The 105,074-nt window shown below is 41.8% G+C and overlaps 7 protein-coding genes and 1 non-coding gene across 14 annotated transcripts; 6 read left to right on the top strand and 2 right to left on the bottom strand.

Annotated features, from left to right (window-relative positions):
- Nucleotides 1–8,503: 8,503 nt before the first annotated feature.
- Nucleotides 8,504–8,576, bottom strand: trnaa-agc. Its single transcript has one exon. It is a non-coding gene; the product is annotated as a tRNA-Ala (tRNA).
- A 1,223-nt stretch (nucleotides 8,577–9,799) lies between these two features.
- On the top strand, nucleotides 9,800–13,059 carry LOC120062350 (ras-related protein Rap-2c). The gene is made up of 3 exons (XM_039012252.1): nucleotides 9,800–10,948; nucleotides 11,315–11,634; nucleotides 12,370–13,059. Exons 1-2 carry the CDS (start codon nucleotides 10,676–10,678, stop codon nucleotides 11,591–11,593), a joined length of 552 nt encoding a protein of 183 aa, XP_038868180.1. The 5' UTR covers nucleotides 9,800–10,675; the 3' UTR covers nucleotides 11,594–11,634; nucleotides 12,370–13,059.
- A 2,140-nt stretch (nucleotides 13,060–15,199) lies between these two features.
- On the top strand, nucleotides 15,200–17,901 carry zgc:92907 (uncharacterized protein LOC436733 homolog). 2 transcript variants are annotated; one of them, XM_039012251.1, is made up of 4 exons: nucleotides 15,200–15,861; nucleotides 16,053–16,176; nucleotides 16,283–16,421; nucleotides 16,581–17,496. In XM_039012251.1, the coding sequence occupies exons 1-4, from the start codon at nucleotides 15,781–15,783 to the stop codon at nucleotides 16,690–16,692; spliced, it is 456 nt and encodes a 151-aa protein (XP_038868179.1). In that variant the 5' UTR covers nucleotides 15,200–15,780; the 3' UTR covers nucleotides 16,693–17,496. The 2 variants fall into 2 exon arrangements, with proteins under 2 accessions (XP_038868179.1, XP_038868178.1); XM_039012250.1 differs by having other exon boundaries at nucleotides 15,212–15,861; nucleotides 16,014–16,176; nucleotides 16,581–17,901.
- A 21,676-nt stretch (nucleotides 17,902–39,577) lies between these two features.
- Nucleotides 39,578–50,333, top strand: LOC120062348 (sestrin-3-like). Its single transcript, XM_039012249.1, has 9 exons — nucleotides 39,578–39,799; nucleotides 45,038–45,238; nucleotides 45,525–45,707; nucleotides 46,022–46,267; nucleotides 46,388–46,502; nucleotides 46,622–46,746; nucleotides 46,977–47,143; nucleotides 47,356–47,500; nucleotides 47,690–50,333. The coding sequence occupies exons 1-9, from the start codon at nucleotides 39,734–39,736 to the stop codon at nucleotides 47,777–47,779; spliced, it is 1,338 nt and encodes a 445-aa protein (XP_038868177.1). The 5' UTR covers nucleotides 39,578–39,733; the 3' UTR covers nucleotides 47,780–50,333.
- A 3,803-nt stretch (nucleotides 50,334–54,136) lies between these two features.
- On the bottom strand, nucleotides 54,137–63,086 carry LOC120062347 (forkhead box protein O4-like). The gene is made up of 3 exons (XM_039012248.1): nucleotides 60,671–63,086; nucleotides 58,469–59,941; nucleotides 54,137–58,380 (listed from the first exon to the last, which is right to left on the bottom strand). The coding sequence occupies exons 1-2, from the start codon at nucleotides 61,100–61,102 to the stop codon at nucleotides 58,499–58,501; spliced, it is 1,875 nt and encodes a 624-aa protein (XP_038868176.1). The 5' UTR covers nucleotides 61,103–63,086; the 3' UTR covers nucleotides 54,137–58,380; nucleotides 58,469–58,498.
- A 1,331-nt stretch (nucleotides 63,087–64,417) lies between these two features.
- Nucleotides 64,418–71,667, top strand: LOC120062346 (sorting nexin-12-like). 5 transcript variants are annotated; one of them, XM_039012245.1, is made up of 7 exons: nucleotides 64,418–64,794; nucleotides 66,439–66,534; nucleotides 66,660–66,784; nucleotides 66,943–67,033; nucleotides 69,329–69,339; nucleotides 69,991–70,027; nucleotides 70,391–71,667. In XM_039012245.1, exons 1-5 carry the CDS (start codon nucleotides 64,630–64,632, stop codon nucleotides 69,332–69,334), a joined length of 483 nt encoding a protein of 160 aa, XP_038868173.1. In that variant the 5' UTR covers nucleotides 64,418–64,629; the 3' UTR covers nucleotides 69,335–69,339; nucleotides 69,991–70,027; nucleotides 70,391–71,667. The 5 variants fall into 5 exon arrangements, with proteins under 5 accessions (XP_038868173.1, XP_038868172.1, XP_038868174.1 ...); XM_039012244.1 differs by having other exon boundaries at nucleotides 70,388–71,667; XM_039012246.1 differs by lacking the exon at nucleotides 69,991–70,027.
- A 454-nt stretch (nucleotides 71,668–72,121) lies between these two features.
- LOC120062344 (cationic amino acid transporter 3-like) lies at nucleotides 72,122–86,543 on the top strand. The gene is made up of 12 exons (XM_039012241.1): nucleotides 72,122–72,223; nucleotides 79,864–80,285; nucleotides 80,702–80,863; nucleotides 81,065–81,236; nucleotides 81,530–81,648; nucleotides 82,387–82,609; nucleotides 82,963–83,102; nucleotides 83,223–83,325; nucleotides 85,114–85,349; nucleotides 85,530–85,696; nucleotides 85,888–85,996; nucleotides 86,162–86,543. The coding sequence occupies exons 2-12, from the start codon at nucleotides 79,919–79,921 to the stop codon at nucleotides 86,302–86,304; spliced, it is 1,941 nt and encodes a 646-aa protein (XP_038868169.1). The 5' UTR covers nucleotides 72,122–72,223; nucleotides 79,864–79,918; the 3' UTR covers nucleotides 86,305–86,543.
- A 3,495-nt stretch (nucleotides 86,544–90,038) lies between these two features.
- Nucleotides 90,039–99,682, top strand: LOC120062343 (ubiquitin-like protein 3). Of its 2 annotated transcripts, XM_039012240.1 has the most exons (6): nucleotides 90,039–90,315; nucleotides 90,766–90,995; nucleotides 93,720–93,828; nucleotides 94,198–94,284; nucleotides 94,565–94,642; nucleotides 97,671–99,682. In XM_039012240.1, exons 2-6 carry the CDS (start codon nucleotides 90,969–90,971, stop codon nucleotides 97,721–97,723), a joined length of 354 nt encoding a protein of 117 aa, XP_038868168.1. In that variant the 5' UTR covers nucleotides 90,039–90,315; nucleotides 90,766–90,968; the 3' UTR covers nucleotides 97,724–99,682. The 2 variants fall into 2 exon arrangements, with proteins under 2 accessions (XP_038868168.1, XP_038868167.1); XM_039012239.1 differs by having other exon boundaries at nucleotides 90,039–90,995.
- Nucleotides 99,683–105,074: the final 5,392 nt, after the last annotated feature.

Below are 105,074 nucleotides of genomic sequence, written 5' to 3'. Positions count from 1 at the left end.
GCTACTAGTACTGTTAGCTAGTGTAATAAATACCATTTGAAAATAACACAAGCATATTGCTATTACATTGTTATAACTAACTTCTTTCTAAGCAGGGTTTCTCACACACCCAGAGACAGATGGCTGACACAGGCCTTTTCATAAAGACTGATAAGAAAAGTGGTGCCTGGTACTGCATATCACGAGAAACTGAGACACACACATACCCAAGGACAGAGGGCTGACGTAAACCTTTCATAAACACAGATAAGACAGGAACATCTTCGCACACACAAAAACTCCTCTTCAGTCTGAACATTTTACAGAGACACACAGAAATGTCAAAATAGGAACATCTACGCACACACCTAATCTCCTGTTTTAGCTGAACATTTCTGAAGACAAAGAACTCTACTCAGAGCCAATGGGACAGTGATACTGGCCTGAAGGAGACCTCGCCCAACTCATCAGAACCAACCAGAGGACCAGAACTTCCAGACTCAACCTACTTTCTGTACTGTATAAAATGTATATGCACTCTGTTATCTGGGCTTCTTTCGGATAGTTCCATTTGAGCTTGATGAAAAGGGTCCGTGCACGCTATTTCAGATATCTTTACCTCTGAATAAATTGCATTTAATTAAACCTCATCCACCCTGTCTAGAGTCTCTACTTCGTCTCAGTTCTCCAGTAAACTTGTATTATCAACAAATTGGTAGCAGAGGATGGTTTTCTTCTCTGAATTCGGTCCATAAAAAGTTGATAGAGAAAAGAGACAAGTGAGAGACGGATCAGAAAGGAAGGGTGACCTGTCGAAGGAGCAGCCGGGAATCTAGCTCACCTCAGGAAACTGATCTATAAGGCCTACAAAACAAAGGTAAGCAGAAACCTGTTAAATCAAAAATCTGCATATTGTATATTAGGAAAATCCAAATTAAAGATCAGAAGTACTGAGGTTGAGTATGGGTTACTGTCAAATTTATGATAAATGTCTATTGTAAATGTAAAAGTAAACATGTAAAGATATCTGAGATATAGAGAGTCACATAGTCGGGTAGAAGCCGTGAGACTCAGATTCATATAGTCGGGTAGAAGCCGTGAGAATCTAAGTAAATGGGTGTTGTGATAAATCCACATAGTCGGGTAGAAGATAATTGTAACTGACTTGATAAAAAGATTCAGACAGTCGGGTTGAGTGAGAATTCCGTGAGAATCCAAGTCTAGAAAAGGTTCCCCAGACTTAACAACATTTGATTGGTTAAAACACTTGGAAGTTACCTAGGGGGAATCAACAAAATAAAACAAAAATACAAGTTCAGATAGTCGGACAAATGGTTGACGTGGCACTTAACTAAATGCACTGTGAAGAACTTAACCTGCGATCAATGTGTTAAAACTAAATGTGGAAATGTTAATTTGAAATGTTGTGTAAGATTGGCCTTTTCACGAGACTCACTAGTTGATAACTTTTGGGAGGACAGCTGAGTTTTCTTTTGGCCCGTGGTGCAGCCGCCGAGCTGAAAACTGACTTGTATTTTTCCTCTATTGTGATGTTGGTATTTCCATAATTCCTACAGTTGAATTGATAATTATTTTAGCAGCGCTTGAGTTCGTGTATATATTGTTCCCGAAGGGCGATTCTGATACCTTCTGGGAAAATATATAACAACTCGAAAAACTGAAAAACGCTGATAACTTTTGCAGAGTGATTCCTACAGTTGAATTGATAAATTATTTTAGCAGCGCTTGAGTTCGTAGATATATTGTTCCCGAAGGGCGATTCTGATACCTTCTGGGAAAATATATAACAACTCGAAAAACTGAAATGCGCTGATAACTTTTGCAAAATAATTCCTACAATTGAATTGATAATCATTTTAGCAGCGCTTGAGTTCGTGTATATATTGTTCCCGAAGGGCGATTCTGATACCTTCTGGGAAAATATATAACAACTCGAAAAACTGAAATGCGCTGATAACTTTTGCAAAATAATTCCTACAATTGAATTGATAATCATTTTAGCAGCGCTTGAGTTCGTAGATATATTGTTCCCGAAGGGCGATTCTGATACCTTCTGGGAAAATATATAACAACTCGAAAAACTGAAATGCGCTGATAACTTTTGCAAAATAATTCCTACAATTGAATTGATAATCATTTTAGCAGCGCTTGAGTTCGTAGATATATTGTTCCCGAAGGGCGATTCTGATACCTTCTGGGAAAATATATAACAACTCGAAAAACTGAAAAACGCTGATAACTTTTGCAAAATAATTCATATAATTGAATTGATAATTATTTTAGCAGCGCTTGAGTTCGTAGATATATTGTTCCAGAAGGGCGATTCTGATACCTTCTGGGAAAATATATAACAACTCGATTAACAAAATCTGTTTAACAGTAATAACTGCTGTAAATAATTCTTTGTGTACGAGTGTGGGGCACCAGAGATAAGTCGGTGTCAGCACCGAGAATACATTGCTGGCCTCGGCCAGTGACGGGCTAAGTGCACTAAGATAGTCAAACCTGATCCTGAAATTTACCATGGCAGCCGCTAATGGCCCAAAACTAGAGTTCAATGAATACCTAGAACAAAAAATACAGGACAGGGCAGGGGGAAAGGAACAATATAAATGTACAGGCCCCAATCTCAAGACCTCGTGGGAGGGCCAATCAGACTTTGAAGGCTAAGATAGATGTGTGGTACACCAAGAGAGGGAGGTCATATGCCCGCTCTTGATGTACAACAAATCACAAGGTCCAATGGCAGGGTATAAAGTATTTACATGTGAAGGCACTTGTGTAAAGATATCTGCCATTTATTCTGATATATCTTAGAAACGGGGCTAGTTGCAACTAGGAGTATCCGTAAGATAAGTGAGAAGTAATGACACATCTTAGAAATGGGGCTAGTTGCTAGAACTAGGAGTATCCATAAGATTGAAGTGTCTGTTCAAGTTTGTATCAGTGTCCGGGACTAGAAGTTAGTGTAAGTTGAAGATGTAAGTTGTTGGCAACCTCGTACACGCCTCGGACACCCTTCTAGGTAGCATCGGAATTAAACTGAGCTTGATCATTCGGGAGCTCGTGCTGAATTGGCAAATCCGGGTCAGGTTAATAACTATTTTTTAACTGGTCGCCGCTCGGTACCTAAGTCCAAGCCTGAGCTTTAATGTGGTGAGGACTTAATCCTCTTGGCCATGTTTTAAATTCTTGTGACAGGTATAACTATGTAATTATGTTTTGTTTGTAGTAAACGTTTGGGTTAAGGGGATTTACATGTTCCCAGAGACAAGGTATCTTAAAGGGGCACACTCATATATGGAATATTCAGAGTTTTATTTTCTGAGTTTTAATTAGACAAGGAAATGTTTAATTTTTAAAGATAAGGGGTTCTTTAATAGGTCTAGACATGGTATGGAACACGAATGTAAGGGGGTGTTGTAACCTTTGACCTGCATCATGGCTGTCTCTTGAAGTCTGATCAGCTTCGGGGGATGGTCATGTAGATAAAGCATTTGTGGTCATTTGGTATACTGGTTTTGAGGTAAATTAATATGTAAGGACTCTAGAAATTGCCACCATAGACATGTTTTTCTAAAAATACATGAGTTTAGATGAAGCCAAACAGTGAGACATTTAGTTAAAATTTGGAAACAAAACAGTTGTTACAGACAGATAAGGGAAAGGGCAGACAGACAGGCCCTCCCTACACTGCTGAGACCTTGAAGGTTTGAGAGCAGAGAGGGGAGTTTCGGAAGGGGCGCCAGGACATGGATAACAGAATGGGTAGATAACAGTTACTGAATGGAGACATGAAAGGGGCGCTCCTACATGATAATGTAGAACATAAGAATATTTTACTATTCTTACCTAAGTCATTATTTAGAATAGGTAAGGTTGTTACCTGGCTAGAGCCAGGTATCAAGAGGGGGATGGGTACATTGTGGTCTAGGATAGGATGGGGCCTATTGGATAATAAACTAATTATAAAAATAAAATAAAAATAAAAATAATAATAATTATAGCTAACAAATAGGTATAGAAGTTAAATATATAATCAGATAAAACAAATGAGAAACTGGTGGTTAACCAAACCTGTATGTCCAGGATTTTATGCGTTACAGATGAATTAAAGGAGAAGGTGATTCACTCGACCTGGGGGCATATCGCACTTGGAGGGTGAGACACACTGACACTGCCGAATGATCACAGAGTTAAGGAGAAGAACTGATGCTAATAAAGCTCAGGGGTCAACTCCTTAATGAAGAATTCCCTGACCCCGACCTTTCCTCACTGTGTACGTTCATAGAAGTGAAAGTGTTGCTTGGTCTCTAGCTGATGATGTGTTCTCTGGGAAAGGATGGGGTTTTACAGGACTGCTTGTGGTCCTGAGCTGTCTGTTTAGGATACGATGGGGATGTTACCATCACAGTGCTGCCAGAACCACCACCAGTTCCAACGGACCAGGGATTCAGCCGGCCTCCTCCACCACTTCAAGACCAAGTCCCACACCACCACCTAAGCTCTCCAATCTGGGACAGGTAATAAATGTAAAAGACATCTCAGATAGTGAACAATTGGGGACTGAAACTGGTTATGAGGAAAGGGAGAATATGTGGTTGGCCTGCAAAACAATAAATAGAAAGGACTGTGTCGTATGTGGACATGCCAGACCTATTCTGGCTGCTCACCCATTTGCCCTAAGTAATGGGGAAGGTTGGATGTGCATATTGGAAAGTTTAAGCCAAATTCAACCCTGTGTAAAACTCTGAGTCTTGTGTTCCCAGAAGTCCCTCCCCAGAAGACACCATGGGGGGTTAAGGCATATGGGGGATATTACAGCTGTAACACTGGTACAGGTAGGGGTATAGACTATGGGAGGCTCCCTACTGCTACCTGCATCACCAATGCCACTATTAACTGGAGGTGTTGCTGATGTATGGTGGATGTGTGGACCTGCCAGGCGATTGACCCCATTTTGAAAGTAGATTGTCAGGGCACATGTGCTTTGGCCAGTCTGATAACACCATTGCCTATTATTGAGGTTACAGCTGACCAACTTCTGAGAGCTGCACATGACACAGAGGCTCGGAACCAACCCAGGAGATGGCAGAGCCGTGACGCTCCTTGGTCCGAGGGTACAGATAACATCCACACCAACCTGTTGGGGGTCCCAATAGGGGTCCCCCCACGAATTCCAGGCATTAAACAGAAATGATGGTCTGTGGCATCTGATGCCCACCATTGGCCCAGCTATTGGTGATACTAAACAAAATGCCTGGATCAATTATCTTTAATATAATCAACAATGATTTGTCAACTACACCCACACTGCACTTAGGGGGATGGCTGAACAATTGGATGCCACCTCTCGAACTGCTAGACAGAATAGGCTAGCACTAGACATGATACTGGCCAACCAGGGAGGTGTATGTAAAATGATTGGAGAACAGTGTTGCACGTTTGTCCCTAACAATACTAGTCCGGATGGGAGCATTTCAAAAAGCTCTGAGTGGGTTGGCAAGGTTATCGGTGGGGATGGAGGGTCTTGCAGGTGTGGAGGAGAGTGGACTGTTCCCCTGGCTGGGTGGTTGGTTTGGTAAGTGCACTACAATGATGGATACTGGCACTACAATGATGGTTACTGGATTTCTGACTCTAGTTGTTGTTTTTCTTATGCTCATGTGCTGTGCTACCTGTATCATACCTTGTTTGAAGAAGTCTGTTACAGATGGGGCAAGGACCTCTGGTATGATGCCGTTGCTTGATGCTCCAGTTGGAGAGGCTGATACGGAATCAAGCTTTCGCAGGAGAGTGGGCCTGACAGAGGAGGACCCTTGGTTTGCTGTAGTAGAGGTTGTCGAATGAATAAAAAGTGATGTTTGTCCTCCCTGTTGTGAAGGTTTGAAGTTCCCGGGTGGCGACGAGCCCACCTGGTACAGGTTGTATAGAGGGATGGACCTGAGGGTTTAACATTTTCTCGTTTTTTGGTTAAAAAATTAGGTAATTGGACTCAACAAGGTTTCGAGGCGGTCCATGGACAATTGGCAGCTACATCCCTGATGGCATTCCAAAATAGAATCGCGGTGGATATGTTGTTGGCTGAACGCGGAGGTGTTTGTGCCATGTTCGGGGAGCAATGTTGTACTTTCATTCCCAATAACACAGCAACTGATGGTAGTCTTACTGTTGCCTTAGAGGGTCTTCGTACACTTAATGAGAAGATGAAGCACCACTCCGGGGTTGACACCTCTATGTGGGACTCTTGGATGGATGCGTTTGGGAAATATAAGATGCTTGTTTCCTCCATACTGGTATCTATATCTGTCTTCACTGCGATACTGGTGCTTTGTGGATGCTGCTGCATTCCATGTATTCGAACGCTGACCACTAGGATCATAACTACTGCTATTGATCCCAACCAGGCAGAGAAGGGACAGATGTTTCCTATGCTTGCCCTGGAGGATGCTGAGCCAGGCTATTGGACTGATGACTAATTAAACGCCATTCATAGCTTTTGTCACGTCTCTTGTGAGACGTGAAGAGGGGGAATAAAACTTTCTCTCTGAGAAAGTTTCCCTGGTTGTTTACTTTTGCTTTTCTTACTTTTACCTAGTTTATGTCACGTCTCTTTGGAGACGTGAAGAGAGGGAAATAAAACTTTCTCTCTGAGAAAGTTTCCCTGGTTGTTTACTTTTGCTTTTCTTACTTTTACCTAGTTTATGTCACGTCTCTTGTGAGACGTGAAGAGAGGGAATCAAAACTTTCTCTCTGAGAAAGTTTCCCTGGTTGTTTACTTTTGCTTTTCTTGCTTTTACCTAGTTTATGTCACGTCTCTTTGGAGACGTGAAGAGAGGGAATCAAAACTTTCTCTCTGAGAAAGTTTCCCTGGTTGTTTACTTTTGCTTTTCTTACTTTTACCTAGTTTATGTCACGTCTCTTGTGAGACGTGAAGAGAGGGAATCAAAACTTTCTCTCTGAGAAAGTTTCCCTGGTTGTTTACTTTTGCTTTTCTTACTTTTACCTAGTTTATGTCACGTCTCTTTGGAGACGTGAAGAGAGGGATTTGTAATAAATACCATTTGAAAATAACACAAGCATATTGCTATTACATTGTTATAACTAACTTCTTTCTAAGCAGGGTTTCTCACACACCCAGAGACAGATGGCTGACACAGGCCTTTTCATAAAGACTGATAAGAAAAGTGGTGCCTGGTACTGCATATCACGAGAAACTGAGACACACACATACCCAAGGACAGAGGGCTGACGTAAACCTTTCATAAACACAGATAAGACAGGAACATCTTCGCACACACAAAAACTCCTCTTCAGTCTGAACATTTTACAGAGACACACAGAAATGTCAAAATAGGAACATCTACGCACACACCTAATCTCCTGTTTTAGCTGAACATTTCTGAAGACAAAGAACTCTACTCAGAGCCAATGGGACAGTGATACTGGCCTGAAGGAGACCTCGCCCAACTCATCAGAACCAACCAGAGGACCAGAACTTCCAGACTCAACCTACTTTCTGTACTGTATAAAATGTATATGCACTCTGTTATCTGGGCTTCTTTCGGATAGTTCCATTTGAGCTTGATGAAAAGGGTCCGTGCACGCTATTTCAGATATCTTTACCTCTGAATAAATTGCATTTAATTAAACCTCATCCACCCTGTCTAGAGTCTCTACTTCGTCTCAGTTCTCCAGTAAACTTGTATTATCAACACTAGCCACAAAGCTAGCTACTGTAACCACGAAGAATTGACATCTATCTTGCATAATATTAGTTTTAGGTCATTTTTTCCTGTTTAACTATCTGGCTAGCTAAATTGTTACGATTCACATATGTAGCTGATAATTATGAAGTCCAATGTTCGCTTTGTGTATATCTTGTTTCGTCTATTGTTGCCATTGTCCTGGCTGGAAGGAGGTTCAGTGAATGGGGCGGTGAAGCGTGAGGTAATACAGTAGGGGTTGTGCGAGTGCTTCTTAAATGTATTGTTTTATGTATTCTCCCCACTCTCGTCCTCACAAGAACATACTCAAGAGAACGTACTGGAGAAAACATTCGGAGCATGAGTGTGGAGCATGGTAGGTAGTATGTTTGGAGAAACACCCCTAGAGTTTGAGAGTTACAAGCCTCCACTCACCCAGTAATTTTTGAACTGTCCCGAAATAATCCTATTAAAACACTGCATGAGAAATATGCCATGGACTCAAAACAATTGAAAGTACAGAGTATAAAACAGTACTTAGCCTAATATATTATTAACAGCCACGATAGCAGCGTCTACCGATAGGCCTATTTTTAATTAATATTTCAACTCGTCACCACGCTCTACCTTCCACTGGTGTTTCCCAACTGTAGTCCTCGGGTACCCCCAACAATACACATTTACATTTTAGAGCCAGACAAGCACACTTGTTTCAATTTGGTAACTAATCCTTCGATTAGTTAAATCAGTCCAGAGCTACAACAACAATGTGTGCTGATTGAACCAAACTAAATAATTGGAGGATGCGGGTATCGATCCCGCTACCTCTCGCATGCTAAGCGAGCGCTCTACCATTTGAGCTAATCCCCCTGTGCCTCCAATAAGAAGTATGAAATCTCAAGGACCGCACTGCCAAATCCCTCGTCAACTAGAAAGGATACTTTTTAAAAAGTATGCTTGCTTCAGCTTTCTAAAAGTATTTTTCATGGTAGTTCAGTAACGGTTGAAGCAGTGACTGCAGTAAGCCTAGTGGTGGAAATAGCTGTATGGTTAGTGAGTTTTGGGTGTATGATAGCAGAAAAACCTGTGAGTCTGGACTTCCCCCTGCTGGCTGTCTGTGGAATAACATCAGGATCAGATGATCGTGGGGATATGCATGTTAGTCGCCCGAACATGGTCACTGTTTTCCTGTCTTTTGTCGTTCTTATGCTCACTGCGTCTCAGTGGATCGGTCCAAGGCCTTTCTACTGTAAGCAGAGGAGAGGACAGCCTTCCAGTAGAATAGATAGAGTCACAGCTCCCAACATTTCCTAACAAATGAACAGCTACAGATATTTAGCTTGCACTTGTATGTGCTAGAGAACTGTGTTACATACCAGTTATTTTCAAGATGTATAAATATAGAGATAGAAATACATGTATGACTCCTGTTATTTTTGTTTTACCTTGTAATAAAGCACTTAAATGGTGATCTCTCTTAATGGTTCATGAGTAATTTGGTATTGTTCGTTTTTTTTTATTGTAAAATGAGAAAGGCAATGTAGCAGTGTGTCTGTGTCCCTATTCGAAGTTAGTTTCACTCGTGTGGTCATCTGGGTATCTGTTTTGTTTTGTCCCCTAGCCCATTGACTATGCTCTGTGGCATTGCTGATACGCTGATCAACAGAGGTCAACCTTACAGTCATAAAAAAAAGAATCCTGAGCAAAAGCATCCAGAAAAAGAGGTCCAAAAAAAGCAGATGAGAACACTAATTCACATCAATGTTTGGAGTCTCCCATTCCACCTACTGGGGAAAAGCTTGAGGACACTTATAAATACACACACAAAATATATGACATATCAGCCAAATTATTTATTGCCAATAACATATAACATCGTTTCTGTAAATAGCTCACTAAATTTTTTAACTGAATCCTGAAAGTTCCATTCTATTCAGCACATTTCTATGTGCAAATTCTAAACGTTCAAACGTTTCGATCTCCTGTCCCGCCTGAAGTTATAGTTTAACCAATGGGAATGCCAATAGCTCTTCAAGGACCAATTAAATTGCACATTCCCCGCCGTGGTCCTTCCTTTACATTATGGCCTGCATTTTGGATTGTCGTGTATCGTTTTAATGTCCCTGCTGAGGACTAGAACATATAGTATTCGCACCACAAATTTGGTGCTCCCTCATTTTATAGATTTGGAAAGAAAATACGAGCTGCTAACATACTCGGTTCCACAAGACATTACAGCTCAGTGGTGGTCGCGAGGGTGAGGCAGTATCAGTAGGGAGAGGCCGTGAGGACGAAATTAGGGAAGGGAGTGGGAGGTCTTCCACCTTCTCATCCTAAACCGCAAGCAGTGTACTGTGGACAGCATTGGACTAAAACTCCAACCCAAGGTTCCTAAACGCTATCTGGCTGTTAAGTGCAGCACGCTCGGAATAAGGACAGGGACCCTCCGTGGCAGACGTTGGCATTGCGCTTTTGCGGCACCGGTATGGTTTATGATGTGGAACAGTATGTGAGCAAGCCACATTCACATGCTCTCCAAAAATGGAGACAATAGGAAATCATTCTCGTATTGTGCATCTTAGCTAGTTAGCCACCAAGCCAGCTAATGCGCCGTTTTGGTGCAGATTAAAGCAACTACTGCCCATATTCGTGTCAAGGTATATTTACTGTCTGTGTAGGATTTGGCATAAGACTCCTTATCGTGAGCGAACATGGAGGGGCGTTGTGGATTTAGCCAACTTTGCTAGCTAGCTTACTCAGTCCAAGACTTCTGTATTTAACCAGATTTGTGTTTGTTTTAACTTCTTGTATGTTTTCCAATTGTTAAACATACGTGTTAACATTTTAACTGAGGTTCACTTGTTAGTTTGCAGAGGAGTGCTTTCAAGGTTTGCTTGATTTAATGTTGTCAAAGGATATAACAATCCAGCTAGCCAGCTAAGTAGCCCAGGTGAAGCTCGTGCACCCTAATGAAGGAGTACAAAGTGGTTGTGTTGGGAAGCGGAGGCGTTGGCAAGTCCGCGCTGACTGTCCAGTTTGTCACGGGCACGTTCATCGAAAAATATGACCCTACAATTGAGGACTTCTATCGGAAAGAGATTGAAGTGGACTCGTCGCCTTCGGTGTTGGAGATCCTTGACACGGCAGGGACAGAACAGTTCGCCTCCATGAGAGACCTGTACATCAAGAACGGCCAGGGTTTCATACTTGTCTACAGTCTCGTCAATCAACAGTCTTTTCAGGTAAAGGCCCTTACTACCTGTTACCAATACCTACCCACATGTCAAGGAGCTAGCTAGCATGTCAAGATGCATTGTACCCATGTTTTAAATGGGCCTACTGAGCAATCTCAGTTGTCTTCTATCATTTTGAGTCGTAACCCCATTGTTGACAAATCAGGAACCAATTGGAGAGATCCAGCCATTGCCTTAATCCCTACAACTATGGGCTAAATCCAAAATTGTATAAACTCAACAGGTTGGAAGAATGGCCAATGGGCTGCTACTTAACTCATTGATATACATCGAAGAGCTATGCAGCAATAGATGTTGCACAAACGTTTTCCCACAGTTCCTGAGAATATCCTTTCTATCCATCCCTAACTCCAGGACATCAGGCCGATGCGAGACCAGATAGTGCGGGTCAAGCGCTTTGAGAAGGTGCCACTGATCCTGGTGGGCAACAAGGTGGACCTGGAGTCTGAGAGGGAGGTTGCAGGTGCAGACGGCCGGGCCCTGGCTCAGGAGTGGGGCTGCCCCTTCATCGAGACCTCAGCCAAGAGCAAGACCATGGTGGACGAGCTGTTTGCTGAGATCGTCCGTCAGATGAACTATGCAACACTGCCAGAGAAACAGGAGCAGTGCTGCACGGCCTGTGTGGTGCAGTAAAGGAGTAGGTGGACACTGTCCTCTCCACAACTCTCTCCCAGGTAAGAGGCTGAAGCACTATACTTCACCCTCCACACACATAGTAACACTAAGAAGTGATAATGCACACTGATAGGCTTTTCACTGACAACGGGCAAGAATTCACAGGCTGTCAAAAGACGTATGGGCATGGATAGCAGCAGTGTAGAGTTTGTAATGCATGTACAAAAATCTGCAGGGAGATGAGAGGATCAGGGGTGGCACAAAGGGATCCATATGACAGCTGTTAGAAGAAGCAGACGGAAAGGGGGTTTGCTGCACGGACTGATAAAACCGTTGGTTTAGCCTGTTATCATTAGATCAGACAAAGAATGTGGCGTGAAGAAGCCAACTGTCTGAGCAGTGAGCACAGGGGCGGAAAAGAGGAGTGAGGGAAGTGAATGGTTATGTACAAGCAGAGAGACGAGAGACCTATAAGCAAGAGGGCAGATCCCAGACAAAGAAAAAGGAAAACGCAACATCCTGAATATAAATTGATGTTCCAAAACAGGAAGCAGATTTTCTTCACTGTGATAACTAACTTCCCCACCCATACAGCAGACGCACACATTGAGGTATTGGTCATTGTAATTGAGTTTCACAGTTTACATATTGGTGAAATGCTAATTTCCTTAATTGTAAAGGTCTTAGTTACTTAGTAATATCTTCATAACTACTAGTGTCTCAACACCTATTGTTTTCAGTCTTTCCTCTACTCTCAGTAACACAGTACTTTTTCTTTTTTCATTGTTGTAAAGTTCCTGCTTTGATGACCTATGACCCCAGGAACCACTTCAGCTCCATCACACCTTCTGACCTCTCCAGCTGGCAGTATTACTTACCAGAGGGCAGATTCTTGTCTGTTCATGAGCCAATTCAAGGGAGTCTTGAGCCTGCCCAACCTTTGATATCTTGACTGTGGAACACATTCACCTGCAGACTCACTGGCCTTCATGGTTTAGGTACAGGGAAGACCTACTTTTCAATGTGTATAGGACAGATTTATGAGGATGAAGGGTTGTCTATGGATTTCTATTTTCTCATTTGGGGTTGGGGAGTGCTGGGGCAATGAGCAGTGATCTGCTCGGGACCACAGTGTCCCTTTTTGAAGCTGCTCAGTCATTATATCCCCTAGTTTTACTTTGTACTGGAATTGGTTTGTTAAATCTGGTATTTCATTTTGAAGTGATAACAGCCATTATACAGGTTTGGGCCTCGGGACAGAATTCAATCAAACCGTGGTAAATATATGATTGCTGTGCTCTACAGCAGTGTTTACCAAAACACCTGATTTCAAGTCGTTAGCTAGGTTTCCGACCAATTGGCGACAGATTTTCAAAAACGGACTTGTTGCAGATAGAAGTCACTGCGTGATGACGTAGTGCACACATAATGTACTTTTTTGCAACCGTTTTCATGTACGGAATACAAATCTAAAGTTCAACGTGTTAGTTTTGTCAACTGTTGTGTTAAATAGCAAATCTGCCAACTCTGGTCTTGGCACGTGCACTCTAGCCAACAGACCGCAGAGACCGTGCTGGTAGGCTAGTCTACATTACATTATTATGGATAACAAAAATACATTATTTTTTTGCATCGATCATCATGTCACCAGAATCAGACCCTTGATTTTTATTGGTAAGGAACATCAAGATCAGCTTGCACTTTCACCACCCTGTGACATTCATCAATTATTTAATCTGGAGCCTAATAAACTGCATGGTTTCCCGAGTGGTAGTGGGAGGACCACATCGCGTGACTCCAAGTTGACTTCGATATGAAGGGGTTTCCACCGCTATTTCACACAATACATTTTACCGATCCCAAAAAAGCCCGCCATGTCGAACGAACGAAATGTCTGTCTGCATTTATAAAAATTGTACTGACGCTTCCTGTTTCCACTACAGCTGTCGATGTTTTTGTTTTAATACAGTATGACTTTACTTGTGAAAAAAGTGGTTGGAAAAATGTTTAATGAGGGCTTAATGATTAGTTGACTTGAGGGCTGGAGTGGGGAAACACCGCTTTATAGGGCCTAAAACCAACTGTATGGTGGTATAGAAGCAGCCCAATTTTCAATTTTGACGGGTGTGGTCAAGCCAGGTTGATGTGCCCCTAAGCATGAGACGTTCACGTTGAGTTGACTATAGATCCATGTTTGTTTTCTGATTACAGCTGTGTGGTTGCTTTAGATACAGGTTCCTCGGTCATTTGGATGATGACTGTCATGTTACATGGTTTGATCAAATTCTGGCCCTAAACTAACTTTTAGATTATGATATTTTTTGTTTTGTTTCTCATAACCTATTTATTAATATCTAATTACATTGTTATCCAATCATCAAAGTTTTCATTTATACTTGCTTTTGGGTTTGCTTTTTTGACTTTACAGTGAGTTTTTTGTTGTAAGTTTTGCATTAACAGAGCCTTAAATGATTTCAGTCTTATGTTGGTTTCTGTGTGGTCATTCGGTCTCATACTTTCAACTCTTCAACACAATTACTGCCATGTAGTACAAATCTGATACTAAGATTGAAGGACACTGACCTGATCATGTGGTCACAAGTTTGGTATGCTGATTCAAATTGTCTTACATTTCTGGTTTAGACTTCATTACAGACTGAAACACTATATATAGAATATTGTTTCCTACTTCACATCAAATGTAATTCACTTTATGCAAAGTGCTGTCTGTCTTTCGATTGCACATAATGAGAACAGGCACTTTTTGAGCTGGCTCAATATTCAAATGACCCGACTCGAGTGGCCTTGAGGTTGGGCAATTCTGAATATGTGGTAGAACATATGAGTTTGTCATGTAGAAAGAATAGTCTGTTCTATATAGTATATTTCTATCTGCAACGTTTTATGTGTTGGCCAAATACTGTTACACAATCAGCCACAAGAGGGCAGCATTCTCTACATTATTTGAAAGCAGTTATTCTAGCTCTGGTGGCTTTTTTAAAGTGTATTTTTACATGTCAAACAACGTTTCCATCCACAGTTTTTATACGACTAAAGTCATATTGTATTAAACAAAATCACAACAGCTGTGATGGAGACAGGAAGTTTCAGCGTAATTGTATAAATGCCGACAGATAATTTGTTCGTTCAACATGGTGGGATCTTTTTGTGTCGGTAAAATCAATTATGCGGGAAATGCCAGTGGGAACGCCTTAATGCGCAAATATTGAGTTAATCATCTCGAAGTACATTTGGAGTCGCGATGATATGGCTTGTGGTCCTCCCACTACGACTCGGGAAACCATGTACTTTATTAGGTTACAGATTAAATAAATTATGATGAACTTCACAGGGTGCTGAAAGTGCACGGTAATGAGTTTGATGCTGCCTTCAATATATCGAGGGTCTTATTCTGGTGACATGATGGTCGATGCTTGACTGCCGTTTGCCAGATACAATATGATCGTTTTTACCCATAATCTCATCATGTAATAGACAAAACAACCCGCACAGCCTACTCGCACTGTATATGCTAGCTGTTGGCTAGAAAACACGTGCAAAGACCAGAGTAGGCAACGTTTGCTATTTGACACAACAGGTTTTTTTGACAAAACTAACCGTCGAGTTGAAAATGCGATGGAAACACATTTAACTTTGTATTTTTATTCGGTACATAAAACTTAAGCGAAAAAGTAAATTTTGTGTCCACTATATCATCAACCAAACGTATTTGTTTCCGATAAAAAATCAGTGCATGTATGTTTTTTATTTATTTAACCTTTGCCTAGTTAAAAGGTTAAATAAAACATCATAAATGCACTGATGTTTATCGGCAACAAATCCGTTTGGTGGAAACATCACTAGTGGGAAATGCGCATAATTTCTTTATGCGGATGTTAGAATAGTCGCAAGAAAATCTGTCACCAATTAAATGGAAACCTACCTAATGGAGGCATTTTCAAAATGGTCATAGACAAACTACTGTTTCTTCATTAGATCAATAGCGCCACACTTATTTTTATGAAAAAAATGTCTAGACTGCAAGTTCATGTCCAAACCTGTAGGTGGCAGAGTGATGTATTCTTTAGCGGAAATGCCAAGGAAATGAAAGAAAAACTTGACGTCAGGCTACTGAAATTTGTAAACAAACACATGGGACATCTTTAGTACAAGTACTGCAAATTACATTTGATACATGAGCAACCATGAAGAGGGTATTTGTAACCGTAGGAACAACAAGCTTTGATGACCTAATCGAACGCGTTACTTCCCCTGAAGCTGTTCAAGTGAGTATGATATGTGATGGCTAAAGAAGCTAACGTTAGCTAGCTAGCCAACTGTCCTCAAAAATTAGACTGTAATAATTTGAGTAGACCTACCTAGTGTCCTACCCTCGCATTGTTATATTTCTAGAAAGTTATGCATCTCTCTCTTGAAGGAGTTGAAATCCCGCGGCTATCAACATTTGGTCCTGCAGGTTGGACAAGGCTCCATTCTCCCAGATCCAGACAGCTGTCACGAGCTCACGTTAGAGGCCTACCGATTCAAGGATTCCATTGCTGAAAATATCAATTGTGCCGACCTGGTTATCAGCCATGCTGGTGTGTATCTATTTTTTAAAGAAATGAAACAAACTAGGTAAACTACCATACCATTGTGCTGGTCTATGATGTTGATAAATTATAATGACTTGTCTTGTATTTTCAGGGGCAGGTAGTTGTCTGGAGACCCTTGGTGCAGACAAGCCACTGCTAGTTGTGGTCAATGACAAACTTATGGACAATCACCAGCTAGAGCTGGCCAGACAGCTACACCAAGACTCACACCTACTGTACTGCACCCCCAGGTCAGTGTAAATCCTCAGGTGCAACTTGATCATGAGGACTCACTTGGTCAATATGACATATTGTATATGTACATTTCTGCTAATAAAGTTGTAGAGTTGTCAAACTGTGATTGAAATTCAGTGGGTCAACATACCCTTTTCTCTCAAATTATTTCACAGCACTCTTACTGAGACCCTGAAGACAATGGACCTTGCTGTTCTTTCACCCTTCTTACCCGGACAACCAAAGCATTTTGCCAATTTCCTGGACAGGGCCCTTGGTGTTCAATGATTCCAATGGAGGGCAGTCTCTGAGGTCAACTCAGTGTTCTGTTATGGACTCTCGAGATGTTTTGCGCTCTTCTTCATGTGGCTTTCCAGCAGACTAGACGCTGTGTTGCGTACTGCCTTTCACAGGTCGGAGTGTGGAATGCAAATTGTGGTCACAAAAACAAAAAAGGTGAATGGCATAATCTTAAATTGCACCACCATTTAACCCAGCACCTATACACTATCACCAAAAACCAACCACCCCATCCCACTACGTTGGCCCTAAACAATCCTACACCATGCTGTCGGTCTGGGAGGATGGAACCCCTTCTCTCAAAACTTCCTGTAGTTCTTCTGCACTAAAATCTCTCACCCAAAAATATTTCTCTGCTGCTGCAACGACCACATATATCTTCTGTGATTTTTGCTCCATCAGCGCAGTACAGTTGATCACCATGGCTATGATGTTTGCTCCCTGAAACTCCTCATCTTTGCGATGAACTGGAAGTGGGGTTGGCCAGAGGGTAGCCTGGGCCTCGCGTGCCTGGCTTCTAGTTTTTCCTATCAGTATGCAGAGCTAATACCAACTCAGGCAATTGCCTGGGGCCTTACATCATCATCATTTTGTTTAATAATGCGCTATTAAGCAATTGTGACCATCTCTGTTTATGACAAACACTGCGGATTCTGTTTTCTCCCTGCGAATTTGGCTCTAGCTTTTGAGCAGCGGGCTCCCGAGTGGCGCAGCGGTCTAAGGCACTGCATCACAGTGCTAGAGGCGTCACAATAGACACTGGTTCGATCCCGGGCTGTATCACAACCGGCCGTGATCAGGAGTCCCATAGGGCGGTGCACAATTGGCCCAGTGTCGTCCTGGTTAGGGTTTGGCCGGTGTAGGCCAAATTGTAAATACATTGTAAAAATAATTTGTTCTTAACTGACTTGCCTAGTTAAATAAAGGTAAAAATATAATATTAAAAAAAAAACTTATGACCCCATTCCTGAAGCTAAGAAATACTTTGTTTCCCTCTACGACACTCACAAGCTCTTCAGGACACACATTTTTTTTCTACATACCTGATGATCTTCTCTTATGTTTTCCCGAACTTTCCAATTTCTGATACAATTCTCACTTTTTGATGCAAATGAAAATTGTTACATCTTTCCCATATTCAAGTAATTTAACATATTTTCTTATTCGCTTTATGAACATAAACTGCAACCAAGTTTCTATCTGTGCTGGAATGGCCATAAAGTTTTTATTATATAAATATAAATGCGACATGCAACAATTTCAAATGTTACACTGAGTTACAGTTCACAGAAGGAAATCAGACAATGTAAATTCATTAGACCCTAATTTATGGATTTCACATGACTGCGCAGGGGCACAGCCATTGGTGGGCCTGGGAGGGCATAGGCCCACCCACTGGGGAGCCAGGCCTAGCCTATCTGAATGAGTTATTCCCCACAAAGGGCTTTATTACAGACAGAAATACTCCTCAACACCCCTCCCCCTTCAGATGATCCCACAGGTAAAGAAGCCAGATGTGGATGTCCTGGGCTGGCATGGTTACATGTTGTCTACGGTTGTGAGGCCAGTTGGATCTACTGCTGATGGTGAAGAAATGAACATTAAATGATCTGGCAATAGCTCTTTTGGACATTCTTGCAGTCAGCATGCCAATTGCACGTTCCCTCAACTTGAGACATCTGTGGCATTGTGTTGTGTGACAAAACGGCACATTTTAAAGTGCCCTTTTATTGTCCCCAGCACAAGATGCACCTGTGTAATTAATGATCATGCTGTTTAATCAGCTTCTTGATTTGCCACACCTGTCAGGTGGATTAATTATCTTGGTAAAGGAGAAATGCTCACTAACAGGGATGTAAACACATTTGTACACACCATTTTTGAGAAATAAGCTTTTTGTGCATGTGGAACATTTCTGGGATCTTTTATTTCAGCTCATGAAACATAAGACCAACAAGTTATATGTTGCGTTTATATTTTTGTTCAATATAACTACAGTCTACAGAAGCTGAAGCTGAAACATGAAACGGTTCACCCTTGCCCAGAACTCTAATGGCTGGCATAATTCCAACCCCTAGGAAAAGCAAAACAGGCTGAGACAACAATAGACAGGGTAATCCATTTATTGATTGATATTAAATTAATAACATAAAATCCCACCCTTTCATAGCACTGCATTTTATATTTTTGTTCAGTATAGGTATTGTTTGATAAAGAAAATATCAAATATGTATTGACCCAGAATTTCCACATCGGTGGATCCCTAACTAAAACCTCAGACTGCCCTGTGCCTGGGGCCTCCAAATCACTGTCTGTTAAAAGGTCTGATCTGGCCATGTTCTATTTTAACCAGTTGGAGACAGGCTGATTAGGTATTGGATGCTGGTGAAAGGGGTATATTTTCAACTCAAAATGAGAGGAAAAACATGGATGTACACTGAGTATACAAAACATTAAGAACACCTGCTCTTTCCATGACATAGACTGACCAGGTGAAAGCTTATTGGTGTCACTTGTTAAATCCACTTCAATCAGTGTATATGAAGGGGATGAGACAGGTTAAAGAAGGATGTTTAAGCCTTGAGACAATTGAGACGTGGTTTGTCTATGTATGTGTGCCATTCAGAGCGCGAATGGGCATGACAAAATGTTCCTAATGTTTGAAATACTCAATGTACTGAGTGTAGATACAGTATATTATAAATCTTATGCTGATTATTTGTTATGAACAGAACAAATTGCAAATACACTGCTCAAAAAAATAAAGGGAACACTTAAACAACACAATGTAACTCCAAGTCAATCACACTTCTGTGAAATCAAACTGTCCACTTAGGAAGCAACACTGATTGACAATAAATTTCACATGCTGTTGTGCAAATGGAATAGACAAAAGGTGGAAATTATAGGCAATTAGCAAGACACCCCCAATAAAGGAGTGGTTCTGCAGGTGGTGAGCACAGACCACTTCTCAGTTCCTATGCTTCCTGGCTGATGTTTTGGTCACTTTTGAATGCTGGCGGTGCTTTCACTCTAGTGGTAGCATGAGACGGAGTCTACAACCCACACAAGTGGCTCAGGTAGTGCAGCTCATCCAGGATGGCACATCAATGCGAGCTGTGGCAAGAAGGTTTGTTGTGTCTGTCAGCGTAGTGTCCAGAGCATGGAGGTGCTACCAGGAGACAGGCCAGTACATCAGGAGACGTGGAGGAGGCCGTAGGAGGGCAACAACCCAGCAGCAGGACCGCTACCTCCGCCTTTGTGCAAGGAGGAGCACTGCCAGAGCCCTGCAAAATGACCTCCAGCAGGCCACAAATGTGCATGTGTCAGCATATGGTCTCACAAGGGGTCTGAGGATCTCATCTCGGTACCTAATGGCAGTCAGGCTACCTCTGGCGAGCACATGGAGGGCTGTGCGGCCCCACAAAGAAATGCCACCCCACACCATGACTGACCCACCGCCAAACCGGTCATGCTGGAGGATGTTGCAGGCAGCAGAACGTTCTCCACGGCGTCTCCAGACTCTGTCACGTCTGTCACATGTGCTCAGTGTGAACCTGCTTTCATCTGTGAAGAGCACAGGGCGCCAGTGGCGAATTTGCCAATCTTGGTGTTCTCTGGCAAATGCCAAACGTCCTGCACGGTGTTGGGCTGTAAGCACAACCCCCACCTGTGGATGTCGGGCCCTCATACCACCCTCATGGAGTCTGTTTCTGACCGTTTGAGCAGACACATGGACATTTGTGGCCTGCTGGAGGTCATTTTGCAGGGCTCTGGCAGTGCTCCTCCTTGCACAAAGGCGGAAGTAGCGGTCCTGCTGCTGGGTTGTTGCCCTCCTACGGCCTCCTCCACGTCTCCTGATGTACTGGCCTGTCTCCTGGTAGCGCCTCCATGCTCTGGACACTACGCTGACAGACACAGCAAACCTTCTTGCCACAGCTCGCATTGATGTGCCATCCTGGATGAGCTGCACTACCTGAGCCACTTTGTGTGGGTTGTAGACTCCGTCTCATGCTACCACTAGAGTGAAAGCACCGCCAGCATTCAAAAGTGACCAAAACATCAGCCAGGAAGCATAGGAACTGAGAAGTGGTCTGTGGTCACCACCTGCAGAACCACTCCTTTATTGGGGGTGTCTTGCTAATTGCCTATAATTTCCACCTTTTGTCTATTCCATTTGCACAACAGCATGTGAAATTTATTGTCAATCAGTGTTGCTTCCTAAGTGGACAGTTTGATTTCACAGAAGTGTGATTGACTTGGAGTTACATTGTGTTGTTTAAGTGTTCCCTTTATTTTTTTTGAGCAGTGTATATATCATTTGATGCACTATATATACAAAAGTATGTGGATACACCCTCAAATTAGTGGATTCGGTTATTTCAGCCACACCCGTTGCTGGTAGGTGTATAAAATCGAGTACACAGCCATGCAATCTCCATAGACAGACATTGGTAGTAGAATGGCATTACTGAAGAGCTCAGTGACTTTCAACGTGGCACCGTCATAGAATGCCACCTTTCCAACAAGTCAGTTCGTCAAATTCTGCCCTGCTAGAGCTGCCCCGGTCAACTGTGAAGTGGTCGGCCACACAAGCTCACAGAACGGGACCGCCTTTAGCACTCGGTTGCAACACTCACTACCGAGTTCCAAATTGCCTCTGGAACCAAAGTCAGCACAATAACTGTTCATTGGAAGCTTCATGAAATGGGTTTCCATGGCCGAGCAGCCGCACACAAGACTAAGATCACCATGCGCAATGCCAAGCGTCAACTAGAGTGGTATAAAGCTTGCCGCCATTGGACTCTGGAGCAGTGGAAACGTGTTCTCTGGAGTGATGAGTCACGCTTCACCATCTGGCAGTCTGATGGACAAATCTGGGTTTGGCGGATGCCAGAAGAACGCTACCTGCCCCAATGCATAGGGCCAACTGTAAAGTTCGGTGGAGGAGGAATAATGGTCTGGGGCTGTTTTTAATGGTTTGAGTTAGGCCCCTTAGTTCCAGTGAAGGGAAATCAACGCTACAGCATGCAATGACATTCTAGACGATTCTGTGCTTCCAACTTTGTGGCAACAGTTTGGGAAGGCCCTTTCCTTATTCAGCATGACAATGCCCCCATGCACAAAATGATGACCATAAAAAAATGGTTTGTTGAGAAGAACTTGACTGGCCTGCACAGAGCACTGACCTCAACTCCATCAAACACCTTTGGAATGAATTAGAACGCCGACTGCGCATCAGGCCTAATTGCCCAACATCAATGCCCGACCTCACTACTGCTCTTGTGGCTGAATGGAAGCAAGTCCCTGCAGCAATGTTCCAACGTCTAGTGGAAAGCCTTCCCAGAAGAGTGGAGGCTGTTATAGCAGCGAAGGGGGGACCAACTCCATATTAATGCCCATGATTTTGGAATGAGATGTTCAACAAGCAAGTGTCCACATACTTTTGGCCTTGTAGTGTATATTAAATCTGTTTTATAAGACTTGGTTTATTGTTCATATTTGCTATTGTCTTGATACCGTTGTTGTGTTGTCTGTAAGTGTGATTCAGCTTGTCCTTCACTCCTCATGACACTAGTCAGCACACTGTAATAAGGCTGGCTTAGGCAGGAGTACGATTGCTCTCTGGCATCAAAACTAACACCACATCCTGTTCAGACGGAGATTAAGACAGACAGTAAGCAGGCGCCAAAATGAAAGAAGCAAATTGTTGACAAGACCAACAAAAGAAAAAGAGAACAATCTCCTTTAACGTCGCAATTAATATTATGACTTCATAATCATGTATCCAATCCATGGAATGTTTATCAAAAATCTTTTGTGACTTAGGCTTCTCATTCTCGCGAGGGACTCCGGTTTCTCACAGCTTCTTGAATGATGTTCATCTGTATTAAACACAGGTAAGACCAAAGTCATATTATGAATTCAACTTGTTTCACATTTGATGTTTTCAGTGTTTCAGGGGTCATCAGGGAGGGTGGAATGGAGGCCTGGGGGGTGATGATGACAGTTTCCTGATTGAAATGCTACTGTGCCAATGGTCCAGGAGGCCATTGCTCTTACAGAAAAGGTGGGGCTTGAGTCTATCCCAAGTTTAGTGCCACAGTTGTAGCTAAAGCAGGGAATGTGGATGGAGAGTGTTGATGTGAGAATCATGGATCTGGTTGGGGGTGCCGAAACGTGTGTGTGTGTGGGGGGGGGGGGTTCACCAGAGGTTGGCGTTAAATATTTCACACTGGTCAACTCCAATGGTGTCTGCTTACACCTCCTGCTACACTCAACGCTGCGTTAGAGCAAGGCCAAGAGCAAGCCTCCTGCAGTAGTGATGCTAGCATTACTACTCTCATTAGCACTGACATTAATGGGGCTTGCTGATGAGTGGGTGTGACCATCGCAAGGCTATCAGCTGTAAATCACACAGAGCCATCTCTAATGGACACCAAGCATGTTATATTCAACCAGTCTTGGTTCTCTCTGCAGACAGATAGATTTGTCTTAAATGTGTCTATGTGCATGTGTGTTGCAGAGCTGGTGGATCTGTGTGATGACCACGAGGCTCTGAAGCTTCTCTTTCTGTCCCAGCAGCCTCAGGAGTGTGCCAGCCGACTACTTCCTCACATTTTGCACTGTTAATCATGAGTTCTATGAAAGTAGAACCACTAGAGTGGACAAGGCCTCTATGAAACTATTTCTAATTGTCAAAAAATGAGTTTCTATCTATACATGGCTCTTCTTTGTTTTTAAGTATTTGTTTATCTTATCAGGAAACCCAAAGGATGGTGCCTATGTTTCCATCACCCCCTTAGTGGCCAACCCAGACCCTGCACCTCTGAGTAACTATACACTCTGCTTGTTAATTATGTGTGTGCATTCGCATAAAGTAGTTTATGTGTATCTTCTGTAGGATGGATTTGTTTACCTTCTGTCTTAGTGTGTGTATATATGTTGAACCTGTTTGTTTGTGTTTTAGAGAGCCTGCAGACTCAGACTGACAGCCTGGAGAGGGCTCGTCTCAGACAGCTCCACTCTCAGGAGGACCGCAGAGCCAAGGAGGCGCCCTCTCAGGCCCAACCCACACAGACTGTGCTCCATCAATTACTTAGGCATATAGAAGTTGAAAAAGATATATATACAGTACCAGTCAAAAATTTGTACACACCTACTCATTCAAAGGTTTTTCTTTATTTTTTACCCGTTTTCTACATTGTAGAATAATAGTGAAGACATCATAACTATGAAATAACACATGGAATCATGTAGTAACCAAAAAAGTGTTAAACAAATCAAAATATATTTTAGATTCTTCAAAGTAGCCACCCTTTGCCTTGATGACAGCTTTGCACACCCTTGGCATTCTCTCAACCAGCTTCCCCTGGAATGCTTTTCCAACGGTCTTGAAAGAGTTCCCACATATGCTGAGCACTTGTTGGCTGCTTTTCCTTCACTCTGCGGTCCAACTCATCCCAATCCATCTCAATTGGGTTGAGGTTGGGTGATTGTGGAGGCCAGGTCATCTGATGCAGCACTCCATCACTCTCCTTGGTCAAATAGCCCTTACACAGCCTGGAGGTGTTGGGTCATTGTCCTGTTGAAAAACAACTGATAGTCCCACTAAGCGCAAAGCACATGGGATGGCTTATCACTGAAGAATGCTGTGGTAGCCATGCTGGTTAAATGTGCCTTGAATTCTAAATAAATCACAGACGGTTTCACTAGCAAAACACCCCCACACCATCACACCTCCTCCATGCTTCACAGTGGGAACCACACATGTAGAGATAATCCGTTCACATACTCTGCGTCTCACAAAGACACAGCGGTTGGAACCAAAAATCTCAAATTTGGACTCATCAGACCAAAGGAGAGATTTCCACTCGTCTAATGTCCATAGCTTGTGTTTCTTGGCCCAAGCACGTCTCTGGTGTCCTTTAGTAGTGGTTTCTTTGCAGCAATTCAACCATGAAGTCCTGATTCACGCAGTCTCCTCTGAACAGTTGATGTTGAAATGTGTCTGTTACTTGAACTCTGTGAAGCATTTATTTGGGCTACAATTTCTGAGGCTGGTAACTCGAATTAACTTATCCTCTGCAGCAGAGGTAACTCTGTGTCTTCCTTTGCTGTGGTGGTCCTCATGAGAGCCAGTTTCATCATAGAGCTTGGATGGTTTATGACTGCACTTGAAGAAAGTTTCAAAGTTCTTGACATTTTCCAGATTGACCGACCTTCATGTCTTAAAGTAATGATGGACTGTCGTTTCTCTTTGCTTTTTTGAGCTTTTCTTGCCATAATATGGACTTGGTCTTTTACCAAATAGGGCTATCTTCTGTATACCACCCCTACCTTGACACAACACAACTGATTGGCTCAAACACATTAAGAAGGAAAGAAATTCCACAAATTAACTTTTAACAAGGCACACCTGTTAATTGAAATGCATTCCAAAGGAATACCTCTGGAAGCTGGTTGAGAGAATGCCAAGAGTGTGCACAGCTGACATCAAGGCAAAGGGCGGCTACTTTGAAGAATCTCAAATCTAAAATATATTTTGATTAGTTTAACACTTTTTTGGTTACTGCATGATTGTGTATGTGTTATTTCATAGTTGTGAGGTATTCACTATTATTCTACAATGTAGAAATAGTAAAATTAAAGAAAAACCCTTGAATGAGTAGATGTGTCCAAACTTTTGACTGGTACTGTAAGTCTTAGAAGTGTTTTTTATTTATTTTTGTGCTCAAATTTTGTGCTGTGTCCCAAAGGCTAAGAGCCAGGGCCGTGCGGTACATATTGACGCCCCTGACGACGAACGCTCCATTCGCCGGACTTGAGGCAGGAAGAGCAGGAACTGAGAGAACCTGTCAATCTTACAATCATGTATGTACAAATGAAGGTGGAAATATGATCTAGTGGACCCTGAGTCATCAAAGTCTAAGATAGCCAATAGTCATCAGTGTTGGATAATACAGTCGTCGTGAACCCTTCGTGGAACTCTTAATCAAAACAACAATCCTGGGATTCTTGTGTGACCACAATCATACCAAGCCAGACCCTGTTATACACTGGATTGTGCAGGGTACATTTTTGGGTTTGATCCTCTTTGTATATCCCCATTCAGACCAAAGGTAAGTCCTGGGTCTGTATTGCATTGTGGAAAATGCAATGATCATTGTCAGTGATTCACAGTGAACAAAGTTGTTGTACCAAATATGACCAGAGGGGAGAGATAAGATTCAACAGGTCCAGTGAAGTATTTTTTGTTTGTTTACGCAAGTTTTGTGAGTGCCTATGATGGTGCTGCTAATGTGAATAATTATTCACATTTTCAGTGGAATAACTTGCTCGTCTTTACAGACTTGTCTGGATAAAACAATGTTTTTGATCTGTAATGGGTGCTATAAAAAGCCATATTATTCATATATACAGTGAGGGAAAAAAGTATTTGATCCCCTGCTGATTTTGTACGTTTGCCCACTGACAAAGAAATTATCAGTCTATAATTTTAATGGTAGGTTTATTTGAACAGTGAGAGACAGAATAACAACAAAAATATCCAGAAAAATGCATGTCAAAAATGTTATAAATTGATTTGCATTTTAATGAGGGAAATAAGTATTTGACCCCTTCTCAATCAAAAAGATTTCTGGCTCCCAGGTGTCTTTCATACAGGTAACGAACGGAGATTAGGAGCACACTCTTAAAGGGAGTGCTCCTAATCTCAGTTTCTTACCTGTATAAAAGACACCTGTCCACAGAAGCAATCAATCAATCAGATTCCAAACTCTCCACCATGGCCAAGACCAAAGAGCTCTCCAAGGATGTCAGGGACAAGATTGTAGACCTACACAAGGCTGGAATGGGCTACAAGACCATCGCCAAGCAGCTTGGTGAGAAGGTGACAACAGTTTCTGTGATTATTCGCAAATGGAAGAAACACAAAAGAACTGTCAATCTCCCTCAGCCTGGGGCTCCATGCAAGATCTCACCTCGTGGAGTTGCAATGATCATGAGAACGGTGAGGAATCAGCCCAGAACTACACAGGAGGATTTTGTCAATGATCTCAAGGCAGCTGGGACCATAGTCATCAAGAAAACAATTGGTAACACACTATGCCGTGAAGGACTGAAATCCTGCAGCGCCCGCAAGGTCCCCCTGCTCAAGAAAGCACATATACATGCCCGTCTGAAGTTTGCCAATGAACATCTGAATGATTCAGAGGACAACTGGGTGAACGTGTTGTGGTCAGATGAGACCAAAATGGAGTTCTTTGGCATCAACCCAACTTGCCGTGTTTGGAGGAGGAGGAATGCTGCCTATGACCCCAAGAAACCATCCCCACCGTCAAACATGGAGGTGGAAACATTATGCTTTGGGGGTGTTTTTCTGCTAAAGGGACAGGACAACTTCACCGCATCAAAGGGACGATGGACGGGGCCATGTACCGTCAAATCTTGGGTGAAAACCTCCTTCCCTCAGCCAGGGTATTGAAAATGGGTCGTGGATGGGTATTCCAGCATGACAATGACCCAAAACACACGGCCAAGGCAACAAAGGAGTGGCTCAAGAAGAAGCACATTAAGGTCCCGAAGTGGCCTAGCCAGTCTCCAGACCTTAATCCCATAGAAAATCTGTGGAGGGAGCTGAAGGTTCGAGTTGCCAAACGTCAGCCTCGAAACCTTAATGACTTGAAGAAGATCTGCAAAGAGGAGTGGGACAAAATCCCTCCTGAGATGTGTGCAAACCTGGTGGCCAACTACAAGAAACGTCTGACCTCTGTGATTGCCAACAAGGGTTTTGCCACCAAGTACTAAGTCATGTTTTGCAGAGGGGTCAAATACTTATTTCCCTCATTAAAATGCAAATCAATTCATAACATTTTTGACATGCGTTTTTCTGGATTTTTTTGTTGATATTCTGTCTCTCACTGTTCAAATAAACCTACCATTAAAATTGTAGACTGATCATTTCTTTGTCAGTGGGCAAACGTACAAAATCAGCAGGGGATCAAATACTTTTTTCCCTCACTGTACATATATTCTAGAAATCTTATGACTATAGATAGAAATAGAAGTCTCTTATCCAATTGTTAAGCTCCCACTCCCATGTCCAATACACTTTAAGTTCTGAAAAGAAGAGAGTTTTAAGATGGTCCCTTGAAATTAAGTGCCAGATGATGTCACTTTCTGCTTATGCGATTGGTGGGTATGAATACCTGTTTCTTACCAAGCTTTAATCAGTTGGCAAAATTGGATGAAAATAACTGAATTGGGATAAATATATTTAGAAAGGGTGTGAAATCATGACTGAAGCTCTGACATCACTGTTTATTTTCCAAGAGTGAGAGTTTTGTTTTGTGTCTCTTAATCTTTCTTTTCATCTAGGTGTTATTGTAATAATTATGTCTTGCAATATGATCATCATACGTATTTTGCTTTTTGAGGCTTTCCCCGAGATTTTTTTTCTTTAAATAAATTTATCTTGACCAGTGAGTGAACTTTTAATTAGGGGTGGTATGTTCAGGCTAACTGACTGAGGGACTGACTGAGTGACGTGACAGTGTGCCAGTCTCTCTGCTAAAGGTTTATTAAGCCACCTCTGGTGGGTGGCTTGGCACTGTGAAACAGGAAGTCGTGGGTGAAATGCCAGCAGGTGGTTCCTCCCAGTGTTTGTGGTTTACCATATCTTCTAAGTTATGTACAGGCCTGGATCAGATGGTTTCAATGGCTCCATAGTGTACGTGCCTGGTAACATTTGGCACATTGTTGTTGGTGGTGTGACTGCCTGGGGGGTTTTGAGGAAGAGTTGCCAGAGTGTGGAGGCTAGCATTGCAGCAGAATATTGTGAAGTTCTCTTGCCGCTGGTAGATGGCTATGAGCCAGAGTTTGATTAGTAAAAGATGACTAACTTCCCTCCTTAAAATCACTGGATTCATTTGTTCATGTATGTCTGTGAAAAGCCCATTAACAGCAATGAACAAAGTCCTTGATTTTGCTTCACCACAGCAACCATTGTGTTGAAGTGCCACTTGAAGTTTATTTTTCAACTATTTATTCCTAAACTCAAACAAACACCTCAAGAAAGGGAAGAAGGATGCATTTTAGAAGTGTTTGTATAGGGCCACTGTGTCAGGCCATACTGTGTAGGCCATTACAGCTGTGTCTTGCAGATGCCCTAACTAACCACTTGCTAAAATAAGGAAGTGAGTCAGCTGTTGTTCAAGGTTATAATGAGAGTCTAGACGTCATATTGAAAGATGGAGAGTTGTGACATAGGAAACTCAGAAAGTATGTTCTTTGAGCAACTAATCATCAGTGGTGGAAAAAGTACCCAATTGTCATACTTGAGTAAAAGTAAAGATACCTCAAGTAAAAGTGAAAGTCACCCAGTAAATACTACTTGAGTAAAAGTCCAGTATTTGGTTTTAAATATACTTAAGTATCAAAGTAAATGTAATTGCAAAAATGTACTTAAGTATCAAAAGTAAAAATATAAATAATTTCAAATTCCTTATAATAAGCAAACCAGATGGCACCATTTTCTTGTTTTTTAAATTTACGGATAGCCAGGGGCACACTCCAATACTCAGACATCATTCAGAAACACAGCATTTGTGTTTAGTGAGTCGCCAGATCAGAGTCAGTAGAGATGACCAGGGAGGTTCTCTTGATAAGTGTGTGAATTAGACCATTTCTGTCCTGCTAAGTATTCAAAATGTAACGAGTACTTTTGGGTGTCAGGGAAAATGTATAGAGTAAAAAGTACATAATTTTCTTTAGGAATGTAGTAAAGTAAAAGTAGCCAAAAAATGTTATAGTAATGTACAGATACCCCCAAAAAACTGTTTAAGTAGTACTTTAAAGTAGTTTACCGTAAGTACTTTACACCACTGCTAATCATTTGATATTTTCATTAGCCTACTTAGTAAATCAGAACATTTTGTATGAAAACATGATTTAGTGTGCCATTCTAACGTCATCATGAACTTTGGAGATGGATGAACTATTCCAAGAAGTGTTATCAGTCTTTGCCCTTTGCTGCAAAACTGCTTGCTCAGGTTGCTATCAGTCACTTTATGCAACCCTTGTTTCAAATTGTACCTTGAGAGACATCTCGTGGAATGTTCTAACATTCTAACATGAAAAACGACACTTATAAAATGGCCCCTCCAGTTCAATTGTGGAGAGGTTGCTCTCTATTCTGATCATTTAGATTAGAGTTAGCTGGTTCAGACTGGCTTTGTGTGTCTGCCTAAATGGGTAACGCATGATATTTTTGTGGATATAAACATGTGTTAATCTAATATCTATTCAGGAGTTAATCTAGTGGCTAAGCTTTTCTCCTCTCTAGTTTCTCCAGCAGTTACAACGATTACATCTAGCACATTCAAAGGTTATTCAAACATTTAAAAGTAAAGTCTAATGAAATATGTCAATGGTATTTCAAAAGTTATTATGACATGTGCAAGAGGAAATATTTCAGGCTGATGCAATTTCAGTGACCAGCAGTCTATAGCTCTAAGCGGTGTGCTAACAAGGCTGACTTGTCATTGCTCTGAGCTTGTTTTGTGTGCCTGGATTTGTTTTTACCAGCTGCAGCATGAGAATGCTGGTACAGCAGTCCCCTCTCCCAGTGGAACTGGGGCAACTATGACTGTGAGCTGTCATCATTAATCGAGGTGAATCTTGGGTAACTATCCCCCTCACCATTCACTGGTAGTTTATTCATTCCCTTCACAGATGACTCAGTCAATGGCAATAACTCCTGATATTATAGACCCATATAAGGCCCATGATCTGAATCAACTCCTTGTTCTAGAAAAACAGCTAATGCTGATGAGATTGATATCTCTTCCCGAAATAAACATTCAGCTACTTCACCCTCACATGGGAATGAGATAATTAATATAGGCCTTAGTTTAGCTAATGAACAAATTAATACAGTTAAACAAAGGTCCAGTGAAATGCGGTAGCCTCGTCTTTCCAGAACATAAACCAAACAAACTGACAGGGAGGACTCTCCACTTCTTTCAACAGAAAGTTGTTGACTTGTGTGAGTTTAAGAACTAAGTGCACTAAAACAATATCACACAGGATGTGACTGTCTAGGTGGCAGCCGCTGTTTCAATTTTAGCAACAAATGTACATTAATAATAAGTAGGATTGTGTTGAGATAAAATATGTGCAGTGCATTCGGAAAGTATTTAGACCCTTTGACTTTTTCCAAATGTTATGTTATAGCCTTATTCTAAAATTGATTAAATTATATTTTTTCCACAGCAATCTACACACTACCCCATAATGACAGGTTTTTAGACATTTTTGCAAATTTATAAAACTTTAAAACAGAAATAACGTATTTACATTAGTATTCAGACCCTTTGCTATGAGACTCGAAATTGAGCTCAGGTGCATCCTGTTTCCATTGATCATCCTTGAGATGTTTCTACAACTTGATTGGAGTCCACCTGTGGTAAATTCCATTGATTGGACATGATTTGGAAAGGCACACATCTGTCTATATAAGGTCCCACAGTTAATTTATTTTATGTCACCTTTATTTAACTAGGCAAGTCAGTTAAGAACACATTCTTATTTACAATGATGGCCTACCAAAAGGCAAAAGGCCTCCTGCGGGGACGGGGGCCTGCGATTAAAAATAAAAACAATATAAATATAGGACAAAACACACATCACAACAAGAGAGACAACACAACCCTACATAAAGAGAGACCTAAGACAACAACACAGCAAGGCAGCAACACATGACAACACAGCATGGTAACAACACAACATAACAACAACATGGTAGCAACACAACATAGTAGCAGCACAAAACATGGTACAAACATTATTGGGCACAGATAACAGCACAAAGGGCAAGAAGGTAGAGACAACAATACATCACACAAAGCACCCACAACTGTCAGTAAGAGTGTCCATGCTTGAGTCTTTGAATGAAGAGATTGCGATAAAACTGTCCAGTTTGAGTGTTTGTTGGAGCTCGTTCCAGTCGCTAGCTGCAGCGAACTGAAAAGAGGAGCGAACCAGGGAGGTGGGTGCTTTGGGGACATTTAACAGAATGTGACTGGCAGAACGGGTGTTGTATGTGGAGGATGAGGGCTGCAGTAGATATCTCAGATAGGGGGGAGTGAGGCCTAAGAGGGTTTTATAAATAAGCATCAACCAGTGGGTCTTGCGACGGGTATACAGAGATGACCAGTTTACAGAGGAGTAAAGAGTGCAGTGATGTGTCCTATAAGGAGCATTGGTGGCAAATCTGATGGCCGAATGTAACAGTATAACTTTAGACCGTCCCCTCGCCCCAACACGGGCGCGAACCAGGGACCCTCTGCACACATCAACAACAGTCACCCACGAAGCATCGTTACCCATCGCTCCACAAAGGCCGCGGCCCTTGCAGAGCAAGAGGAACCACTACTTCTAGGTTTCAGAGCAAGTGACGTAACTGATTGAAACGCTATTAGCGCGTACCCGCTAACTAGCTAGCCATTTCACATCCGTTACACGAATGGTAAAGAACATCTAGCCGCCCGAGAGCAGCCTTACCTGCCGATCTATAAATGATGTCTCCGTAATCTAGCATGGGTAGGATGGTCATCTGAATCAGGGTTAGTTTGGGGTGAAAGAGGAGCGATTACGATAGAGGAAACCAAGTCTAGATTTAACTTTAGCCTGCAGCTTTGATATGTGCTGAGAGAATGACAGTGCACCGTCTAGCCATACTCCCAAGTACTTGTATGAGGTGACTACCTCAAGCTCTAAACCCTCAGAGGTAGTAATAACACCTGTGGGAAGAGGGGCATTCTTCTTACCAAACCACATGACCTTTGTTTTGGAGGTGTTCAGAACAAGGTAAGGGGACCGAAAGCTGGTTGGACACTAAGAAAGCTTTGTTGCAGAGCATTTAACACAAAGTCCGATTGAGGATAGGATTGAGCCTTGGGGTACTCCCTTGGTGACAGGCAATGGCTGAGACAGCAGATTTTCTGACTTTATACACTGCACTCTTTGAGAGAGGTAGTTAGCTAACCATGCCAAAGACCCCTCAGAGACACCAATACTCTTTAGCCCGGCCCACAAGAATGGAATGGTCTACCGTATCAAAAGCTTTGGCCAAGTCAATAAAAATAGCAGCACAATATTGCTTAGAATCAAGGGCAATGGTGACATCATTGAGGACCTTTAAGGTTGCAGTGACACATCCATAACCTGAGTGGAAACCAGATTGCATACCCAAGAGAATACTATAGAGTACCTAACTTTGGCCTTCCGGATAGCCTGAGTTCACTTATTTCTAATTTGCCTGAACGATAGCCAGTCAGCTTGAGTATGCGTGTGCAGAGACTTTCGCCAAATGCAATTCTTGAGGTGGAGTAACTCCACAAGATCACGTTCGAACCAGGGGCTGAACCTGTTTTTAATTCTAATTTTCTTTATGGGGGCGTGTTTGTTAACAATACCACTGAAAATATCAAAAAAGAAGGTCCAAGTGTCTTCGACAGAGGGGATCAAACTGATTCTATACCATTTTACAGAGGCCAGTTCATGAAGGAAGGCTTGCTCATTAAAGTTTTTTAGCAAGCGTCTATGACAAATCAGGACAGGTCGTTTCACTGAGCAGCCATTACGAACACAGGCTGTAAAACAGTGATCACTAAGGTCATTACAGAAAACACCAGACTGATACCTATCAGGATTATTTGTGTTCTGCTTGTTGATTTATGATAAGGTTTATTGCTCTAATGCTTTGCGAAATAGTTATAGTCCTCTCCTGTGTTTTTTCTTGCTTTTTAAAGTGTTACCCAGTTTCCAATGTTTTAAAAGCTATATGTTAATGTATTGTACTGTCTTGGGGTTAATAGTACGGACTGGTTGAAGAGGAGATCTGAAGGGGGAGGGGGGGGGGGGGGTCAAGGCCTTTGAACTCAGGCTTGTTGCAGTGACAGACATGGAAAATATTTAGACCTCACATATTCCCTTGAAGTAAACAGACGCTTTTCACACTCACACTCCCTGTAGGTCTCTCACTTCACCTCTCTTCTCTACCTCAGCCTTGTTGCTCAGGATGCCAATAGTGTAATAAGCTACTTTTGGCAATAAAACAAACTACTTTTAAAATCTTTAGATAGAATTACATTTACATAAATCTAAGTTGATTCGTAATATGTGTAACGGATGTGAAATGGCTAGCTAGTTAGCGGGTACGCGCTAGTAGCATTTCAATCAGTTACGTCACTTGCTCTGAGACTTAAGTAGTGTTGCCCCTTGCTCTGCAAGTGCCGTGGCCTTTGTGGAGCGATGGGTAACGACGCTTCGTGGGTGACCGTTGTTGATGTGTGCAGAGGGTCCCTGGTTCGCGCCCGTGTCGGGGCGAGGGGACGTACTAAAGTTATACTGTTACATATGCACAGGATACAGTGGGGTTTAAACGGTACAAGGAGTAAATGCTTACTCCTCGCAACAGTCCTCAAACAATAGCATGGTATTCTTTCACTGTAATAGCTACTATAAATTGGACAGTGCCGTTAGATTAACAAGAATTTAAGCGTTCTGCCAATATCAGATATGTCTATGTCCTGGGAAATTTTCTTGTTACTTACAACCTCATGCTTATCACATTAGCTTACATTAGCTCAACCGTCCGATCGGGGGACCCATCAATCCCGTAGAAGTTAAAAGACCTTCGCTAGAACTGTTTGTCCATCTTGAGATGCCGTAGCCAGTATACACTTCCTCAAAATAGTCAGAATGTATTTATTTTTTATTTAACTAGGCAAGTCAGTTAAGAATAAATTCGTATTTACAATGATGGCCTTATCTAAGATAACTAAAGAAATCTGTCATAATTCTTTCTTTTTTTTTGCCGTGGAGATCTTAGTCGCGCAACTAAGATGTTTGGTGCAGTATTTCTCAAGTGAAAAATGTACATGAAAACAAGTCCTTTATCGTTGAATGACAACAAACATTAAATTGAAGAATCCCTACTGTTGACCAATCACAGCCTAAGGGGCATAGACTTCGGCTTCTGAAATCTGGCTTGCAATCAATAATATATGCACAAACTGTTCCCGAACTGTTTCGGATGGGAAGCATAGGGATGCATAAAAAGCTACAGAAGGTAGGGAATTAGGAGGGAATGTGCATGTCTCTGACAAATGTCTTGCGGATCCCAGCATCCAGAAAGAACAAAAACATTCTAATTTAGCAGGACATAATTGAATGATGCCCAGATTACTGTTTTAGAACAAAAGCACTATTCAGTCAAGACCCGTGTGGGGGCTGAGTTAGTCCAAGCAGAAAGCAACAACTGGGCAGAAGGTCAATAAAATTATAATTCTATCCGAAGGCAATAGCCATTGGTGGATGTGACATTTGGGGAGAGAGCAATGATAATTGTTTATCTCCAGGCAACAGTAGCAGGGAACCATGAATGGCTGTGATCTAACCTGGCATTTACAGACAGGGCCCACCCACTTTTTGGCCATGTTGAAGAGGCAGGGAAAAGGGGGTCTATTTTTCACAAATCTGTATTAGCTCTGTGGCTCTGATGACATATGCCAGAATCTTGGTCCACCCTCTCTCAAATGTGTTTACTTTAACAGGAAATATTTGAAATGGTTGACTTGGGTAATTTTTTTTTTTACACAACAACAATCATACTACGCCTCATATTCATTCATATGGATTGGGGACATTGCTGCAGTAGCAACTTAATCTAGTTTGACAAAGATTTGATTCTTTAAGGAATTGATATAATTTATTGTCCAACCAACATAGTATAATCCCAGTGGTGCACTGAGATATTGTTTTCTCCCGAGTGGTGCAGCGGTCAAAGGCACTGCATCTCAGTGCTAGAGGCGTCACTACAGACCTTGGTTTGATTCCAGGCTGTATCACAACCGGCCGTGATCAGGAGTCCCATAGGGCGGCGCACAATTGGCCCAGCAGCGTCCGGGTTAGGGTTTGGCCGGGGTAGGCCGTCATTGTAAGTAAGAATTTGTTCTTAACTGACTTGCCTAGTTAAATAAAGGGTAAATAAATAAACACATTTCTCCAGGTTGGAGAGCACATCAGACTCTGAGACAAACTTACTAAATACAGACAGGCAAGAGTACTCCTCAGCTAGAGTCTCCCCTGTGGCGACTCTCTGTACAAGTTGCTGACAGTGCTATGAAAGGGCAGGATTTAATGTAATCATTTAATATCAAGCAATAAATGGATTACCCTGTTTATTGTTGTCTCAGCCTGTTTTGCTTTTCCTAGGGGTTTGAATTATGCCAGCCATTATAGAGTTCTGGGCAAGGGTGAAACGTTTCATGTTTCAGCTTCTGTAGACTGTAGTTTTACTGAACCAAAATATAAACGCAACATGTAAAGTGTTGGTCCCATGTTTCATGAGCTGAAATAAAAGATCCCAGAAATGTTCCATACGCACAAAAAGCTTATTTCTCAAAAATGTTGTGCACAAATGTGTTTACATCCCTGTTAGTGAGCATTTCTCCTTTGCCAAGATAATTCATCCACCTGACAGGTGTGGCAAATCAAGAAGCTGATTAAACAGCACGGTCGTAACATAGGTGCACCTTGTGCTGGGGACAATAAAAGGCCACTCTAAAATGTGCAGTTTTGTCACATAACACAATGCCATAGCTGTCTCAGGATTTGAGGGAACGTGCAATTGGCACGTTCCCTCAAAACATTTCCAGAGCTGAAATTGTCCCAGTTCCATAGCCTGCATTCTCACCAGGCATGTCACCCATTGAGATGTGTCACACTGCATGAGGAAAAGGATGGCCACACCAGATACTGACTGGTTTTCTGATCCACGCGTCTACCTTTTTTGTAAGGTATCTGTGACCAACAGATGCATATCGGTATTCCCAGTCAGGGGAAATGCGTAGATTAGGGCCTAATGGATTTCAGTTGACTGATTTCCTTATATGAACTGTAAGTCAGTAAAATCTTAGAACATGTGAAATAAGGTAAGGAGGATAAATTATGATATTCTTGGCGAGCATTTGTATTGAGTCAGTGTGTATGAATCAACTTGTACAGAGAACATTATTACAGATTCCCAGCCAAGCAAAACCAGTTTGGTGTCAGATTCCACGCAAGATTAACATTGTTCCCTATTCCTTAGTCCAAATAAAACAAGCTAACATATTACCACCAATGAACCTATTAGCATTGAAGAAACATAATCTTGTGTCTTTCTAGTTATATCATGTTGTCTTGTTACTATGCTGTATATCAACTCCTTTTTTATTGTTATAGTCTACTTTTGTGATGTTAGGGGTCACATTTTGAACTGTATGGATTAATTAGTTAGGGACAGGTCGAAAATATACTGTGGGGAGGGGGGTCCCAACTCAAGGTGTCATAAAATAAATTGCACCCCCCTCACAAAATTAAAAATATTTCCACATGACCCTCCCCTTGTACTGTCAAATAAATTGCACACCCTCCCCCCTCATAAAACCAACACAAAAATAATGTTTACGAACAGAAATAACTGTTACGACCCTGTGTTTATAAACGTGGATATCGACTTTGCCACTTCAGTATCCTTTTGTGGCACATTCGATGCCATGCAGGGCTACGGTCCAGAAGGTTAACGGTTCGCTGACCACCACAAACAAGCTCACTCTCCCTGCCTGTTTCCTACACTGGTTGAAGTGGATTTTTGAAAGGAGCATCAAGGTCATCACCGTGCACTTTCGCCACTCTGTGAAGTTCATTATAATTTATTTCATATATCGCCTAATAAACTGCATGCTTTCCCATGATGTCGTGACATTTTTTGGTGCGGTTTTTGTACTTTACTCACATTAAAAGGTTGGATAGAAACTTGGTTAATGTGAAGCCATTTTGAGGATGCTGGAATTATATTTTGAACGAATGTCCGCATGACTACAGGATACCTTTGAAGTAGCCTAATCAAATTAAAACATTTTGACTGCCAAAACATTGTGATATGCCACATATAAAATGCAATAAATTTAAAAAGTTAAATAATCGATATTTAGGCTATACTGAAGCGTTGGGTTCTAGGTGCGCGAGGAATAGCCGCTTGGATTGGAGAGGAGGCAGAGCGCACATTAAGCTTTCCTGAATAACTAGGCCTGCCTGGAGCATATTTGACCACATTATTATAGGACGATCTGGGAGAAAGATGATCTACAAAAGACATCTCAGTATCGGAAGTAAAAAAAATACACAGACTGTTCTACTACTGTGCCTATCTAGACCGTATAAACTGTCGAGAGGAGACCCACAACTGATCCAAATGGAATGAAACATTCAAATCACAGGGCTTTTGCTCCGTTATTCAAAGGACAGTTTCACTGCAGCCTAGAGTAGAATTTTGTACTCGCTTGAAAATAATAATGGAATTATTTATTGCATTGTGGTGTTGTAGGCTAGTCTAGGTAATTGTATTTTCACTAAACAAGATCAATAGGGGAGCTTGTTGAGCTGCGTGTCTCATGTCTTCACTGTTCTTTCATGCACAATGATGCACCTGGCCTCTCCGCTGCCTATCAGCTATTCCTGTGTTCTTGTGGATTCATATTTAAAATTGATGCAGCTTTGAATTATTTTATGTGTGGTATGATTGTTAGTTAGCCTATTCAAGACCTGGACAAACGATCCACATACCACTATTGTCACTATGAATGGTGGATAGTGGGCAGGATAGACAGTTAGACTGGTAGACTATATTGACCTCTGATATAGTAAAAGTTAGCTCTCGGAAAAGCATAGTGCAACTGGCTGGTAAAACATGCCTGGACATGTTGTCTTACCAAAGTAAAATATATGAATAAGTATAGAGAGAAGAAAAGTATTTTAGCTCAAATTTCTTTGAGCCCATTCAATTTTAACATAGTAATAGTCTAAGAAGACAAGTTAACATGTAACAGAAAGTAGTGGAGAAATTGATAATGCCTGTCATTTTACTTTTCTTACTGAATTTCAGGTTAATTTAACTTTTGTATGATATCTGATGCATGCAAATGTTCCTTTTTTATGACAATCTTCTGTTCCCTCTATTTTGTGTCCTATATTCAAATGTGAGTGGAGGCTGCTGAGGGGAGGACGGCTCATATTAATTGCTGTAATAGAGCAAATGGAATGGCATGAAACACATATAAACCATGTGTTTGATACCATTCCATTAATTCCGGTCCAGCCATTACTACGAGCCCATCCTTCCCAATTAAGGTGCCACCAACCTCCTGTGATACTACTAGGAATCGTGTATCTGGAGTGACATATAGGGAATGTTATCTAGTGAAGGCTGCTGAGGCGAGGACGGCTGATAATAATGGCTGTAATAGAGCAAATGGAATGGCATGAAACACATATAAACCATGTGTTTGATACCATTCCATTAATTCCAGTCCAGCCATTACCACGAGCCCATCCTTTCCAAATAAGGTGCCACCAACCTCCTGCGATATTAGTGCATATAGGGAATGTGTATCTGGAGTGACATATAAGGAATGTTATCTAGTTCCTCAACACTATCACCTGCACACATACACAATCTATTGTTCTCTATTGCGTGCTCTTACTCTCTCATATACCAACCTATAAACACACCTGCTGATGTCTTTCTGGGTGTGCATATATGGATTGTGTAATAAAGAAAAATACACTGCAAATTGACCTAAAAGTTGAATAGATCAACAATAACAAAATCCACGATATCATAGCAGTGACTGACTTTCATATCAACCTTTCAGTCAAAGCATTGAAGCCTAAAATGCCATCTCTGTAAGTTGATTGGCCTTTAGAATTTGCACAGCCTACTCTTTACTCCGCCCCTATATGCTTTGATTGGGCACACTGTTACTGGAGCAGTAGGCAATGTACTGCAAGTCTTTCTTTTTTTTACCTCTAGCTAAATGCCCAGACATGTAGCTTGATTTTGTAGCGGATCCGCATTGTTAACTGGGTAGGTGAACATCAAGAGAGATAGAGCCGTATCCATGCACTAACTTGTTGGAAAATGATCATCTGTACGAAAAAAATGGATTACCCCCTCGGAACCCAATGTCAGCGTGTCCAGAACCAGGTATTTTTCTTGCTACTAAAAAGCCAGTCAACATTCAAATGTACGATTAGCTAGCTGGCTAGTAATGAAGTTAAGTCGACTGTGTCGTTCATTCATTTGCCCTGAAAAAACTTGAGGCAGATATTGTCTCCTTTCACGAAACTAATGTACAACTAACGTTAACTACAGTAGTACGTTAGATGGCTGCAGTCAGAACCACTTCATATGATGAGGTTGGTTTTAGACTCGAGCTAAACTTTTACTTTCTCTAACGTTAGCTAGCTAGCATTAATTATTTATATTTCCTAGATAACTGTCTTGCTAACCCAGAAAACTGAATTGATAACTAACGTTAGATGACAGTTGACCAGGGGCAGGTGAGCAGCTAACTATCTAGTGGCTAGTAGTTTAGCTAGTCTGACAATTAACATGAGCGAGATATTAAGTTTGCTCTAGTTTACTACTAACGTTACCTAGTGACTGTTATTGTTTCTCATCTCTGAAATAACATAGCTACGGTAGTTAACTAGCTTAACTAACGTTAGCCAATGTGCCAACGGCAACAATGGCCATACATTGTCAGTCTGGCTAGGTAACTAGCTACTTGAGGGAAATATACGCTTTTAAGAATGTTCTCAGTCAATGAATGGGAAGTTGCTGTTGCAAAATGGTTTAGTCAAAAAGCTTGCTAATCGGTTAAGCGAAATGTCAAATTGATGTGGACAGGACATACCCATTCAACTAAATTTAATGGGATTGAGTGGTTACCTAGAATGTAGCTAGCCAAAATGGATTGACAACTAACATCTGTTAATATGCTAACTATAATACTCTTCTTCCTGATGTCTTTGCATTATAATCGTATTTTTCCAGGCCAGGTTTGATATGCAGTGTTATCAGCCGCCTACTCTTTTTTCTTTTTTTGGAAGAATGTGATAATGACATAATCTCTAGAAATTTGCTCGTGCAGAAAAAAGTGTTTGCTAATACAATGTAATTCTATAATTATGGCGTTAGTCAGTCTCTTATGACGGTTTACAAAGAATCTTGCTAGCTAACGAACAAAGGTTGTCGTTGAGGAGCAGATTTTTCTGTTGTTTCAATCGGCCTAATGTATTGTCCTCTGCCGTAATGTAAAACGTTTGGTAAATATATTTGTTTTGTGTGTCTTTTTTTTCACTAAGATGTTGACTTCTTTGTGCTCTGTGATGCTGGGTGCACTGCCAATCAAATTTGTTTTTCTCTTTTCTATGCTGTTTTTCCCATGTACAGCCGAAAGGGGGCAGTGCGGATAGGGTAACTTGTTTACTGCAATTCAACATTCAGAAGTTGCTAGAACAATAGAGGAATGTGATCAGTGACATGAATTCCTTAATATTTGATATGAAGATAGACTTGACCAATACCTATGCTTTGTCTACAAGTGCACTTGCAAGTAGGGGTTTAGAGACCTATGTTCAATGCAATTCATGTATATGTCAGGTGCATCACTTTTATGTCCTGCAGCAAACCTGATAAATACCTTAAGAGATTTGCACAAGGCATTTGCAGATTTGACTAGACAGGAGCAATATGTTGATCATGTTTATGTGAGGTGTATATATCTCATTTGAATAAATAAGATGTTTACAGTTTGGACATTTGTTGCCGCACTGGTGAGAAAACAACAGGCATATTGTTGCACCATGTATTTGGGTGTTCTCTCTTTGCGCAGAATCAAAAACATCACATCATAAATAAGCTTGCTGCAAAGTGCGCACACTGGTCCAATGTAGACTATTGCTCCCCTTATCTCCTCTCAATTAAAGTGCCACAGATAAATGGCAGGTGGGAAAACTGTCTTATCTGCTGCCATGCATATGCATTGGCCATTCTTAGGCATGGTATTAGTTTGAAAAAGAAGCAAGTTGGAGACAGTGTTGAAAGGGGGAGATTATGAATGTGTACCTAACCAGGTTACAACAGATAACTAGATCAAGCAAGTAAAGTAACCTGATATTCTGAAATACCTTGTGTGCATTCGGACTTGTGTTTCTAGTCTTTATGTTCAGCTCTATGTAGGCTGGCAAGAGTACAGGTTTGTTTGTGTTTTATCCTGTATTTTTATGTAGGCACCATATAATCTGGCTTTACCTGTCTGTCGCCTTTTTCTGAAGTTTTGTTTTGTTATACAAGTTTGCCTGTGTCTCTATGAATTCTGGCATGTTTGTGTTGGTGGTCTATGGCTGCTGTCCTGCCCAGCTTCCCCCTCCTCTCCCCCTACGGGCTGCAGCTGGCTGTTTTGCACTCCTCCCTGGGTTCAGGTTGCAGAGCCAAAAACAGGTCTCGCTGTTTGTGTTTCTGGTGAAGAGGGACGAGTCTGTTAAAGGCAGGCAGCTGGGACACTAGCAGAGCAGCACATGACAAGGACGGACCCCTTCAGCCTCACTCAGAATGCAGATTGAATATCCCCCTCTCTCCTCCTCCATCTGCAGCTGACCCCCTCCCCTGCAGCCCCCTGCACTACCTCATCCGCTGCCTCACTCCCTCCCTCTGTCACATTTACCCTTGGAACGACTACTGGCATAATTTTTCTACTCGTCTTTGTTCCCATCTCTGCATACCTCTCATTTCCTCTTTCGTACTCAACAATTTATAGGCCATTGTTGTCTGTTTCCCAAACCCCTTTTCCCATCTTTGTTTGTTTCTTCTACATCTTTCCCTCCAACCCCCTCACCACTGACACTTTCTTTTACATCTCGTTTATACCTTGTGATGTTCTCTGATCAGTAAACAAATGTATGGTTGTATGTAGAACTGACGTAAATTGTAATTTCCTGTCTGGGACTGATGCCGTTTCAATTTGACTATGCAACTTTTTATATTGGAACATATCCAAACATGTTGGAGATTAATTTCCCTATTCGAGCATACCAAGATGTACAATGAATCTACCCAGCCCTTATAGAAAATGTAGGCCAAATGTATGCCGGTGTGATAGTTTGAAGTGTCTGTGATTTTTCTGGTCTGATTTGATTCATTAGTGACCTATTTTTAAATAATGCCAACAACAATGAACAGAAAGACTAGTTCCATGTCTTCAGAATCAGACCACTCATCGTGCCTTTTAAATGGTGACTGACCTGTTGAGCGTGCCTAACGTATTTGTCTTTACTGCGGCTCTGGGAGCCTGTTTTTCTGGGTCAGCCGCGAGGTGGGGTGTCATCAGGCTTGGTTATCAGGCCCTGCTGAAATGGGATATATTTACAGGGGGAGTGGGGCATGGAGTCTAAAGCTGAGAGCTTCTTGGTTGGGAATGGGGTTCTATCTGGGACACTGACTGGTCTGGAGCGTTGTCATTCCAGCTTTAACGCAACGATTGGACATACAGTATTAATACAACACATTAATATGGTGTCATGGCCACAGCACCATGGCAGGCTTTATAAAGCCTGGGGAGAGCCCTGCCACGATTCCCCATCCACTGAAATTAAACTCAAAGTGTTTCATTCGCTTGTATGGAACTTGATTCTCAGAAAGTTCCTCAATCTCCTTGGAGGCTTGGTTGGACTGAGTTCTTAGAGTGGGAGTTTCTTGAGGCTTGTTTATTGATGCCTGTTGAAGCCAGAGAGAACCCCATCAAGGAGTGTTGGGCCACAAATCAGTTGTGTGTGCGTGCGCAGACGCATGTCTGTAGGGTTGTGAGTAACAAACACCTGTGCCAGAGACATTGGTATTAGACAGGCGAGGCCCCAGTCAGGGTTGAGTTCCCATTTTCCTTGAAAGTGGGTCGGGGTCCAAGTCAACATGTCGGAGCTTTCACTCCTGTTTGCTATGCTCTCCGTCACTGAACCTCCTCATCTTCTCTCTCTCCAAAGGCCTCCACACATCCATACCGTGCATGCTCTATATAGGCCTACCATCAGATTGACAGGCAATAGCTGTTGCGTGGTGAACGAGGGCTCATACTTGAAGGACATAGACATGGAATGCCACATTTAATCATTGAGGCAATGAATCCCATGGACTGTCAGCGGAGTGATTACACCCCCTATGCCTATCCTGTTCCCCCTCTTGACATCCACCAGCATGTTGTATTCAGTTTATATTGGAAGGCTTTGTACCTAATGCTGGAGGAAGAGCAGCGCCACCTGCTGGTTAAGACGCAAAGTGTTTTTTTAATGAAACTGCGAAGCCAGTGAGATATGTTAACATGATGGTCAAATGCCAAGGAGCTATTCCATAAGGTGGTGGAACTAAATAACGACTACTGATATAGAAAAAGCTTTGGTATGACGGGGATCATAACTCTCCACAGTGGTGGGTTACTGAAAACATCAGGCTCTGCCAGCAGAGGTTGCTGAGCCACTTGGCCCCTAGGTAAGCTGGCCTGGCCTCTCACATTTCACACACTGGGGAACAGACTCAAGACCTGTTCTCAGCCTCGCTCTCTCTCTCTCTCCGTCCCGGTGCCAACACCTTTTCCTAGAAGCCGTTGTATGAGAGTGAGAGAGGTAATAAATGTCTTTAGTTTTTACAAACCAGGCCCTATCAGTCCATATTTCTCTTGGCCGATGTCTCTCCTTCTCCCCAGCCAGTCTCTCGCTCTTTATTCCTCCTTCATTGCTGTGGTTCTCCTATCATTGAGGCCTCATCCAGTTCCAGTCTGGTAATTTCTCCATATACCCGAGTTCCTCTGCTCTTCTCTACTCAGGTTATCAGCTCGTCTCATTGTAAAAAGGAGGGTTTTGAGCACTTTTGGCATTATTCAGGGTACCACTTTTAATTCACTGTCGTCTCTTTGCATCCTCCAATGACTATTGATCTGTTTGTCTTTTGGTAGATCCTCCCTGGTACTGCGAATGTGTGTGATGCCGGGCTCTTTTCTCTGCCTGAAAAGTGTGCAGAGCGGCCTTGTTTGTGTTTTGCAGGGGAATATTGTGAGGAATGTCTAGTGGTACAAAATCTCTGCTGCTGTTACAAGAAGGCTCCTGTCGATGGATTGATTCAAAGTTCATAACCCACAGCTCAGTCCTGACGTGCATGCGATGCACAGACTGAGTGTAGGCTGACACCACAGGGACCTTCAAAACAGAGGCTGTTAGCCTGCTTGTGAAAAATCCTGCAATTTTTTTATTTTCCATCTTGTTATCAACATTGATTTTCACCTGGCAAGGAGGAAGATGCATAGACCTAGTTGGCACTTGCTGTGTGCGTTCAGTCGGTGACATATTGACTCTGCCACCTGTCTCACCGTCCTCTTCCTCTGGTCCTGTCCAGGTGATGAAGGTGAACGCCGAGAAGGAGCGGGCATCGCTGCGGTGCATGAAGGCTCTGGCCAGCAGGGGGTGTGTGGACGCCGTGTCCCAGCAGATGGCCTCTCACCCCCAGTACCTGGAGAGCTTCCTCCGTACCCAGCACTACATCCTCCACATGGACGGCCCCCTGCCCCTGCAGTACCGTCACTACATTGCCATCATGGTGAGGCCACTGGAATCACACACACCGCATGATGCACAGAAATGCATCTTGTATCTGCACCAATCATGCACACCCACACATAGTTGCATACACTTGCACAGACATGTAAACACCTCAATCCGCCCACACTCAAGGACACCAAAGCACTTTCATATACATAAACAGTCACTCGTACTCGGCTCGGCCCACCCACGCACAATGACAGAAACACGGTCAACATGCTGGAGACAAGCCTGTTACTGTTCTAGATGTACTTGTATTTAAGTCCTCTCCCCATCTCTCCCAGGCTGCAGCACGGTATCACTGTGGCTACCTGGTGTCTCTGCACTCTGCCCATTTCCTCAGGGTGGGGGGCGACCCGCTGTGGCTACAGGGGCTGGAGTCCGTTCCTCCTCGCCTACAACACCTTGACCAACTCAACAAGGTTCTTGCCCACCAGCCCTGGCTCACCGCCCGCTCACACATACAGGTACCACAGGAACCAGCTCTTATAAAGAATATGCAACATTCCTACAGATCAGATATTTGGATGTGAGCTTTGTGCTTTTAGTGTTATATCCCTGATCAGTACATTTACATTCTAGTCATTTAGCAGACACTCTTATCCAGAGCAACTTAAAGCAGTAATTTAGGGTTCAGTGCCTTGCTCAAGGGCACATCAGCAGATTTTCACCTAGTCTGCTTTGGAATTCGAGCCCAATACTCTTAACCGCTAGGCTACCTGCCACCCCTGTCTAATCTCCACCATGAGGCCCACTCTCTGCTGTGTCCTTCCCCCACCAGGCGTTGCTGAAGACGGGAGAGCAGTGCTGGTCTCTGGCTGAGCTGGTTCAGGCTGTAGTGCTCCTGGCCCACTGCCACTCCCTCTGTAGCTTTGTTTTTGGCTCGGGCACTGACACCGACCCCGTCCCCCTTCCCAGAGCCCCCAACGGCACTCCCCCGGGCTACTGCCTCTGTGACGCTGCCAACGGCAACGTTAGCGTGCCGCAGCCTCTTACCTCGCCTTCAGAACACACAACACGACGACGGGTAAGTGTTGTGTGCCGTATCAGACTGAATATGACGTTCGAGCTATTCCACAACAGATCGTTGCCTGAAACCACAGTCGCATGTCTCTTCACTCTATTGTCTCTCTTCTTGTCTTGGCAGTCTCTGGACTCCAGTTGTGAGATGGTGTGTTTGAAAGAGAGGATCCAGAAATCCCAGGAGGAGAAAGAGAGGAGGGGGGAGCATCTTTTACACACCCAGACACTGCAGCACACAGGTACACTGTTCCCCCTCACTTTCACACCTTATGCTGTAAGAGCTAACCTCATGTGTGAACGTTGAGTGACGGATCCCTCCTCAACTATGTTTATTGACCCTCTCACTGTCACCTCCCAGATGTGGAAGATGAGGAGGAGATTACCTACTCTGCAGACCCCTCTCGTTTCATAACAGACCCTGAGTTTGGCTACCAGGAGTTTGCCCGTAGAGAGGAAGACCACTTCCAAGTGTTCCGGGTGCAGGTAAGTACACAGCTGATATTATATACGGCTTATATTCTATGTTGGAATATGTGACACCCTTCTGGGAGGCAACAGGTGTCCGTGTCAGTAAAGTAGTGAATCAACCCTCATAGAATATGAGTACAATATACTGTCTCATATGTCTATGGGTCTATAGTTAGCTGAGGTGTTACAGGAACCATGTGAGTATTTCAGGTTTGTTTGACTGTGTGTGTTTTCTGTCTGGAAAGGACTACTCCTGGGAGGACCACGGCTTCTCCCTGGTCAACCGGCTGTACTCGGACATCGGGCACCTGTTGGACGACCGTTTCCGCAGTGTCACGGCCCTCCCCTCGTCCCACGGGCCTGACCTGAAGAGAGCCACCTGGAACTACATCCATTGCATGTTGGGGATTAGGTGAGGTCACGCTACTAGTCTGCACACACACACCGGCACAAGCGCACGTCAGACATACACACACGGTATTCATAGAGAGTTATTGTAAAGTGAGATGCTATCATAATCGTATGCATTGCAGCCAGGTTGGTCCTAGGATTCAATGTTTGTGATTTGCTGCAAAGGACCCGCTTGATTCATATTCACGTTTGTGTTTGTGTGTGTGTGTGCAGGTACGACGATTATGACTATGGGGAGGTAAACCAGTTGCTGGAGAAGGAGCTGAAGCTTTATATCAAGTCTGTGGCCTGCTATCCTGACGCCACCAAGACCCCGCTGTGTCCCCTGCCCTGGGCACCACTCAAACCTTCTGAGAGGGTACGCACCCTACCCCACCTCATACCAATACACCCTGCGTCCATATACAGCTGAACTATATACTGGAAGTAAATCTACCGCATCAAATGCAAAGCGGTAGTTTGTGTTCTCAGTTTCACCCTCCACCACATTCCATCTCTTCCAGCTCTCTAATGATATGATCCTCTCTTTTTTTTTTCTCTCTCTTAGATCCATGTGAACTTGCTTATAATGGAGGCTCGGTTACAGGCTGAGCTTCTGTATGCTCTGAGAGCCATCACCCAGTATATGATAGCTTAGGTCAGTTGGTGAGAGGGAGAGGCACAAAGTTACAATCGCCAACGGTACAGAAAGACCCAGTTAGGAGGCCTCAGGGTTGGGAACCTCTTACAGCAGGCAGGGATATGGGGAAGAGACTGGCAATTATGAGGGAGAAAGAGCAGCATGCAATGCAGCCATATCCTGCAAATGTGCGACTGTCCTATTTCGCAGTTAAAAACTAGGGAAATATATATAGTGCAATCATTTAAGCTCTATTTGCGTGATATGCACACTGCAGTGGAAAGCTCTTTGCCAAAGTCAAAGCAATCCCTCTCTTCCCCTCTCTCTGCCTTCTCATTTTCCATTCTGCGAGGTTGGTCTGTCCACTTCATTTAATGTGTTTTCCTCTTATCAAACATATCTGCTCTTGATGGTTAATGTGCAATTATATTACTATTATAATAGATATTCATTATTTTTTAGTAATGTATTGTTTAGCTATGTCTCGATTCTGATGACTGTGATGAAAGCGGACGGTTGGTTCTGCAGTGTAGCAAGGAGATGTGTACCCATGGCCAACACAATACCCTCTTTCTTGGTTTGGGATTATTTTCGTCTTTTCAACATTGCATTTGTTCAAAACCAATTGTTTATCCTTTTTTATTGGATTGAGTGAATGTTTTGGTGAGATATTGCCATAGTTTGTCTTGTTACAGTCCTTGTTGGTGTAGGTAGGTGGTAAAGGTGATGGACAATTGTTCACCGCAGCTCCCTTAACGTTTCACATTAGTACTGAAGGTTCAAGAACAAAACCCAAACACTGCAAGATGATATCAAACAACTATAGTTCCTTTTTTTTTTAAAGCACTTTTTAGATATATAGATATATATTGTAGGTAGCGCAGAGATGGAGATCCATGTTGGTCTGTCTTTTCTTTCCACTGTATGGTGTCTAATAGAAATTATAAACTGGGCGGTTCGAGCCCTGAAATGCTGATTGGCTGACAGCTGTGGTATATCAGACCACAGGTATGACAAAACATTTATTTTCACTGCTCTAATCACATTGGTAACCAGTTTACAATAGCAATAAGAACAGCCCTTAGCCATGGTATATTGGCCATATACCACACCCCCTTGGGCCTCATTGCTTAATGATCCTGAGGCTGCTTCTTGGGTCCCTCTGTGTTCCGATCAGCTGATCTCCACTCCTACAGTCACCCTGTAACCTTAGTCGTCTTGTGTATGTGGAGTAGTGCAGGGACTCACGTGGTCCTGACAGAGGCCATGGCCCCAGATCTGAAGGAGATCAGAACTCACTTCAGTATCTTCGATAAATCTGCAATCGCTATAAATTTAAAAAATATATATTTTAACTTTAAGAAACGCAAAGAGGTGGCCAAAGTAATGTTTTGTAGAGTGAAAAATAAGCTCAGCCATATGAATGTCAATTTTTATATTGATGTGCTCTGGATAGATCAAATGAAGGAATCTCCATTTCAAAGAAAACCATCCCTAAAACTGCATTGATGCATTTAAGTGGTTGTTGAAGGTCTAGAACTCTGAACTGGAATATTGCAACATAAAAGTCCCTGCAAGTGACCTGCATTGAGTTTGAATTGCTGTTAAGCATACTCTACTATGCTACAGAAGATGTAGACTAAGGATAAAATGTCATCAATGGTCTGTGTACGATCTTATGCATGTGAAAAGTAGGTCTGTCTTTTTCAATTATTTATTTGGCAAGCTTTATGACCTAAAATAAAGATGCTGATTCATGGTACAATTTGCAGAACAGCGTGGGTAGGTACTGCAAACTAGATTTTTGAAATGGAATTATATCCTTTTTTTGTTTTACACTTTTTTTTTTGTCAACTTTGCATTACAGTACTATAATTGTTGAGTTCTTGATGTTGCTTCTGGGTTCGCTGCTATATCCTGCCTGTTGCGCTGCACCCTGAATATTTTAGAGGCAGCAGGGTGGAAGACCCTTTTCAATGGGCTCGACCGTTTTGAAACGACAGGAGAGAAGAAGAAAAAAGTGCATATCAACAGAAGTGCTTTTTAGTGCAGGTGCCTTTAGGCCAAACTGGACTGGTGCTTGAGTGGGCAGACATGACTACTCTGGGCTAAGTAAGGGCCTTGCTAGAGCAGACTGCCCCAATGGCTCCTCAGGAACAGTGTTCTGTGGCCCATATAGAACGGCCAGTGCCATAACCACTGGACACAAGTATGCACAGTGGCTCGTCTTTTTGCTGGAAAATGCATTGAAATGAGTTGACGTAGATGTACTGTAGCGCAAAAGAGCACTACAGTCCTCATTGGCTGCTCGTCAACACCTCTATGACATCGTTATGGCTCCAAATGCAGGAGCGAAAGAGTCTGTTCCTGCCTGAAGCTTCCGACCACCAGGCCAAGGGACCAAAACGATAAGAGCCACTGACACAGAGATGGATGTTAGTTGTTCAATATTTACCACGTAAATGAATGAACAAAAAAATAAACAAAAAAAAGTAAAACATAAGTATAAAAAAAAAACTGTTTCTGGAAATGTGAAGACTTATTTTTTCTATAAAGATGTTCTATCAAGCGAGTGTGTTTCCACTTTTTTTCTTTTTACTGGGGTTACCTAATTGTGCTTTCACATTTGCCATATGCTGTACTCATTTCATATTTAAATCAACAGTGTGTACAACTGAGGGACTCGACTACAGCAGTACCTCAAGGAAACCAGTTTAGTCATACCATTCACAGTACTATTGGAATAAGTTACATTTAGAAAAATAAATACCACATCACTGACACATATTTACAAAAAATGTAATACAAAGCGGGAGTCCTTACAGATAAAAGGATGGTTGTCTTAAATCATTGAGGAGTAAGGATGAGGCTAGCCTGGATCCATAACAGAATCTGTGACAGACGGCATGGTGATTTGAGCATGCCTGAAATCAACTCAACACGCATCCCCAACCATTGGCCGATTTCCCTTCTGTGATCATCTTACTGAGAAATCCACATTTAACCTATCATGCTGTTGTGCAATAAGGAACAACCACGCAGTTGTGCTCATGCTGCATATTGCTAACAGTTGATATGTCTGTCACTAACATTGGCAAAGTCAGTATGACATCTGCACATTGATCTGATACTAGTACTCCCTGTATATAGCTTAATTCTTGTTACCATTTGTATTTTTTAATGGCTTCGTTGATTTGATTGCTTTTGAGGGATTAACTGATGCCGGTTATGATAAGTGACAGGATGAAAGATGAATGAACTTGGTTCAGCTCTTTTCTTATTCTATTCTCCATTCCACTCACACCAGTGTCCTCACATGCTCCTATTTTCTGATTCTCGGAAACAAAGGCCAACAGGTTGCCACAGAGGCCTAAATTAATTAATATGGTAATTTCCTACATATATTTGAAAGGCCTCCATCCCTTGTGACAACATGATTAAACCATGGCAGTTTATTGGATAACGTCAGAACATGTTAATGCATTAGTAGTTCCTCATAAATGTGGGGATGGAGGTGCACCTGAGAAACCTTTTCTATACACTTAGACCCTCTAGTGGTAGATATTAAGCATTGTGCATTAATGTTAAAGGCCCAGTGCAGTCAAAAACGTGATTTCCTTTGTTTTATAAATCAAATTAAAGTTTATTGGTTGCGTACACAGTTTAGCAGATGTTATAGCGGGTGCAGTGAAATGCTTGCGTTACTAGCGCCTAACAGTGCAGTAAAATGCCAATCTGGGAGTAGACCAATAAGAGCGTTCCAAACATCTCTGCCAATAACAGATAGTTTTCAGTTTTCCCCTCCCCACTCAAACCACTCCCAGACAGTCCAAGCAACATTCTTTCTTGAGAAATTGCTCTTTGCTAAGAAGCTATTTTTGTTTCTTTGTAACCATTTTCAAACAGTCACAGTAACCTTAATTGTTACCCAGAAAATATTTGATATTGAGATAAAAATGTCTGTATTGGACCTTTAAAATGTGAAAAACATCCCACTGTTATATTCATTGATACCATGAAGTTAATGAACAATATAAATGTGAATACTGGTGAACCAATAAAATAATAAAGAACGATTCGGCTAATATGGTTAAACAGATTACGTTTATTTCCACTTTCCAGAACTGTTTCCAATGCCGTCTTTGGCTGACTTTACAATATGTAAAGTAAGATTGAGAAAGAAATAAGACAAAAACTATCAAAATAAAGTAATTAACACATATTGGCTAGGCACAACTCATCAACCCCTCTGATAACACCCCCCCCCCCACCCCTTCTAAAAACCAAACAAAAAAATGTACTGTCCACATACTAAAATACTGTATTATCAAAGTGGGGCCATTTTTAAAAAAAACTAACAGCTACTTTTATCATGAGAAAATTAGTATTAAAGAAATTGAAGAAAAATATAAAGAAAGGAAATATTACTGGGACTAGGGAATAAAAAGTCAAAAGACCATAATTGTAGTTGACAGTGGGGGAAAACTCCAGCAGATTATTCAAGGTATGACCTAGCAAATACAGCCTATGGGAAGGATGTCCCCTATACACTGTGCATTTAAACACGGCCACCACACTTTCAGTCAACACTTAAAACAGTTACACCACTGTCCAACAATGACACATTCCCTTTCATTCAGTCACTCCTATCAAACACTCACACCCACCCTAAGATGCATAAGGAAAGGACATCTCTCAAAGACCCGGCCAATAATGTTAACAATAGTATGACCATAGAAATAGAATGGGCTTGGAACCTCTAACCCTGGCAATTTGACATTGGTACACTCGCAACGGCTACCTGGTATTGTGACGCAATATTTTCCATGGTAATGTAGAATGTTCATTCAAATGATTTTCACTGATGTGGCTCATGCAATGGAATGTATTTTTTCTAACGTCAGTTAAGTTGAATCAACAAATCACAGCACATATTGATTTACTTCCTGCATGGCTCCTATGGGTACACTCACAATGGCTGCCAGTCCACCCATTATGCCATCATTGACTTGAGTATCACTGCGGAATCCATCACAGCAACCAAAATGATTTGCTGTTTATCAATGGGACTTTCATACATGCTTATTAAAATACCTCAAACTACACGGTATTCACTTTTATTTCAAATCTATTTAAGTGACAAAGTCTGGGGATCACTATATATATATATAACAAAAATAATAAAGGTTAGTTTCTTTAAAGGCCCAGTGCAGTAAATAACTTGATTTCCTGTGTTTTATAAATATTTCCACACTATGGGGTTGTGATATACCCTTTAGGTGTAAAAGCTGTTTGAAAAGATTTGAATGACTGCCTCTTGGTGGGATGGGGTTTTGGCCTGCCTGGTGACATTAGTATACACCAATAAGAAAGACAGTTCCAAACTCAAACTCTGCCAATAACAGCAAGTTTTCAGTTTTCCCCTCCCCACCACTCACAGACAGTCCTAGCAAAATTCTTGCTTGAGAAATTGCTCTTTGCTAAGAAGCAATTTTTGTAATTTTTTTTGTAAATTTTTACTGTTTTAATTGAAGAAAAAAACAATCACAGTAAGGTACTTAATTGTAAATGGCTGCATTGGACCTTTAACTAATCAATACCTTTATACTCACTCAAGATATCCATCTGTGTGATGCATACAAATGATTCAAGGCCCTAAAGTGATCTAAATATGCACCCATTACATTATGGCCCTCTTAATGTATGTCATAAATGACAACTAGCACCGATCAATAGGAAAATCTTTGTGAGAAAAAGGGTGCTTTATACAAATCAAAAGCTAATGTATTCACATGGTTACAGTGACATTATTAACAATCTGGTAAAACTCCATCTAGGATGCATTTCAGATGAAAAACTGGTCAACACAAAAAAAACTTTACAATAAACGATAACCTTTTTTCTGACATGAACAAAGAATTAAATACAAACTTCCGCCTAACACAAAACACATCTTCAAAAGGAAAGAAAAAAACGTGGAGAATGACAAGGTGCATCTTGCTATTGAGTAACATGTTCTAGTGTTCAATATTGGCAGTTTAACAACCTCGAACGAGACTATTATTATGATATACGACTAAAGATATCTTGTGTACTTCCGTCTTACAGTAAAATTAGAATTTCTATTTTAAAGTGTTAAATTGAAAGTGGCTTGAATCCAAGACACTTGTGTCAAGGATGTCATACTCAAGAAAACGGCAGAACATGAGGGGCTGTTGGTTTCCAGTCTTCTATTTTAACCAAGAAATTCACCTTAAATGTTGTTATTCTGATGATTATCTGATTACCCCCTCAAGGAAGATATTTCCATTGTTATTCTTTTTGAATGACCCCGAGAGATCACTGCTGAAAGCAAAATGTCCTCCATTGTGTAAATTCCATGTGAGGTTTTTATTTGGATTTAAATTTCACAATAGTCAAGTCAAATGAACTAAATAAATGGCAAGTCAATTTGTAAAATCAAGTTATACTGGTCCACACATGCACTTTGCCTCACCTCACCTGCCTTGTCATTTGTTAAAATGTCAGATCTTTGAACAGGCTCCACTCGCAAAGCTTATCTGCACTGAAATACATTGTCCCAAGCACCCCCTTATCTGCCATGCAATTCTTAGTGTTCCTTTGGTTATGTATAAAATCTACATGCATCTCATCTTTTACAAAAATAAAAGAATATATAGAAAATGACTGTTAAAAATGATCTTTGAAATAGTTTCTCCAATTTAAAAAAACAACTTTTTTTTCCTGATTAGTAATATATTAATATCTGTTAATATTTCACTTATAACCTCCATCTAAATTGTATATTAAACTATAGTCAAATATATGTATTTTTTTACGTCACACATTGTATTAATTTCATAAAAAAGACGGTTAGTAATGTATAACAAAGTGTAAATAGTGAGAAATGATTCCCACATGAAGCCCCGGTTTCCCTTATTTAAAGCGATATAACATTTAAGGAAAACATTAAATAGCAAAACCCTTCAAAAGGAGATCTTAATTTCCTTCAAGACTTATTTTTAGTTCTCCTGATTGATCTGCATAGCATGTCATGTCTATGTGCATAGCACGTATACAACCTTCCTCCTCTGATGAAATGATTCAACCTAACTTGGATTTCGGCTCTTCTTTTGCCATTTGAGTATGCTTGCCACCTGACAGAAATACTCCCAAGTGCCTTGAAACACAACACGGTTCTGCAAAACCTTCAAGTGGTCCATACAGCAGTGGAGGAATACTGCTTTCAATGATATAACACTTGGCCAACCAATTCAATTGTTGGCAAATAAAATTACCTTTGAATGCCCCCTGTAAAAAGTTCACAATTCACATTTCTTCATATTGTTGGTGAAATTGCACACCAGAAGAGAAAAAAAATACTCCCCCAAAGTTATTTCCACCCTGCTCTTTAGCACACACTGAGCAGAGTCACGAATGCCAAACTGTGAATGCATATCACATATGTGGCCGGGACGATAGCAGTGTCGCAATATTTTTTCTATCGCAAAAATGAAAACACGAAGCAGACCAACTCTTTGGTCCTTTAAAATTCCTGCTGTATGTAAAATATTGTGTGCTTTAGCTTGGAAAATAAATACATGTGACTCTGGATGACAACATAATGATAGTTTTGATAAAGAAGTTCAATCTGCTTCGTGTTTTATTTCCTTGCCACGATACTAAGGAGTATTGCGATACTGGTGTCGTCCCGGCCCTAATCACATACCCCGTACTGTTCAATTACTGAATTACCACTGAAATAACTCCTAGTTACCTTGTAGCTCCAGTCTCTTCAATGAAAAAGAAACAAAAAGCACATGTTTCGTACCATCAAGCGACCAAACGCTAAACTAAGTTTGTTCAACCTGCAGTCCAATGTCAAATCGTGCATCCTTAACTCAGTCTCATCCAATGACCTTTAACATCTTCACACTTTGCCCGCGTCATACAGGTTGGCTGACGTCACGAAAATGACGCACAATGGGGCCGGAAGCGGAGCGTTGTTATGATTCTGAATGGTCAGATGGCTAGTAACAATGACAAGAAGTTGCCATGTGGGGAATCGTTGGTGGCTCATTTCAGCTAGTTTTATCTTGTTCTTGATACCATTTCTTGTTTTGATGTGTTTTGACTGATTTCATGTCAATGCTAATATGGCTAAAATGAGCTAGCTAATCAACAACTTTAACGATCTATGAGACAAGTGCTCATTGTGCAAATGTATTTATGTTTTCAATAAACATTTGGAGATTAAATATAGTTTACATGTTGTCAACAATCTAAGCCAACCCATGCAGTAGTGTAGCCAGAAATGAATTGGTCCTCCCCCTAATTTACGGCAATTCTATTCATTTTGTCATGAGGCAGAGGAAAAATTAGCATTTTTAAAGCTCAAATATGTGTATTGACTGTGATAAAGGCACTGGATTATGAGCGGTCTTGTTTGCTAAATGAACAAAGTAGGCAGTGGTATGGTGCATTTATATAGTGCATATAGCCATAGAAGCACAGTGACATATGCCTCAATGCGGTCATATTCATGGCTTATTGGGAGTGTGGCTTTCAGTTAGTTATTTTTGGCCACCCTTCCCATGAGAGTGAATGTCATTCCAGTGCATCTGAATGTCATTCCAGTGCACTTCTTGTAGGTATGTTAACGGTTAACGGTTAATAGGTTAGCCGCCGAAAATACATTTGACCAGTCATGCTTATAGGTCTATAGCGCCTTTGCATAATTTTGCGAAATTAAATTGGTGTGTGTATTTTTGTTAGTCGTCATGCATCCTAGTTATCACAAGCACAGCATACAGAGTCTAGTTTGAGGAGCAGAATAGCCTACCACCTGTCAGACAGCGCGAGAGTAGCTCCTCAAAAAGCTGGCACTGGAGTGAAATATGCTTTTATAAGCCCAGTCATTGCGTGTTAACTGTTTTGATGGCCACGGTTAAAAATATAAATTTTTATTTCTCAAATTCAACTCATAATTCAAGTGCACCTCCCATTCGCCATTTGAGTGCATATGCTATAGTCAACAGTAGGCAGGCTATAGTCAACGGTAGGCAGGCTATCAGCGCGTCACCCACCACTTTACAATGTGAGCTTGAGGCAGCATAATTGTTTGAAACCTGATTGTTTTACTTTACTTTAAATAATGAGGCATGTCTTACCTTGCTTCAAAGTAGCCTTGCCAAAATCCAACCATAGAAACATGGAGGAAAATATTATTTTATAAAGACTTCCTCATGCCATTAACCATCATTTTCTATTGCTCTATTGGTTTTCATAATCTTTCTTTCGTTGTCCAGAACCCAAAGACACAATCCTAGTCATATTAGCAAACCATCTTAGTTGTTGCTATTAGATTCCCTATCTTTCTAAGTTTCATATCTGTCACATATGGAACCGTTTGCATTAGGTGTGCTGTTTAGAACGGTGTTTTCCCGCGAAGCGCATTTTGGCAAATGTTTGAAATGGAGGTTTTATTAGCTGCTTCATTACAGGACTTGAACGTTCAATAAAATACATTATAGCCTTTTGACTGTAAGACGATAGGCTTGCTGTTGTTGCATGTTTCCATTAAGTTCAGAATGAAACATGTCCGTTCCTTGTATGCATGCATAGTAGGATATTTTCTGTTGGTCATGTCATTTTACTGTTTGGAAAAAATGTAACCATTTGTTGACCGGTTAATGAGAGTTGGTTAGTCGGCAACAAAACTGACCGAAAATTGCTTGCTATGAATTCTATCTAATGGTGTTTGCATGTTTAGGTAAAACTACGATTACTATCATTTATTTTTTCTCTCAATCTGATTGGATGGGCCTGTGCCCACCGAGCTGCAACCCTTTCTGTTTTGCCCCATAGTGGCTCACACGTTGGTTTTGTTGCCACACAACCAACCCGTCCATAGTCCAGCTGCAACTTCTCAATATTTTCATTGAGGAAGGTACAGAGGAGTGTTTTTGTGTTTGAACCCCATTCCCTCCATATATACAGATGCAGCAGCTTCATTTTATGTCTAAGTTGGTGGTGGTCGGTAATCGTTCACCACCTACAATTTATACGAAAACTGGCCATGTTTTCCTGTGTGCCCCGTCCATTTTACCTTCAATATCAAAGACATCAATGAGGTGTACCATATCAATCCTAAAACTACTTTGGTATAGTAATAATATTCATTGTTATATTAACTCCAAGTAGTTTAGAGTTGTTTGTTGTGTTTAGTCTTTTTACTCTAAATAAATTCTGTCATACTTCTCTCAAAAACACTCCAAGAAAATACATACGGCAAACTCCCCAAAAGTTGCAAGTGTTACTAGGGGGTCTGGGGGGGTCTCATGTATGGTGGATCTCCTGACCATCCACTTGTATTGGCACGTGACATGGATGTCTGAGGTCTGGTTTCGTCCTTAAATTCAAAGAAAACTCAAAAGTACAAACGCAAAGGTTTTAAAAAATTGCTTCAAATCTTCAGCCAATAGGGAGACGAGGAATGGGAATGCACCAGGTGTGATCTTTGTTGTGAGTGTCGTTGAGTTTTTGTGTGATTGGGGATCCTTACCCGCAACAAAGAGTCAAAGACAAATGTTGACTTCATGATGTTCTTGATTAATCTCCTGCACAAAGCAAAAGATACAGGGAGTGAGTGAAGGTGAGAGGGAAACAAGGGTATAGTTAGAACCTGAAAGTATAATTTCAGCGTACCTGGCTAACACTGCAAGGGTTGCTGGAAAGTTAGCTGGGTACCCAGTTGTGGGCGGAGCTCTGCGTGGTTGCAGGGCCGGAGTAGCTTTGCCCTCCCTGGATTATGGGGTCAAAGTTGAAATCGATGCCCTCTCCATCCATGAGGTCGCTGTTGATGATGTAGTCAACGTCACAGTCCAAGTTCTCTGTGAACATCTCGATATCCAAGTCGGTGGGCAAGCGGTCTTGACTGGGCAGGAAGCAGCTCGGCGTTCCGAACTGGCCCATCCCTGGCAGACCTCCTCCTGCATTGGCGGAGAGGCCCCCTCCGTGGTGAAGCCCCATACCTGGCAGCTGTGCATGCTGGGCTTTGAGGCCGGAGTACTGTGGAGAGTCCTGGGCCATGCCTGACAGGCTCATGCCCAGGCCCAGCTGAGAGTGCTGCTGCTGGAGCTGGGACTGGAGTTGAGATTGCATCCCCATGGGTGCCACAGTGTTGGGCTCAAGCCCCTTCCCCAGCAACAGCTGGTTGGGCTTGGCCCGCCCTCCCACCATGGGCCCCCCCATGCCCATCATCCCCACTCCACCCGGACTGGGCATCAGCGGATCCACCTGGGTCATCATGACATCACTGGGAGGCGGGGAGTCCGAAGTGAGCAACGCCTCCAAGCTGGAGGCTACATGGGTGCCATAGTGACCAGTCCCATGGGAGCCGGGGGTAGGCATAGGGTTGAAGAGGGAGTTGCCATAGTTTGAGGGTTTGGAGTTGTTATTGTTGCCAGATTGTGTGCCTGAGGACTGTCCCCCGATCTGGTTGGCAGCCTGAGAGAGGTTGGGTGGCTGCAGCTGACGGAATGTGGGGAACCCGGACCCCCGGGGAAGCAAGGTGGAAGCGGAGGGCAGAGGGGTGGGGGGCACCATGGGGGCCGTGCTGGGACTAGCCCTTCCTTGCTGCTCTGTCATCAGCGTCAGGCCATCGATCAGGTCCAGCTCCTCCATGAGTGTCTCGGTGAGGGTGGGGGGCAGGTTGCCCGTGGAGTAGCCCAGTAGACCTTCCTCAGGCAGGTCATCCTCATCCTCCTGGCCGGGACCAATGGGGGACAGCCGGCCACTCAGGGTGCTGGCGTTGGAGCTGGTGCGTGGACGGAAGCTGGTCCACATGTCAGGGTCGTCTAGGCTACCGCGGGATGAGGGGCTGCCGCTGTTCACCCCCCATTTGGGGAACTGCTGGGAGGAGTTGGGACTGTCTGCGACGCCATCGCCGTCTCCCCCGGTGGTCCCACCCAAGCCTGCTGCTGCCTTCTTGGTCTGCTTGGCCCGCATCCGGCTCTTTAGCAGTTTGCTGCTGTTGTCCATGGAGGCAGCACGGCGCCGGGGGGCTTTCCCAGTCTTGCCCCCCTCTGGGTTGAGCATCCACCAGGAACTTTTGCCTGTGGACTCATTGTGAACTCTCAGGAACTTGTTGTGGAGTGATAAATTGTGGCGAATTGAATTCTGAGGTATCGGGAAGGGCAAAGAAAAAGGGTTTTGTTTAACATTGGCGCCTTGTAACTTAGGAAATTATTCAGCTTCATTTGATCAACAACAACAAAAATATTCACATTTTATTTGTCACATGCACATGGTTAGCAGATGTTAATGCGAGCGTAGCGAAATGCTTGTGCCTCTATTTCCGACAATGTAGTAATATCCAACGAGTAATCTAACCTAACAATTTCACAACAATTACCTTATACACACAAGTGTAAAGGAATGAATAAGAATATGTACATAAAAGAATATATGAATGAGTGATGGTATAGAACGGCAAAGGCAAGATGCAGTGGATGGTATAGAGTACAGTATATACATATGAGATGAGTAATGTAGGGTATGTAAACATAGAAAATTGGCATTGTTTAAAGTGGCTAGTGATACATTACATCAAGATGGCAAGATGCAGTAGATGGTATAGAGTACAGTATATACATATGAGATGAGTAATGTAGGGTATGTAAACATTATATGAAGTGGCATTGTTTAAAGTGGCTAGTGATACATTTATTACATCAATTTTTCCATTATGATGACCATAGATTTCAAGTAATTACTTCTATTATTCACTAATTAATGCAGTGTAATAATGTATCATGTGATCACATCAAATGGGTCTATATAACATAGTTATAACAATGTGTATAACAATTACGAAGCGCATTAAGGTAAACATCGTTTTCTTTTTACCTTCCACCCTGCTGAGCTGTTGCTATCTCCTTTATCTTTGAAGTAAGGCACGGTTTTCACCATCCAGTCATATATCTGTGCCAAGGTTAAGCGCTTCTCTGGAGCGTTCTCAATAGCCTGACTAATCAGGTCCGCGTAGGAATGGTTCCCCCATGCATTGCGCCGGGATGATCCCTTTCGGGGCGTGGCTCCACCCACTCCGGCTACAACTCCTCCCTCTGAGACCACAACTTTCTCAGGCTCACATACGATTTGCTGTTGCTCTAGCTTATCCTCGTCGGCGGGCGGGGTTCCCGCAGCGGATTCAGGTCCGTCTGCCCCCTCCGGTTTAACAGCTGAGATGTCGAGTCTGGGGAGCGGCCATGTGCACGACCTAGGTCTGCTTTGCGGCTCAAAATCAGGGTCAATCTTGGGTACCTTTGAATCCTCCATTGTAAGAGATTTTCCACAAAAGGTTTGCTTCACTTCTGAACTATTCTAAATGTTGACTACTATGAAATAATACTTAAAATATAAAACGTCAAAATAAATAATAGTCAGACTGAATAATCTCTACTAAATAAAAAAAATATATAATCTGGGGAGGTTTGTCAACATGTGTTTGTAACAGGCACACCAAAATGTAGGCCTATTAAATCAAATGTTATTGGTCACATACACATATTTAGCAGATGTTATTGCCGGTGTAGCGAAATGCTTGTTATTATTATTATTATCTGATGAGTCTATGTTCAAACTAGATTGTCTAATAAAATTATTGTATAACCAAAAGTTCAATATAAACTTAAACTATCGTACAAAAAAATGCTATTTTCCATCCTCTATTAAGGGGACTTGTAGAAGAAAGACACAATCTGGATACACCAATATAGCGTCCGTTAATCCTGAGATTGGAGATTAGGGGACCCAAATAATCTCCTTAATAGTAACTATTATAAACCTTCCGATTTACATAGAGCAAAGAAAGGCTGTGATGAGGGTTCCTTTGTTAGTATAAAAGAACAAAGGGAACTCAGGGAGGAATGCACACCAAAACATCTGGATTGCAATCAGAAAACAATGCAATTGATGGCCCACATAACGTGTTATGGTAAAACGTTGCTGTGGGGTATATATATATATATAATTAAAAAAACGTCTCAGTTTAGTTTTGGTAGTTTGTAGTTTTAATATTGAGACAATGTAAATCTATGCGAAGTTTGTGAAAAGGTGACCTAATTAAAGGGAAAGTAGCTATAACATTAAAACTATAACAACACTATAAATTTAAATGTTTATTTATTGCGTCTTCCTTCAAAAAATAATATTGCCCTTTGAGTTAAAATAAAAATAGAGTCGCCCTCAAGAACATATACTTGAAAAGAACCCACAAATTAGGATTACACAGTGGGTCACTGTCACAAAAGAGCGTTCGTTACAAATGATCAACTAGCTAAATTAAACGATGCCTCGGTCTGCCCTTGTAAACAACGTGCCGTTTCGCTCCTTCGCACGTAGAAATAACCTCGCGCTTCAATAGAATACTGGAGCAGATATATAGTTACAATATTTATATCACAATTCTAATTGTGATATATATATATATATATATATGTAAACAACAACTAATTGATAACAAAATACACAATACATCTAGCCGTCACTCATACCTGTGAAACAATGTCACTTTGTGGATTCATGGAGCTAAAGCAATAAGATGATCAATATTTCAAGTAAAAAGTATGCTATATTTGATTATCTAACCAATGCCACGTTTACTGCTGAAAATAAGTCAAAACAGTAATGTTATGCTGGATGTCGTTTCTTTCCGCTACAGCATTATTACTTGGCTAATTTAGTAATTTAAGTCGACTGACAAAAATAAATGTTGAGAGCAAAACCTTACTGAACAGTTTGATCATGATGGTCTGTAACAAAAATTTGAGGAAAACAATCGATCAGAAAGTCCGTGGTTTTCTGATTCAGGTTTGCACTCTCCTCCACATTGTGGGCAAGCGCGTGTCGCCATCTGCCATGTTTCTCTACGCCGAGGAGCGGCAGCACACGATGCTCACGCGGGCACAAACCTTCAGAATGTGCCTAACTTGAGTCAGTCCTCGTCCCCTGGACACGTTAAAGCACGGTTCGGAATCCACGGTTTCTTGAAGTTTACTCTCTTACACATCGGCTGCACTCTCAACACACCAAACGTAGTTGTGGAAATAGCGTAATAGCCACCTAGCTAGCTGGCTAACTCCAGTTATTTCGGAGTTTAAAATCCTTTCAAAAGTCGGAAAAATGCCTTTCAGTAGATAGTTTTGCTCGACTTGTGTCTATTATGGATGTCAAAATATTCAGTCATCGTATATATTTTTTTGTTTTGTTTTGTTTTGACTCGAGGCGAAGACTCCCTTCTGACGTCTGTTTACCACTGCCAGACAACGTGTACTGCGCTTGCGTGTTGTGGGTTGCTGGGAAATGCAGTCAGTCATGTGACGATTCAAAGCACAAGAATAAACAACGAACGACTGGCGAGCTAAAATAGGTACTTCGGTGCTGAAAAGCATGATTATGCAACACTTCATAACGTGTACGCACCACCTACACACACCTAAGCCAAAACTGGAAAGTTACCCGTCAATTATCGTAAATCAGATTTCAGTTGACCAAGTAGTAGCGCAGACTTCTAGGTTTAGGCTACAGATCTATTCAGCCCCAATCTAGTGTTGAAGCACATGCATCCCTCTTTCATTGGACATGCAAACTTTCAGCAATAGTCCCGGCGTGTCGGTGTACAGTGCATGGTCTTTAAAAAGTAGGTTGTCGACAGGTTACTTTAAAGTTGCCATTGTTGTACAGTTACATTCAAAAATAATTATTTGTGTGGCTAAGCCGATCTGTGAAGAAGATTAATTTCAGTATGATACATTTTTTAAAGAATATCAATGCCAACATAGAAAAGCATAGAAATACAATATTTGTTAATTTAACGACATTTTGAAGATCAGCCTAAATCTCATGGTGTGTTTATTTTAACAATAATCTGAGTGTGCACAAGAACTACAATTCCCAGTGTATTTTACAGTAGAACTTTGGGGAGTGGTTGGCCGAATAACCCTTTGACGAATGCAGCGCGTGATGTAAACAGAATTAAAGGCTATACAGTAAAGATAGACCTATCTACAGCAAACATATACATCTGGTCTGATTTACTTTAAATCGTTATTCTGGAAACGTATACTTTTTTTGCAATAGTATAAGCCGTTCTGTAGATTTGTAAGTCTTTCAAATTATATACTTTCGTTCTCTTTATTGATAATATTTTGATCCCATTTTGTCAGCATGATTATTGTTTCACACTTATTTAATTTTGGCACAATTGTTTCATTCTCTGCAATTGGTCAAAATAAACCACGGTAAATGCGTTTGCTCTGCTTCGATTGGCTGCGGAACAAGAACCTTCACCACCAGTTTGCCTTTCCACTAGCTTCTATAGCCACAAAGTCAGATTCCAAAGCCACAAAGTCAGATTCCACAGCCACAGTCAAAACTAGGTGAAAATTCGGTCAATGTACTCTTCAGCAAGGCACTTAACCCGAATTCCTCCTGCAAATCGCTCTTGACAAGAGCGTCTGATAAGTGACTAAAATGTTAGGTTTAAAATCAAATTTTAAGATCAATTGTATAAATGGGCGGGGTGTATGACTTGGCCATAGAAGAACGACCCAATTTCTGGCTTTCCACTACATAACACAGCCACAAAGTCAGATTCCAAAGAAACAGTCTATATTGGCTACAAACAAGTGAGCATTTTGGCCTTAATTTAAGGTTAGGCATAATGTTAACAGTGTGCTTGAAAATCAGATTATAAAAATATCAATTTTGAAATGGGCGGGGTTTAGCTATAATTATGACTTTGTGGTTGTGTTAACTAGTGACGATCCCAGTTATCGACTCGAGATTAGCAGCAGAAACCGAAAATGTCGGATCCCACGGTTGCAGACACTCGCCGATTAAACTCTAAACCGCAGGATCTTACAGATGCTTATGGCCCCCCAAGCAATTTTCTTGAAATCGACGTTTATGACCCACAAACTATTGGAGTCGGCCGGAACCGATTTACCACTTATGAAGTGAGAATGCAGGTGAGGAGCGCCAGTATTGAAATCGAGGCCGGTGATTTTGGCGGGGCCTAGTGTAGGTGACGCTAGTATGGTGTGGGAACATGGGTTGGGACGTGTTTTTGGAGAGACTCGACTTTTTGCTGTTCAAATGCTTAGCCTTTCACTTTGTCATGTTAAATAATAATTTCATCCAAATTCCTGATGCAGTCGTTACTAATATGGCTACCACAAACATTACATAGCCAGCACGTGAAAGGTTGTCAGGTTAGGTAGTGTTTCTGCAGGTAGCCTTTGCCAGTCAGTATGTTAGGCTATAGCTAGCTCGTTTATTCAATTATGTAGGATGTGCATGTGTTTTCTCCAACCCAGAAGAAAACCCTGCACATCCTTGGAATCCCCAGGCTCGATATTAAAGAATATTTGGCCAGTTAGTTCGTTATCAATCAATCACATTTATTTATATAGCCCTTCTTACATCAGCTGATATCTCAAAGTGCTGTACAGAAACCCAGCCTAAACCCCCAAACAGCAAGCAATGCAGGTGTAGAAGCACGGTGGCTAGGAAAAACTCCCTAGAAAGGCCAGCACCTAGGAAGAAACCAGGCTATGAGTGGTGTTATGAGATGAACAGACAGCCACTGGGGTGTTAAACCTTCACGGTATAGAAAGAAATGTGTTTGAACTTGAGCTAGTCTCACAAATCCTAGGGCATGCTTGAACATTGGTACATTGTGGGAGGCAACTTGTCTGTCTAGTAGGGGTGTCAAACTCATTCCATGGAGGGCCTAGTGTCTGTGGGTTTTTCACTTCAATTAAGACCTAGACAACCAGGTGAGGGGAGTTCCTTCCTAATTAGTGACCTTAAGTCATTAAGTACAAGGGAGAAGTGAAAACCCACAGACACTAGGCCAGCATTTCCTAAAATCTGTGCACCTTTTTGTTTTTTGCCGTAACACTGCACAGCTGATTCAATTGATTAACATGTCATGATTATTTGAATCAGCTGTGTAGCGCTAGGGCAAAAACATGCACAGAGTTTAGGAAATCCTGCATTAGGCGCTCCATGGAATGAGTTTGACACCTGTGGTTAAAGACTATATGGGCTGAGGGGTAGACATAAGTTGGCCAGTGTATACCCATACTACTACAGACCTCAACTAATTACCTGGCTCTCACACTGCATGGGGTGGCAAGTAGCCTAGTGGTTAGAGCGTTGGACTAGTAACTAAAAGGTTACACGAATCCCTGAGCTGACAGGGTAAAAATGTCGTTCTGCCCCTGAACAAGGCAGTTAACCCACTGTTCCTAGGCCGTCATTGAAAATAAGAATTTGTTCTTAGCTGACTTGCCTAGTTAAATAAAGGTAAAAGAATTTTGTTTTATTAATGCAACAATCTCATGGACACTCCTCTGGGTTTCCCTACTCTCTAAAATGGGGTTGTATTATGAACCATCCACTATCACTAAATACACCACGCCAGTTTCATAATTGAACAGTGGTGTTCACAGATTGAGACAAGATGCTGATCAAATTATTCATTTATGAAGGGTGTAAGTACTGAAGTCTGACCATGTCACTGGATATGCTGTACTGGAAATGCCACTCCCCAATCTAGATTTCTATCATTTTAATGTAGTGATTAATATACTTGTTATCATGTGCAGACAAACCTTCCCATCTTCAAACTTAAGGACTCTGTTGTGCGAAGAAGGTACAGTGATTTTGAGTGGCTGAAGAATGAGCTGGAGAGAGACAGTAAGGTAAGCTCTCACTGCATAACTAATTGCCTGTATGTCTCACCATTATAATGCCAATTTCTTTTGTTGGAATTCCTGTGTTTGTTTCTAAGTAACTCATTTACTGATAAGGTGTGCGCTTTCTACAGATTGTGGTGCCCCCTCTCCCTGGCAAAGCTTTGAAGAGACAGCTGCCCTTCCGAGGAGATGAGGGTATCTTTGAGGACTCCTTCATTGAGGAGCGGAGGGTAGGCTTGGAACAGTTTATCAACAGGTGTGTAAGGTTTCTGCCAATGGTATTTCTCTCTCTGTATGGCTCTCCATTTCAATGCATTGTCAAATTAACTCCCAGCCATCTGCCTTTTGACTCCACTAATAAGCAATTATGATTGCTAATTACCTGAAACCTACTTCTTTCTCCACTATCACCAGACTCGCAGGTCATCCCCTGGCCCAGAATGAGCGCTGTCTTCACATGTTCCTTCAGGATGAGTCCATTGACCGGAACTACATTCCTGGAAAAGTACGCCAGTAGGATGGGCAGGATTGAGTTGCCATCTAGGGCAGAGAATTGCCAGGGACCTCACGATATGATATTATCACGATTCTTAGGTGCTGATATTTATTGCGATTAATGTTCCAAACGTATTGCTTATGATACACTGAGTATATAGAACATTAAGAACACCTGCTCTTTCCATTACATAAACTGACCAGGTGAAAGCTATGATCCCTTTTTGATGTCACTTGTTAAATCCACTTCAATCAGTGTAGATGAGGGGGAGGAGATGGGTAAAGAATGATTTTTAAGCCTTGATACAATTGAGTTATGAATTGTGTATGTGTGCCATTCAGAGGGTGAATGGGCAAGACAAAATATTTAAGTGCTTTTTTGAATGGGGTATAGTGTTAGGTGCCAGGTGCAGAACTGTTGGGTATTTTCATGCTCAACAGTTTCCCGTGTGTATCAAGAATGGTCCACCACCCAGAGGACTTCCAGCCAACTTGACACAACTGTGGAAAGCATTGGAGTCAACATGGGCCAGCATCTCTGTGGAACGCTTTCGACACCTTGTAGAGTCCATGCCCCGACGAATTGAGGCTGTTCTGAGGGCAAAGGAGGGGGGAGAGTGCGAAACTCAATATTAGGAAGGTGTTCCTAATTTTGGGTATACTCTGTGTATGTCTGCTGCGTAGAGACAAGATGCAGCATGAGAGAACGAGTTTTGATCAGTCAGGGAAATAAAAGTGCTGACAAAAAAAGGATGAAAAATACCTGCGTTTTGGCACAGATACAGCCTACTTGCGCTAGCCGACTGGGTGGCTGGGTTGGAGAGGGGTGTGGCAGTAGGTGGGGTGTGCTGGCTGTTCCTTAGCGGTTTCCATCCATCTCTCCCAGCAAGGGAATAGCATTTTATTTGTACACTAAATTATATATAACACACACAGTATGACCTCAGCTATCAAGTCTTGACTTACCTAGTACACTAATTTTGTGCTTACTAGAAGCATAATCGGGTGAAATTATAAGATAATTTTGTATAACCTAAAAGCATTAATATTTATTGTATAAATGTGTGTCTGTAACAGATTTCCATCCAACATTTTTATGTGAGTAAAGTACATGTCGGGTAAAAATATCAGGGCTGATGGAAACAGCAAATTTGTCTGGAAAATGTCCAAATATCTACAAAACAAAATACACTAGACAAGGTGGGCTCTTTTTGTGTTGGTAAAATTAATGATGTGAGAAATGGCGGTGGAAACGCCTTTGTAATAACCATCTTGGAGTCACACGATGCTATGTTGTGTGGTCCTCCCACTACGACTCGGGGAAAGCTTGCAGTTCATTAGGCTACAGATGAAATAAGTTATGATGCACTTCACCGGGAGCTGAAAGTTCACGGTGATGAGCTTGATGCTCCTTTCAGATAAATACAGAGTCTTATTCTGGTGATGATCAAATGAAATTTATTTATATAGCCCTTCTTACATCAGCTGATATCTCAAAGTGCTGTACAGAAACCCAGCCTAAACCCCCAAACAGCAAGCAATGCAGGTGTAGAAGCACGGTGGCTAGGAAAAACTCCCTAGAAAGGCCAAAACCTAGGAAGAAACCTAGAGAGGAACCAGGCTATGAGGGGTGGCCAGTCCTCTTCTGGCTGTGCCGGGTGGAGATTATAACAGAACATGTCCAAGTTGTTCAAATGTTCATAAATTACCAGCATGGTCAATGCTTGGCTGCCCCGTTTGACAAGTACAAAGCTCAGTCTTAACCATAATTATGTAGGTAGCCTACCCGCGCTGTATCTGCAAGGTGTTGGTTAGAGCACACGTGCCAAGACCAGAGTCGGCACATTCGCTGTAAAACGCAACTTTTTCTTTTACAAAACCACCAGTAGAGTTGAAAATGCGATGGAAACCCATTTAACTTCTATGTTTTTATTTGTTACATGGGAATTTAACAGTAGAAGTAATCTTTATGTGCACTCCTTCATCACGCACAGCTTTTTATCCGCAACAAGTCAATTTGATAAACGCATCTCTGGTGGGATGTGTATTGTTTTTATGCAGATTTTAGAATAATTGCATGAAAATCTGTCGCCAATTGGATGGAAACCTGGCTGGTGATGACTGTTTCTCATCATTTTAAATGTGAAAATTAAGAAGCTATAGCTTAGCAAGGGGACAAAAGGATTATATTCTGTAATGTTGTAAGAGATTACATTTTACAGTGGTTTAAGGAACCTGAACATACAGAGAACAGTATCAGAGGTTTTTGTGTCTTACAATGTCTTCCCCCCCCTTTTTTTTTTAGGTGTGAATAAAGTAAGTTTGGTTATGCTTTTTATTCATATTAATACAATTGTGATCATTTTCCAACCGCTTTTGTGTGTGTCAATTCAGATTTGGTTTAGCGGGTTACCAATAATACATTCATGCATTTACGCTCAAATATCTCTTCGCTTCCCTCTTTTTCAATCAACCACTTTCTCCTTTTTTAATTTTCCTTGAGTAAGTGTAACTGTTGCCATGATATGGTTGCATGCATGCATGGGGTAATATTTACAGTTCATCTTTAGTAAAGTACGTTACTTCCCCTTTTGGCTTAAAGGGAAATGTCACTGTTTTTCAACTTGATATTTTATATATCTACAGCACCACAACATATTTGAAAATTACGCTTATCTTTGTTTTTTAGTAAAAAAAACAGTAAGTGTTTCTGATGACATCATTGGTATGCGTCGTGTGATTTTAATCAATTTATGAGTAGGAATATGAAGTTGAACATATTTGGAATGTCCCTTTAAACCAGTCATGCAGGCTTTCATGGCGGCACTAACTGAGACCTAGAGAGCAGTATCTAACATTCATATAATGTATGTATGGCTAGACCTTGCTATTGTTTTTTTTTTAAGACAGATTACATGCAGTTAAGATTTGAATTACCAGTTTACATCAAAATGCTCTCATCTCCAGCACCCTAAAATCTGTCGGATGCTGTACGCTGAAACTGGTAACACAATGCCTCAATCATTGACTCTAGTTTTTCATTTGTGATATAAAGGAAGTCTTGATTTCAAACCTATTCTTTAGCAATAATGGAACATACCCCTGAGATCATATAAATTATTTATTTTTCTAAGGAAGGTTCTGTTAACCTAGCCATTGAATCAGAGCCTAGAACTAACCTACACAATCTTACCCTTTTTTTGATAGTAGTAACTATGTTATAGACATTGTAGAACAGTAATGGTCTATGCCTTTTGTTTAGACTTTAAAGTCTTGGTCTACATAAGTGTAGTGAGACTGGCAACACTAATCCTCAGATGCTAATAAGTCCATGAATAGCTGTGATTTGTTTTCCTTTCTATAGCAGCCCCAGAGATGAAAATGATGGTGTACTCAGCCCATCTTCTCAACCCTACACCCCCTGGCTGTTTGGCTTTATCACTAGAGCCCACGCTGTCTCTTCCACAGGTGGCCCATCCTCCTAGACAACTGCATCTGCCGGAACTCTCTGTAAATACTGTGTACATATATACATATCTTATTTGTAGTTGTTCTGGGGAAGCTCTGGGGGTATTCACATGCAGAGCATTTAACTTGTAGCAGAAGACTGAGGGTGGTGAATTTATAAAACCAGTGAGTTAGTAAGTTACCTTTTTGAAACAACAGGATTTTTCTGGAGTTAAACTTGAGGCTTATTAAGTAAGTAGGAGTTGGTAATAATTATAAGACTTAATTTTTGGAATGAGAAAATATTGTTTTAGTAACACAAGTTGGCTTCCTAACTCATGAATTCTGCTTGGTGAAATATAATTGTGTACATTTCTCATGTGAAAATGACAGGCTCTGCCAAAAATACTTTCCCCTGAGCAAACAGTTTCTCAGTTATAGAGATCGATCTACGAAGGGAAACCTGGCCAACCTGACTCACCAACACAAAGCATTCTATTACATTCCATTAAGATTCTTTTTACATTCATGTATATGTACTTGACAACTTATTTACGAATCTTGATAGAGGAATGATTCCATAGTGTCATAGAAAAAATTGCCAAGTATTAGATCAAGTCTTGGGGACAAATATTCATTCATACCACCTCAATGGTCATCAAAGACTAAATTGCACTTGATGTAATAGTAGGGATCTTAACCCCAATGTGTTGGGAAAACTCCCAACCTAGATTCTCGCCACCGTGGTCACAATCATTTTCAACCTTTCTACTGCAACACTATTGTAGGTTGTTGTAAATGAGAATATTTGAAATCAACTTACCTGGTAAAATAAAGCTCAATCAATAACTAGAATGTCCAGCAGGATACTTATTTTGCTTACACTCGCAGATACAGGGTTGTCTTAGAAGGAAATATTATTCAGTGTTTAGGTGCTTCTGTTTAATGTGTGGGGTGAGGCTGATGCAGCCGGATATGTCTGTAATCAAGCACCAAAGACAGTTTCTGCTGCCTTGTGATTGTGACATGTCTTCCTGAAACATCCTCGGCCTCACAACTAAACTGATGGCTAGTCGCCAACCATTTAATTTGTGTTTTATGTTCATGTGTTTTTGACCATTCAAATACATAAAGGCTGTTTTTTTCTGATTTGTTGACCACAATGTACTGTTAGTTTATTAAACCACTGAAAATCTATCAAAGGTGGTTGTCTCCTCATTTAACAAATATTCTGTTATTATGGCCCAATAATCTCTCACCAATTTAGTGGAAATTGCTTTCCTCAGTTATCTTTCAAACCAGTGGTCAAGAAGAGGACAAGGCAAGAAAGCGACCAGACCAGATGGAAATAACCATACCTGGTGTAATAGTGACGTAAAAAAGGAATTGAATCTACTAGTACACTGTAGTAGATAAATAGACGTCCGTTCTATTAAAATTAAATTACTCACATAATTTTAAGGAATTTAATACATTAGTTCCATGTGGAAATGTTACCTTTGTAATTAAAAGGTATTGACGTTGCTTACATTCCAATGACGTCTGACAAATCACATTAATCTTGCTATTTCCCCGGATGATGACAACCAATGAGAGTTGAGTAGAGGCGGGATGTTTACACTTTTAGCCAAACAAAATACATTGGTTGTGCCATTTAGAGTAGTCATATTCTACAGTTACACCTTTTTCGGACTGTAAAAACAGATGTTCCATCTGATCGCAGAATTTATTTCTGTGCCCATCAATTCCTCAGGTATGTAGCTATAAGTTATTTACCAAAGGCATCGAATGTAAATTGAATTTGCTAGCTATGTGTTCCAAGAGTGAACCAAATGCGACCGCTCACCGATAGGAATCAATGAACTCTGAAATTCAAGATAGGGAGATGTATAGTGAATAGCAGTAGCTGGAACGAATGTGGCAGTTGTTGGTTGGTCTGCTGGACATTTTCGCGATGCCCAGCATGGCTACCACAATCCACGCGCGACTACGATTTGTGCCAGGCTACAAGACTCGCGTGCTCTGACTCACATCGTCAGCAATAGCTAGTTGAACCCAAACGTAAATCAGACTCTGTCGTTGTTTTATGTAGTTAGCTAGATTAATATTTGACTGTCGACCATTCATTCTGTATTTGACCTATCTAGCCATCTGTACCCCTGGAATCAGGTGGGTGGCTGTTTACTTTGTTCCTTGTCAAAACACTGACCTCTGCATTGCTCTTTGCAAGCCTGTAGCCCTTTCACTCTTGAATGTATTAATCTTGTCTAGTTAGGTAATAATGTCCCTCCAACTACAATGTTTAAACCAAATATAGCCTTGGGTATCCTATTGCTGCTTAATCTGCAAACGTAGTACTGACAGTTTCTATTGTGGAATGCTTGGCTCTATGTTAATGGTTTGCATAACTATGTTCAAATTTACCTGCTGAGGGATGTCTTTTCCCGGTGTCCCTATTTCTGTAGGGTATTTTTTAATTTTATTTTTTTCAGCCAAGAAACCTAACCACCAATCAAACCACCACACCTACCTTCTGTTGGGATTCCAAGTAATGTTTGCGTGTTTTAGCCATTTACTGTGACTGGAAAGACTAGTGTGAAAGAGCCCTGCTGAAGGAGTGTCACTCCATGGAGAGATTCCCAGGCTGAGTAAGTTTTGTCTGCTTGAGACCTGTGAGTGCGCCCGGGCTGAGAGGATAGTGTGTGGTGTTGGTAGGGTGATGAGGTAAACAGCTCACTTGGAAGTGATCAAATGAATGGCATAAGCCTACTATAAGAGTTAACCTCCATGTATAGAATGGGCACTCCAGAAGATCTTTCAGCCTTTTGGTGAATTGCATTATTGTGGAGACATGGGCACGTTAATAAAAAGAAAGCTGGCTGCTGATGCTCTGTTGTCATCATGGCCCATAATTAGATTGCCCTTTTGGAGGAAAGGATCTGATGAATAGCAAATGCAGTGTGCACCAACTGGTGTCATTTCAGATGAGGTGAAGTGAGGTAACCATGGAAACACCCGTCCTGGATTCCAGGACCTGCAAATTGAGCATTATGCCCTGCCTCATTCCTTAATAAACATTGGCAATGATTCCATTGTCATATGATGCTTGGTCTTCTGAAAGTGGCCGGTTAACTTGAACTGTTTAAATTGAATCATGAACTGTAGAACTGTTATTTTTCTTTATTTACTCAAACTCTGTGAGCATGGAACAACTTGTTGTAGCCATGGCAAGACAACAATGTAGCGTTGTTGAATTCGGAAATGTCCTGGCACCTAGGCCAGATTTTCTGTCATAAATTCTTTTTACAATGGTTCTTCTATCTTTTACAATTGTATTGAGAATACACCTGCTTATACATGACCAGAACGACTCATTACTTCAGCTCCCACAACCTATTGCTAAGACTTTGGTTAGTTTAGCCCACACACTACGCCATACTCTTTCTAGGCTACACAAACAGTGCTCTATTCAATCCGCATCGTGTAAGTTCAGCTATACAGCGTGATTGAGATTTAAAAGCAATGTTCCCGCTTTAGCAGAGACCTCATTCACGGTAAACGCTGCATATGTCGGCTCAATGGGAAATTACCTTTACATTTCTATCACGGAATCAGCTTGAATAGAGCCCATAGTCATGGCAAATTATTTCCAAGAAGGTTAGAAGGCTTACGTAACGTTGCCGATTATCCTCTTAATGGAGGAGAAAGGCCAACTCTATGCTTGATTTAGGCCTAGTTGTGATTGCAGAGACTGGCTGGCTCAACTTCTCCTGGCTAGTATGTCAGCCTACTGATTCTAGTAGATTGACACACGCAGACAAGCAGACCTTGCAATCCCATTGACTGTATCCCTATTGTCAGCCTAAAGTCAGCAATATGTTACTGTTCAAATGGTTAGAAAATGGTAAGTGCTGTGTGTGTAGTAACTGGTGACTGAGTTATGCCTATTTGTTGAACTCATAGCCTATAGTGTGTACACTACAGATTGAGAACAAGGGCCTGAGATATGAATGGGTGTATGCTATGCAGTCACCTGTGTAGTCTGTGTTCCCTGTAGGTGTTATCTTTTGTCAGCCAAACAGAGTTGACATAGATGCTCCTCCTCCTGATAAGGTGTGTTTCCCAGACTCGACCTGATTAAACTTGCATGGCCTCTCCGGTGTGTGTGTGTGCCAAGGATCAACCCTTCAACTCGAAGCCATCGCCAGACAGGAGAGCTTTATTATGTCCAACCATGGCGCCCTAACAGTGGGCTTAGACAGCTAGGCTATTCCTTCCTGTTTAATGATAGCTGTTTTGGGCACCGTTGGATGTGGTGATTCTATTTTTCTTATGCTTCTTTAAAATTTAAATCGGTCTGGTGTGTCAAGTCATAGGCCCTTCATCAGGTTTTTCCATTCCCCTGTCTCTCTCTCCCATGCTTTCTTTGCCAACGTCGCTGCCATTCCTCCTATTTGCCCCCCTTTCTCCCTCTTCTCTTTTCTTATTTATTTTCTTTGTTCTCCTATTTTAGTTTTTCTTCTGGCTGCAAATGAATGGGGTTCTTAAATCTCTCCCTTAGCTAGTCTTTCAGATTCACTATGGTCTCTGCCAAGGTCAGGGTACTGGTCAACACTACTGCATGGTTTTCTTCCCGTGAGGGACCACCAGCCAGAGGTCGGGACAGAGCTGTCACTGTCTATGCCTAAATGGCTGCCTGCCATTATTCACTATTCAGCCAGCCTGCCTTTAGAAGCAAGTTATCCTAGTGTCAGGTTGAGATCTGTAGAGAGAATGGGGTTTTACACGTTAACAGAATGACGCTGAACCTCCTATTTTTCGCTTTAAAAGTATGCCAAACAAAAACAATTGATTGCAAAATTAAACAAACCATACAACACTAAGCACAATGACTACTTTTAACAGTTCCCACTGAATATTTTTCCAAAATACATTTAATTAAAGAACAGTGCAGATGTAAAATTGGGAAACATATTTTTTTTTATTTAATCTCCTTCAACTTTTTTATGTGACCACGTTTTCCAAAAACTCAGTTGAATATCTGCCCCGAATTAAGATTCAAAGATGTCAGAAAGAATGGTGTGTCAGCTACAACATGACACCTTGAGTTTGAAAATAATCTATTTTTGTTATTGAACTACTAAGTGAAGTAGATAAACACCTTGTAACAGAATGACATCATGGGTCCCTGTTCTGTACAGAAATGCATAATTATTTATGTCATTCTCTTCATGGTGATGGATCCTGAACAGGTACACAAAGGTAGAAAAATGTAATATCCTCCTTTGCATGTTTGGATATTATTCTACACACTGGCTTTTATTCTAATGAGCTCTGTTCCCAGGTACAGATCTGTACCAATCAGGTTTTTTTCTGGATCAAAAAGGGCCTTAGATGGTTGTCGTGGTAGGGGGGCGTGCCAATGAGCTCGTTCGGCCGTTGTCATGGCAAAATTTGACATTTTAGCATTTTTAGGCCAATTCCTTTTCTTTTTTTTGCTGTCTTAAATCGAATTTCCTGCGATTCTACATATTCTGCCATGGAGCTGAGATTTTTTGTTCTTGCAGTTTTAAAGCTAGTTTCCTGCAATTCTATGCACTTTGCCATGGATAATGTTCTTATTTTTTTTGCTCAAACATAACAAAATGCTAAATTCATTTAAAAAAAAAAATGTATTCTCCCTGACTGTCTATCTTTTATTTTGATTGGATTATTTTGATCCTGACTAGTATCCCAGTCCCTGCCGCTGAAAAACGTCCCCACAGCATGCTGCTGCCACCCATGCTTCACCATAGGGATGGTGCCAGGTTTCCTCCAGACGTGATGCTTGGTATTCAGGTGTCGTGTCTTTGACTATGCCAGATTAATATATTTTTATTTTGATTGGATCTGAAATATTAATGCCCCTGTGTGAAAAAGTAATTGCACCCTTACACTCAATAACTGGTTGTGCCACATTTAGCTACAATGACTCCAACCAAACGCTTCCTGTGGTTATTGATCAGTCTCTCACATCGCTGTGGAGGAATTTTGGCCCACTCTTACATGCAGAACTGCTTTAACTCAGCGACATGTATGGGTTTTCAAGCATGAACTGCTCGTTTTCAAGCAACAAATGTGAAGTTTTGGAATGGCCTAGTCAAAGTCCAGACCTAATCCCAATTTTAAGAAGTTGTAACAGGACTTGGAATGCGCAGTTCATGCTGGAAAACCCACAAATGTCACTGAGTTAAAGCAGTTCTGCATCCAAGAGTGGGCCGTGATAAACACTTCAGTATCTGGGCTTGTCCTTCAAATCACTCCTGTTGAATGTGTGTGTGTGTGTGTGTGTGTGTGTGTGTGTGTGTGTGTGTGTGTGTGTGTGTGTGTGTGTGTGTGTGTGTGTGTGGTGTGTGTGTGTGTGTGTGTGTGTGTGTAAGAGAGCTGTCTTCTTGGGTATGATGATACAAGCTTGGCACAACTGTATTTGGGGAGTTTCTCCCATTCTTCTCTGCAGATCGTCTCAAGCTCTGTCAGGTTGGATGGGGAGCGTTGCTGCACAGCTATTTTCAGGTCTCTGCAGAGAAGTTCGATCGGGTTCAAGTCCGGGCTCTGGCTCGGCCACTCAAGGACATTCAGAGACTTGTCCCGAAGCCACTCCTGCGTTGTCTTGGCTGTGTACTTAAGGTCGTTGTCCTGTTGGAAGGTTAACCTTCGCCCTAGTCTGAGGTCCTGAGCGCTCTAGAGCAGGTTTTCATCAAGGGTCTCTCTGTACTTTCTTCCGTTCATCTTTCCCTCGGTCCTGACTAGTATCCCAGTCCCTGCCGCTGAAAAACGTCCCCACAGCATGCTGCTGCCACCCATGCTTCACCATAGGGATGGTGCCAGGTTTCCTCCAGACGTGACGCTTGGTATTCAGGTGTCGTGTCTTTGACTATGCCAGATTAATTGCTATGACATGCTATTCTATAAAATAATTTCTCCGTAATTAATATTACCTGATTGAACTAATCATGTAAATATTAATTAACTAGAGGGACACCACGAAATAATATTTATAGAGCTGTTATCTTCCGAATAAACTCTTAAAGATTTAGTAAGATTTTACATCCATAACAGTCACATTAATCGTCATTTTATTCAGTCTCATCTGAAAGTTGTAAATCCTTGATTATCTGCAAAAATCCTGGCTAACAAGTTGAATCAGCAATACAAAATTGGGTTTAATTATTTATTTACTAAATACCTAACTAATCACACAGAATCACACATATACAATTAAATCATAACTTGATCACAAATTACGTCATACAGGAAAAACGTCCCTAGCGGGCGGAATAGATATGACAGCTTGTTACACAAAGGGAAGGGGCTGAGTCCTAGTGAAAGAGCGGGAGACTGGAACATAGGCGAGCTGTGCTATCGTAAATACAGTATCTTATGCATTCTAAATTACTGCCCATTTGAAGAGGAAAATGCAATCAATATTTACTCTGAGCTGCGCTTCAGTGGGTTGGTGGTAGATGGAAGACCGTATCGCCAACCCGAGTCCTCTGTCCTTTGAAGAATGTCTCTGGTAGTCACTGGATACGTTGGAGTAACGTTGTGTGTAGTGGACGGGATACTCGGACTGTCCTTCCTAACCTGCGTTTAGCTGTTGCTAACTCAACGGCTAGGAGATATCACTTCTGTAGTGAATACGAGTTCAAAGTTCATACCATTCACAATCAAAGTCCATGCTGATGTTGGCTTAGTTCTGTAGTTATTATCTGAACCATTCTGACACCGGACCGTCATCCTAGTGTACCCGGAACAGGAAGTTATATTCTTGTCAATGGCTTTTATAGTGGAGGGAGAGGGGTGTGTCTGAAAAGTTTATAACCCATGCCTCTTCACAGGGGCGGGCCACTGTGAGCAGAGGAACACTTATGAAAGTCCAGATCTCTCATTTGGAAGCTAAAATTACATTTCACCTCTTCACAAATAATGTCATATTCAAACATTTGAATTAAACAACAATTCGATGTGAATCCGATACCTCTGACGTTTAGACTTTCCACAGTAGAGTTTGTCATTCTATCATTGATGAGAATGTGTCAGAGGGCAACCGAACTGACATAATATACCTTAAGTACCACCGCATATGTTCAGTTGGTCGGATTACCAGAATATAGTTCATTTCCCCCAACTTCTGATGTTACCCAGAATCTCTATGTTAACCCATGGGTTTCCTTATGTCACATCAGTTATAGTAGGGAGAGAGAAAAAGGGGGAAAGAGGTATTTATGACTGTCATAAACCTACCCACAGGCCAACGTCATGACACAGGCCAAAGAGTTAAATCTTGGTTTCATCAGACCAGAGAATCTTGTTTCTCATGGTCTGAGAGTCCTTTTAGGTGCCTTTTTGGCAAACTCCAAGTGGGCTGTCATGTGCCTTTTACTGAGGAGTGGCTTCCGTCTGGCCAATTGCATAAAGGCCTGATTGGTGGAGTGCTGCAGAGATGGTTGTCCTTCTGGAAGGTTCTCCCATCTCCACAGAGGAACTCTGGAGCTATGACAGATTGACTATCAGGTTCTTGGTCACCTTCCTGACTGAGGCCCTTTTCCCCAGATTGCACAGTTTGGCCGGACGGCCAGCTCTAGGAAGAGTCTTGGTGGTTCCAAACTTCTTCCATTTACAAATGATGGAGGCCACTGTGTTCTTGGGGACCTTCAATGCTGCAGAAATGTTTTGGTACCCTTCTCCAGATCTGTGCCTCGACACAATTCTGTCTGAGATCTAAGGACCATTCCTTCGACCTCATGGCTTTGTTTTTTGCTCTGACATGCACTGTCAACTGTGGGACCTTTTATATAGACAGGTGTGTGCCTTTCCAAATCATGACCAATCAATTGAATTTAGCACAGTTGGATTCCAATCAAGTGATTGAAACATCTCAAGGATGATCAATGGAAACAGGATGAACCTGAGCTAAATTTCAAGTCTCATGGGGCGGCTGGTAGCCTAGTGGTTAGAGCGTTGGACTTGTAACCGGAAGGTTGCAAGATCGAATCCCCGAAGCTGACAAGGTAAGAATCTGTCGTTCTGCCCCTGAACAAGGCTGTCATTGGAAATAAGAATTTGTTCTTAACTGACTTGCCTAGTTAAATAAAGGTTAAGAAAAAGGGTCTGGATATTTATGTAAATATGATATAAGTTTTTTATTTTGAATAAATTTGTAAAACATTCTAATAACCTGTTTTTGCTTCGTCATTATGGGGTATTTTGTTTGTGTGTGGATTGATGAGGGGAAACAAAACAATTTAATCAATTTTAGAATAAGGCTGTAATGTAAAAAGAAGTTGGAAAAAGTCGACGGGTCTGAATACTTTCCGAATGCAGCGTATTTTATTTATTTCTCCTCTTCCCCAGCCGGTTGTAAGAAGATCCTTCATCTCCTCTTGACTTGGTGACCTCCTGTCCTACCATGGCTAAGAAGCTAGCTTCCTTTGGTAAGATGCTGCTCAGGCGGCGAGCGCTGGACTGTAACCAGGAAGAGAGCCACTTCGCCCGCTGCCTGAGCACACTGGACCTGATAGCCCTGGGGGTGGGCTCCACTCTGGGGGCCGGCGTCTATTTGCTGGCTGGAGAGGTGGCCAGGGAGAAGGCCGGCCCAGCCATCGTGCTCTGCTTCCTCATCGCAGCGCTCTCCTCCGTCCTTGCTGGTCTGTGTTATGCTGAGTTTGGTGCCCGTGTGCCAAAGACTGGTTCAGCCTACATGTACAGCTATGTGACAGTGGGGGAGATCTGGGCCTTCATCACTGGTTGGAACCTCATCCTCTCCTATGTCATAGGTGAGTCAGAAGTGGGAGTTAGAGAAAATGAGGGATTTGAGATTAAGAAGGGATGTCATTCAAAATGGGGAGAGGGAACGTTTTAATATCTTTGTATCTTATAAAGTTGCAAGAAACACGTTTGAGGTTTAAACAGGATATGAGAGGTGCAATGATAAATCTCTCATAATTTTTCTTCATTACTCTAAGCAGGGATATTACTGCAATACCCAAGACAGTCAATTGAGATTATCAGCAATTCTGAGTAGCTGAATAATTAAGATTCTGATGAGGACTTGAGCTGAAGAGGTTTTACAGGCAGATTGGTCCTCTAGAAGGATTGCCTCTTGACAGAAGGGCCCTTGAAAGTGTGACTCCAACTTCTGTCATTATAAATCTCTTCCTCTCGCTCCCTTCCTCTTCTCTCCCTCTTTCAGGCACAGCCAGTGTTGCTCGGGCCTGGAGCTCCACCTTTGACAACCTGGTTGAACAGAAGATCTCAGACTTCTTCAGAGCCTCCATGTCCATCAAGGTCCCTGGGAAGATTCTAGCTGAATACCCAGACCTCTTCGCCCTCATCCTGATCTTGCTGCTCACTGGTGAGGCTCTCGTTTAACATAACTCTGAACACATTTGAAAGCATTATACACACCCTCAGCGAAAATACAGCTACAATGATAGGGCTCTTCATTCCTGCATTAGGGCATGCGAAGAGTGCCCATTCAGTTTAGCATTATGATTGGCTGTGCTTGGTCGCTGCCCACGTCTGTGGCCCTGACACTTTGCCAACACCCACACAGGCCTGCTGGCGTTTGGCGTGAGTGAGTCGGCCCTGGTGAACAAGATCTTCACGGGGGTCAACCTGGTGGTGCTGGGCTTCGTCATCATCTCAGGACTGGTGAAGGGAGACCGTACTAACTGGAACCTCACTGTCGAGTACTTTGTCAACACATCCAACATCACTGATACAGAGTGAGTCACCAACCAGCTGTCAGACAGACAGAAGAGCTCATGAGGAGTGGTTTATTAGGCAGGAATGGTGTTTTAAAATCAGCCCTAGGGAGTAGTTGAATATATGAGTCTGTTTACAAAAAATATATTAACTCCTTTAGAGACATCAACCATTAGGGATACCAGTTCTCTTCCTGAAGACTCAATATGAAATTATTATCTTTCTCTTTGCCGTTTTTCTTTATTTTCCAGGCTACTTCAATAACTTTATTAAATAATAATTATAACCAGTCCCCTGCTCTTTCTTTGTCCAGGATCATTAAAGAGAAGTTTGGCAACGGGGGTTTTGCTCCATTCGGCTTCAGTGGAGTCCTTTCTGGTGCAGCAACTTGCTTCTACGCCTTTGTGGGTTTCGACTGCATCGCAACCACAAGTAGGCAATTTCCTCTCGTCTCTTGACACCAATGATTTACACACAACATTAAGAACACTTTAGTAATATTGAGTGGCACGGCACCCCCTGCTTGTGCCTTCAGAACAGCCTCAAATCGTCAGGGCATGGACTCTACAAGATGTTGAAAGCGTTCCACAGGGATGCTGGCCCATGTTGACTCCAATGCTTCCCACAGTTGTGTCAAGTTGGCTGGATGTGCTTTGGATGGTGGACCATTCTTGATACACACAGGAAACTGTTGTGTGAACCCCAGCAGTGATGCAGTTCTTGAGACACAAACTAGTGCGCCTGGCACCGACCATCATACCCCGTTCAAAGGCAGTTAAATCTTTTGTCTTGCCAATTCACTCTTTGAATGGCACAAATACACAATCAATGTCTCAAGGCTTAAAAATACTTTGTTAACCTGTTTCCTCTCCTTCATCTACACAGACTGAAGTGGATTTAAGAAGTGACATCAATAAGGGTTCTTAGCTTTCATCTGGTCAGTCTATGTCATGGATAGAGCAGGTGTTCTTAATGTTTTGGTTCCGTGTGGTTCAGCTGGTAGAGCATGGCACTTGCAACGCCAGGGTTGTGGGTTTGATTCCCACGGGGGACCAGTATGAACATGTATTCTCTGGATAAGAGCGTCCCCTTAATGGCTAAAAAGTAAATGTAAAATGTACCTGTGGTTGACGACTGTCAAATCTAAACCGTCTTTATCTTTTTCCACAGGTGAAGAGGCCAAGAACCCCATGCGTTCCATCCCCATCGGTATCGTGGCTTCTCTGCTCATCTGTTTCTTTGCCTACTTCGGGGTGTCTGCAGCCCTCACTCTCATGATGCCCTACTACCTGCTGAACAAAGAGAGCCCGCTGCCAGAGGCCTTCAAGTATGTGCACTGGGACCCTGCCCGCTACATCGTGGCTGTGGGCTCCCTCTGTGCACTCTCCACCAGGTGACTGACAGACAGTTTCCCATAGAGACTTCCTCATGGCCTTGTGTGCACTTTTATCAAAGGTTGAAAGGCACCCAGATGGCAGGCTATTTTTAGTTAGATATTTATTTCTGGGTTTGAACAGATGTTTATTTTCATATACTGTGCTTTCAATTCCTTTTTTGTTTGTGATTATTTGCAGGCAAAGGAACAGACACAAATTATGATGTGGAATATGTAAACCCAAAAGTGTTTGTTTCATGTGTTAACTTATTTCGGGGTCATTCAGTGTTTGTGGACTGTCCAGAGACATGGCTGGCCTCTGTGTGATGGCGACTACTTTGTCTGAGTCTTTCTCTCTTTTCCCTGTCCAGTTTACTGGGCTCAATGTTCCCCATGCCCCGTGTAATCTATGCCATGGCTGAGGACGGCCTGCTCTTCCGTTTCCTCTCAAAGATGAACATCAAAACCAAGACCCCCCTGTTAGCCACCATTGTGTCGGGTATTGTAGCAGGTAAGCTTAGCTCATGTTTTACTAAGTATCTCCTTTGTGCACCAACACTTTGTTTTCTGTCAACTGTTTAGCTGCTACTCTATGCTGCTTAGAATTGAAACCTATTCTTTCTTTCGGCAGCCCTGATGGCATTCCTGTTTGATCTGGCAGCCCTGGTGGACCTGATGTCGATAGGAACTCTCCTGGCATACACACTAGTGGCTGTGTGCGTGCTTATCCTCAGGTTAGCACAGAGGATTATAGCTAATACCCTTTTTTTTTTTTTTTTTAAAGAGTCACAAACACATTTGATTCCTCAAATATCCAACTCTTTGCTGTAAATGAAAATGTTCTCAGTCAACGTAACTAGTAAAGTAAGGGTTGACTGAATTCTACCTAGAGTTGAAGTCGGAAGTTTACATACACTTAGGTTGGAGTCATTAAAACTCATTTTTCAACCACTCCACAAATTTTTTGTTAACAAACTATAGTTTTGGCAAGTCGGTTAGGACATCTACTTTGTGCATGACACAAGTCACAATTGTTTACAGACAGATTATTTCACTTATAATTCACTTTATCACAATACCAGTGGGTCAGAAGTTTACATATACTAAGTTGACTGTGCCTTTAAACAGCTTGGAAAATTCAAAAAAATGATGTAATGGCTTTAGAAGCTTCTGATAGGCTAAATGACATAATTTGATTCAATTGGAGGTGTACCTGTGGATGTATTTCAAGGCCTACCTTCAAACTCAGTGCCTCTTTGCTTGACATCATGGGAAAATCTAAAGAAATCAGCCAAGACCTCAGAAAAAAAGTGTGGACCTTCACAAGTCTGGTTCATCCTTGGGAGCAATTTCCAAACGCCTGAAGGGACCACATTCATCTGTACAAACAGTAGTACGCAAGTATAAACACCATGGGACCACGCAGCTGTCACACCACTCAGGAAGGAGACGCGTTCTGTCTCCTAGAGATGAACGTACTGTGGTGCGAAAAGTGCAAATCAATCCCAGAACAACAGCAAAGGACCATGTGAAGATGCTGGAGGAAACAGGTACAGAAGTAGCTATATCCACAGTAAAACGAGTCCTATATCGACATAACCTGAAAGGCCGCTCAGCAAGGAAGAAGCCACCTCTCCAAAACCGCCATAAAAAATCCAGACTACGGTTTGCAACTGCACATAGGAGCAAAGATTGTACTTTTTGGAGAAATGTCCTCTGGTCTGATGAAACAAAAATAGAACTGTTTGGCCATAATGACCATCGTAATGTTTGGAGGAAAAAGGGGGATGCTTGCAAGCCGAAGAACACCATCCCAACCGTGAAGCACGGGGTGGCAGCATCATGTTGTGGGGGTGCTTTGCTGCAGGAGGGACTGGTGCACTTCACAAAATAGATGGCGTCATGAGGGAGGAAAATTATGCGTATATATTGAAGCAACATCTCAAGACATCAGTCAGGAAGTTAAAGCTTGGTCGCAAATGGGTCTTCCAAATGGACAATGACCCCAAGCATACTTCCCAGGTTGTGGAAAAATGGCTTAAGGACGACAAAGTCAAAGTATTGGAGTGGCCATCACAAAGCCCTGACCTCAATCCCATAGAAAATTTGTGAGCAGAACTGAAAAAGTGTGTTCGAGCAAGGCGGCCTAACATATCTGACTCAGTTTGGTAAGGAGGAATGGGCCAAAATTCACTCAACTTATTGTGGGAAGCTTGTGGAAGGCTACATGAAACGTTTGACCCAAGTTAAACAATTTAAAGCCAATGCTACCAAATACTAATTGAGTGTATGTAAACTTCTGACCCACTGGGAATACGATGAAATAAATAAAAGATGAAATAAATCATTCTCTCTAATATTATTCTGACATTTCACATTCTTAAAATAAAGTGGTGATCCTAACTGACCTAAGACAGGGAATTTTTACTGGTATTAAATGTCAGGAATTGTGAAAAACTGAGTTTAAATGTATTTGGCAAAGGTGTATGTAAACTTCTGACTTCAACTGTATTTGTTCTCAGGTACCAACCGGGCACCCTGGGTGTTAGTGGTGCCAGTGAGAAGCTGGTGGAGCTGGTGGGTCTGCAGAGGGCAGCCATGGCAGAGGGGGACAGTGGGGATGAGTTTGGCCAGGAGAGTGAGGGGGAGACCAGGCCCCTCAGGGAGCGGTTCATCCTCAAGATGCTGCTGGTGCCCAGCTGTGACGTCCCAACCAAGACCTCCGGGCTCATCGTCTACATCACTACCGCTGTCATCTGTGAGTCTCCTCCTTTTGACAGGGTGAAGTGTTGATGGTGTTTAAAGCTATATTTAAGTTAGCCTTTTTTGAGAGGGTTGGCATACTGGAAGCAGCTGTCTGATAATGCAAATGAGAGAATACATTGAAATGATTTAATAAGATTCCACTGTACATGCTAAGTTAACAATCTCTCTTTAGCTGTGGTGTTCACCCTGCTGTGCATAGTACTGTCTGTGTGTGGGGCAGAGGTGGTAAGTGGCCACCCAGTGTGGGTCACCATATGTGCGATACTGGTCTTCTTCTCCTTCCTGTGTATGGTCATCATATGGAGACAGCCCCCGAGCAGACAGTCACTCACCTTTAAGGTATGATGGAAGTTTTCAGTCACAGGACTCATTTCACAAACATTTTCTTGAGAAACCAGTTTCCATTTACTAAAGGTTTCCTCATCAGCTCTTCGCATAAAAGTGAATTAGAACATATTTTGTAGTTGTTAGACTTGAATATGTCCAGTGTGTGGTTTAATGTACAAAATAAACATTTTTAATCCCTTCAGGTACCCCTACTCCCAGTGTTGCCATTGGTCAGTATCTTTGTCAACATTTACCTCATGATGCAGCTGGATGGGCCAACGTGGTGTCGCTTTGCAGTGTGGATGACTATTGGTTAGTGAGATTGCCACCCCTATTATTTATTTGCCTCTTGCGCCTATCTGTGTTACACAACTTTGTGTAACGCAAGTACAGTGTGTCAGTGAGGTTCACCTTTGGCATGCCGTAGTTTATCACTGTTTAAATCAGTTTTTCTTCCTTCTTCCATCTCTCTCCTAGGTTTTATCATCTACTTTGGTTACGGGATTAAGAACAGCTCAGAGGCCACACCCAACCGCGGTAAATTTGAGCCAGTCCTCCGATCAAAGAGCCCCAACTACCTGGCAGAGGATGACAGTGAGGTGGAAGGAATGATGTCTTAGAGGAGAATAGTGGTGGAGTAGATGGTATTTGCCCCAACGACATACCACGCAAGCCTTGAACAGGAGCATATTCTTATCTGGGGTTTTTCAACTGTCTGGAAATTGTGCCACAACAGTCTTAATTTTCTGTCTTATTCTTCTTCTAAAATGGATTAAATTAATGTTTTCCCTCATCAATCTACACACAATAATGAAAACGCAAAAACAGGTTTTTAGAAATGTTACCCTTTGCTATGAGACTCGGAATTGAGCTCAGGTGCATCCTGTTTCCATTGATCATCGTTGAGATGTTTATACAACTTGATTGGAGTCTACCTGTGGTAAATTCAATTGATGGACATGATTTGGAAAAGCACACACCTGTCTATATAAGGTTCCACAGTTGACAGTGTGGAAGAAGTTTGGAACCACTAAGGCTCTTCCTAGAGCTGGCCGCCTGGCCAAACTGAGCAATCGGGGGAGAAGGGCCTTGAACAGGGAGGTGACCAAGAACCCAATGGTCACTCTGACAGAGCTCCAGAGTTCCTCTGTGGAGATGGGAGAGCCTTCCAGAAGGACAACCATCTCTGCAGCACTCCACCAATCAGGCCTTTATGGTAGAATGGCCAGACGGAAGCCACTCCTCAGTAAAAGGCACATGAAGTTTCCCTAAAGGCACCTAAGGACTCTCAGACCATGAGAAACAAGATTCTCTGGTCTGATGAATCCAAGATTTAACTCTTTGGCCTGAAAGCCAAGCGTCATGTCTGGAGGAAACCTGGCATCATCCCTACGGTGGAACATGGTGGTGGCAGCAGCATGCTGTGAAGATGTTTTTCAGCAGCAGGGACTGGGAGACTAGTCAGGATCGAGGAAAAGATGAAGGGAGAAAAGTACAGGGAGATCCTTGATGAAAACCTGCTCCAGAGCGCTCAGGACTTCAGACTGGGGCGAAGGTTCACCTTCCAACAGAACAACGACCCTAAGCACACAGTCAAGACAACGCTGGAGTCGCTTCGGGACAGGTCTCTGAATGTCCTTGAGTGGCCGAGCCAGAGCCCGGACTTGAACCCGATCAAACGTCTCTGGAGAGACCTGAAAATAGCTGTGCAGCGACACTCTCCATCCAACCTGACAAAACTTGAGAGGATCTGCAGAGAAGAATGGGAGAAACTCTCCAAATACAGGTGTGCCAAGCTTGTAGCGTCATACCCAAGAAGACGCAAAGCTGTAATCGCTGCCAAAGGTGCTTCAACAAAGTACTGAGTAAAGGGTCTGAATACTTATGTAAATGTGATAATTCTTTTAAATTTTAGAATATATATTTTTTTTTATTAAACCTGTTTTTGCTTTGTCATTATGGGGTATTGAGGGGATATTTACATTTTTTAAATCCATTTTAGAATAAGGCTGTAACAATGTGGAGAAGGTCAAGGGGTCTGAATACTTTCCGAATGCACTGTATATACTCTGTCAACATGAACTTGCCACATTTCTGCATATCTAAATGTTGAAAGGGTTCTTTGTCTCAATGATGATGTCATTTAGGTGGTAGAAATGGTAAGGAAACAGAGTTTCTCCACTTTAACGTGTTATTCTAGTGCCTGGTTGTTTCTGCCTCAATTCAGCCATTTTCCCCCAAATGACATCTGGTCTCTTGTGTCTTTGCCCTGTGAGTCAGTAAGCACATCAACAGGGTACGTGGTGTTGCGTGTCCTCCTGTCCATGTAGGTCAATCACTATGGTTTTATTTGTGTTCTTTGAGGACAGGCAATACCAAGCAGAGTGTCAAACAACCCCAGAACTCACTGTCTGCACTATAGAGAGTCCTTACCCAAAAGTTCAAATTTTGAATATTCTTTTAAACAATCATTTATATAAATTTGTTTAAATATTTATACAGAAACATGCATGTATATTTTTGTTGGATACATATACATATATATATTTATGTATGTTAAAATGTTTTTTATTTTAAGAGCTGCCCAAATAATTATTCGGTTTAAAATGATGCACTCAAAGGCTTAAGGGTAGAGATTGTGTGACGAGAGAAATAACTTATTTTTGTACCATGATGATATACAAACTCTACCAAATAGAGAGATGTCTGTAGGAAGGTACACTGAAGGGGGGGGGGGGGGGGGGGGGGATTAGTATATTCAGCCCAAAACTGACACTAGTGAAAGGCAGAGAAGGGATTCCAATACATGAAACTAGTATAATTTCTGGAGTTGCATTAAAAGGCTTTCAGGTTACATTTCTGTTCGAAGGTCTTAAGCTTGTGGTACATGTTACCCACCTGACTGGTTCCATGTATAATTCTGTACATAACTGTTTGTATATAATTGTGTCATTGAAAGAGGGGCCTGGGTTTTAATCGCTAACTCTAATGAGTGTCTAACTGAATGTAGTAATAACTTGAACTGAAAAGCCCACCAGCCTCAGTCAAGTTCTGTTTATAGAAACTTTGTGTGGTGTTGTTTACATCAACTTTTTGCTGTTTAACTATGTGCCTCAGTCTACATTTTCAGTTCCTCACTTCAAGGGTATGAAACTGTTATTTGTATTCTATGCCTGTTTGATGTGGAAATTGTCACCACAGATTATCAATTACAATTGATATCCGCTGTTATTGGTATCAAATGAAGATTTTAAGGTCAAGACAGTCCAGTCTTATTGGAAAATGGGCTAGAAAACAAACTACAAATAGCTGTGAGTGAAAGTGGGGATATTTTCAGACTGTCATTGTTTCTAAAAACAACTTTGTAAAGAGAGGTTATGATTCCATTAACAATGAATATTGTTTGTGCTTGACATTCTCCATTCTCTCTGTTTTGAGCTTTTACAATGTTATTTTGTCAGTTGAACTGTTTACTTTCAAGTACATGTGTATAGCGGTTTGCTAATCCTTTTCAATTCGTAAGACATTATAAACTGGGTGGTTGGAGCCCTGAATGCTGATTGGCTGAAACTCATGGTATATCAGACTGTATACCATGGGTATGACGCAACTGCTCTAATTACGTTGGTAACCAGTTTATAATAGCAATAAGGCACCTCGGGGGTTTGTGGTATATTGCCAATATATCATGGCTAAGTGGTGTATCCAGGCACTCAGCGTTGTCGTGCACATATACCACACCCCCTCGGGCCTTCTTGCTTAATTATACATTCTATTGTGTTTTGTGGTTGGTATTTTTGTTTGGCATGCTTGTTTTATTACAGTTCTTTAACCATTTTTAATGGTTCCAAAGGGCTCAAAGCTTGTTACAGCATCATGTTGCAAAGCCTTGCAGATTACATAAGTGTCTCCGTACAATGTTTTGTGGAGTAAATTACAACATTATGTTTACAAACATTGCTTTTAACACACATAACCTTGAGGTCATCAGAACAGTATTTTAAAAAATAAAATAGATTGTGTACTGACAGTTTCATGACCATTTGTATTCTTACTCATGAGAACATGTTCTATTTAAACTATTTTATATCTGTAAATGTGTCAAGAGAAATTACTGTGTATAAATGTTTTGTAAGTAAATTTTAATCATCCAAAATAAACTGATTTCTGGCTTAACTTTCAATTATAATTTACCAGTCTTTCTGTAAAAGGTGGCTTCAACACAAATTATCCAAATGTATGTTGTTTATTGCCTTGGTGTCATAACTTGTTCAATCAAAATGGAATCTTATGGCAAGACATACTTTGTTGTGGTGTATTTTCGTTTCCTATGTTGACAACCAGCTGATTTCCTGTGTCTTTAAATGTCCTGCCATTATTCTTCAACAAGCAGCAGCTAGGTTCGATGTTTTTCTGACCAACAGAAACCCTCGAACATTGGATACTTTTAACCATTGGGATGCGTAGCTAAATATTTAAGTACTTGTTTTATACTGGTACAGTATTCGAAACTGTGAGGTTATTAGTAAGATTAAGGGTAGAGATATCGGAGTTTGTCTTTTCTGTTCCGCTTTTCTGCCGCAGTCCGATATTTTCAGCTAACCTTAGCTAGCTTTTTTGATTTTAGCCAGGTAACTAGCTAACTAATAAGTTAACTTTACATTTCTGTCAATGTTTCCGTAATGAGCTTCTTCACTCAAACGTAATCGTTAGTGAAGTATATGTTTTCTTCAAGAAACCAACCTTGTAAATTGCCACAACCCAGAAGTAACGTTAGCTAGTTAACTTAGCTCCTTGCTAGTTAGTCATGTTACTAGTTACATATTGTCAAGCAGTAGTGGAGGGTTTTCAGTAAAAATCGTTATTAAGGTTAAAGCAACGAGTTTAGAGCCATCTAACTAATGTGTTTGTGACTGTAATAGCTAACTAAGTATTCGTGTTGGCAAGCTACTGAAGCTAGCTAGCTAATTTCTAGCCAAATGCTAACTAAATAGCGACTGTCTAGCAGTGAGTGTATGATTGCTAGACAGTGGTTGATTGGGCAGATAAGCTTACTACCTACTAGCCTCTATCGTTCGCAGATATCACACGAACGGGCGAATATAGCAACCAATTTGTTCACGTTGTCAGCGCGCTTGAGAAGGTGCTAGGCTGTTGAAAGCAGAGAAGGAAAGAGGGGTGAGAGTAGTGAAACGCACACAGTGCTCTTTGTGCCAGGGGGTTGGCCCGGTCTCAACCAGCGAAGCGCAGTGCACTCGGTTCTGTTCAGATCTGCTTCAGAACCATGACAACTGCAAGGGATCTCGATATGGTGAGTATTCATTGCAACCCAACACAATCCTTACTGCATAAGATCCTGTATGTCTAATATTAAAATGGTTATAATGCATGTTATGTTTTCCATTTTTAAATGGAATGTTTATTTAACTAGGCAAGTCAGTTAAGAACAAATTCTTATTTACAATGACGGCCTACACCGGCCAAACCCGGACAACACTGGGCCCATTGTGCGCTGCCTGGTGGGGCTCCCAATCACGGCCAGTTGTGATACAGCCAGGATTCGAACCAGGGTGTCTGTAGTGACGCCTCTAGCACTGAGATGCAGTGCCTTAGACTGCTGCGCCACTCGGGAGCCCAAATGTATTTGGGGGTTAGGAGCCAGGATCAGGGACTAACGTTAACACTCACAAACAGAATAGCTGTTTCTGTAATCACCATCTGTCAAACTACATTTTGAGATTGACCCACATTTTTTTCTAGATGAGCCTTAATTGATTGTCTTCCTATCACAAAATCACAGCTCCACCCATTTTGGATACGGTTATTCTCCAAACAAACCCAGTTGACATGTGTAAAGGCAAAGGACCATGGCACTGTTGTGTTAAATCAGGGATGAAGAGGAGATTGATTGTAGGGACTGAGGAGAACCAGTAAATTTGAAATCACAAACGATCTCAAATCAATGAAAAGGCTGATAGGCTACTCTAGGCCGCCTGCCCTGTTGTACCTATGCCAGCTTGTAGTGCTCTAGAGTTGTCTACTTCTGCAAATATTTTGTTCATATTTACATTGATATTTTGGTAATTTAGCAGGCGCTTTTATCCAGAGTGACTTAGTAGCAATACGGTCTAAGTGCCTTTCTGTTTCCAATGCACGCATGTGTTGCACAGACCTTTTCTGTTACTTCAAAGCTGAGTTTTTGAAGTTAATGTTTCTCTTGATTGAATATTCTAAGAGGATATCCTTGATGGTTAAAAAAAGAACCAAGGGCAGCTAGGCAGATTAGAGTTTGTTTTGTTTGGTTGAGGATAAAAGGGATGAAGGGAAGCCAGGGATGGGGGGGAGGGGGCTTGTTAATGATGACTTTGGTATCTAACCCCACTCAGAGGTTATGCAGTGCATAGGGGGAGGGGCTTAGTAGGGTCGGCGTGTTTGTAAACAGCTCAGTGTAGGACTATCCTGACAATACACCTTGTGGCACAGATTCTTTGTTCTGGCTTCCCTGATTTACCACCAGAAAGTTTAGGGACAAATGAACATATTTTATTATGTGGGGGAATTACCCATTCAATTTTTACCGTAACTTTGATATTGGTATCCAAAATATGATAGTGTTTGTAAGGGTAGGATATTTGTCATGATTTCCAAGCCATTTATTGGATTGTGGTGGGATACCAATATCTACTCTGATGAAGTGTGTTTGCGCAGCGTGTTACGATCTGTCAACTGATGGAGAGATTCACAGGGGTGGAGTGTGGCTTCCGGCCATAGGCTAATGATGCTTCAGAGCTTTTTTCACTATTTGAGGTCCTGACCTGGGGCTGCTGCCACCGCAGGAGGGAAGGCTATGAGCCAGGGGTCTCTTCCTGTGTAGGAGCTGCCGTGTATGCTTAAGGCTACTTACCGGTAGCGGATATTTTATGATTGTCGAATTGATGAGTTTATAATAGATGCCGTTTACATAGCCTACATGGAGCATCTGACAGTAACCTCTGAGTTGCACAACTTCATGTAAAATGCTGTTTCTTTCCCTATTTCCCAAATGGATTTCAATACCCGTACGACTTATTATTTTGGAGAAATCATAGTTCACCACATAATTAGTTGGGGGGGGGGGGTTCATTTATTCTCTGTGGCATTTGGAATTTGACTCATTGCAGAACACTGAACAACCTGCCTTACCTTCATTTGTTGTCCTCATTTGGTTTTCAATGAGAGCATTTATTCCCAGCCAAACACTGTGCAAACACCATGTTGATGATGTAATCGTTAAACCAAGGAGCGATTGAAATCTATGAAAGAAAATGCAATTACCCAAGTCTCCTAAAATGGATTCTTTGGATTCTGTAAATGACTAATACAGATGAAATGGTCCCTTTTTTTTTTTCTTTCCTTTTAAAGGCTAACATGTCGTAAGTTGCTAGTACAATTAGTGCAACAGCATGGCCAACACATTTTTTCTTCAATTTCTTTTCAATGGGTTCATTTAGTGAACTGGGTGGGTACAAAGAAGAGCAGGGAAAATTCCCCAGCCCCCTCCCTCCTCCACACACACAACTACGCCCCTGGGTTACGCATTGGCCATGTAAATTTAATAACGTGGCCCAGGGCTGTCTGGGACACCTGGGGTTATCGCATTAGGCCAACAGCCCAGAGAGAGGAGCTGCCCACAGCGCTGAAGGCCCACTTCACCCCCCCAGCTCCACCCTTATCTGTGCATTGTCCTGCTATAGGGGCTCACTTCACAACGAGCTCAGTCCTCTCTGAAGGAAGCAGCCCAGTTAAACGGGGCAGAGATCTGCACCAGAGAAATCTAATTAGACAGGAATGTCAATTTCAGTGCAGGCTTCCGAGGGTCATCTCATGTCATTCGAGGTGAGAGAAAACGGAAGGATTCCATGTGATTAGGCTAAGCTACATGCTTCTCATTGCTCGACGGGGTGGAAGTGTAGACCGTATCATTCTGAAATTTTGTGGGATTTCTGTAGAGCCATGTGTAGGATTATTAAGATGTTTTGTTTGGCCGATTTTTCAGGTGAATCTGCGTCTTATCCTGGTCAGTGGGAAGACACAAGACTTCATCTTCTCCCCCAACGACTCGGCCATGGACATCGCCAAGCACGTCTTTGATAACTGGCCCTTGGGTGAGTTTGTGCATGTTGGGACGTGGATCAGGGAACAACCACAACACTGTCTTTTTTTATATTGAGTTGTATTGCAGAATTAATCAGGTCAATTTGCAACTTTCTTAATTCTTCTTAGTCTGGGTCGGATTTAAAAACATGCTTTCTGTCTCTTGTCACGGGGACCACATTCCAGTTATTATAGGGACAGTTGTTACACAATGCCTTGGCTCTAAACACTATATGCTGCCTTCAAACCACTGACGATGGCAGCCATGTTTGTGTGTTCAACCACTGCAGGAAGTCTCTGTCTGAGTGGCTGTCTGGCACTAGTGATATTAGACTGCTTCTGAGTGTTGCTCTAATGTTGTTGTCTCATCTCTGCATCAGGATGGGAGGAGGAGCAGGTGGGCAGCGCCAGCATCCTGCGCCTCATCTTCCAGGGACGCTTCCTGCATGGCAGCGTCACCCTGGGCGGTACTTGATGGACCCTCTTATACACACACACACACACACACACACACCATGCTACCGGGCTAAAATACACTAGTGAATACTGTATGACCTTTGTCCTTTGAAATTAATTCTGATTTAAAATGTGCCACAGTTGAGGACATTCACTGTAATGAACTTGTCATCAAAGATGGAGAATGGACATTCTGAGCATGCTTACTAATGCCATAATTAAAGAGGATTATCTTGTGATTATATATTCTGCATATGAATTGTTCATTGTCTGTCCTTTTTGTTTTCAAAGCTTTAAAGCTGCCCCCTGGCCGAACAACTGTCATGCACTTGGTTGCCAGAGAGACCCTGCCAGAACCTAACTCCCATGGTGAGAACCTTTCTCTTGCGCTCTCTGGTTGTCTGACTCATCCCATCACCTAGCTGTCATGGACCAGTGGTGGGAAAACATACCCAATTGTAAAAAATTAAAAATGCCTTAACTTCTCTAGGGTATGTGGGACGCCACCTCATCAACAGCCAGTGAAACTGCAGGGCGCCAAATTCAAAACAACAGAAGTCCCATAATTTAAATTCCTCAAACATACAAGTATTTTACACCATTTTAAAGATACACTTGTTGTAAATCCAGACACAGTGTCCGATTTCAAAAAGGTTTTACGACGAAAGCACACCAAACGATTATGTTAGGTCAGAGCCAAGTCACAGAAAAAGACAGCCATTTTTCCAGCCAAAGAGAGGAGTAACAAAAAGCAGAAATAGAGATAAAATTAATCACTCTTCATCAGATGACACTCATAGGACTTCATGTTACACAATACATGTATGTTTTGTTCGATCAAGTTCATATTTATATCCAAAAATCTGAGTTTAGGCGGGACGCTACTGTCTAACTTGGCCAAAAGCCAGAGAAAATGCAGAGCGCCAAATTCAAATAAATTACTATAAAAATCTAACTTTCATTAAATCACACATGAAAGATACCAAATTTAAGCTACACTGGTTGTGAATCCAGCCAACATGTCAGAATTAAAATAGGCTTTTCGGCGAAAGCAAACGATGCTATTATCTGAGGATAGCGCCATAGTAAACAAAGAGAGAGAAGCATATTTCAACCCTGCAGGCGCGACACAAAACGCAGAAATAAAAATATAATTCATGCCTTACCTTTGACGAGCTTCTGTTGTTGACACTCCAATTTGTCCCATAAACATCACAAATGGTACTTTTGTTCGATTAATTCCGTCGATATATATCCAAAATGTCCATTTATTTGGCGCGTTTGATCCAGAAAAACACTGGTTCCAACTTGTGAAACGTGACTATAAAATATCTCAAAGGTTACCTGTAAACTTTGCCAAAACATTTCAAACTACTTTTGCAATACAACTTTAGGTATTTAACGTAAATAATCGATAAAATTGAAGACGGGATGATCTGTGTTCAATACAGGATTAAAACAAACTGGAGCTAGCTTTCTGGTCACGCGCCTCTAACAAACAGGACACTTTGAGTGACTCTTGTTCAAGATGGCCGTACTTCTTCATTACACAAAGGAATAACCTCAACCAAGACTGTTGACATCCAGTGGAAGCGGTAGGAACTGCAAGAAGGTCCCTTAGAAATCTGGATCCCCAATGAAAATCCATTGAAAAGAGTGACCTAAAAAAAAAAATCTGAATGGTTTGTCCTCGGGGTTTCGCCTGCTAAATAAGTTCTGTTCTGTTCTGAGTGTTTTCTATCCAACTCTACTAATAATATACATATCTTATCTTCTGGGGATGAGTAGCTGGCAGTTTAATTTGGGAATGCTTTTCATCCAAAATTCCGAATGCTGCCCCCTACCCTAGAGAAGTTAATATAATGACACAACTGAAAGTCACCCAGTAAAATACTGCTAAAGTCTGACACGGAACCCAAACCGGCTGCGTGCGTGCACCATCGTGCATACATTTATTTTGTCCCCCCACACTAAACGCGATCACGACAGGCAGGTTAAAATATCAAAACAAACTCTGAACCAATTACATTAATTTGGGGACAGGTCGAAAAGCATTAAATATTTATGGCAATTTAGCTAGCTAGCTTGCACTTGCTAGCTAATTTGTCCTATTTAGCTAGCTTGCTGTTGCTAGCTAATTTGTCCTGGGATATAAACATTGAGTTATTTTACCTGAAATGCACAAGGTCCTCTACTCTGACAATTAATCCACACAAATGGTCAACCGAATCGTTTCTAGTCACCTCTCCTCCTTCTAGTCTTTTTCTTCTCTTGACTTTATATATATTGGCAACTTTCATAAATTAGGTGCATTACCGCCACTGACCTCGTTCGTCTTTCAGTCACCCACGTGGGTAAAACCAGTGAGGAGATGGCACGTGGGTACTTGCTTCTATAAACCAATGAGGAGATGGGAGAGGCAGGACTTGCAGCGCGATCTGCGGCACAAATAGAACTGACTTCTATTTTAGCCCTTGGCCACGCAGACGCTCGTGAGCAGTGTGGGTGCAATAATTGAATAATATAGATTTCTAAATCTATTTTGCGAGCGGTGTAGTCAGCCAGTTATAGTATTTGGTTTTAAATAAACTTAGGTATCAAAAGTAAATGTAATTAGTGAAATATACTTAAGTATCAAAAGTAAAAGTCTAAATCATTTCAAATTTGTTATATTAAGCAAACCAGATGGCACCATTTTCTAAATTTACAGATAGCCAGGGGCACACTCCAACACTCAGACATAATTAGTCACTTTACCTCTACCTACATGTACATATTACCTCGACTAACCGGTGCCTCCGCACATTGACTCTGTACCGGTACCCCCTGTATAGTCTCGTTATTGTATTGTTGCGCTTTATTTATTTTTCTATTTTATTTATTTTTTACTTCAGTTTGAGTAAATACTTTCTTAACACTTATTTTTCTTAACGGCATTGTTAAGTGCTTGTAAGGAAGCATTTCACTAAGGTGTTGTATACGGTGCATGTGACAAATACGATTTGATAATTTACAAACGAAGCATGTGTGTGTAGTGAGTCCGCCAGTTCAGAGGAGGTAGGGATGACCAGGGATGTTCTGTTGATAAGTGCTTGAATTGGACCATTTTCCTGTCCTACTAAGCATTCAAGATGTAACTTTTGGATGTCAGGGAAAATTTATGGAGTAAAAAGTACATTATTTTTTTTAGGAATGTAGTGAAGTAAATTGTCAAAAATAATACATGTACAGATACCAAAAAATACTACTTAAGTACTTAACACCAGTGTCAGGGACACTGTTGAGCTGTAATTGCTACAGATATAGGCCTTATTGTCCCTTTAAACCTGAAAGCCTGATGTGATATTTTCTCTTTCGTTGTCTGATGTCAAGTTTCTTTGTATCGTCCTCTTTGTAGGTCAGCGTAACCGGGAGAAGATCACAGAGAGCAACTGCTGTCTGCTCTTGTAAAAACAACAAACAACAATCCTTTCACTCCCCTCCCCCACATTCATCCTATGCTCGGCTTCTGTCTGCCCGTCAACCCTGGATTTGGGGAGATCACAGGAAGATGGGTCACAGAGCTGTCAGCGGGCGTGTGTTTGTTGCACGTGTTTGTTGCACTCTGGCCCAATCGGTGGCTTAGGAATTATGTAGGTTTTTTTCGTGCCAATTTATTCAAATCGATTTTCTTTTGTTCACCCTTTTGCCAAATTTTGCCTTTCCTTCTCTCTGTTGTAAAATCATGTTAAGAATTTGTACATATAATATCTGTGGTTACCCAGGAGGAGCATATATCCTGTGTAACCGGGGGGGATATACAGGTTTTGAAGACTCACCTTACAAAGAAACACTAACAAACTCTTTGGAACTTTGACCCGTACTGTGCATACAGTTGTTTGCATTACCCTTGAAGACACGGCATACAGTTTGCTCCATGTGTCTTTCTGCTAATGAAATGGAAGTTCCCACGGGTTTGGCACTTAACTGGGTTGTTTATTTGAAAGTGTGTCTTTGTAAGTTTTATGTATGGTCTTAATCTTCCCATCCCCTTCCCGTCTTAGAGGAAGAGAATCATTTCCTACTGTTATACAAAGTGCCGTCCCCCTCACCCGATGTAGACTGTGTACAGTAGTTGCCTCATACTGGCAGGGAGTGTTTAGTCTGCAATAGCACCAGTGGACTGGAGTGGTGCATCTTTCTGTGCCATGGGCCACATGTGTTCGTTCCTGGACCAACACAGAGGAAGAGTTCAAAGTTGTAAATGGACAGCTGTGTCAACACCTGAGTGGATGTGTGTGACATTGTCATGTTGGATCACCTCCTTGAGGATGAACTGGTTTAGCTAGAAGAAGAATCTAAACTAACTCCTAAGTGTCCTCCCCCTGGTTGTGAAGCCTTGCTTTCTTTTTTTTTTCTCCTTTTTTAAACTGAGTGAAAATACTTTGGAGTGCTTCTGAGTGACCATTTTGTGTCATTCTGAATGGCTTACGTCTCTGATCCACATGACCGTTTAGACTGTACCACACCCAGTCTCATGAGGAAGCCCCGTATCCTCGCCACTCCCCGTCTGACCTGAGTGAGGAGTAAGGGAATCGACGCCAGGAGCCAGTCAACCGTGAGGTGGTGGTGGGAGTGCTCCCTACAGGACATAAGGGCTAGAGGCATGGGGGGGAGCAAGGGCTTGGTGAGGGTACCGTCTGGAAATTATGTATTTTTTACCTCCTTTATGTTTGGATGCTGTCTGTTTTTGCCTTTTTGATTTTTGATTCATTCTGTAATCATATTAATATTGCAATTTTTTATCTTGTGTTGTTTATTCCGTTTTTGTCTGACTCCTGTTAATTGAATACTTTTTGTTCCAGGGGTTGTATGTATATGTCTGGGAATGTAGATCATGTTCTGTGTGTCAGTGGATGAGCTGGGGAGATGTCTGTGTAGTGAGACAGTATGGCTGCGTTTACACAGGCAGCCCAATTCGGATATATATTTCAGTTATTGGCCTTGTTTTTTTTGACCGAAAAGCTCTGAAAAAGATCTTATGTGAAAGGTCAAAAGACCAGTTAGTGGAGAGAAAAATATCAGAAATGGGCTGCCTGCGTAAACCCAGCCTTAGTGTATTTGAGAGTGAGTAATGGGTGTGTGTTTGTCAGGTGTGTGTGTGCTCTTGTGCCTAAATACTGAGTGAGTGTGTGTGGGTGAGAACTGTGGGATAGTTATGCAGGTGGTTGAGTAGGAGGGCGATTGGTCTTGGGTGGCTGTGGTTTCCATGGAAACAGTGTGGCTCCTTCCTTTGAGTGAGTCTTTTGGTTAGTGTTTGTCAACCAATGTCACTGCTATGAAATTTATCTCAATATGAATAAATGTAAAAAAAATTAAGAAGTGATCTGCTTTAAGGTATTATAAATTAATAAACATCTTTAAATATGACTTGTTTTTTTTACTAAAAGGAACAGGGGAGTAGAAATCAAGTTAATTAAGCAGTGTTGGGGAGTAGTGAACTACATGTAGTTCAACTAGTCATTTAATTACATTTTGCAGTAGCTTGGTGGTAGTTGAACTAAATTCTAATCTAGGTAGTGTTTTCAGTAGCTTGGTGGTAGTTGAACTAAATTCTAATCTAGGTAGTGTTTTCAGTAGCTTGGTGGTAGTTGAACTAAATTCTAATCTAGGTAGTGTTTTCAGTAGCTTGGTGGTAGTTGAACTAAATTCTAATCTAGGTAGTGTTTTCAGTAGCTTGGTGGTAGTTGAACTAAATTCTAATCTAGTTAAGTAATGAACTACTGAAACCTGTTTGCCGTGTAGCGAACTACTGGAACAACACTACTTTTTAGCTAAAATATGGGTGAAGTAGGCAATCACTTCCTTTTATTTTGTCGTCAGACCTGCCTTATTCTCATTTGAAACATTTTCTTAACGTAAGACCCCCAAGGTGATCTGTTCTTGCAATTTGTAGTCCGACAGTTCAGGTTTTTTTTTCAGGAAATAGTTTGGCTGTATTGAACTACTTTTTTAAGTAATTTTTTAAAAGTCAACCATATTTCTAAAGGGTAGCTTAAATTCTTTGTGGGAAGTAATTGGTAGCTTGAATTATGTTTTCAGAGTATCTTCCCCAACACTGTAGTTAAGCATGTGGCTTGCCTCTGGGTGGCAGTGTTGTGTAGATACTCAATACTCTCGCAGTGTCCTCCTAGTCATCCTGGGCTGAGGCATATTACTCTTCCAACACCTGCTTTAGTTCCATACTGGTAAGATTAATACCTCTTTCGCCATCCTCTAAGGGCAAAATGCAAAATGTTGATGTTGGCTGTTATATAAACACAGTTTTCCTCTGACTAATAATGATTGGCTGGCGTTATCTATTATTCAGAGGTTCTTTGCAATGAATTGGTTAAGTAGGAGACTGATAGTTACTCTCCAGTATCACATAAATGACATTAACAAAGGATAAGAATGAGTGTGACTGATGGATTACTGTATGTGGACTTGGATAACTAAAATGTAATCGGTCACCAGATTGGTTTTAGAATGTGTTCAAAGAGTCAAATATTAGTGTTGCTTCCGGTGTTGGAAATAAGTTTGGGCATCTTGGATTCTGTCTGAGACTTAGACCCCATATAAAAGGCTTTTTATGTCGTGATGATTGAGTCGTAACATTTGGTTGAGCTGTTATTATTCGATATGTTCTCTCCCGTCTGTTTTGGAAAAATCTGGTTATGACGCATAGCCAAGGGAGCTCCAGGTTTCCAGTTGATGTTGGCAATAAACGTCAAGCCCCCTGAATTATTCTAAAACCTAGTGCCGTTCTTAATCTTTTTAAATCAAACTACTTGTCCTTCCATGCAACTGCTCATGTCTCTCTGTCTGGCAGCTTCTAGTTTTCTGTCTGGCAGTGGATTTAGTAAGAACACACAGGGAAGATGAGCAAAATGGTCATGAGAGGGGTCTGAACTGTGAGGTGATAACCAGAAACTGACCTGGAAACAGGGAAGCAGCATCTGTTGAAAGCATTGCTACTCCAAACTGTTTCAGGATGAATAACTTTGCGGTATTGCAGGAGCCGGGGCACGTGCGGTCAGTCAGTCGAGTGTGTTAGAGTGGGCCCCGATCCAGGGTTAACAACCAAGAGAAACGGAACCACACGGTTCAGCTGGGCCATCTCTTGGGGTGGTGTGCTATGCTGCTGTGGTGGTGGTAATGGGGAGGGGGGAGTCTAGCTGCCGTACCCAGCTTCCTCTGACATTGGCTGGGGACTCTTTGCAGGGAAGCTGTGATGTGGCGCAGCGGAGGACTGTCTTTCTAGAGATTTCTGATGCCCTGGGAGAGCCATCTCTCTTTTCCCCTCTGCCTGGGCTCTATCTGTTTCTCACACTCCCCCTCCTGCTTCCCTCCTTTCTCCCTCTCTCTCTGAGGCCCTCTGCAGGCACTCTGGGTAATAGGTGTGTCAACATCATAAAAGTGATAGATGTGTAAGGCTGTTCACCGGCAGGGGGGTTGTGACTTAGAAATGTTTTTTTCCTCTGTTTTTTAAGCCTACCAGAATCCCTTTCCCCCTTCTCGCTTCTGGCTAGTGCAGAGCCTTTTTGCCTTGTCAGTCCCACTTATATTAAAACCAGCTGTGAATGCACACAAACACACACACACACACACACACACATACATACACACACAGTTGAGCACAGACTGAGGACAGGCTACTGATACCACAGACTCTGGGCTTGTCCATTTTTTTATTTTTTTTTATCTGTCAGCCTTTCTATACGGTCTGGTTAGTCAGACAGCAGTGGGAGAAAGCCAGATGGGATGAGTCGCTGTCTATGTGAAAGTGGTTGTACACTCGTGCCTAGTTTTTTTCTATAAACCAGAAACCCACTGAGAGTGGAGTTATGAGAGATCAGTAGGCCAATATGAAAACACACACATCCACCACACACCCACACACACAGCGGGGTGTCAATGAGTGAATGAGTGTTCACACACTGACTTCAGTAATCTTTCTCCTCTCCACTCCCATCTCCAATCATCCCCTCTCCTCCTAATTGGAAAAATTACTCCAGTTCATATGACTCCTTCGTTCCACATGAACAGACCCGACACTAGACAGAAGTCAGGGACAGGACGTGGAGTTCGTTCTGGCGTGTGAAGGGGGAAGGGTATGGCAATCAACATAGTCCTACTGTTTTCACAGCCAATAAGCAACGGCACCACTGTAGAACTGTCAAACACCAGGCAGCATTTCGCTACATCATTTTTTCCTTTGGCCGTTTATTTTACCAGATGGTCCCTTGTGCTCTATAGCATGCCACTGTAAAAAGGGGCAGGCCAGAGCAGGGGGGCTTGACAACAATATAGCCTCTGTACCTCACAAAGCAGGGGTGACCAGGTGAGAATGAGAGAGAGTAGTCTAAAGAGAGCAGATACCCAGGAGGGGAGCCCCGCCTGAGGCATCCTGAGATTTAATCTGCTGCTCCCACAGGTTTCTAGACCGATTAATCAACAGTAAAGCGAATATAAACCATTATGTACGCTTGCCTCCTTGTGGTCTCTTCTGTTTCAATCTCACAGTCTTCTGTCTTCCTGCCTCAGACACACTCTCATACACAACACATTTAGATCCTCTCACATCACATCATTAGGTCCTGCTTATGTACTGCACTGGTAAACATGCTTTTAAATGAAATTCCTTTACTCTGCTTTTAGGGATTTTCTTCTTAGTCTAGAACCCCAACCAGCGTATTAAGAGTATTATAAAACAGGTGGTTCGAGCCCTGAATGCTGATTGGCTGACAGCCGTGGTATATCAGACCTTATACCAAGGGTATGACAAAGCATTTATTTTTACTGCTCTAATTGCGTTGGTAACCAGTTTATAATAGCAATAAGGCACCTCGGGGGTTTGTGATATATGGCCAATATACCATGGCTAAGGGCTAAGTCCACAAGAACAGCCCTTCGCTGCATATATCACACCACCTTGGGCCTTTTTGCTTAACTATCATCCATCCCATTGACAGTAACCCCCACCACACACACATGTGCATAGGAAAGTAGAAATTAACAGAGGAAAGGAAGATAGGCGAGAGGTTAAACGGATAGCAATACAGTGCATTCAGAAAGTATTCAGACCCCTTCCCTTTTTCCAAGAATGATCAATGGAAACAGGATGCACCTGGGCTCAATTTCAAGTTTCATAGCAAAGGGTCTGAATACTTATGTAAATAAGGTATTTCTGTCTTTAATTTTTTATACATTTTCTAAAATGTCATTTTGGGGTATTGTGTGTAGATTGATGAGGGGGAAAAAACTATTTTATCAATTTTAGAATAAGGCAACAAAATGTGGAAAAAGTCAAGGGGTCTGAATACTTTTTGAATGGACAATATGTCATGGCCAGGATAAGAGCCACGTTAAGCCTCTTTGGATGAATTGATTTGCTGAAGATAATAAATTAGCGCTGGTGTTAGTGGAAGTATGACTATTAGCAGTGGTATTAGTGATCATTTGTGATTGAATAGTAATCTCTGCCAAGACAGAGTCCTCTATGGGTTCCCCACCTCACTAGGGGCTGGCGATCAAAATACAAATAGGGCCGGTTGATGTTTTTCTACAGTAACATTTTTCCAGAGATTTGTTTGGATTATTTGGCTTGGCTCTCTGTATGCTCATTGTTAGAGCAGGGCGAGTGGTCACTTTAGGGGACTGGTTTCTAGCCAAACTCTTTCTCTGGCTTCCCTTGAAATGAAAGGAGAAAAAAAGATAGGAGGAATAACATTATAAAGAATTTTTTTTAAAAGAGGAGCTGGGCCAAAACTTGATGACTGCGTGCCTTCCGGAGTGGTTCAGATTATAAATAATCAGTTCCCTCTGACAGCTATACTTCTTGACCATCTTTGTGTTTGATTATACTTTAGTTATCAAAGTTGAATTATTTAGCTTAATCAAAACAGTTTAGCGGTTTTGGTCAACCGTGTATTGTGAATGTATCCATTGTCGGTTTTAAAAGCCTACCAATGGATGCTTGTTATGGTTCTGCTCCACCAAACAGCCATGATCTTTCAATATAAGGACAGTATACATTTTCAGTATAGATATTCCGACAGCTGTTGTTGTTGGTTTACATAAATCTTACCACAAAAGAACATTGTTTAATGCTGATTTATGATAATTCATATTTCGCTCCAGCTTTGATTATATGACATTCGTTACATCTCTGGTCTGCTGTCATGAATATGTATCTTTAATGGCTTCCATTTGGTTCATATTTGCATTTTCTCATCCCTCTGTTTTCCTTTCGTGATGGTGATGATGATTTATGAATGGGTGGCTCTGGTTTCTGCATCTCCTCAGTGGCTCAGACACTCAACTCCCGAGGCACCTGAAAGATGAGTAGTATTGGTAAGGCGTTGTTTGTTTGAAGTTTGGTGTCTATATCATGTCTATGACTGTTTAGTAGATGTGCTAATTGTGTTTTGGATCAATGGACTCAAAGGGGATGAGAAGTGACCTAATCTGGGCATGTGCCCATCTCTTTAATACCTTCCTCATCCACTGACCTACACAGTGGTGCTGTGAGACTCGACTGGACCATAGACATATATGAAACTGGACTCAAACCGCCTGGCCAAAATAGTCTATGACACCATTCCAACCAACTAATCCCAGTTGCGTGAGTATTTGAGAGCGTTTCCAATTACTGTGAAATTGTGAGTGTGTTCTGTGTGTGTGAGAAAGTGGGTGTCTCCCTCCAGTATGTAATTAAATACATGTTTTTATATGTTTATGGGTGTTTGCACAGTATCTGCAAACATTAATGCTGTATTTC

The sequence above is a fragment of the Salvelinus namaycush genome, chromosome 17, assembly GCF_016432855.1.
Source record: "Salvelinus namaycush isolate Seneca chromosome 17, SaNama_1.0, whole genome shotgun sequence".
Taxonomy (NCBI): domain Eukaryota; kingdom Metazoa; phylum Chordata; class Actinopteri; order Salmoniformes; family Salmonidae; genus Salvelinus; species Salvelinus namaycush.
The sequence above is the reverse complement of the archived record's forward strand: the minus strand, read 5'-3'. Positions and strand labels throughout refer to the sequence as shown.

Excerpts from the sequence above, each read along its gene's own strand:
- LOC120062350 (XM_039012252.1), top strand. The coding sequence starts at position 10,676 with ATGAAGGAGTACAAAGTGGTTGTGTTGGGAAGCGGAGGCGTTGGCAAG. Across the intron at positions 10,949-11,314 it reads TCAATCAACAGTCTTTTCAG|GACATCAGGCCGATGCGAGA; the intron begins GTAAAGGCCCTT and ends CCCTAACTCCAG.
- zgc:92907 (XM_039012250.1), top strand. The coding sequence starts at position 15,781 with ATGAAGAGGGTATTTGTAACCGTAGGAACAACAAGCTTTGATGACCTA. Across the intron at positions 15,862-16,013 it reads CTTCCCCTGAAGCTGTTCAA|GAGTTGAAATCCCGCGGCTA; the intron begins GTGAGTATGATA and ends TCTCTCTTGAAG. Across the intron at positions 16,422-16,580 it reads CTACTGTACTGCACCCCCAG|CACTCTTACTGAGACCCTGA; the intron begins GTCAGTGTAAAT and ends ATTATTTCACAG.
- LOC120062343 (XM_039012240.1), top strand. The coding sequence starts at position 90,969 with ATGACAACTGCAAGGGATCTCGATATG. Across the intron at positions 90,996-93,719 it reads CTGCAAGGGATCTCGATATG|GTGAATCTGCGTCTTATCCT; the intron begins GTGAGTATTCAT and ends CCGATTTTTCAG. Across the intron at positions 94,285-94,564 it reads TGGCAGCGTCACCCTGGGCG|CTTTAAAGCTGCCCCCTGGC; the intron begins GTACTTGATGGA and ends TTGTTTTCAAAG.
- LOC120062344 (XM_039012241.1), top strand. The coding sequence starts at position 79,919 with ATGGCTAAGAAGCTAGCTTCCTTTGGTAAGATGCTGCTCAGGCGGCGA. Across the intron at positions 80,864-81,064 it reads CCTGATCTTGCTGCTCACTG|GCCTGCTGGCGTTTGGCGTG; the intron begins GTGAGGCTCTCG and ends ACACCCACACAG. Across the intron at positions 83,103-83,222 it reads TGTGTCGGGTATTGTAGCAG|CCCTGATGGCATTCCTGTTT; the intron begins GTAAGCTTAGCT and ends TTCTTTCGGCAG.
- LOC120062348 (XM_039012249.1), top strand. The coding sequence starts at position 39,734 with ATGATCATCTGTACGAAAAAAATGGATTACCCCCTCGGAACCCAATGT. Across the intron at positions 45,708-46,021 it reads CCGCCCGCTCACACATACAG|GCGTTGCTGAAGACGGGAGA; the intron begins GTACCACAGGAA and ends TTCCCCCACCAG. Across the intron at positions 46,747-46,976 it reads TCCAAGTGTTCCGGGTGCAG|GACTACTCCTGGGAGGACCA; the intron begins GTAAGTACACAG and ends CTGTCTGGAAAG.
- LOC120062347 (XM_039012248.1), bottom strand. The coding sequence starts at position 61,102 with ATGGAGGATTCAAAGGTACCCAAGATTGACCCTGATTTTGAGCCGCAA. Across the intron at positions 59,942-60,670 it reads ACAGCTCAGCAGGGTGGAAG|AATTCAATTCGCCACAATTT; the intron begins GTAAAAAGAAAA and ends CCGATACCTCAG.
- LOC120062346 (XM_039012242.1), top strand. The coding sequence starts at position 64,630 with ATGTCGGATCCCACGGTTGCAGACACTCGCCGATTAAACTCTAAACCG. Across the intron at positions 64,795-66,438 it reads CTTATGAAGTGAGAATGCAG|ACAAACCTTCCCATCTTCAA; the intron begins GTGAGGAGCGCC and ends TATCATGTGCAG. Across the intron at positions 66,785-66,942 it reads TTGGAACAGTTTATCAACAG|ACTCGCAGGTCATCCCCTGG; the intron begins GTGTGTAAGGTT and ends CACTATCACCAG.